At 44.2% G+C, this 144,179-nt stretch overlaps 4 protein-coding genes across 13 annotated transcripts in view; 2 read left to right on the top strand and 2 right to left on the bottom strand.

The window, feature by feature from the left end:
- Positions 1 to 20,214, top strand: part of LOC129841553 (WD repeat-containing protein 17-like) — a 40,528-nt gene extending 20,314 nt beyond the window's left edge. For 6 of the 8 annotated variants that reach the window (XM_055909883.1, XM_055909886.1, XM_055909882.1 and 3 more), the window contains 26 exons: positions 247 to 430; positions 1,134 to 1,364; positions 6,592 to 6,843; positions 7,156 to 7,278; positions 7,765 to 7,952; positions 8,148 to 8,316; positions 9,884 to 9,975; positions 10,223 to 10,392; positions 10,675 to 10,839; positions 11,116 to 11,318; positions 11,802 to 11,951; positions 12,439 to 12,569; positions 12,876 to 13,001; positions 13,221 to 13,376; positions 13,781 to 13,845; positions 13,979 to 14,111; positions 14,320 to 14,411; positions 14,579 to 14,678; positions 14,994 to 15,133; positions 15,253 to 15,273; positions 15,486 to 15,597; positions 15,787 to 16,031; positions 16,291 to 16,392; positions 16,514 to 16,612; positions 16,802 to 16,991; positions 17,462 to 20,214. In XM_055909883.1, the coding sequence (XP_055765858.1) occupies positions 247 to 430; positions 1,134 to 1,364; positions 6,592 to 6,843; positions 7,156 to 7,278; positions 7,765 to 7,952; positions 8,148 to 8,316; positions 9,884 to 9,975; positions 10,223 to 10,392; positions 10,675 to 10,839; positions 11,116 to 11,318; positions 11,802 to 11,951; positions 12,439 to 12,569; positions 12,876 to 13,001; positions 13,221 to 13,376; positions 13,781 to 13,845; positions 13,979 to 14,111; positions 14,320 to 14,411; positions 14,579 to 14,678; positions 14,994 to 15,133; positions 15,253 to 15,273; positions 15,486 to 15,597; positions 15,787 to 16,031; positions 16,291 to 16,392; positions 16,514 to 16,612; positions 16,802 to 16,991; positions 17,462 to 17,581 (3,759 nt within the window). In that variant the 3' untranslated portion in view covers positions 17,582 to 20,214. The remainder of the gene's footprint in view (positions 1 to 246; positions 431 to 1,133; positions 1,365 to 6,591; positions 6,844 to 7,155; positions 7,279 to 7,764; positions 7,953 to 8,147; positions 8,317 to 9,883; positions 9,976 to 10,222; positions 10,393 to 10,674; positions 10,840 to 11,115; positions 11,319 to 11,801; positions 11,952 to 12,438; positions 12,570 to 12,875; positions 13,002 to 13,220; positions 13,377 to 13,780; positions 13,846 to 13,978; positions 14,112 to 14,319; positions 14,412 to 14,578; positions 14,679 to 14,993; positions 15,134 to 15,252; positions 15,274 to 15,485; positions 15,598 to 15,786; positions 16,032 to 16,290; positions 16,393 to 16,513; positions 16,613 to 16,801; positions 16,992 to 17,461) is intronic. The other 2 variants (XM_055909880.1, XM_055909881.1) reach the window with 2 other exon arrangements.
- A 185-nt stretch (positions 20,215 to 20,399) lies between these two features.
- LOC129841555 (ankyrin repeat and SOCS box protein 5-like) lies at positions 20,400 to 29,024 on the bottom strand. 3 transcript variants are annotated; one of them, XM_055909889.1, is made up of 8 exons: positions 28,699 to 28,787; positions 27,164 to 27,221; positions 24,826 to 24,905; positions 23,493 to 23,600; positions 23,117 to 23,267; positions 22,799 to 22,933; positions 22,260 to 22,451; positions 20,400 to 21,940 (listed from the first exon to the last, which is right to left on the bottom strand). In XM_055909889.1, the coding sequence occupies exons 2-8, from the start codon at positions 27,213 to 27,215 to the stop codon at positions 21,813 to 21,815; spliced, it is 846 nt and encodes a 281-aa protein (XP_055765864.1). In that variant the 5' UTR covers positions 27,216 to 27,221; positions 28,699 to 28,787; the 3' UTR covers positions 20,400 to 21,812. The 3 variants fall into 3 exon arrangements, with proteins under 3 accessions (XP_055765864.1, XP_055765863.1, XP_055765865.1); XM_055909888.1 differs by lacking the exon at positions 27,164 to 27,221 and having other exon boundaries at positions 28,699 to 29,021; XM_055909890.1 differs by lacking the exons at positions 20,400 to 21,940; positions 27,164 to 27,221 and having other exon boundaries at positions 22,360 to 22,664; positions 28,699 to 29,024.
- Positions 29,025 to 31,358: 2,334 nt separating this feature from the next.
- Positions 31,359 to 34,771, top strand: LOC129841288 (signal peptidase complex subunit 3-like). The gene is made up of 4 exons (XM_055909486.1): positions 31,359 to 31,606; positions 32,373 to 32,523; positions 34,017 to 34,132; positions 34,564 to 34,771. The coding sequence occupies exons 1-4, from the start codon at positions 31,464 to 31,466 to the stop codon at positions 34,694 to 34,696; spliced, it is 543 nt and encodes a 180-aa protein (XP_055765461.1). The 5' UTR covers positions 31,359 to 31,463; the 3' UTR covers positions 34,697 to 34,771.
- Positions 34,772 to 63,172: 28,401 nt separating this feature from the next.
- LOC129841275 (vascular endothelial growth factor C-like) lies at positions 63,173 to 125,261 on the bottom strand. Its single transcript, XM_055909469.1, has 7 exons — positions 124,513 to 125,261; positions 99,360 to 99,579; positions 98,872 to 99,062; positions 89,774 to 89,913; positions 73,438 to 73,550; positions 67,727 to 68,183; positions 63,173 to 64,472 (listed from the first exon to the last, which is right to left on the bottom strand). The coding sequence occupies exons 1-7, from the start codon at positions 124,639 to 124,641 to the stop codon at positions 64,361 to 64,363; spliced, it is 1,362 nt and encodes a 453-aa protein (XP_055765444.1). The 5' UTR covers positions 124,642 to 125,261; the 3' UTR covers positions 63,173 to 64,360.
- Positions 125,262 to 144,179: the final 18,918 nt, after the last annotated feature.

Genomic DNA, 144,179 nt, shown 5'->3' with positions numbered 1-144,179 from the left:
TCCGTGTGCCTGTGCACATGTGTGCGCGCATGCATGTGTGTGCGCGTGTTGGCATGCGTGCGTCTCTCTTTGTGTGTGTTCTCTCACTTCTCTGTCGAAAGGACATTCAAAAGAGATGTCTAATCTGCAAGTGATTTCTGTAATTGACGTTTTCCTTATCTATCATTATCTGTGCCACTCCTTCTGTTTACATATGTAACACCAATACCAATATATTCCTTGTCGTTCCAATCTGCAACCATGCAGTTGGACCACAGATACAATGAGTTCAAGCTTCGAGCCATCATGTCAGAGCACAAGAAGACCATCACGGCCATATCGTGGTGCCCACACAACCCTGAGGTGTTTGCCAGCGCCAGCGCTGACAACCTGCTCATCATCTGGAACGTGGCAGAGCAGAAGATTGTGGCCAGGCTGGATAACACCAAAGGTACTGATAATGAACTATGCCCAGTGGAGGCAGATGTACAGGGGAGTGGGTGGGCCAGAGGGGGGTGTTCAGTAGGGAGAAAACGTTTTGAAACAAGGTGGAGCGGAAAGTTTTGGCCAGCCTAGATAACACCAAATGTACTAAACATAGAGACATATGGTGTGTATAACGCAAAAGATACTGGTTCTGATCAATCATCAGAATGGAAATGAGGAATGACTGTGGACCAGTGGTAAGGGAGTTTACGTGGGAGTAGGTTCCTCTTTAGACACTACTGCTGGGAGATGTGTCAGAGAGGCTAGAGAGAGTAGGTTGGGTTGCCTTGGGAGGGTGACTCAGTGTAGTGAAGTGTTTGTGTGCTTAGTAATGTCATTAGGACTGGCTATTGTTGCTGCTACACTGACTCCTATCAGGAGGGAGATGGCTGACAACTGGGTGGTTTGGTGTTATTTGTTTTTCTAGGAGAGAGAGAGTGTGTGTGTGGGCGGGTGGGGGGGTGTGAATGTGTGTGTTTGTTTGTGTGTGTGTTTTCTGTGTGTGTGTGTGTGTGTGTGTGTGTGTGTGTGTGTGTGTGTGTGTGTGTGTGTGTGTGTGTGTGTGTGTGTGTGTGTGCGTGCGTGCGTGCGTGCGTGCGTGCGTGCGTGCGTGCGTGCGTGCGTGTGTGTATCTAATGTGTCTCTAACCCTTGTGTACCATCACCCAGGCATCCCAGCGTCTCTGAGCTGGTGCTGGAACGCAGGTGACGGCGTGGCGTTTGTGTCCCACCGGGGCCCTCTCTACCTGTGGGCCATCAGCGGGCTGGACGCCGGCGTCACCATCCACAAGGAGGCACACAGCTTCCTGTCCGATATCTGTCTGTTCCGCTGGCACCCCGTCAAGAAGGGCAAGGTGGTGTTTGGACACACAGACGGGAGCCTCTCTATCTTCCAGCCAGGTAAGACTGAGGCTACATCTCAAAAGTTTAAAGATAGTCTAGACTGAGGCTGCATCTCAATAGTCTCTAGATAGTCTAGACTGAGGCTGCATCTCAATAGTCTACAGATAGTCTAGACTGAGGCTGCATCTCAATAGTCTATAGATAGTCTAGACTGAGGCTGCATCTCAATAGTCTATAGACAGTCTAGACCAGGGGTGTCAAACTCAAATACCCAGTGGGCCAAAATGTAAAACCTGAACAAATTCGCGGGCCAACATTGAACAAATGAACCTTTTAATATGGACCCAAACAAGTTTTGCTTTAACATTGAATATGGAACAAGCATCGCTTATTACCATACAATATATAATTTAATAGTGGAGACATGCAAAATCGAATTTCAAATGAAAAAACACATCAATGGCATTCATTTATTAAATAAATACAATTTAAATAAAAATCGTATGCCTCTTTTCTATTTGCAGCCTTCTGATTTAAATACCAAAATATACTTTTTCCACTGGCTAATAATTTTACAAATAAAATGATAATAAATCAATCAACCATTCAAGCCCATGCCTTGTAGCAAGAAAAAGTGCACAAAGAAAACGTTCATTATTGCACACTGATCTAATCTGATGTGCCCAAGCCAGATACCTGGCATCTCTTCTTGGATGCTAGTTCATCAATGTCTGGGCTCAGGCTCTGAGCTGAAGACATCCTCAGTATCGAGCAAAGGTGTTCATCAGTCAGACGTCTCTTGTGAGTTGTTTTGGTCATCTTCATCGAGGAGAAAAGTTGCTCGCATAGATAAGTGCTGCCGAACATGGAGAGCATCTGAGCAGCTTGGGTGCGGAGCTGAGGCATTGTGTCAGGGATGAACCGTGGAAACTGTGCGGCGCCCACAGCATCATACTTTGACTTCAGCGTGTCGTTGCACTGGAGTTCAATCAGCTCCATTTGGATGTTGGTTGGTGCATTTTCCACATCAACTGCGAAGGGATTACTAAGCAGTTCAAACCTACATTTCTGGACACCGAAGTCGGCAAATCGCCAATAGTCTATAGATAGTCTAGACTGAGGCTGCATCTCAATAGTCTAAAGATAGTCTAGACTGAGGCTGCATCTCAATAGTCTATAGATAGTCTAGACTGAGGCTGCATCTCAATAGTCTATAGATAGTCTAGACTGTGGCTGCATCTCAATAGTCTATAGATAGTCTAGACTGTGGCTGCATCTCAATAGTCTCTAGATAGTCTAGACTGAGGCTGCATCTCAATAGTCTACAGATAGTATAGACTGAGGTTGCATCTCAATAGTCTACAGATAGTCTAGACTGAGGCTGCATCTCAATAGTCTATAGATAGTCTAGACTAAGGCTGCATCTCAAAAGTCTATAGATAGTCTAGACTGTGGCTGCATCTCAATAGTCTACAGATAGTCTACACTGAGGTTGCATCTCAATAGTCTACAGATAGTCTAGACTGAGGCTGCATCTCAATAGTCTATAGATAGTCTAGACTAAGGCTGCATCTCAAAAGTCTATAGATAGTCTAGACTGTGGCTGCATCTCAATAGTCTATAGATAGTCTAGACTGAGGTTGCATCTCAATAGTCTATAGATAGTCTAGACTGTGGCTGCATCTCAATAGTCTACAGATAGTCTAGACTGAGGTTGCATCTCAATAGTCTATAGATAGTCAATCAATCAGTCAAATTTATTTATAAAGCCCTTCTTACATCAGCTGATGTCACAAAGTGCTGTACAGAAATCCAGCCTAAAACCCCAAACAGCAAGCAATGCAAGTGTAGAAGCACGGTGGCTAGGAAAAACTCCCTAGAAAGGCCAGAACCTAGGAAGAAACCTAGAGAGGAACCAGGCTATGAGGGTTGGCCAGTCCTCTTCTGGCTGTGCCGGGTGGAGATTATAACAGAACATTGCCAAGATGTTCAAATGTTCATAGATGACCAGCAGGGTCAAATAATAATAATCACAGTAGTTGTCGAGGGTGCAACAAGTCAGCACCTCAGGAGTGAATGTCAGTTGGCATTTCATAGCTGATCATTCATAGTATCTCTACCGCTCCTGCTGTCTCTAGAGAGTTGAAAACAGCAGGTCTGGGACAGGTAGCACATCCGGTGAACATGTCAGGGTTCCATAGCCGCAGGCAGAACTGTAGAAAATGAAGTAGCAGCACGGCCAGGTGGACTGGGGACAGCAAGGAGTCATCAGGCCAAGTAGTCCTGAGGCATGGTCCTAGGGCCCAGGTCCTCTGAGAGAAAGAAAGAAAGAAAGAAAGAAAGAAAGAAAGAAAGAAAGAAAGAAAGAGAGAAAAGAGACAGAGAGGACACCGGATAAGACAGGAGAAATACTCCAGATATAACAGACTGACTCTAGCCACCCCAACACATAAACTACTGCAGCATAAATACTGGAGGCTGAGCCAGGAGGGATCGGGAGACACTTTGGCCCTGTCCGACGATACCCCCGGACAGGGCCAAACAGACAGGATATAACCCCACCCACTTTGCCAAAGCATAGGCCCCACACCACTAGAGGGATAACTTCAACCACCAACTTACCATCCTGAGACAAGGCCGAGGATAGCCCACAAAGATCTTCGTCATGGCACAACCGAAGTGGTAGCCAACCCGGACAGGAAGATCACATCAGTGACTCAACCCGCTCAAGTGACGCACCCCTCCTAGGGACGGCATGGAAGAGCACCAGTAAGCCAGTGACTCAGCCCCTGTAATAGGGTTAGAGGCAGAGAATACCAGTGGAGAGAGGGGAACCGTCCAGGCAGAGACAGCAAGGGTGATTTGTTGCTCCAGTGCCTTTCCGTTCACCTTCACACTCCTGGGCCAAGCTACACTCAATCATAGGACCGACTGAAGAGATGAATCTTCAATAAAGACTTAAAGGTTGAGACCGAGTCTGTGTCTCTCACATGGGTAGACAGACCATTCCATAAAAATGGAGCTCTATAGGAGAAAGCCCTGCCTCCAGCTGTTTGCTTAGAAATTCTAGGGACAGTAAGGAGGCCTGCGTCTGTGACCGTAGCATACGTGTGGGTATGTACGGCAGGACCAAATCGGAAAGATAGGTAGGAGCAAGCCCATGTAATGCTTTGTAGGTTAGCAGTAAAACCTTGAAATCAGCCCTTGCCTTAACAGAAAGCCAGTGTAGAGAGGCTAGCTCTGGAGTAATATGATCACATTTTTTTGGTTCTAGTCAAGATTCTAGCAGCAGTGTTTAGCACTAACTGTAGTTTATTTAGTGCTTTATCCGGGTAGCCGCAAAGTATAGCATTGTAGTAGTCTAACCTAGAAGTGACAAAATCATGGATACATTTTTCTGCATCATTTTTGGACAGAATGTTTCTGATTTTTGCAGTGTTACGTAGATGGAAAAAAGCTGTCCTTGAAAAAGTCTTGATATGTTCATCAAAAGAGAGATCAGGGTCCAGCGTAACGCCAGTCACAGTTTTATTTGAGACGACTGTACAACCATCAAGATTAATTGTCAGATTCAACAGAAGATCTCTTTGTTTCTTGGGACCTAGAACAAGCATCTCTATTTTGTCCGAGTTTAAAAGTAGAACATTTGCAGCCATCCACTTCCTTATGTCTGAAACACAGGCTTCACCATGTGTCATCGAAATGTACAGCTGTGTGTCATCTGCATAGCAGTGAGAGTTAACATTATGTTTCCCGAATGACATCACCAAGAGGTAAAATATATAGGGAAAACAATAGTGGTCCTTAAACGGAGCCTTGAGGAACACCGACATTTACAGTTGATTTGTCAGAGGACAAACCATTCACAGAGACAAACTGATATGTTTCTGACAGATAAGTTCTAAACCAGCCCAGAACTTGTCCGTGTAGACCAATTTGGGTTTCCAATCTCTCCAAAAGAATGTGGTGATCAATGGTATCAAAAGCAGCACTAAGGTCTAGGAGCACGAGGACAGATAGGTAGCCTAGTGGGTGGGGTGGCAGGTATCCTAGTGGTTAGAATGTTGGACTAGTAATGGAAAGGTTGCAAGGTTGCAAGTGAAAAAATCTGTCGTTCTGCCCCTGAACAAGGCAGTTAACCCACTATTCCTAGGCCGTCATTGAAAATAAGAATTTGTTCTTAACTGACTTGCCTAGTTAAATAAAGGTAAAATATAAAGATGCAGAGCCTCGGTCTGACACCATTAAAAGGTAATTTACCACCTTCACAAGTGCAGTCTCAGTGCTATGATGGGGTCTAAAACCAGACTGAAGCGTTTCGTATACATTGTTTGACTTCAGGAAGGCAGTGAGTTGCTGCGCAAAAGCTTTTTCTAACATTTTTGAGAGGAATAGGAGATTCGATATAGGCTGATAGTTTTTTATATTTTCTGGGTCAAGGTTTTGGATTTTTCAAAAGAGGCTTTATTACTGCCACTTTTAGTGAGTTTGGTACACATCCGTACCATCGGTACTCACAATACCCATCCGTACTGAGTACACATCCGTACTGCATCTCAATAGTCTATAGATAGTCTAGACTGAGGCTGCATCTCAATAGTCTATAGACATTCTAGACTGTCGCTGCATCTCAATTGCCTAAAGTGGCTTCATCTCTTTGTCTTATCTCCTTAATTTGCACTGATGTGAAAGAACTGGGCATGCGTTTCCCTATTACAAACAATTTTACATTTGAGTCATTTAGCTAGCAGACACTCTTATCCAGAGCGACTTACAATAATTTTAGTCGGGAAAAACAACCACATATTACAATTATTGCAGGTACAGATGTAGGATCTTAATTTGAGCCAGTTTGCTACAGCAGGAAAATAATCCTGCAGCAACAGGAAAGGTGAATTATTATGTTGATTATAATTAACGGATATATTTTGTAGATGTTTTTTGTTAGGGCAAATCAAGACTGACATTTTAAAGTGAAAATGACATACTATAGAAGCCTTTTAAAACCTTGAATACAATACAAGTTTGCATTTCCTGCAGTGCAGGAAAATTCTCAGTAACAAAAGAGTGATCAAATGAAGATCTTACATCTGTAGACCCTTCTTCGAAATAGCTGCTACCAGCAGAATCAGTGCCAGGAAGAAAAAACACAACCTTTAAATATGTATTTATTGACTGTTTCTTCCACATGGGAACCTTTATTTGGTACCTCCAGGTATTTCATTAGGGGCTGTGGTGACTTTATTTAGTCAGTTGATGCAGCAGGTCTCCTCTCCTGTCCTAGGATCTAAAAACCAGAAGCACGTGTTGCGCCCGGAGTCTTTAGAGGGGACGGATGAGGAGGACCCGGTCACAGCGTTGGAGTGGGATCCCCTGTCTACAGACTACCTCCTAGTGGCCAACCTGCACAATGGCATCAGAATGGTAGACTCAGAGGGGCTCACCTGTGTCACTACCTTCAGCTTCCCCAGTTCAGCTGCCTCTGTACAGTGTCTGGCCTGGGTACCCAGTGCACCTGGCATGTTCATCACTGGAGGTAAGGACATATTGGGGTTGGGTTTACGGGTAGGGTACAATGGGTTAGGGTGCAAGGGGGAGGGGAAAGCTGGGTCCCCAGCGCCCCCGGCCTGTTTATCACTAGAGGTAAAGACATGGGGGGTAGGGTTTAGGGGGTAGGGTATAAGGGTATAAGGGGTAGGGTGCTGGGGGTTAAGGTAAGGTCACAGCCCTGGGTTTGTTCTTTACACGAGGTAGGGTATGTTTATCAGTGTAGGTAGCTAGAGGTCAGGTGTGTAAGGCTCAGGCCTTTGGAACTGTCAATACCACAACATGTTCCTTCTGTTTCCAGATTCTCAAGTTGGTGTGTTGAGGATATGGAACGTGTCCAGATCTACACCTCTGGACAACTTTAAACTGAAGAAGACCGGTTTCCATGCTTTACATGTGTTAAACTCTCCCCCAGCCAAGAAATGTAAGCATTAGACACACTACTGACACATTAGCTCTGATAATCCATAAATTAAGGTAGAATCTGCAGCACACGCAGCACACGCTTAGAAAAAAAGGTGCTATCTACAGCTGTCCCAATAGGAGAACCCTTTGAAGAGCCCTTTTTGGTTCGAGGTAAAACCGTTTTGTTTCAAGGCATAATCTTTTTGGGTTCCATGTACAACCCTTTCCACAGAGAGAGTTGTATATGGAACCCAATAGGGTTCTACCTAGAACCAAAAAGGGTTACACTATAGGGACAGCGGAAGAACCCTTTTGGATCCTTTTTTCGAAAAGTGTACAATACCTTCAGAGTTTTGGATATGAATGACTGATCTTGTGAAATAAGATTGCTATATCTCTTGGAAAAACTGTAACTTTTCTATAGCATAGTGTGTTCTTTCCCCATTCTTGCTATCACCTGATCCCTCCTGGCCCCGCCATTATTTGCCTCCTACCCTCTTTTCAGCCTTGAGCTCCATCTCCCCGACAAAGAACCACTACACATCATCCACCAGTGAGGCTGTTCCTCCCCCTACTCTATCCCAGAACCAGGCCTTCTCCCTCCCCCCGGGCCACGCTGTCTGCTGCTTCATGGATGGAGGGGTTGGGCTCTACGACATGGGAGCCAAGAAGTGGGACTTCCTACGAGACCTGGTGAGGGAGGGAGGGGAAGAGATTGGGGGGGTGAAAAGAAAGGAGGACAAGTGGTAGCAAGGGAGGTAGGGAAATTGGGATGATGCTAAGGGTGTTCTTCTATTTCTTGTTTGTGTCTGCATTTCTGTTGTACATAACTCCCAATCCAGTTCATGTTAAAGAAGACCTGACAATGGAACAATATGTTGTTCTCAGGGTCATGTTGAGACCATATTTGACTGTAAGTTCAAGCCAGACGACCCCAACCTGTTGGCGACAGCTTCGTTTGACGGGACCATTAAGGTGTGGGACATCAACACCCTCACAGCGGTTTATACGTCTCCCGGCAACGAGGGTGTGGTCTACTCTCTGTCCTGGGCTCCTGGTAAGACATGGGGAGAGAACACAAACAGACCATAATACTTTGGGTGTTTCTCAATATGCATTCTACCGTGTTCCACACTCTCGTGCTCCGAGTGCATTCTCCGAGGACGAGAGTGTGGAGAACGCATAAAACATGACATTTGAGAAGCACTCCCCCTACTGTATTACCTCACGCTGCACCTCCCCATTCAGTGAACCTAATTCCAGCCAGGACAATGGCAACAATAGAGACGAAACAAGATTTACACAAAGCAAATGTTTTACTTCATAACTATCAGCTAGCTATATGTGAATCGTAATAATCTAGCTAACCAGACAGTTTAAGAGGCAAAAATGACCTAAAACGAATGTTAAGCAAGGTTGATGTCAATTCTTCGTCGGTAGCTCGCTAACAATTCTTCGTGGCTATCTAGCTAGCTAACAGTAGTAGCTAACAATTCCCCCTATTGATTTACTAGGCTTGCTATCTCTGCACAGTACAGTGGATATTGTAGGCAGGTAAACATGCCAAAAATAACACAGTATGCATTTCTTAATGTATCAAGAAAAAACATTGTTGTCAGTTTCTTTTTTCTCGCTTCAGCTCAAATAATGGCCATTGATTTAAAGAATTTAGCGTGTTTTTTTACATGGTTGCGTCATATTTCTGTGCACACTTTCCATTGAAGCTTGCGTCTATGCACTCGTCAAAATATGTACAAATGGAGTACGCAGCCGAGAAGTGCCTGCGTGTCCCATTGCGCATACTTTAATATGCACTCATACTCCGACCTTCCCATGCTCTAATTCCAAACACCCTTTATATTCGTCATGTTGACTTTTATTTTGAAAACTGCTCTGCTGGTGATGAATAGATGTTTTATGAACGCCTTAAGTATATATTTTCAAGTAAAGTGTTACCTTGAGTTCTTTCCCATTAATAATGATTTACTGGCCTCCCGGGTGGCGCAGTGGTCTAGGGCACTGCATCGCAGTGCTAACTGCGCCACCAGAGTCTCTGGGTTCGCGCCCAGGCTCTGTCGCAGCCGGCCGCGACCGGGAGGTCCATGGGGCGACGCACAATTGGCATAGCGTCGTCCGGGGTAGGGAGGGTTTGGCCGGTAGGGATATCCTTGTCTCATCGCGCTCCAGCGACTCCTGTGGCGGGCCGGGCGCAGTGCGCGCCAGCCAAGGGGGGCCAGGTACACGGTGTTTCCTCCGACACATTGGTGCAGCTGGCTTCCGGGTTGGAGGCGCGCTGTGTTTAAGAAGCAGTACGGCTGGTTGGGTTGTGCTTCGGAGGACGCATGGCTTTCGACCTTCGTCTCTCCCGTGCCCGTACGGGAGTTGTAGCGATGAGACAGGGTAGTAATTACTAGCGATTGGATACCACGAGAAATTGGGGAGAAAATGGGATAATAATAAATAATAAATAAAAAAATAATGATTTACTGAATATATATTAAGTCAACTTTATGCACTTTTTTTATGATTCAAACCAGTTATGAAATATGTTGCGCTTTCTTGCGTTCGTTCATTTGGAAGTAGTAAATATGTCTCTTGTTATCTTCGTGTGTGTTCTTCGAAAGGAGACCTGAACTGCATAGCCGGAGCCACGTCCCGGAACGGTGCATTTATCTGGGATGTGAAGAAAGGCAAGATGATCACACGATTCAATGAGGTACGTCAACAACACTGGCGAAAAACATGACAGTCATAAGGGCTTTCACACTACTGAGCCGAACCGAGCTAAACCAAACCAAGCTGTTCTGAGCTAGCCTGGTTACGCATCCACTAGCCAGCACAGTTTTGTTCGGGTCGGCATAATAGTGTGAAAAAGTTCATAGAGTGATCAATCACTAATCTCTTTAGTTTATCAATATTTCTTTTTACGCCATAGACTTTTTGTTCCCTTGTGTACTCAACAGCATGGGAATAATGGTATCTTCTGTATCGCATGGAGCCATAAGGACTCTAAAAGAATAGCCACATGTAGTGGCGACGGCTTTTGCATCATTAGGACCATCGACGGCAGGGTCTTACACAAGTACAAGCACCCTGCTGCTGTGTTCGGTTGTGACTGGAGCCAGAATAACAAGTAAGAGTCCAGTTGTGTAGTTCACCTTTCATACTGTATAACAAGTATACTGGAAGATATAGTTAGTTACCTATATTCTACTAGATCTTATATCCTCTCTCTCTCTCTCTCTCTCTCTCTCCTTCCTTCCTTCCTTCCTTCCTTCCTTCCTTCCTTCCTTCCTTCCTTCCTTCCTTCCTTCCTTCCTTCCTTCCTTCCTTCTCTCTGTCTCTGTATCTATCCCTCTCTCTCTTTCTTTCTCTCACTCTTTTTCTCTTTGTCTCTCTCTCTCTCCATTCCCAGAGACATGATAGCCACGGGTTGTGAGGATAAAAACGTCCGTGTGTACTACCTGGCCACCAGTTCTGACCAGCCACTCAAGGTGTTCACGGGTCACCTGGCCAAGGTGTTCCACGTGCGCTGGTCTCCTCTCCGAGAGGGTATTCTCTGCAGTGGCTCAGATGACGGGTACATGCAGTACATTAATACATTATTCATATATGTTCTTTCACTGAGTCTCACAGCACATTGCATTAGGGTAATTTATCACATCCACCAATGTGTAACAGTACCTGAATAATGCATGGCAAACACTTTGTTCTGATACACAGATACTGAGACACAGGTAGTTATTTGATATGCTACCATTATCAATACAGATGCCATTGGTTTGAGTAGTCACTCTATTATGTATATGGGAGTCCGTATATAACCTCTCTCTCTCTCTCCCTCCCCCCTCTCCAGGACTGTGCGTATCTGGGATTATACCCAGGATGCCTGTATCAACGTGCTGAGTGGTCACACGGCGCCAGTCCGAGGCCTGATGTGGAACACGGAGGTGCCCTACCTGCTGACCAGCGGCAGCTGGGACTACACCATTAAAGCCTGGGACACCAGGGACGGAACCTGCCTGGACACCTGCTACGACCACGGCGCTGATGTTTATGGTACCGGTCCTCAGTAATGAATCAGGAACACCACACTGCAGCCATCATCAAATCGACTCAGCCACGGGCCCAGGATCCTTTCCAGAATGCAAACTGACCACCAGAAGCCCAAACATATAATATTTGACTAAAACATTATCATCTCAACCCTTGCTTGCGTTTGCATACAATCACATATCTCTCTCTATTATGCGTGGGAATCAAAATCAAAATTACTTGGAGCTGATTTGCTGGTGTTTTCACAGCCTTTTATGTCCAAAAAAATAATAATCTAAATATAGCGGCGGGGGGGGGGGGGGGGGGGGGGGGGGGGGGGGGGGTTGTTCACAAAACTTTGGGGGGCAAATAAAACCATCTGCGGATCACCAGTTGGGGAAGCCTGCTATGCTTTATAGAGGTCACTGAATGTGAAATGAAATATATGGTACTGTTTCTACACTGACACTGTGTCTGCAATGCTGTAACCTGATCTGATTCCTCCAGGCCTGACTTGCCACCCCAGCCGTCCGTTCACCATGGCCTCATGTTCCCGGGACTCTACGGTCAGGTTGTGGTCCCTCACTCCGCTCATCGCTCCGCTCCTGGTCAACGTCCTGGCTGACCACAGCTGGGACGACATCATCGGCAACACGGGTCAGTCAAATGTTTACGATACTGAAGAAATGTTTTGTGTAGAACATGTATAGTGGCACGTAAACACCCTCATTTTGTGCCAGCGTTTACCAGCCTTTCGCTGACAAAATGCATTGAAAATACAGGGAGCGTAACTTTACTTAGCGTTTGCCTGTCTATTTTTTTTACCTCTACATCACTGGCCATGTAGAATAAGGAATCGTGTTAGTTGTATGTGCTACATTTCTATCTGTATAGACTCCAGGATGAGGGATTCATCAGTAAACATCTCTTTATCACTCTCCCATCAGTAACTATGACGATATTGTTACGGAAGTGTTGATTACTCATGACATCAATATGTTGATTGCTCATAACTCTGTCTCCACTGTGAGAGTGATACCGCAAATATTTATCAGTCCAAACACGACATAGCCTCACAAGAACCATTATTCTGAATCTGTGTGTGTCTGTATGGTAGAGTACTATATCCCCTCCTCTCCTCCAGATCGGGCCATGGTACCTGGTGCTACCCCTCTGCTCTGTGGGAAGGTGTCCAGAGACATCAAGCAGGAGCTGGATAAACTCTCCAGTGAAGTGCGGGTGAAGAAACTCAGGTGGTTCTCCGAATGTTTCTCTGTGAGTATATTTACTTGCAATTTTCCTTAAATTAATAGCACTCTTTTTACAGTCATTTAGTTATTCCATTCCCGTAGTCCAGACACATGGTTTTAATCTGATGGAAGTATAGTCGTTTTTTCCATGGTATAGTTTTACGTCATCAGGTATCAAATAACCTATGGATAACCCTTTAAGTTAGTACTCCTATTTGGTAGTAATATTAGCACATATTACTGGAATCACCATGTATTATGTACTGTACTTTACACACTACCTACTCTTATGAAGTGCTTAGGAATACTTTTTCTATGTTCTTTCCTCCAGCCACCAGGGGGCAGTCATAACCTGTGGGACCTGGTGTCAGTGATCAATGGGCAGGACGACAGTCTGCTTCCCCAGAGCTACGGCAAGGGCATCATGCACATGAAACACTTGGTCCGCTTCAAAACCGTAAGTCGACCACTGACTGACTGACTGTGTCATCTCACACATGATCCAGTCCCTTCAGATCTGCAAACATCCAAGGGTTAGGGCCGAAGGAAAGGGGGATAGAGGGATTTTGGACCAAGCGTATGAATCGTATTTCTAAGGGGTTCGTTTTTCAAAAGAACATCTAACGTTTCACGACTATTCCCTTACAGTACCCATTTCAATGTGTCTGTTCTGTAGTCTGAGGCCCAGGAATTGACCATAGTGAAGATGTCTAAGTTCGGCGGGGGGATCGGGGCTCCCAGTAAAGAGGAGAAACTGAGAGACGCAGCAGAGATCCATCTGAGACTGGGGCAGATCCAGAGATACTGTGAGCTCATGGTGGAACTGGGAGAGGTAATGGACTGATTCGTTATAGGGCCTAGGCTACACTCTTAGGAAAAAAAAGATTCCAAAAGGGTTCTGCGGCTGTCCCCATAGGTAGAACCCTTTTTGCTTCCAGGTAGAACTCTTTTTGGTTCCTGGTAGAACTCTTTTGGGTTCCGTGTAGAAGGGTTTTACCTGGAACCAAAAGGGGTTATTCAAAGGGTTCTCCTATGGGGACAGCCTTAGAACCATTTTGTGGTACTAGATGGCACATTTTTTCTAAGAGCGTAGAACAACTGTGGGGTGTATCAGGAACAATACATGGACTCATACTGCATTACAGTATGTCCCTCATTAAAGGGTGTCCATGAACAATCACAGCATTAATTGCTGTACATAATGATGATGTTTGTCATGTTTTCTGTGTTTGCCAGTGGGACAAGGCATTGTCAGTTGCCCCTGGTGTATCCACAAAGTACTGGAAGAAACTCATGCAACGGTATGTTTTGAGAGAGTTTGTCAATTCAAGAGGCATGTTATGGTTACGTGTACATTTGAGCCATTTAGCGGCTTACAATTAGAACCACAACAGTGGTTGTTGACTTCCTTACTCAATGCGTGTGTCCTCGTAGAAGAGCCGACCAGCTGATGCAGGAAGAAAACCATGATGTCATCCCGTACTGCATCGCCACGGGAGACGTGAGGAAGCTGGTCAACTTCTTTACTGCCAGGGGTCAACTGAACGAGGCGCTGCTAGTGGCTCAGGTATGACAACATTGGCATCCTATGATTAATTGTATAGTTAGAAAACAAAGTAATTACATAATATAAAACATGTATCGGTTCCAATCGGAACCCCTGTTCTTTAGAGAGAACAAAATACCACCATGTTAATGGACTTATCTCTATTGATGAAGGTTCATTCAGCCAAATTGCGGTCGTACGTCATGCCTTTGTTGTTGTTCTTGTACAGGGAGCTTGTGAAGGCAACATCCACGTGCCTCAGACCGCCGTAATCAGCCATACAACCACTACAGACAGCGACGACATACAGGCATATAACGGGTGTGTCCTTTTCACATGAAAATACACCATTTTGCCTCATTATGGAGCGTTCCACAGCATACCTATTCACCATCCTGTCCATGGTGCATTGCATCCATACTGGGCAACTGAATATCCCCTCGTGACCCCAGGCTTGTGAGGGTGAAGTGTAATCTCTGTTGTTCCAGGCTACTGCAGTGTGTATGTAAGGAGCTAGCGGAGTGGTATTTCCAAGATGGCCGTGCTGTGCTGGCGGCCTGCTGTCACCTGGCTGTGGGCAACACTGAGGTAAACACACAGACAGGGCGTCAAAGGTTACGTATGATCCTCTCTGTATGTTCTCTTGTAATACACACATAACATTCACTGTTGCGTATGCTAAAGCTGGTCATGAGCTACCCTCCTGCAGGGTTTTGTTCCAACCCTACTCCCAATACACCCGGTTCTACTAATCAGCGGCTCCTCTGGCCCTTGATTGGCTGAATCAGTTTACGTGTAGGGCTGGAGCAAAAACCTACAGAGCACTAATGCCTCTGAATGTGAACATAAATGTGCATATTTAGTAGATGCATAACTTATCATGTTGTTGTGTGTGTCCCACAGCTAGCCATGGCCAGTCTGATCCGGGGTAATGAGCTGGAGCTGGCTGTGTGTGTAGGGCTGGTGTTGGGAGAATCAGCCAATCAGGCCACTCACTACGTCCTGGAGCTACTAGCCAGGAAGTACATGACCACACCCACCTGGTAAGAGCCAATGAGAGCTAATGAACATGACAGGCTAGATTATATATATATCTTCTCCATATGATTGTGAATATACAGAGTGCATTTGTTTATCATCTCCATCCTCTCATTTCTTGTAGCTTTTCATCAGTTGGAAGCAGGTATTATACATTTTTCATGTACCTGAACCTTATGTTTACTGGATAAAGGATTTAACTTTATTCTGGATTGATTTTGTTCCATCCGGTTGTACCTGGTCTTGTGCAGTACGTTACCTCATTCATAAAGACTGCTTGGGTTTTCAAAGGGATGTGTGGATGTGTCCTCTGCAATCCAACTACTGGACTAATGTCCCCACCCTTCTCCTTCCCAGGGACCTGGCAGCTGACCTTCTGCAGATGATCCCAGACAACCAGGTCCTGCTGGCCAAGCTGTGTGCCTTCTACCCTGGGAGCTCCTCAGAGATAGACCAAATCCATGAAAAAGTTGGTGCTGAAATTCAGCGGAAATTCTCTATTGAGCATCCTTTTTAGTCCAAATTGGGTCCGGGAAACCTGTCCTAATTGTTGAAACAGAAGAACATAGAAATAGACCTATTGACAATATGACATGAAAATCTCAACAACAACATTGAAGTAAGAAATGCATGTTAATAATTGGTGGTGTTGTTTCAGTGTGGTCTTCCCAGTCTGGAGGAGTGTCAGGCGTTAGCTGAGTCGGCTATCAGCGAGGGAGACATCTTCAATGCTGTCAAGTACTATCTAATGAGTCCAGAACCCGAGGCAGCCCTGCTTGTTGGCATCACCCACGTCAAAGAACAGCTGAGTGATTCTGACTGGACTGTAGACTCTGTCCATCCTATCCTGGACCTTCTGGGTTACATGAGAACGGACCGGCTCATACTTGCCAAGTTCACTGAGTAAGTGAATGGGAATCAGAATGTGTGAGACAACGTCACCTGGGTCTAGGCAGGTAGCCTAGTGGTTAAGAGTGTTGGGCCAGTACCCAAAAGGTTTATGGTTCGAATCCCTGAGCCGACTAGGTGAAAAATCTGCCAATGGGCCCTTGAGCAAGGCACTTAACCCTAATTACTCCTCTAAGTCACTCTGGATAAGAACGTCTGCTGCTATAGATTGGTCCTCAGCCCTCTCACCTTGGATGTTCTTTCTGTGTTATAGAGCTCGAAGTGAGCTGCTCATCCTATCTGGCTACATCGGTGCACTGTTGGCCATCAGAAGACAATACTCCAGCATCGTTCCCGCACTTTACGAGTACACCAGGTAAGATGCAAAAAGCCACAGTATGGAGCACTTTCTAAATGTCTATGTTGAACCTACATCACCTAATGCTTCAACGTTGAATTTAAAAGCCCTATCTCTGACCTCTCACCTTCCTCTCCAGTCAGTTGATGAAGAGGAGAGAGGTGTCTGTTCCCTTACAGATAGAGCAACTCTCTGTAGAGCTGGAGGCATGGATGGCCTGCACACAGTCTCTCATCAAGTGAGTGGAAGAATTGTCTTATCAATCCATGACACTGATATACTCTAATCTGGCCTGGCCCATACGTTAGTCATCACATCCAAGTAGTGGACTAGCAAACTCAAGACAGTTTGAGGTTCAAAGTCTGACATTAAAACACACCGGTTTTTACCTGTCTGAATTGTTTGATTCTGTCTCCATGCCACCCAGCTCCAGGGGTCCTGATGAGGCTCCCTACACCCCTCCGTCAGAGGCCCAGAAGGCAGAGCACGCCCGTCTGCTACACAGACTCCAGGAGGAGCCACTCAGGGGCCTGGAGGGGCCCGACTATGTCACAGGCTCCAACCTGCCCAGCCACTCTGACGTCCAGGTCTCCTGCTTTACCGGACTCAGGATCCAGGTCAGCCTCAAGCATTCAACCAATTAATAAATCAAAGTGTATTCAGAAAAAATGCATTGGTCACAAAGGGACAGTTTCGAGGACACAGAATTTGGTTAGGGACTAGGCTTAATCTGGGTCAGGCAAACAAAGGGCTCAGCAGCAACCCAGACCGAAATCGCCATGCTTTCTAATCCCTTATAAAGAGGACCATGCTGTATATAACCCATAAGTGGTTACTATTTGTAGTCCCCTAGTGGTGGGTAATCACTGTGTGGGTGGTAATCAGTAAATTGCTGCTCAAGCTGTACACACAGCAACGATTTCAAGTGCCTTTCTGCTTCAAGTGTGTCTCAGTCACTTCCTCTGGTGAGTCAAGGGGAGAAAGATGACGTTACTTCAACCTTTAAACTGTTTTGCAGGCCATGGTGATGTTAAGGTCAATGATAGAAGAATAAAAGTCGTGCCGTGTTTTTCCTTTCCTCACACAGGGCCCTGTGTTTTTCCTTGAGGACGGTAAATCGGCCATATCATTGAACGACGCCCTTATGTGGGCCAAAGTGAACCCTTTCTCACCTCTGGGGACGGGTGTCCGTCTCAACCCCTTCTAAGAGCCAGCCTAGCCAACGAGGATGGGCTACAGGACTAATAGCGTTTGATTGGTCAGCCTCCAAGGCCAAGGTCCCACGACGGTAAAAGGGCGACGTCAGGACCGACACCTGCTCTTCCTGAGAGAAAGAAGGAGAAGGGATGGACGTTCCAGAACGAAAGAAGAGAGATGGAAGAAAGGATGCTTAAAATGAGTTCTCTTCACTATGTGCTTTTTCTATGTGGTTTACAATGTGTGCACCACATGTCATCCAGTCAACAGTGTTACAGCTTCTCATAGAAAACGTGTTGCCGTACTTAGACACTGACAAAGAGGTGGTTGAAACGGGTTATAGTGTTTCTATGTAGGAGCGAGACCATTATAGTACGGCTGTCTTGTTTTAGACACACCGTCTCGTGCACATCAGTACCAAGACAGACAAGTCGACGAGCTATGTGATTCTTATTATGCTCATGGTCATAGCACCAGCATCATTTGACTGATGAATACCATATTTGTGTTGTATTGCTGTTGGTTTAACGTTGCGCAATGTTGCATCATCATTTCTGTTTGTTACAGAAATCAGTCCGCACACATACATGTACAAGAGCAAAGCGTATGATGATGTAGGCTTATAGTGGTAGTTGATCGAAAGCAAACAAATACAGAGAATCGTACCTGTTAGCCTTTTATTTAGCTTAGCATCAATCAATCAAATAATTGATGTAGGACTTGATTGCTTTCGCATTAAAACAGCTTAGCAGCATCGTGTCTGTACAGTACTGTGTTTGACTGTGAATGTCTAAGACTTCTGCTGGACCAAAAAAAAAGGATGTGGACCTGTAAAGTTGTCAATTTAAAACCTCTTTTGGCTAGGCGTCCCGCTAGCGAAAACTTCCGGTGAAACAGAAGGTCGTGCAATTCAAATAAATAATCATACAAATGATGGATATTAAACATTTAGGTACATACAAGTGTCTTATATTGGTTGAAAGCTTAAATTCTTATTAATCTAACTGCACTGTCTGATTTACAGTAGCCATTACAGCGTAAGCATGCCATGCGATTGTTTGAGGATGGCGCCCCACATCAAAATATTTTTCCACCGGCGCAGGTTTCATAAACTCGCAAATAGCAATTAAATATTCCCTTACTTTTAAAAAATCTTTCTCTGATTTGACATCCAAAGGGTCCCAGCTATAACATGTAGTGTCGTTTTGTTAGATAAAATCCTTCTTTATATCCCAAAAAGTCTGTTTAGTTGGCACCATCGATTTGAGTAATCCACTCGTTCAACATGCAGAGAAAGGATTCCAAAAATCTATCACTAAACTTTGTTAAAACAAGTCAAAAAAATGTTCTATTGACTCCTCAGATGCCCTAAAATGTAATCAAACTATAATATTTCATACGGAAAGAAGTATGTTCAATAGGAAAACGATATTAGCAGGTCCGTCTTGTCCTCATTGCGCGCATATATACGCATTTCCAATAGTGTGTCCTTGTACTAAAACTCAGTATTCTTACTCATTTTGGAAAAAACAAGCCTGAAACATTGAACATAGAGTGCTGACACCATGTGGAAGCCATAGGAATTGCATACTGGGAGCTAGATTTAATTATTTCCCTATACTTTCCACTGTAAGACCATGGGCTCTCAAAAAAAAAAAAATCTGGTTGGTTTTTCTTTGGATCTTCTCCAACCATATCTATTGTGTTATAGTCTACATAGTTTTAACATTCCTCGAAACTTCAAAGTGTCATCTTTCCAATGGTAGCAATTATATGCATATCTTGGCTTCAGGGCCTGAACAACAGGCAGTTTACTTTGGGCACGTCAGTCAGGCGGAAATTGAGAAAAAAGGACCCTAGCCCTAACTTATTTTAACTTGTGAATAGGTTCTTGTATTGTACATAAGACTGTAATTCCTATTGAGTACTATTTCAGGGATCACAGTTGCTAGCTAGAAGGGGAGGTAGTTGGTACTGTACACGGCTAGGGACTTGCAAGTGTAATAGCTGTTACGATACTGGATCCATAGAATTAAAACTCATATTCTATGCTGGGGTCGACGCTTTAAAATGTCTCTGAGTCTCATCAGCGTTACCGCGTCATCATTCGTAGCCATCACCTGACTGCAGAATTTGAAGTGATTTCATAATGATGACAAGCTTCTGTATGCAATTCATTATTACTATCACAATTTGGCGAACAGGGTGACAGCCTGCTAAGACTAGCTAGCTTATATGTTAAACAGAAAGCTGTGATAAAAAGGCAATATTTGAGAATCTTGAGGTTGTGCCTTAAGAAAGTAGAAAACTATTTATCACTGCAACATATAGTATATTGGTGAGTAGGTACATTCATGTAAAGAGAAAAGGTTTTCTTCCTTCTGCTTAATGAAACAAACATTTATTCAGATAATTTATACAAGTATTGCATTTTTTTTTACTAATGTATTGATATTAGTTTTCCACCTATACTTCAATTATCTTCAAATGCATTTGTTTTTATTTATCTATGTATGTATTTATTGATTATCTTTTACTTAGACATATGTACAGTTTGTTTGTACTGCCATTGCAGTTTATAAAATGTGTTCATGAAAATATCAAAATGTTAGTTTTGTAACATAAAGACGATACCAATGTAAACATGTGTAAGCAGGATATAGTTTTGATTCATGGAAATGGATCTTCTAAATCAATTGAGAAAATTGGTCATGCTACAGAGCACCATCTAGTATTGTAGACAAAATTAAAAAGTCTACCAAAAACAAAACAACTGAACTAAACCACAGCTGAAAAATGCCAGAAGTATAATCTCCAAGACAACCACATCATGGAATAAAATTCTTATTTATTCGAGTGAAACAGGTGAGAGGTATGTGAAATGAGTTTTGGCAAAATACTATACATTTTTCAGTGAGTTATACATATACAGGTCACGTTAATATACAGTATATATATAATATATATATATATTAGTTGGCTAATGTTATAAGAAAATAATTGAAATACAATATTATTCACATCATAAGAGCCCCATATAGGACAGACACAATCAGAGTATCATGGGTATAATTTTGAATATTTTTTACTCCAGAGTCAATGAATCTTTAATGTACACATGTCAATGTGTAATGAATGAGCTACATATATCCGTCGTTTGGATGGGACGTTAAATGGGTGTGGTCTGTGGTGACTAAAGATCCCATGGCACATATCGTAAGAGTAGGGGTGTTAACCCCGGTGTCCTGGCTAGATTCCCAATCTGGCCCTCATACCATCACGGTCACCTAATCATCCCCAGCTTACAATTGGCTCATTCATCCCCCCTCGCTCTCCCCTGTAACTATTCCCCAGGTCATTGCTATAAATGAGAATGTGTTCTCACTCAACTTATCCGGTAAAATAAGGGTTAAATAAAATAAATAAATAAAAAATATATGCTACCAATGATGCAAGCAAGATAATACTGTACATTAAAGTACATGATGGTATCTTATTTACATCATTGGTAGCATAAAGGCAGCTCATTCAAATAAGATGACATAACATTATTTGTGTACATTAAAGTACATTATGTTATACATTACATTAAACATTCAATGACCCCTTTCATTGTTTTGCCCAATGAATATTAGGCAGTTCAACGTATGGCGTGGACAGGAACATTGGATACAAAAAACCAAAGTGACATGAAAGATGATCAACTTGACTTAGATAGTATTGTGCAGAAAAACATGATTTACACCAATGCACATCTTTGCAGAGAACTTTCTGACAAGTTGGGATCACAACGATCACTGCAGTGGGGGTGTCCTTTTAACGGATAACACAGTATTATACAGTATTGTTATTTTGAACATTCAAACTCATGTTTTGGTCAATGTAACAGAATATACATATTTACATGACCATGCGCGTAGGTGCTACAGAGAGACAGTTAAAACAGATGTCAGTGAATGGGAGGGATTCGGTGCATTTAAGGTTCTGTTTTTTTTTATTTTTAAATGAGGTTCAGTGAGTAATAATACATACACTTGATGATGAAATGGATGGAGCGAGAAACAGAGAGAAAACCGAAAGAGAGAGGACGGGATAAAGAATATCCTCTATTATGATGATGCTCTCATTTAGAAAGAGAGAGAGAGGAAGGCAGGGAGAAACAGAGAGGGAAGGGAGAGAGCAACAGACAAGAGAGACGGACAGAGACAGAAAGAGAGAGAGAGAGAGAGCGTTGATGTGTTCTATCTGTACTGGAGGAAGCGTTTGAGGAGGTTGGGGAGGTGTAGCTGAGGGATGAGGTGTAGTCGAGTTCGGCCCATATAATCTCTGACACTGAGACGACACAGCTGATATAGTGGCCGAGGTGTTGCTGCAGAGAGAGAGAGAGAGACAGAGGGAGAGAGCAAGAGATCGAGATATTATCTGATTCATCCAAGACAGCCTCAATATCATCCACTTGTATAAACCAAATAACAATGTTTTACAAGGGATTCTGACTTCTTCCCACCAGCTGAATGGAGATATTTCCTAACCTGGTCCCAGATCAGAAATAGTATCAGGAAACTTAGCGTATCGGTTTCTGATCAGACCACAAGTTTGGCATGAAAACAAACACATGAGTTAGCTATACAGTACAAACTGATCTGGAATCAGGCTAATATTCCCATGTGAACTGAGCATAATCTTACCTTCATGCAGCAGTAACGTCTCCTCTGCTGCGCTGTTAGGTGGGGCTGACTCCACCGGTCTCTTCAGCTGTAGGTTTTTAGCGTTAGTGTTCGCTCCAAACTCTAACAACACATTGATGATCTCAGTACAGTCCTTCTGAGCTGCTGCATGGAGCGGGCTCTCCAGGAACCTGCCCTTCTGCACATTGGCCCCTTCGGAGAAATCCAGACACCACTGGTTAAGCTCAGTAGGTCACACTGTAGCAAAATGGTTTGCAACAGAAAACGTGAATTTATGCTCTGATTGGACACGTTTGTGCTGTTCCTTCCCGTTTCACTCAGTTTCAAAAGAATTCTCCCTCCTGAACACGCTCCGTGTTTGTGAGTACTGCATCAGGTAAAACAATGTCCTGTGACATACCGTTCCTTAGTAAATGCAGAATACAGAAGAAACAAATTACAAACGAATGAATCACAAAAAATATATATTTTTAAATGCATTGATGTCAACGGGAAAGATCATTTGAAGTTAGGACCAAAGTGTCTGGTTAGTTACTGACCTCCATCGAGGAGTTTCTGTGTGCACTGGAGTCCTGAGGAGATGCATGCGATGTACAGGGGGGTTCCTAGGTGAGGAATATCATAGTCCACGTCTGCTCCCCATGTGATCAGTGCCTCCAGACAAGCAGTTCTGCCTACACACAATACGTCCTGTGTTACCAGGATACTCTCATTCAGAAACGCATTCAGTAGTCTCATCTTAGAATAGAGAGGGGAAACATACTAAAATTACAGCCAGAGTATTTCAAAACCTCACAGTAAAGTGACAGCTATGTGCATGACAGACATATCCTGCGACGGCAGTCCTCCTACAGTACCTTTGCTGGAGGCTTCGTGTATGGGCGAGGGCTGGCATATCTCTGACTGGGGCTTGGCACCGTTTTCCAGCAGTACCTCTGTACAGGTGGCACTGCCCACTGAGCAGGCATTGAACAGCGGCGTCACCCCATCAATGGTGGTGGCATTTACCTGATCAGATAGATGGGAGCATTGTCAGAAAACCATGAGTATCTATAAGTTACAACAAAGGCAAGTCAATCGGAACGTAAAAAGATCGGTTGCTGCAACAAAGTTACAACAAAGGCAGGTCAATCGGAACGTAAAAATATGAGTTGCTGTCACAGCATAATGATGTCTTAATCTGACGTGGAGTGTATGTGTTTGTGTGTGTGTGTCCGTTTGGTCATGACTTACATTGGCACCAGCTGCAATAAGCGCCTTGGCACATGACGCGTGGTCTGACAGACAAGCCTCATGCAACGGCGTCACATGGTCTATGGTAGGGATGTTTGCGTTGTAACCCTGGGATGACAACAATAAATGTTTGCATTCATTATATAGGTCTCACTTTCCCTACACTTTATTTTGTGTAAAAGCTCTACAGATGGTCATACTATCAACACACTATGTGTTGATAAGCAGCTGCTTGCTAAGGTTACAGTTAGGTTTCCAATACGGGTTACACTCTTTAGAAAAAAGGGTTCCAAAAGGGTTCTTCGGCTGTGTGCATAGGATAAATAATTTTGGTTCCAGGTGGAACTATTTAGGGTTCCATGTAGAAACCTTTGTGTAAAAGGTTCTACCTGGAACCAAAAGGGTTTGGTTTTTCAAAGTGTTCTCCTATAGGGTTCTCCTATGGGAACAGGCAAAGAACCCTTTTTAGTTTCTAGATAGTGTAGAGTGAGGGTTAAGGTTAGGTCTAGGGTTAGAGTTGAGTTTAGGTTTAGGTTTAGGATAAGGGTTAAGGGTTAAGGTTAGGGTTCGCGCTAAAGTTAGTAGATAGATAGTTGAAATATTACTGATAGTCTGTAGAGCATCTACATCTACTATACTACTTAAGCCAGCAGCATACCACCTTGCATACCACTGCTGGCTTGCTTCTGAAGCTAAGCAGGGTTGGTCCTGGTCAGTCCCTGGATGGGAGACCAGATGCTGCTGGAAGTGGTGTTGGAGGGCCAGTAGGAGGCACTCTTTCCTCTGGTCTAAAAAAAATATCCCAATGCCCCAGGGCAGTGATTGGGGACACTGTCCTGTATAGGGTGCCGTCTTTCGGATGGGACGTTAAACGGGTGTCCTGACTCTCTGAGGTCATTAAAGATCCCATGGCACTTATCGTAAGAGTAGGGGTGTTAACCCCGGTGTCCTGGCTAAATTCCCAATCTGGCCCTCAAACCATCATGGTCACCTAATAATCCCCAGTTTACAATTGGCTGATTCATCCTCTCCCCTGTAACTATTCCCCAGGTCGTTGCTGCAAATGAGAACGCGTTCTCAGTCAACTTACCTGGTAAAATAACGGTTAAATAAATAAAAATAAATAAAAACTATCCAAATAAACTTTTAAGAAATCTGACTACAAGGGAAAATGGCAAACATATCATATGTATCTTATCTGCAACGTACAGAAAGTGCATAAGCATTTTATTTCACATAAAGGTGTCAAAAAGTTTCTCTGTCTTAACACTGTATAAACAATTGACCAGAAAGCTTTGCGTTGTGGTGCCCCGCCCCTCTGTGTGTGACTCACCTGTGAGAGTAGGGTCCTGAGGGCCAGGAGACGGCCCTGACACGCTGCCTCGTGGAGAGGAGACCGGTCCGCCCATGACCCTGGGAGAGGGACGACAAAACACTGAGCCTCTCCAAAACAACACACATTACAGTCATACATTTACAGTGATAACGCTTCACTATCATACAAGCTCTTATTGGTCACATCCACAAATATACACTGCTCAAAAAAATAAAGGGAACACTTAAATAACACAATGTAACTCCAAGTCAATCACACTTCTGTGAAATCAAACTGTCCACTTAGGAAGCAACACTGATTGACAATACATTTCACATGCTGTTGTGCAAATGGAATAGACAAAAGGTGGAAATTATAGGCAATTAGCAAGACACCCCCCAAAACAGGAGTGATTCTGCAGGTGGTGACCACAGACCACTTCTCAGTTCCTATGCTTCCTGGCTGATGTTTTGGTCACTTTTGAATGCTGGCGGTGCTCTCACTCTAGTGGTAGCATGAGACGGAGTCTACAACCCACACAAGTGGCTCAGGTAGTGCAGTTCATCCAGGATGGCACATCAATGCGAACTGTGGCAAAAAGGTTTGCTGTGTCTGTCAGCGTAGTGTCCAGAGCATGCAGGCGCTACCAGGAGACAGGCCAGTACATCAGGAGACGTGGAGGAGGCCGTAGGAGGGCAACAACCCAGCAGCAGGACCGCTACCTCCGCCTTTGTGCAAGGAGGTTCACTGCCAGCGCCCTGCAAAATGACCTCCAGCAGGCCACAAATGTGCATGTGTCTGCTCAAACGGTCAGAAACAGACTCCATGAGGGTGGTATGAGGGCCCGACGTCCACAGGTGGGGGTTGTGCTTACAGCCCAACACCGTGCAGGATGTTTGGCATTTGCCAGAGAACACCAAGATTGGCAAATTCGCCACTGGCGCCCTGTGCTCTTCACAGATGAAAGCAGGTTCACACTGAGCACATGAGCACATGTGACAGACGTGACAGAGTCTGGAGACGCCGTGGAGAACGTTCTGCTGCCTGCAACATCCTCCAGCATGACCGGTTTGGCGATGGGTCAGTCATGGTGTGGGGTGGCATTTCTTTGTGGGTCCGCACAACCCTCCATGTGCTCGCCAGAGGTAGCCTGACTGCCACTAGGTACCGAGATGAGATCCTCAGACCCCTTGTGAGACCATATGCTGACACATGCACATTTGTGGCCTGCTGGAGGTCATTTTGCAGGGCTCTGGCAGGGCACCTCCTTGCACTAAGGCGGAGGTAGCGGTCCTGCTGCTGGGTTGTTGCCCTCCTACGGCCTCCTCCACGTCTCCTGATGTACTGGCCTGTCTCCTGGTAGCGCCTGCACGCTCTGGACACTACGCTGACAGACACAGCAAACCTTTTTGCCACAGCTCGCATTGATGTGCCATCCTGGATGAACTGCACTACCTGAGCCACTTGTTTGGGTTGTAGACTCCGTCTCATGCTACCACTAGAGTGAGAGCACCGCCAGCATTCAAAAGTGACCAAAACATCAGCCAGGAAGCATAGGAACTGAGAAGTGGTCTGTGGTCACCACCTGCAGAATCACTCCTGTTTTGGGGGGGTGTCTTGCTAATTGCCTATAATTTCCACCTTTTGTCTATTCCATTTGCACAACAGCATGTGAAATTTATTGTCAATCAGTGTTGCTTCCTAAGTGGACAGTTTGATTTCACAGAAGTGTGATTGACTTGGAGTTACATTGTGTTGTTTAAGTGTTCCCTTTATTTTTTTGATCAGTGTATATAGAACCAGCACATTCCCATTCAAGTCTGATACATTGACAGCATTCATCATAGCCTTCACTCTCTGTCAGTATCCTCATTATTCAATCATTACCATAATCCTAATCTACAATTACTTCCCAAAAGCCAATAGTACCAGTCCACTATCCATGTTCATATCTTCAGAAAACTGAAACCCAGTTGTCACAGCTGTCACTAATATCACGGAGCATATAACAGAGCGCTGGATAGGTTTTCACTCTCTCACTGTGTGGATGGAGCTATATATAGCTGTAGCTCAACCAAGCAGGCCATCTGGCAGGCATAGCCTTGTTCAACTGGCAGGCATAGCCTTGTACAACTGGCAGAGCAGAGCTCAGTCTCTCCCTACACACCCAACAACACTACCATCCACGTCAGAGAACAACATTTAGGTGGTTTTAAAATATTTTATTAATCCTTTATTCAGGTGAAATCCTATTGAGATATGAGTCTCTTTAATGAGGGAGCCTTGAGTATAATTAAATGTCAGCAATACTTCCACATAAACATCACACAGCAGTGCAGTATTCAATACTACATACCCATGTCTCCGTCTCCCCACGGAACATCTAGCCATTGATAGGTATATGACATTCCTGCCTGTAGGAGAAGAGGGCGCCTGTCACATACTGTACTGTTATTGTACTGAAGGGTCTTGTTGTCACTCCATGGATTCACACAGGCAGAGCTGTGACTGTGCCGGCCATCTTTGGAAGGGCATCTGCATCACCTGACAAGCTCATGTAGTACATTGAAATGGCCTGTTGTTGCTACTATCTTTTATGATGAACAGGACAACTAAAATACTGTATATTTATTTTTTGTTGTTGCAAAATCTGAATTCCTTTTTAATATATAGACCAAAAATGACATTCATTTTGATATATTTTTTTGAGGGAAAGGACAATAACAGAGATTCCTCTATCAAGGTATACATAACATAACAACAGGTGGCAATGAGGACCACCCCTGCTGCAGAAATAAGTAGAGTTTGGAAGCTATTCTTAGGAAGCACATGTTAGAACCACAGTAAGTAGTTAATTCCAGTCACAACAGCAACAGTGACATGGAATCCTCCCTCTCTCTATTTTCTATCTTTACTAAAGGAAACCAGTCCACCTTTCCCACGGTGGTGATCCTCTATAGCTGGTTGCCTGGTGCGGCTGAAGCCCATTATTCTCATTCGGACAGCACAGGGTGTCTCTATTCTAGCAGGGTAAAATGGTGGCTCTCATGAATATTGCAACAGTGCACTGAACATATGACTTTGCTTAAATCTCCCATTTGCCACACTGAGCAAGAACACAGGAAGCAGAAAGGGCTATACTATCTGCCATTTGTATTTCTGTTTATTTCTAGTGCTTAAATAACAAACTACTGCATTTAGAACATTTGAATGTCAAGGGCCAAAGTCAATAAGTAATCACACAGTTACAACCCTAATGTGACCCAGCTACTGTTTAGATTAGATACAACCATTAAAGAGATATAATCAGGTTTAATTGACTGAAGCTGCTGCTTAGTCAAGTTCAAAGGTCATACTCTTATTGTCTTGTGTGAAAGAGTCATGAGAGCACATGGTAACTTCAGCTGTTGTAGGCCAGTCATTAATAGACACATACCCCAAGGCCTACTACACATAGGCCTAGTAATAGTACTACTACAAATAATAATAATACACTATATAATGTGTTAAATAAATAAAACATGCATTTGTGTTATGATGTAAGATATATGGATCTGTATTCACATCAATAGGATAAGCACTGGACTGCTCTAGGGACCCATTTGACCAGATGTGTCCAAGGCGTTTGTTTGATTATGTCATGATATTCTTATATCATAGAGCTTCGTTTCACATGCTATAGCACAGTTCCAAATAGGCTGGATGCTATGAGAATGTTCCAGAACAGGTGCCTTTTTCACGAAACATTTCCATGTCAACCCCTCTGTCTACCTCAAATAAACTTGACACGAACAGCACAGGTGTTATATAATAACATTGCACAGTGACAGTCCGAGACGCACTCACCCAGTGCGCAAATACGCAATTGTGTGTGCGTAAAACGCTACTGACCTTGGCTAGTTAAAATACCCCAGCAGCGTTGTTTCTTTTTTGCGGTGTAATCGTCTGTTTTCTCTAACGTTCTTTTCCTCTGCGTGTTTTCTGGCTGCTGTTCGCTCGAGCTCTCTGCAGGTGGAACTTCAGGCATGTTTACATCAGCTATCTGTCCCCGCAGCACTGTGCACCATGATCCAGTCTAAATCCTGCTCTCTGGTTGGCTGCTCGGCTTGTTGTCGTTTCACAGCCAAGGACAAGCACGACAATAACATGAACAGGCAGAGAGGGAGGTAGGGAGAAAGTGAGAAAAAGAGAGAGGGAGTGTGTGAGAGAGAGAGAGAGAGAGAGAGAGAGAGAGAGAGAGAGAGAGAGAGAGAGAGAGAGAGAGAGAGAGAGAGAAAGCGATAAGAAGGTGTAGGGGTGAGATATTGTGATAGGGCGAAGAGAGAGAGACGACTGAGGGGATGAAGAGAATGTGGTGGCTGTAGCAGTGGCACCCTGCTATTTTTATCAGAGGTTAAGAAATGGCTTAGACCAGAACAGCCTTTACCCCGCTGGTCTCAGGGTTAGGAACTGTTCTGTTCATAAAGGATTCATTCTGCATGGTTTGTAATATTAAAGTTTGACCTTTGAGTTGAGTACAGTATTTGCTCTTTTGAGTATGCCTAGTTGCTTATGTAACAATCATTTGCTTGCAATATTCAAATGCAAAAGCCATGTACTGTTTATAGCATTGGTCACGTTATAAGGTCATAATTGTCAGGTTTTATTTCAGGGACCGACATAATGCAGGTTTTCTTTGGTAGTTAATTCATTGATCAGTCCTTGATTGACCAGAGAGTTCACATACCTGATGTCCCTGGTCTGAAATAGTCCTTGATTAGAAGGGAATTTTAATAACTAGTTAATAGGTATTTTGTCTCTCCAGAGCCATAATTGAAAAGCCCTACTATAGGTTTTCAAATCAAATAGACTAGTTAAACTAGTTGTACTTGGGGATGGAAATCTAGAGCCTCTCTAACCTCTCACTGACATGCTTCTGTTCAGCTCAAAACATTCCTGGCTGACAGTCGCTGTGCGTAACCTACGTGGAGTACGACTACAGGCTGCAGACTGTAACTGCCAAGTCTCAGCTGTGATAGAAACTGTCTATGAATTGTATGACACCCATCCAAGGGCATGCACAATTATACATACATGTACAGCTGAAAACCTACGGTTTGAATATATTCATTTGACATACTCTCAAAAATGTGCATTTCATGTGTCATCTAATCAGACCACTTGATGATGGCAGTGCATGGAATACGCTAAGGGCGGAAGCAATGTTGAATCAGAGACTTCTGTCGTGCCAACCCAACATGCCGTCATGATGCCAAAGGTTCTGGGTCTTTTCCCTCATCCCAGGTGTGGTTGTTAGAATGCAGTGCTTTCCCCCAGTACCTCATCAAGAAAAGAGCATTGAAAGACATCAAGAAGTTAGTATATCTAATACACAATGTATCTAAGTGTTCCTAGTGTCCCCGGCCACAACGATAGGCTGGGTAGTTCCTGGGCAGACTGGATACAGTTGCCTGGCATGTTACAGACACAGAGCTTTTAGAAAGCTGGAATACCCTGATACACACACTTTACTGTAGAAAGTATGTGTATGACCCTCTACTATAGAATAATAGTCTGTTGCCTTTCACAGAAACAGCTACTTACTGTGCCCTTGTCCAAAATCATAAAACTCTTCTGCAATCCGGGCAGCCTCCTTCCGATTCCCCTTCACCACATAGAAGTGGGTGAGAATATTCAGGCTGGTCTTGACAAAGAGCTTGACGCAAAACAGAGCGAATATGGAGAGGTAGACATTGGAGTGGTGTACTGTTCCAAAAGACTGGCTATCCACATTTGGAGTCATTGCTTCCTTGCTTGTCTAGCCTTGCTTATGTCTTGCCTGGCTGTCGGTGGCTGGCTGCTAATGTTTTGGAAATTTAAATGGGGGGCTTGGCTATCTGTGTTGTGTTGACTCTGGTACTGGGTCATATGCCAGCCCAGAATGACACAGAAATTCCCCTCAGCAGCTGGGTCGAGACCAGATAGAATAAGTTGGAGAGAGCAGCTGTATTATAGCGCTGCCTGCCTGCCTGTGGGACAACTCGGGCCCATAGTCATACAGTGTCTCAGAGTAGGAGTGCAGATCTAGGCTTAGGCCACTCCTATCCATGTATTCTTATTCATTATGATCTAAAATGCAACACTGAACCTAGATCAGCACTATCGGGTCTCCTACTCTAGACGCTTTGTGGATACAGGCCTAGGGCCATTTAGACTGTGCCAGCAGCCCTAGGGCAGGGAATACAGTACAGCTATAGCCAGGGGCTTTCTGACTGTGACCTATGATTACAAAAAACTAACCCAGGCCTTAATCTGTGGTTTGTTCCATTTTGTTGCGATGCTTCGGAAAGGTTAAAAAATATGTGTTGAGTATTTCTTCTCTTGAGGTTTAACATTATCTTGACTCATATACTTTTACTTCAAAATGATATTATCCAATCAATTGTCTACTATCATGAAATTCCAAGCCGTTAGTGGTAGTGCAAACTGCAGTTCACCTCCATAACACATGGGGGCAATGTTTCACTTTAATGTTCCATCGATTACGGAAAAAACATCCAGTTCCGTATTTCTCTGTGTCAAACTACACTTCCTGCTTTTGCTGGTAGAAGTGTGTATGAATCGTTGTGTGTGTATGCATCGTTGTGTATGAAACTGTAATATAATTGCATTTCAAAATGAATACAGTGTTGTCGAGGGCAAATTCCCTCTTCGCCTTCTCGCTCAGCGTGATGGCAGCTTTGACGTTTGGCTGTTTTATCACGACAGCGTTCAAAGACAGGAGGGTACCGGTGGATATCCACGTCTCGAGAGTAATGCTGTGAGTGATGACTAGTTATTCTTATTATTAAACTACAGTGTACATGCATTGCTTTGGTTTCGATAGATCACATTTTTATTCGTATAAATAGTTATAGGCTGGCTACATAGCTAGCTCGGTGTATGAGTCTTTGCAATGGTTCTAACTAATTCTATCTCGAGGTGATCATTGAATCCATATATTGACGCCAGTCATTCTAACAGACACCAGTGTATTAAACTGCCCGAGCAATGAACAACCGTTGTTTTTGACTTTGGCTACAATGTAGCCTGCCAGCCAGACCGGATGCCTGCTGCTTTCTGCAACATCGTATCCAATAGTTGAACAGCACGTCAGCGCGGTATATTTTGTCAAACTGTAAACGAGCTGCCAGCAGATGGAATGTTTCCGAACTTGCTACCGTCACACCTTTGCATTAGCTTTATAATAGTGTATGTGAATGCTTCCATCCATACACATTAACATATCACGTTACAATTTGTAGCTAAGCATCTATAGTAGGCATTGCTCATACCTTGGAACTGTGGTATGCCATTCTTGTAACTGTACCAAGCCATACAGTGCAAAGTGTAGCTAGAGAACATTGCCTAAATGTACAGCCAGAAACTATAAAGTAAATGTAGCCTACTACTATCTATGGTGTAGCCAAGACAAAAAAACAGATATTTTGACAGCTTACTGTTCCACGTGGTGAAAGAAATGTCTTGGCCTAATTCTAGGATGCAATGCACTGCACACATCTAACTCGGCCTTTACCATTTGACAGGAAAAACGTGGATGACTTCACAGGACCCAGGGAAAGAAGTGACCTGGGGTTCATCACCTTTGACCTCTCTGCTGACATAAAGCCCATATTTGACTGGAACGTCAAGCAGCTCTTCCTCTACTTGTCTGCCGAGTACGCCACCAAGAGCAACGTAAGTGTCTTACAACGGGTGTATACATTACGTCTTGCAACGGAAACGGTTTACCATTTAATAAATAAACAGGGGAGGTACCTACCTGAATTTATCTAATTAGAACTCTTGTTTTCGTTGCAAATAGTTTTCCTTTTCGACTAAACGTTTTCTGTTGCGAAATGTTTTGCAGAATCGCCGTAATGAATACAACCCAGACCTGTTCTCTTTCCTGTTGATCTATCAATGATCATTATCATACGATCCTCTTGGCTTGCTTTGAAGGGATGACCTTCTATAGGTAGACTACCCTATATATAGAAATGCCGCAAAATAGTCATACTTCTACACCACCAGGAGCAATGTAAGAGCTGACCTCTTTCCTTTATGATGTATCAATGATCATTCTCACACGTTCCTCCTCTTGGCACGGGTAGGCTGGTTGCCACACGCTGTTGACACATTGGTTCTTCTACAGATCACACACATTTAATTGGTGGAAGCCGAGAAGGCAATATGGTGTGATGGGTGACATTTTATAAATAGTGTATCCTAAGAATTAGCCTGGGTTGGTCTCAGGTCTGTTTGTGCGGTATAGTCCTACGTAAACTATGACTATAGGAAATTGATACACAGTCATGAAGAAGGCACGACAACGCCTCTTCCCCCTCAGGAGGATGAAAAGATTTGGCATGGTTCCTCAGATCCTCAAAAAGTTCTACAGCTGCACCATTGAGAGCATCTTGACTGGCTACATCACCGCTTGGTATGCAATTGCTTGACAACCCACCGTAAGGCGCTACAGGGGTAGTGCGTACGGCCCAGTACATCACTGGAGCCGAGCTCCCTGCCATCAAGGACTTTTATACCAGGTGATGTCAGAGGAAGGCCCTAAAAATTGTCAAAGACTCCAGCCACCCTAGTCATAGACTGTTCTCTCTGCTACCGCACGGCAAGCGGGCCATAAGACAGTTAATCAAATGACTACCTGGACTATTTGCATTGACACCCTTTTTTAAATATATTTTTTGCACTGACTCTTGCACCGGCTCTATGCACACTTACTGGACTCTACCCACACACACATACTACTGACGCTCCAATACACACACACATAGACACACTTTCACACACGCTGCTGCTACTCTGTTTATTATCTAACCTGATTGCCTTGTCACTTTTACCCCTACCTACATGTACATATTACCTCAACTACCAAGTATCCCTGCACATTGACTGCGTACCGGTACTCCTTGTATATAGTCTCGTTATTTAATTGTTACTATTTCCGTGTTCATTTTTAGTAAATGTTTCTTGCTTTTTAACGCTGCATTGTTGGGAAAGGGCTCGTAAGTAAGCATTTCACAGTAAAGTCTACACCTGTTGTATTCTGCTCCTGTGACAAATAAAATGTGATTTGATACAGATCTGGGATCAGGCCACCTAGGAAGGTGAATGGTAAAATGGCTGCCAACTAGTGATATTTAACTGCGGCGTGTTGTGCTTTCTTCCAGGCCCTGAACCAGGTGGTTCTGTGGGATAAGATCGTGCTAAGGGGAGAGAGCACCAAGCTCGACCTCCGAGACATGAAGTCCAAGTACTTCTTCTTCGATGACGGAAACGGCCTTCGGTAAGCAGCCTCTGTTCACCCTCTCACTTTTTTATTCTGGCGCCTGTAACCTAACCATAACAATTCATGTTTTTGATATAGCATCGGTGTGGAATCTGTCTTGATGCCATTTTATTTAATCAAATCGTTTGTCACATACAGTTTGCAGCAGGTATAAAAGGCACATCGACATAATTTTGCTACACCTTTTAAACCTGCTATAAACTATCTGACAAATTCAATTTAATCTGATTTTACATAGAGAAACAAATATATTTTTTTGCATTTAGTCCAACATTATGTTGAATAGTTATGGAACACCCTTTGTATGCAGCAGAGGGCAGTATAAGACCACTTTTGGCACCCCCCGCTCCTCTCCAGTCTTTTGAATGGAAATACTGTAGGAATGCTCTACGATGTTTAAGGCCTTTGTGTGATGATCTCTCCACCAGGGCGAACAAAAACATCACCCTGACTCTGTCCTGGAACGTGGTGCCCAACGCTGGGATCCTGCCCCTGGTCATGGGCTCTGGCCACATGTCTGTCCCCTTCCCCGAATCATACGAGACCACCAAGAGCTACTAAACTGTTCCACCATTTGTCTTTGTTGTGTAATCTTTTATGACTTTTAATAAAAGTGTACATTTGGGAACGGTTCAATTGTATGCCTTTGCGCTGATGCTGCCACAGAAAAAAAGACTGTCTAAATGTTGCTAGCAGTGAAATACTTGCGTCTTTTTTTTCCTAAATTCCTCTCAAAGCTCATTAGAGGAGAGACCTTGGATCCTCTACTTCAATGCACTTTGAGAGAGGTGAGGAAACAACGAGGAGGAAGCAAGGATTTGATGGCTAGTAATCCTTGGTTTAAATGGTCATTGCTGAGGTGGACTTAGTAACTAGAAAGGCAGGACTCCTCATGCTTCATGTAACTCTACAGTAGTACTCAGTACCTGTGTAATGAATGGTAATGTGAAATCGTTGAATAATTACGCTTTTGTTTGTTCACTGCTTTCATTTTTCTAAAAAACATCTGAAAGATAATTCTGTATAATTGCTTATTAGTAGAGAAGCGGAAGAGGATTGGTTAAAGAGGGTTCCCGAGTGGCGCAGCTTTCTAAGACACTGCATCTTAGTGCAAGAGGTGTCACTACAGTCCCTGGTTTGTATCCAGGCTGTATGACATCCGGCTGTGATTGGGAGTCCCGTAGGGTGGCGCACAATTGTCCCAGCGTCGTCCGGGTTTGGCCGGGGTAGGCCGTCATTGTAAATAAGAATTTGTTCTTAACTGGCTTGCCTAGTTCAATAAAGGTAAAATAAAAAGTAATGTTTACATTTTACTGACAGATGGCGCCATATGACCACAAACACGACCTACCACTTACCCGAAGCGTTCAGAGTAGTTGCCACATTTAGAATGATGGATTTAGGCCCATAAGATAAATTTCAATGTCTTATAATTGACTTCCAAAAAACAATATGTTCTATTCATGTTTTAAAATTATGGTATATGAATATAATGGTATCGTTTGAAATGTGCGTATGTGCTCCAAATAACTGAACATAGTTCAATGTCCCTCTAAATAATGTCCATAGGTAGTAGACTAGACAGATTGGCGATTCCAACATTTAATTGAAGGCCTCACGTTTGAGTGGGTTTGGGGAGGTAGCGAGTGGAAAAACATCCATTGAATGACAATATGAACAGAAAAGCCCAAGGTTGTTGACACAGCAGCCACAGTTGAAGGGGAAATGTAATTATAGCTAGCCAGATATTTGTATTCAAGAGACTGATTTTAATCTTGGAAAATAACAAATTCATATGAGTTGTTCTTAGACCATATGTGATATGCAGGGGAACCAAACAAAAGTTGGGGATATTCAGCTGCGTATAGCAGAGCGCCCTGCTATTTAGACGAAGGGTGTATAGTGAAAGGTTGTACAGGTTATTAAACCCAAAGTGACTTACAATTTAAGACAAAGGGGAAGCTCACCAGGGTAGCAGGGTATCTCCTCAACTAAGGCCTAGATTCAATCAGATCCTGCGTTAACTAGCGATAGCTGACACCCGCATTATAGCTGATGTTTAGGCAGTGGTGGAGGTGGAACTGGGTTGGAGCTGTCAAATTGGTGAGCAGCCTCTTGTGCACTGTCACGAAGCCACACCCGCACCACTGGCGTTAGAAGTTCAGAACGAGAAAGTGTAGGCTATATAGAAATAATTACGCTCAAAATGAAAAATCATTAAACGAAATGAGAATTTATATCATTCTAATCGAGGTGTAGGTTACATTGCAGTGTTTGAATTTGTAATCAAGGCTGCATGAGATTTATGTTAATGTGACTGTGCAGCCAATGGACATGTCTGCTTTAGGTAGAATGCCACGAGCTGCTGATGGATTTGACAGCCCTAAGGAACAGTTCAAACTTCCAAAACGGGAGGGTTGTGTTTTTTTTATTTTTTTCATTTTAAATTGGCCACATGGGAGGGTTGTGCGTTTTTTTCCTGGTTTACATTGGCTCTTTTGCAGGTTTTACTATATAATTTCATCCATCCTAGCCACATTTCCTCATCTGCTTGCATGCGCCTCCACTATATCAAGGGGTTTTGGTACTTCCCTTATGCACTATGCTTTTCCACAAGCTAACTTTTACTAAGAGGGCAGAAGAAAATCTATTCCCCCTCAGGAGATTTGGCATGGGTCCTCAGATCCTCAAATGGTTCTACAGCTGCACCATCGAGAGCATCCTGCCTGGTTGCATCACTGCCTGATATGGCAACTGCTTGGCCTCTGACCGCAAGGCACTACAGAGGGTAGTGCGAACGGCCCAGTGCATCACTGGGGCCAAGCTTCCTGCCATCCAGGACCTCTATACCAGGTGGTATCAGAGAAGGCCCTAAAAATTGTCACAGACTCCAGGCACCCTAGTCATAGACTGTTCTCTCTGCTACCGCATGGCAAGCGGTACCAGAGTGCCAAGTCTAGGTCCAAGAAGCTTCTTAACAGCTTCTACCCCCAAGCCATAAGACTCCTGAACAGCTAATAAAATGGCTACTCAGACTATTTGCACCCCCCCCCCCTTCTCTCCCTCTTTTACACCGCTGCTACTCTCTGTTATCATCTATGCATAGTCACTTTAATAACTCTACCTTCATGTACATATTACCTCAACTAACCGATGCCCCCGCACATTGACTCTGTACCGTTACCCCCCTTTACAGTTGAAGTCGGAAGTTTACATACACTTTGGCTGGAGTCATTAAAACTCATTTTTCAATCACTCCACAAATTTCTTGTTAACAAATTATAGTTTTGGCAAGTCGGTTAGGACATCTACTTTGTGCCTGACACAAGTCATTTTTCCAACAACTGTTTACAGACAGATTATTTCACTTATAATTCACTGTATCACAATTCCAATGGGTCAGAAGTTTACATACACTAAGTTGACTGTACCTTTAAACAGCTTGGAAAATTCCAGAAAATGATGAGGTCATGGCTTTAGAAGCTTCTGATAGGCTAATTGACATAATTTGAGTCAATTGGAAGTGTACCTGTGGATGTATCTCAACATCAACTGTTCAAAGGAGACTGCGTGAATCAGGCCTTCATGGTCAAATTGCTGCAAAGAAACCACTACTAAAGGACACCAATAATAATAAGAAACTTGCTGGTGCAAAGAAACACGAGCAATGGACATTAGACTGGTGGAAATCTGTCCTTTGGTCTGATGAGTCCAAATTTGAGATTTATGGTTCCAACCGCCGTGTCTCTGAGAGACACAGAGTATGTGAACGGATGATCTCTGCATGTGTGGTTCCCACCGTGAAGCATGGAGGAGGAGGTGTGATGGTGCTTTGATGGTGATGCTGTCAGTGATTTGTTTAGAATTTAAGGCACACTTCACCAGCATGACTACCATAGCATTCTACAGCGATACGCCATCCCATCTGGTTTGGGCTTATTGGGACTATCATTTGTTTTTCAACAGGACAATGACCCAAAACACACCTCCAGGCTGTGTAAGGGCTATTTGACCAAGGAGAGTGATGGAGTGCCTCATCAGATGACCTGGCATCCACAATCACCCGACCTCAACCCAATTGAGATCGTTTGGGATGAGTTGGACCACAGAGTGAAGGAAAAGTAGCTAACAAGTTCTCAGCATATGTAAGTACTTCTTCAAGACTGTTGGAAAAGCATTCATCATGAATCTGATTGAGAGAATGCCAAGAGTGTGCAAAGCTGTCATCAAGGCAAAGGGTGGCTACTTTGAAGAATCTCAAATATAAAATATATTCTGATTTGTTTAACACTTTTTTGGTTACTACATGATTCCACGTGTAATTTCGTAGTTTTGATGTATTCACTATTATTCTACAATGTAGACAATAGTAAAAATAAAGAAAAACCCTTGAATGAGTAGGTTTGTCCAAACTTTTGACTGGTACTGTAGATAAGTATTCAGACCCTTTCCTCGGTACTTTGTTGAAGCACCTTTGGCAGCGATTACAGCCTTGAGTCTTCTTTGGTATGACACTACAAGCTTGGCACTCCTGTATTTGGGGAGTTTCTCCCATTCTTCTCTGCAGATCCTCTCAAGCTCTGTCAGTTTGGATGGGGAGCGTCGCTGTAAAGCTATTTTCAGGTCTCTCCAGAGATGTTCGATTGTGTTCAAGTCCGGGGTCTGGCTGGCCACTCAAGGACATTCAGAGACTTGTCCCAAAGCCACTTCTGTGTTGTCTTGGCTGTGTGCTTAGGGTTATTGTCCTGTTGGAAGGTGAACCTTCACCCCAGTCTTAGGTCCTGAGAGCTCTGGAGCAGATTTTCATTAAGGATCTCTCTATACTTTGCTCTGTTCATCTTTCCCTCGATCCCGACTAGTCTCCCAGTCCCTGTCACTGAAAAACATCCCCACAGCATGATGCTGCTACCACCATGCTTCACCGTAGGTATAGTGCCAGGTTTCCTCTTGACGTGATGCTTGGCATTTAGGCCAAAGAGTTCAATCTTAGTTTCAACAGACCAAATAATCTTGTTTCTCATTGTTTGAGAGTCATTTAACTGCTTTTAGGCAAACTCCAAGCGGGCTGACATGTGCCTTTTTACAGAGGAGTGGCTTTAGTCTGGCCACTCTACCATAAAGGACTGATTTATGGAGTGCTGCAGAGATGGTTGTCCTTCTGGAAGGTTCTCCCATCTCCACAGAGGAACTCTGGAGCTCTGTCAGATTAGCCATCGAGTTCTTGGTCACTTCCCTGACCAAGGCCTTTTCCACCGATCGCTCAGTTTGGCCAGGTGGCCAGCTGTAGGTAGAGTCTTGGTGGTTCCAAACTTCTTCCATTTAATAATGATGGAGGCCACTGTGTTCTTGGGAACCTTCAATGCTGGAGACATTTTTTAGTATCCATCCCCAGATCTGTGCCTCGACACAATCCTGTCTCGGAGCTCTATGGACAGTTCCTTCAACCTCGTGGCTTGGTTTTTGCTCTGACATGCACTGTCAAATCATATCAAATCACATTTTATTTGTCACATGCGCCGAATACACAGGTGTAGAGCTTACTGTGAAATGCTTACTTACAAGCCCTTATTCAAAAATGCAGTTCAAGAAATAGAATGAATAGAATAAATCCAAAAGTAACACAATAAATGTACATAACAGTAATGATAGTATATCCAGCGGTTACCGGTACTGAATCAATGTGTGGGGGTACAAGTTAATCAAGGTAATTTGTAAAGTGACTATGCATAGATAATTAACAGCGAGTAGCAGCAGTGTGAAAACAAAAAGGGGATGGGTGTGGGGTTTCAATGTAAATAGTCCCGTTGGCCATTTGATTAGTTTAGTTGTTCAGCAGTCTTATGGCTTGGGGGTTGAAGCTGTTAAAAACTTCTTATGGCTGGGGGCAATATTGAGTAGCTTGGATGAATAAGGTGCCCGGAGTAAACGGCCTGCTACTCAGTCCCAGTTGCTAATATATGCATATTATTATTAGTATTGGATAGAAAACACTCTGAAGTTTCTAAAACTGTTTGAGTGATGTTTGTGAGTATAACAGAACTCATATGGCAGGCAAAACCTGAGAAAAAATCCAACCAGGAAGTGGGAAATCTGAGGTTGGTTGTTTTTCAACTCATTCCCTATTGAAGATACAGTGGGATATGGGTCATGTTGCACTTCCTAAGGCTTCCACTAGATGTCAACAGTCTATAGAACCTTGTCGGATGCTTCTACTGTGAAGTGGGACCGCATGAGAGGGGAATGAGTCAGAGGTCTGGCAGAATGCTTTGAGCTCGTGACGCTCGTTCATGTGAGAGCGAGCTCTGTTTCATTTGCTTTTCTGAAGACAAAGGAATTCTCCAGTAGAAACATTATTGAAGATTTATGTTAAAAACATCCTAAAGATGGATTCTATACATCGTTTGACATGTTTCTACGGACTGTAACGGAACTTTTTGACATTTCGTCTGCTCCTAGTGAACGTGCTTCGTGACTTTGGATTTCTTTACAAAACGCACTAACAAAAGTAGCGCGTTTGAACATAAATGATGGACATTATCGGACAAAACAAACATTTATTGTGGAACTGGGATTCCTGGGAGTGCATTCTGATGAAGATCATCAAAGGTAAGTAAATGTTTATAATGTTATTTCTGACTTCTGTTGACTGCACAATATGGCGGATATCTTTTTGTCTTGATTGGGCTCTGAGCGCCAACCTCAGATTATTGCATGGTTTGCTTTTTCCGTAAAGCTTTTTTGAAATCTGACACAGCGGTTGCATTAAGGAGAAGTGGATCTAAAATTCCATGTATAACACTTGTATCTTTGATCAACGTTTCTTATGAGTATTTCTGGAAATTGATGTGGTTCTCTGCAAAATCACCGGATGTTTTTGGAACTGCTGAACATAACGCGCCAATGTATACTGAGATTTTTTTATATAAATATGAAAACATACATGTATTGTGTAATATGAAGTCCTATGAGTGTCATCTGATGAAGATCATCAAAGGTTAGTGATTAATTTTATCTCTATTTCTGCTTTTTGTGACTCCTGTCTTTGGCTGGAAAAATGGCTGTGTTTTTCTGTGATTTGGCGGTGACCTAACATAATCGTTTGTGGTGCTTTCGCTGTAAAGCCTTTTTGGATGGTATAAGATACCATTTTAAAGGTCTTCGTGTTGTTAATCCCACCATAGTGTCCGATTTCAAAAAGGTATGTTTGAGGAAAGGTATGTTTGAGGAATTTTAATTATGAGATTTCTGTTGTTTGAATTTGGAGCCCTGCACTTTCACTGGCTGTTGTCATATCGATCCCGTTAACGGGATCTCAGCCATAAGAAGTTTAAGGAGCCTTTTGGTCCTAGACTTGATGCTTCGGTACCTCTTGCTGTGCGATAGCACAGAGAACACTCTATGACTTGGGTGACTGGAGTCTTTGACAATTTTTTGGGCCTTCCTCTGACACCGCCTAGTATATAGGTCCTGGATGGCAGGAAGCTTCGTCCCAGTGATGTACTGGGCCATACACACTACCCTCTGTACCGCCTTACGGTCAGATGCCGAGTAGTTGTCATACCAGGCGGTAATGCAACCGGTCAGGATGCTCTCTGATGCAGCTGTAGAACTTTTTGTTGATCTAGGGACCCATGCCAAATCTCCCGAGGGGGGAAAAGTGTTGTCGTGCCCTCTTCGCAACTGTCTTGGTGTGCTTGGACCATGATAGTTTTTTGGTGGACACCAAGGAACTTGAAAATCTCGACCCGCTCCACTTCAGTCCCGTCGATGTTAATGGGGGCCTGTTCAGCCCTCATTTTCCTACAGTCCACAATCAGCTCCTTTATCTTGCTCACATTGAGGGAGAGGTTGTTGTCCTGGCACCACACTGCCAGGTCTCTGACCTCCTCCCTATAAGTTGTTTCATCGTTGTTGGTGATCAGGTTTTTAAGGATCTCGCTGTATATTACTCTGTTCATCTTTCCCTCGATCCTGACTAGTCTCCCAGTCCCTGCCACTGAAAAACATCCCCACAGCATGATGCTGCCACCACCATGCTTCACTGTTGTGTCGTCAGCAAACTTAATGATGGTGTTGGAGTCATGCTTGTGAGACCGTATATAGACAGGTGTGTGCCGTTCCAAATCATGTCCAATCAATTGAATTTAACACAGGTGGACTCCAATCAAGTCGTAGAAACATCTCAAAGGTGATCAATGAAAACAGGATGCCACTGAGGTCAATTTTGAGTCTCATAGCAAAGGGTATTTTTTTATACATTTGCGATCATTTCTAAAAACCTGTTTTTGCTTTGTCATTATGGGGTATTGTGTGTTGATAGATGAGAAAAAATAAGGCTGTAACGTAACAAAATGTGGAAAAAGTCAAGGGGTCTGAATACTTTCCGAATGTACTGTATGTATTGTAACTGACAAATAAAATAAATCAATCAAACCAAACTGTGCCATGTGATGAATGGAAAGAGATCTGTTACAAAACACAAAAAGTTTAATGACATTTAGAAATTGTAATGCTAAACCTACGATATTGAGTTGGCCTTCAAGGTAGGGAGGGATGTGTTTTCTGTTTGTCGAGATTGACATAGTCTGTTTATTGTGGTACTGAAAATGCAAACCATGATATTGAAGTGCACGAAGTCAGTATGCTTTGTTTTTGTTTTTTGTTTTGTTGTGTGGTGCATTGGCATTGGCAAATCCGTTGCACATTTTTTATATAACTATTAATATGGCATCAAATTGTTGAAAATCTGATTTCCCCATAGCTGACCATTGTCTGCAGGTGGCTCCTCAACCATCTGGCCCATAGCCCTGCATGCTGTTACAGGCATCGAGAGATCGTCCGTGGTCGCTGGCAAACCCTCAACCATCTGGCCCATAGCCCTGCATGCTGTAACAGGCAGGGAGAGTGAGTTTGTCCGTGGTCGCTGGCAAACCCTCAACCATCTGGCCCATAGCCCTGCATGCTGTAACAGGCAGGGAGAGTGAGCTCGTCCGTGGTCGCTGGCGAACCCTCAACCATCTGGCCCATAGCCCTGCATGCTGTAACAGGCAGGGAGAGTGAGCTCGTCCGTGGTCGCTGGCGAACCTTCAACCATCTGGCCCATAGCCCTGCATGCTGAAGTGGCAAAGTCAATATCCATATCAATATCCATGAGTCGCTACAGTTATTTTTATTTGTGGTCGTAAACATTATTTAGAGTTAATGAGGAGGGAGGGTGTGATTTTTCTATAACATTTTTTTAGAGTACAAGGGGAGAATCTTGTGAAAATATTTTATACGTTGGCGAGGGGGAGGGTACATTTTTATAATGACACCTTGTGTTCGACCAATCCATTTCGAACTCTCTCTCAATGTAGTTCCACCTCTAACACCGCCAAAATAACCTCTATGCAGATGTCAACTAAAGCGGATCTGATTGAATAGAACCCCATGTGTTCTTTAGCACAGAAGTAGAAACACGAATAGGTCAAATGATTTAGGCGATAACTCTCACATTAGCATAATGTGTCTTCTCTGTGTGTGATGAGAAAACCGTTCAGCAGCTTTTAATTTCTACGGGAAGTCGGGAAGTCCCTGATAACCTTTTCACACTATTTTGCCAAACCGGACTGTGCTGACTCGGATTTTCCATGAAACATTATCCTATCTAGCATCTATAGTGAATGCTTTACCAGTACAGCTCAGTAGTGTGAGAAGGGTACATAGAGAGACATTTTGTCATGTTGTGACACAGAGCAGAAGTACCAGCGTGGATCCACTTCACACAACCTCTTCTCCAGAAGCACCGCACAGAGGCTTCTGTAATCACTCAAGGGCAAACCTAAGGCACGATCAGCATGTATTAAGCAGCCCTGGGGACTCCTCCTGTCAGAGACACAGAGCGCGGGAGAGCGACGTTACCCACCTGTCTGGCGAACAGGGAGGGAACACTTTAGAATTGCACGACTAAGAACTCCTTGGCAAAAACGTCAACATGAGCTACAGATTTCTTTAGTATTTTGAGGAAGTGTACTTTTGCTACGGCCTCTCAACAAATCGTAAAATTGCCGCTTTTTTCTCGTTTTCTAAGCAGAGGTATTTTAAGGGCGTGTGCGAGCACAGACTTTCACTTCGTCCCTAGCCGAATTCTGCTAGGAGCAAACTGAACCAATTATGTGAAGGCCTTTATCCCCCCCACCCAACTGTGATATGTGGTTGTCCCACCTAGCTATCTTAAGATAAATGCACTAACTGTAAGTCACTCTGGAATTATTACAAAATTACTAATATGTTAATGTGTTTGTCAGGAGTGTGTGACTGTGTGTGTGTGTGTGTGTGTGTGTGTGTGTGTGTGTGTGTGTGTGTGTGTGTGTGTGTGTGTGTGTGTGTGTGTGTGTGTGTGTGTGTGTGTGTGTGTGTGTGTGTGTAAGCTAAGGGCTGAGAGATACCCTGGAGCTGAGGGATGCCCTTGAAGTCACAGTCACACCCCACCAAGTAGAGAAGGCTAGTTGTGTTGCAGCCAGGGGCTATCTCATCCAAAGTCTGCGTGTTTCAGCAGTAGTGGGACACCCTTCTGGTTACACACCAGTAAACAAAGAAAATAGGAAGACAGTTCAGGGTTGTCCTATTCCAAAATTACAAAGAAAGCTTGGATCATAGGACTGTGATGTTGCTGACAGGGCACAGCCAAATAGTAGAGCTCAGTCATGCATAGTTGTATGAAAGAAGAATAGTGAATGATTGTATTATCTTCTAGACTCTTGCCCTGGATCCACACGTTAACAACACTGTCGAATGTTAATGTGACAGGTCAAATAAGGGTTAGATAGACATTGTTGAACAGACTTTTTAAAGACATTTAAAATTACAAAAAGATTGATTGCGGGCAGGTTTGTATTTTCGTCAAAGTTTCTGGAAAGTTTTGACAGCAGAGCCTCACGATAATTTAAATTCACCCTCCCCCTTGCAAACTTCTGGGAAGAAAAACAACATTCATATTATTACCAAGCCTCAAGCCCCTCTAGTCTCAGAGAGAGAGAGCAGAGAAAGAGAGAGAGAGAAAGGGAGAGAGAGAGAGAGGGAAAGAGAGAAAGGGAGAGAGAGAAAGGGAGAGAGAGAGGGAAAGAGAGAAAGGGAGAGAGAGAGTGAAAGGGAGAGAGAGAGGGAAAGAGAGAAAGGGAGAGAGAGAAAGGGAGAGAAAGGGAGAGAGAGAGGGAAAGAGAAAGGGAGAGAGAGAGTGAAAGGGAGAAAAAGAGAGAATCACACTAGGTCATCAGGCAGATGGCCACAATTACATGGCACCTTTATGGCATCCATATCACAATGCACACGAGACATGAGAGGTCAAAGTTCAGCCTGCCTGCTTGCCATTATTGTACCTTTCAAGTGTAGCATTGCTAATGCTTTGTGTGAGGCGCAAGTCCCAGTCGCTGCACGATAGCCCAATGCGATTATGCAGAGTCTGCGTAGGGGAAGGTTAAAAGGGCTGCTACATTGGAATATTCAAGATTTGGAAAGGAAATAGGCCTTTCGGAGCCATGTGGGGGAGATAAAAATTACTCAGGTGGATCGATGGTTTGGTGTGCCAGTGACGAACAGGATACTATAATTCCCTTAGTGTGCAGTGAGCTAATGAGCCAACAAGCAAAGTGAATTTATACCCATTGTAACCGCCACAAGACCAAAATCGAATTGAATTTGCTCTCCTGTTAAATAAAATATGCTTGTGAGAGCATTCAGATGTTAACATTGGAAATTCAATCCCTGTCGAAATACAATCTCCTTTAAAAAAAAACGACTTCACGTGGAATATGCTGATCATACTGGGAAAAAACCCTTACTGTAATTCCCCTTTGTCATACCTGATATCATCTGATTCCTCGTTTAGCTACTTTTCAGTCAGGTTTGAAGAATGCAGGGGGTAATTCTGAGGAAGACAGATTCTCCTAGCTACCCCCTCATTCACCCGTGGCAAGCGCTGCTCCGCTCTGGCAGCCTCTCTATCTTTGGCCCTAGTTATGATTCCATTCTGGCTCTTCTCCCAGTGTCTGGGAGGCACAGCCCTCAGACTCACCCTCCTTGGTGGAGTATTACTCCTATCAGGGTCGGGGGTACATTTAATTTCAATTCCAGTCAATTCAGGAAGCATACTGAAATTCCAATTCCAATTCTCTTTTACGCAATTCAAAGGTGAACATTTAGAATTAGAATTGGGATTTGGTTTACTTTCTGAATTGACTGGAACGGAAATGGAATTGACCCCCAACCCTGACTTATCTGCCCCAACCTGTAGAAACAGAGTATTGTTATGAATGGAAGTTGTTTAGGGCACAGGTAGACTTTCCCTCTACACTTACTCTACACACATCACAACCCTGGAAGGCAGCAGCAACTGGGCCGGGTGAGTGATAAGCAAGTGATTGCTCACAGGTGATCATTGTGGAGAGGTGGATTAAGTAGGTTTCCCGCGGTTATTTGCTACATTTTTGCGATAGTATGCATTTTTCATGTCTTTCCATTGTTCGTTTGTGTCATTAGCCTCAACATTTAATGATCTGCTTGGGATGGCTGACCTCCGAGTCAAGACAGAGCTCGCCCTGGATCCTGGTAAGAATGCTGTCATCTCGGCACGTGTATCTAACAGAATGAGTTACAGTGAGAGAGGAACACTGTGTGTTAATGTGTGTATGAATATAGAAACCAAGAGATTAAAGTTTAGTTTAGTTTATTAGGATCGCCGTTAGCTATTGTACATGCAGCAGCTACTCTTCCTGGGGTCCACATAAAACGTACAAATACATGATAATGTACAGAACAATAATAGACTAGAACAACATAAGATATTACATTCAATTCCAAATAAACACATTTTTACTCCAAGAGACAACAAAAATACTATTTATACACATATTCGTATTCCTAATATAAAACACAGTTAAATTAGATATTTGGAAGAGGAGAGGCGCTGTGATACACAATGTTTTTTATCCCAGGAAATGCTTTACTTGCTTTTTGTCTGAGTAACCTCTGGTGGCAGAGTATTCCACAATGACATGGCTGTATACGTAACCTAGCAACGCATTGTCTGTTTTTGGTTTGGGTACCGTGAAGAAACCAATAGTGGTGTGTCTGGTGGTGTAACGCTCTGGGTGTCAGGGGGTGTGAAGTCAGGCGCAGGAACAACAGAGTTCAATATAGTGCTTTTAATGCACAACCGGCAAACAATGTCCACACGAAAAAACACTGGGTGTGACAAACAAATGTCCCATACACGGAGGACAAAAAAACCCAGTCCAAAATACAATTGATGAACGAAACAAACAAACGTTCATCTACTCCTGAACAATCCCGCACAAAGAAACGTACGGGCTGGCTGACTAATAAAGCCCAACTAATTATAATCACCTCAACACAGGTGTAACAAATAAACACATAAGGAGGGGGAGGAAAAAGAGTCAGTGGCAGCTAGTAGGCCGGTGACAACGACCGCCGAGCCCCACCCGAACAGGAAGGGGAGTCACCTTGGGTCGGAGTCGTGACAGGTGGGGTATGTATGTCTGTTTGAAGTGTACGCAAACAGATTATACAAGTGGTTAGGCATTTTCAACACAAATGTTTCTTATTAAAAAATACAATAAGATTAGTCAATTTCTCCTCAACCCTCAACCATAAAATAATTTTTTATATTTACATTTGAGTCATTTAGCCGACGCTCTTATCCAGAGCTACTTGCAGTTAATGCATTTATCTTAAGATACTGTAGCTAGGTGGGACAACCACATATCACAGACGATCATGTTGTTGATGTTAGGTCTGTGTGTGTTAGTCATAATGCTCCATTGTTCTTGTCCTGATCCAATGCCACCCAGAGCCCAGAGTGGCACAGTTGGCATTCCAAGCACAAAGCCAAGACCTATTTTGCCAATGGTTGGCAGTGACTAGTACCTCCAGAATGCTACAGCATTGTATGATCCGATCCCCAAAGTCCAAACACAAAGAATAACCCTGGCGATAAAATGTGTAATTCCAAATGGGCTGTTAGGCCCATGCTATTGTACCTACTGTAAATCCCCTAGTATTGAAGTAATAACTGCTGGAACACAAAGCCACAGGAGTTGTTTGCTCTGACCACCAGTCCCTTTGCATTCTCCTGGAAATAACCCCAATGTCACTCATTGTGTCATTGTGTCATGTGTGACTCTTCGTTGGATGACGTCATTCCAGAGTCATTTCTAGAATTCATCTCTTTTTTTTCACTCTCTCAGGTATTTCCTCATTCTGTCTTCCCTGTCGCCGAAATGTAGCACGTAGGTCTGTTCCGTGGACTGAATGGAGGCATAGGTGGTTGACGTAGGCCACAGGAGGTTGGTGGCTCCTTAACTGGGGAGGACGGGCTCGTGGTAATGGCTGGAGCGGAATTGGTGGAACGGTATCAAATACATCGAAGACATGGTTTCCATGAGTTTGATACCATTCCATTTGCTCCGTTCCACCCATTATTATGAGCTGTCCTCCCCTCAGCAGCCTCCACTGTTTGTGGACATCAAAGCACGTAGAGTAGGAATACCAGAGTAAAACCATTTGTTACATGGCATTTAGAATTAGTTTTCTGCATTCCTTGCGTAGCCACGCATTTCATACTGCAGTCAGTCAGTCAGTCAGTCAGTCAGTCAATTAGCTTGCCAACGTCAAGTTCAGTCAGTCAATCAGCAAGCCAGCATCAAAGGCAGGCAGCACTGAGAGTGTTTCCCCCTCCACCCACCTGAAGACACCCACCATAGTTGGGGTAGTGGTGTGAGGAGGGTCTCCTTGGCTTGAGTTTTACAGCCAACTTTACTCAGTAAAGTGAAGTAGACCAGGAACCCAGGCATCCAGTTGTAGGCGTTGGGACTCATTTCCGTCCTGGCAGCCGCCCCGTGTTTCTGTTCTGTTACATGGATATATTAATTATTTAGCACAACAATGGGCCGAGTTCATTTCAAGCAAGTCAGTCAGCCAGTCAATCAGTCAGTTCTGCAGCCAGTCAACCAGCCAGCCAGTCAGTCAGTCATTCAACCAACCAACCAGCCAGCCAGACAGCCAGCCAGCCAGCCAGCCAGCCATTCAGCCAGTCAGTTGGTCAACCAGCCAGTCAGCCCGTCAGTCTGTCAGTCAATCAACTAGCTAGCCAGCGTCAAATTCCGTCAGTCAGCCAGCCAGCATTAAAGGCAGGCAGCACTGAGATTGTTTCCCCCTCCACCCACCTGAAGACACCCACCATAGTCGTTGTAGTGGTGTGAGGAGGGTCTCCTTGGCTTGAGTTTTACAGCCAACTTTACTCAGTAATATGAAGTAGACCCCTTGCGTGTTATTAAACCACCACAAAGGTTTACAGGAAATTAGGCCGGATGTGTTAAGTGGAATGATGGTCTGGTGCTCACATTGTAAAGTCCTGATGGAGATATCAGGTTAAGTAGAGAACAGTAGACCCACATGCCATCTTTGTATTTGTCACGCCCTGACCGTAGAGATCTTTTTATGTCTCTATTTTGGTTTGGTCAGGGTGTGATTTGGGTGGGCATTCTATGTTCATTTTCTATGTTTTGTATTTCTTTGTTGTTTGGCCGGGTGTGGTTCTCAATCAGAGGCAGCTGTCTATCATTGTCTCTGATTGAGAACCATACTTAGGTAGCTTTTTTCCACATGGTTTTTGTGGGTAGTTGTTTTCTGTTTTTGTGTTTTCACCAGACAGAAATGTTTTGTGTTGTTACATTTTGTTATTTTGTCTCAGTGTTCAGTTTTTCAAATAAATAATCATGAACACTTCCCACGCTGCGCTTTGGTCCACACCTTGTTCATACGACGATCGTTACAGTATTAGCAAGGAATATATTGATGACCCCTTTCCTTCGTTAGTAGACTACCCGCACGAGGCCTCTGCCAGGGAACCTGTGTGATGTTTATTAACAATGGCACAGAGGAATGTTTTAAAATTATTATTAAATCAGAATTTAATTGAGAAACTGAAATCCATGGTTTTCCATTTCAAGCTCATACTACATCGTTTTTCATGGATTGTGGATTGGACAGACGGTGCCAAAATAACTTTCGTGCCAGCTACATTCACAAACCTGGGCTACATTCCAAATTACATCCTATTCCCTATATAACGCACTACATTTGACCAGGTCTCAAAGGGCTTCTGTAGGGAAAAGGGTTCCATTTGGCAGGGTTCTCTTGTCCAATTTTAATATCTTCCTGTTAAGGGCTTCTAAAAGCACTTTAAATATCCAGTATCAAATGAATTTGTACCATTATGACTGTGATATTTACACAAATGATCGAATTTTGACGTGAACATAATTGAAACATCTATCTTTTAAGTGTGTTTGATATAAAACAATATTTCTCAAACACCATATTTACTTTGTATTATATCTCATTCCGCTTTTGATTATTTTCTTGGCGTTTCTTCTGTGGACACGAGTAACAAACCGTAGTTTGTTTTGGATAGGCGGCCAATAGTTCTAGTTTTGAATTGACAGGTTTGAGTTTGTGTTCCTCAGTCTATCAGATGTCACTCAGTACTTTATGGAGCTACACGTAACTGAAATAACATAACAAGTCAACATTTGCTTGTATAACACACTGAACAGGCACGTACAGGGCAACTACTGGCTTCTGAACGCAAAGGCTTTGTGAGGGCTGTGAATTTATACCCCTCCACCCTTCCACCCACCCTCTCCATTGTTGTCCACTGAGTCAAAGACACACCCCTTTCCTAGCACAGAGACACACACCTATAATGGGAATCTACATCCCCCCACACTCCTACACCCCCACCCCTTCACAGAGGTCATAAGTCATCCACAATTTCAATAGCAGGAAGAGCGCATCATAGTAAATAATGGGCACAATGATGGAATATACGGTGTGAACGCTTCGACTGTGCCACAAATGCTTATCTGACAATCAGTAAGACCAAGGCAATTGACACGGTTTCCTTCCCTTGGTGGAGGATATTGATCATCCTTTTAAGAACCTTTTTCGGTGGTTAAGGCGTTTGTTATTATCAAACCGTATCCAAGGGGACAACCCGGACAACAAACTATATTCCAAAGACATCCTGTGAAGTTAGATGTATTCATTGGTTTTAGGATGTGGATTGGTTAGTTGCAATGGTGGTTCTCTCACATTTGAAAAGATTTGCTTCGTTTTATATATTATCATTTTAATTTGAGACTGGTGTATTTTCCTTCGGGACCTCTGTGTAACCTACAAGGTTCTTGCAAAATATAGAAGTTGAGAATTTAATTTGAAAGCTAAACATCTGGATTGGCCAAACTTCATTTTCAGCAAATGATACAAATCATCAAATGTATTATTTTTGTTGATGCAGCCTAATTTTGCAACTCTTCTGTGGCAAAGGTCTTACTGTCAAACAGCGAAACTAAGAATGTTGGTTTTACAATTATGGACAGTAAGGTTTGATGCTGTACTGCCCTTTCTAGTTTGAAATTCAATGCTGCGACAAAAGTTTGAATAGCACTGAAAAACAAACTGCAGGCTTTACTGGTAACTAAGAGGACTTGGAGACTTGTATCTAAACTCAACGTCTCATGGGATTTGGATTTGTGTCCCCTAGAGAAAGTATGACGTCTGTCTCTTGGCTGGAGAGAGAGACCTGTGAAACATAAAGGAACATGGATGATTTGTATAACAAACCTGTCACGATTTCCTCCAAAACGCTGACAGAGCTTCTTGTCAGTGGGCGGCGTGTTCCCCTTGATTAGAATGGATGGCCCTCTTCTGCAGTGTGGAAAGGAGCAAAGTGAGGAAAATATGAAGAGGAAGTACAGATGTAGGATCTTAATTAGAGAACTTTCCTACAATGAAGGAAATGTAAAACTTGTAGTGTATTTGAGGTTTAAATAGGCTTCTGAAATTTATAATTTTCACTTTGAAATTTCAGACTTGATTTTACCTTACAAAGATAAAATCAACCCCTACCCAAAAATTCCCAGGGAATAATAATCAACATAAATAATTCACATTTCCTGTTGCTGCAGGATAACTTTCCTGCTATAGCAAACTGGCTCAAATTAAGGTCCTACATCTGTATGGAAGCTTAGACCAAGGTGTGTGTTAGGATTTAGACTAGAAATGGAAATCCGATCTAGCCTGTGGCATACACAAAGACATCAAAGGTAACTCGGTTAGATAGTTGGAGCCACTTAGCTGTACCAAGCTTGTGCAAGCTTCTAGTCTTCGTCTCTTGAGCTGGAAGTTCAAATTCTAACACAGCCCAGCAGTATTTTTTGGGGTGTTGCAGTTTGTGGCCGTGATGAACATAAACGCGTCTGTGTCTCCCCGTGGCGATATTGGCACGTCGAGGCCTACTCAGTCTTTCATGGTTTGCAGAAGGAGTGTGAGAATTAGATTTTTAAACGCTGTAGCGAATCAGTCTTCAACATAGTGGACCTCTCCACAATTCCCAACAAAAATACATTTAGACACCCTGCCTGTAACTTAATAGGGTGCTCATGAACCTATTATAAGAATCTAAATTCACTATTGTTTAAGCTTCCCATGAACCTTAGAAGGGGAGACATAGTACAACTCATGTTTGTTTAAAAAAGCAAGTTAAAGCATTTTCTCCTTTTCAAAAACAGCATACCAACAAGTGTCTGTGACAATTAAGCAATTCCAAAACTTGAGAAAATAAATCTTTAGGCAGAGACACAAAGGCCTTTCGTTTTCTAGGTAGCGTTCCGTGTTTATGGCTTAAATTGGACTTACTAGCTAATGGGGCGCATGCCATTGATTCTGTTTGAATTTCCATCCAAGTCTAAAAAAGATTATCATTTATGGGGTGCAGAGTGGGCCAGAAAAGGAGTGTTGTGGACAGATGGAAGCTCTCAGATTGATGTGGAAACGCTGGGTCATAACTCAGCTAGAGAGGACTACGATGCACCCCAAAGTCTACAAGCGCTTGAGTTATGGAACGAAGAGAAAACGGAGAGAAAATATTCCCTTTTTTGAGAACTTTGAGAACTTTTTTTTCGTCCTAAAAGGGGTGCCAGTGAATTTTGTATGCATGTAGTTGAAATAAAATGATTGGAGGACACGTTTATCTGGCACTGTGGGTGGCAATTACGGTTAAAATGAAGCGCAACTGGCAATTACGGTTAAAATGAAGCGCAACTGGCAATTACGGTTAAAATGAAGCGCAACTGGCAATTACGGTTAAAATGAAGCGCAACTGGCAATTACGGTTAAAATGAAGCGCAACTGGCAATTACGGTTAAAATGAAGCGCAACTGGCAATTACGGTTAAAATGAAGCGCAACTGGCAATTACGGTTAAACTCATGTTCATACCCTCTTGCTTTAGTGAGTGACGTTACTGATATAATGGAAGAACTATACTGTCACTTTCCTGCCACCAGCACGCACCCCATTACATATACAATAGAACCTACTACTGTATAGGCTTTCTTTATGGATAGGATTAGGATTCATATATTCTAATTGGTGCCCATTCTTTGGATTAATTGTTGCCAAATCAGAGTTTTTTTTCCCCAGTCTTAGTAGTAGTAGTATTGGAAAAAGCAGGATCCTCACTAGTTCCTCACTGTAGTCAGGCGGGCACACTGCTGGAGTTGACCTAGAGGTCAGGAGTCAGGGATCCATTGCTGAGAAGGTCATCTCAGTTAGCATCACCAGTGTGTGGCCTATGAGAACGTAGAGCTACGAACCACCCATAAACACAGCGGAGTCTGTTGGGTATAACTCCGTCTGCGTGATCTATGGACCACTTGAGAATATGGTCAGATGGCTTTACACCTTGAGAGGAAGTAAGACTGAATCATAGCTGAGTGGACAGAAGATTTTTGGATTTGATGAAAGATGTATGTTTTGGTAAGAAAACGGAATGTTTGCTGTGATTGTCTAGCCGTGCCACAAATACACTTTCTAGTCATCTGTTTTAAGTACTCTGTGCTGTTTTTCTCCCCTATGAAAACAATGGTTAATTAAATTCATATCTACAATTGTTTTACACTGACACAAACGAGAATTGCAAGTGAAAATAAAAACGTGTTCAGTTCCAACTTTGTTTGCTTAACTTGTGTTACTTACAGGATACCGAAATTGGGCTCCAGTGACTTTAGCGCCTGTGAGAAACTGTCTGAGTAGTAAGGATGGAACAGAGTAACGTCTCTGTCTCTATACTCTTCTAGTCAGTCTAAACAATCAGTGGTTTTCCTCAGCTGTCTCTTGGAGCCATTTACGTTGAGGAGCAACATCACCGCATCATTTAAATGGACAGAAACTGTGAGCAAACGGTGGGGTTCTGCCGCCTCTCACCGGACGTCTCGTTTAAAAAGCTATCCATGGTGGGAAACACTAAACAGATGTAGTGTATTGTTTCTATGGTGGAAACGTAACAGTACACACAGTGAATATTGGACCAGTAATGATGCATTTCAATACTCATCCTTTACCCCGCTACTAATTGCTAAGCAATGACAAGACAACTTTTTGAGTTTTTGAGTTTACACAGCAATAGCAAGATCGAAGGGTATTCTAAGAAGATGAAGAAAGACTCATTTGAAAAATGTCCAAATATATTATATCGTTATCATGAAAGTGCCAAGTCTGTAAAGGAAAAAATGTACAAGATTAAAACAACCAATTACAGCCAAATCAAACAATCCAACAGTTGGGAAAAATATGTCAAGACAGAGCAGAAGAACTTCTGTTACACAAAATTAGAGTAATATCCTGTTTACTTTTCTTTGACTTGTTTCAACAGTGTTCTGTGTACCGTGTGGTGGGGTTGAATTCGGTGCTGCCCCTCTTCGTCTTGATGTGACTAGTGTTTTTGTTTGCTCTGTAACCCGATTATTGGCTCATGCTTGGTGTGGACCACCAACTCTCTCTCTCTGTCCATTCCTCACATGCTGGACCTTTCCTTCTCAGCATAACAACACATCCCTGTGGGTTTTAGAGAGACTAGCATGCCTAATCCATTACTCAGTCAACCAGTCACCGTGACAGTGTCCCTAATCAAGGTCCTTGAATACCCCTCTGTCGGTTTTACTAGCCATCTCTGATTTGGTTTCTCTGTCTAGACTCTCTACCTATTCAACTGTTTCTGAGGGACCCACGTCTGACATCAATCACTGTTATTAGTCTATAATACTACTAAATTAACAATAATTATCCATTTCTGACAGCGGATTTTAGAAATGGATGGAGCCAAAAAACAGAGCACCAACTGTTGGTCAAGGGTCTAAATTGTCAGGGCGAATTGTGCAGTTTCAGTTTCTGTTAAGATGCTGTCTTTTTACAGTGAAACTGTGAGTCATAATTTACTGCGGGTTTCAAACGTCACAATCACACGACCGAGTTACCAAAGGAAACTGTGCCTCTTTGAGATTTGAACAACCAAGCCGTGTTGACGTGACGATAAGGAGTACAGCAAGCTCTTTGAGAATTCTGCATACGACACATACGACATACAAGTTCACCAGGCACATCCTGTAGGAATGGACCCCGAGCAGTAGGCTTTCTGAGGTCCAGTAATCAGAGAATGTGTGCTGGTGGGAGGGAGTGTGTTGTAATGATTGACTTATTTTCTGTACAGGTGGACGTATGGACGTTTTCATTGCAGAGAGAAAAACACACCCAGTCTCCCACTTGGTCATTTCCACATCCTCCCTTTCTTGCCTTAAGATCTATTTTTCATTACTACTTAATGGTTTCCCTTTCCCACTGCCTAAATAAACACTAACCATTAGAAAAAGCTTATGCTCACCCTGGCTGGCCTCAACACACACACACACACACACACACACACCCTCTGATAGGGCTCAAGGTACTCTGACTCTCAGGGCGTTGGAACTCTCCCACAAGGTTCTCTCTTCATTTGATTTGTCTTGTACCTGTTGGCGTTCAACATATATCTTTCTTTCAATTGATTTCAATCCAAGTTATTTTCTGACTGTCAGATATATGGGATTGTAAAAAGGCAGGGGATGGGAAAATATGTTGTTTTTGTTATGAGGTGTGTGAGAAAAAATGATGCGGCTTTTAGTTCTACAGCAGTATGTAATGCGGTCATAGCTTTCTTTCGCCTAGGAACCACTTGGTAGGCGATTGTAGCTAGTATAGACTGGTACATTTCTCCTGTTGGTTGTTGAGTGGGTGTAGAAGAAAAGGACTGTGGTCAGAGTACTAAGACAGGAAGAGGGTGAGGTACAGAGACAGGAGTAGCCAGACCACTGGGGGGGTGGAGGAAACTTTGACCTGATCTAGGATCAGTTCTAGATCATAATAAATAAGATTATATGGAAAGCGGGGACCTGATCCTAAATCAGCACTCCTACGCTATTAGAATACAGGCCCAGGACTATTCAACAGAGGAGAGAAAGAGAAGTGAGGGCCGGGTATTGTTCCGCATAACGTACGATTCATTTGAATTCCAATCTCTTTCTATAAGACCCCTGTGGATAATGCTGACGAATTGTGGACGGCCCAGTTCCACATGAAATGTACCGTTTCATACAATAATAACACAAGTCCCATTTTGATCCAAATTCCGACAACTATCAGCTTGAGAGAGATCAATATTAGAGCAACCTTATGAGTCGTTTATGTCACTCATTTTCTAAAGGAAGAACATGAACCATAAAACAATAGCAGAACTACACATCCCGGCCAGATCCATAAACCCACGGAGAGACAGAGGATACGTCCCAAAGGGAATTCTTTTTCCTAGGTAGTGCACTATGCGCCCTGGTCAAAAGTAGTGCACTATATAGGAAATAGGGTGCCATTTGGTACGCAGCCATAGAGAACAATGGTCTTTTCCAACACGTCACATAACAGCCAAACACTAACATGATTTATGAGTTCTGAGAAGACAGAAAGACACAGAGTCTGTTTCCCATACCTGTCACTCATTCTATATCTGATTCCAAGTACATGTCACTGGGATACACGTTCAATCAGTGCATTGTAGTGGACAATACCAAATGGCAGGATTGTTGTTGTAACTGGAATGCAGTCAATGTAGCTAGTGTGTGTGTGTGTGTGTGTGTGTGTGTGTTTGTGTACGCGTATGTGTGTGTCTGTCTGTGTCTGTGTGTGTGCATTGATGTGTGTGTGTGTGTGCATTGGTGTGTGCGTGTGTGTGTGTTGTAGACATTAGGATAATCCTACAGAAAAATAAAATATAAGAATAGACCACAGAGTTTGGACTGAGGTGAAAGCCAGACCTCTCTGGTGGGCTGAGCGGGAGGTGTGTTCCCTAATCAGCTGTGAAAATAAGCTTCACCTCAACAGCTGTTTTAAAGGCAAACAGTACAGACAACAGACCCCTCAGACGCCATAATAACTCCATAACCATAATCCAGTTTGTGTTTAACGGTAATCTGAGAATGAGTTACTTAAGAAGTAAATCATAATGGATATATGTGTGGACATCAACTCTTGTACAGTATGTTACTGGCTACGGGCCATTCAGTTTTGACAGTGTTCCATTTGGCCTCAGTAATGCACCAGAGGTTAGTTATCAGCGCGTTACAAAGATGAATAATCGTTTTTAGGATCATTTCTAGTTGATTGTCGAATTAAAATGAATTTTGAGGAACACATCCCCTTATGACCAAAATACTTTTTGGTTGAACTATTTGCTGGCTAACGATGTAGCCTGTAACTATTGGTGGACTAACATTATATCCTGAAACCTTAGCCAGGTGGAAGATCTGCCGGTGACTGATAGAAGTTTAGGGGAACAGAAGAAGCACAAGGTGTAAGATCCATAAGGTAGACTTAAACTAACCTAAAGCTCAGCAGTTCCTCTGTCCGTACCTTCCTGTGAAACAGGGAAGCACTATTCCAGTAGCCCCTCTAGTTAAAACCTTCTACAAGGTTCTGTTGCTATATAACATACTGGCAACTTGACAGACATGTGTGTAGTATTACACCACACCTGACCAACATGATATACAGTTGAAGTCGGAAGTTTACATACACTTCGGTTGGAGTCATTAAAGCTCGTTTTTCAACCACTCCACACAATTCTTGTGAAGAAACTATAGTTTTGGCAAGTCGGTTAGGACATCTACTTTGTGCATGACACAATAACATTTTCCAACAATTGTTTACAAACAGATTATTTCACTTATAATTCACTGTATCACAATTCCAGGGGGTCAGAAGTTTACATACACTAAGTTGACTGTGCCTTTAAACAGCTTGGAAAATTCCAGAAAAAAGATGTCATGGCTTTAGAAGCTTCTGATAGGCTAATTGACATAATTTGAGTTAATTGGAGGTGTACCTGTGGATGTATTTCAAGGCCTACCTTCATACTCAGTGCCTCTTTGCTTGACATCATGGGAAAATCAAAAGAAATCAGCCAAGACCTCACAAAAAAATTGTAGACCTCCACAAGTCTGGTTCATACTTGGGAGCAATTTCCAAACGCCTGACGGTACCACGTTTATCTGTACAAACAATAATATACAAGTATAAACACCATGGGACCACGCAGCCATCATACCGCTCAGGAAGGAGACGTGTTCTGTCTCTTAGAGATGAACGTACTTTGGTGTGAAAAGTGCAAATCAATCCCAGAACAACAGCAAAGGACCTTGTGAAGATGCTGGAGGAAACAGGTACAGAAGTATCCATGTCCACAGTAAAACAAGTCCTATATCGACATAACCAGAAAGTCCGCTCAGCAAGGAAGAAGCCACTGCTCCAAAACCACCATAAAAAAGCCAGACTACGTTTTGCAACTGCACATGGGGACAAAGATTGTACTTTTTGGAGAAATGTCCTCTGGTCTGATGAAACAAAAAGAAAACTGTTTGGCCATAATGACCATCGTTATGTTTGGAGGAAAAAGGGGGAGCCTTGCAAGCCGAAGAACACCATCCCAACCGTGAAGCACGGGGGTGACAGCATCATGTTGTGGGGTTGCTTTGCTGCAGGAGGGACTGGTGTACTTCACAAATAGATGGCATCATGAGGGAGGAAAACTATGTGGATATATTGAAGTAACATCTCAAGACATCAGTCAGGAAGTTAAAGCTTGGTAGCAAATGGGTCTTCCAAATGGACAATGACCCCAAGCATACTTCCAAATTTGTGGCAAAATGGCTAAGGACAACAAAGTCAAGGTATTGGAGTGGCCATCACAAAGCCCTGACCTGAATCCCATAGAAAATGTGTGGGCAGAACTGAAAAAGCGTGTGCGAGCAAGGAGGCCTAAAAACCTGACTCAGTTACACCAGCTCTGTCAGGAGGAATGGGCCAAAATTCACCCAACTTATTGTGGGAAGCTTGTGGAAGGCTACCTGAAACATTTAACCCAAGTTAAACAATTTAAAGGCAATGCTACCAAATACTAATTGAGTGTATGTAAACTTCTGACCCACTGGGAATGTGATGAAATAAATAAAAGCTTAAATAAATCATTCTCTCTGCTATTATTTTGACATTTCACATTCTTAAAATAAAGTGGTGAACCTAACTGACCTAAGACGGAATTTTTACTCGGATGAAATGTCAGGAATTGTGAAAAACTTATTTTAAATGTATTTGGCTAAGGTGTATGTAAACTTCCGACTTCAACTGTATATAGTATTAAAAACTGCGTGGTTCGAGCCCTGAATGCTGATTGGCTGACAGCCGTGGTATATCAGACCATATACTACGGGCATGACAAAACATACATTTTCCTGCTCTAATTATGTTGGTAACCAGTTTAAAATAGCAATAAGGCACCTCAGGGTTTGTAATATATGGCCAATATACCACGGCTAAGGGCTGTGTCCAGGCACTCTGCGTTGCGTTGCGCATAAGAACAGCCCTTAGCCGTGGTATATTGGCCATACATTACAAACCCTGAGGTGCCTTATTGCTATTTTAAACTGGTTACCAACATAATTAGAGCAGTAAAAATGTATGTTTTGACATATTGTGGTGTACGGTCTGATATACTACGGCTGTCAGCCAATCAGCATTTAGGGCTGGAACCACACAGTTTATATATAGTAGTGCACCACAGTGCACCACACCTGACAGCCATGTACCATACATGACACTGGATTAGTGAGAGGGGCTAAGTAGAGCAATAATAAATAACATGACTAACGCAGGCCTTGTTCACCACAGGAGACCTGGCCCTGGCACTAACAGCAGACAGACACAGAACACATAACTCAGCCCAGATGTAGCCAGGTCACTCAGGTGTGTTAGAACTACTACACAGCCTGACAATGAGACTGGAACGGTTTCATAATGATTTTAGGCCATGAGCACTGCACTCAGACCACACTCCACACAGACCACACACAGAGAGAGACCTCGATGTAGACGGTGTCACATATCGCATGCTTGTATAAATGTTATTAGTTTTTTAGACTACCCCGAGATTTTTTATTCTCAATGTGATCTAATTCATATCAATGTATGTTTCCTATACGATTATAGAAATAAAAAAAAATAAAAAAGTTTTTTACCACAGTCTTAGTAAATTTTCTACCTAAACACACCGTGTTCAATGTCTGGAACTGTAGAACAAACCGACTAAACAAGACCCTGGTTTGTTTAGACGGCTGTCTGTTCCATCCTGCAAAGTGTTTTTGTTTCCCGCTCAGCGGAACACACCAATACCAAACAAAGGCCTGATCCCGTTCCCGTGGCGACCCACTTTAATACAGTGGAATGTAAACTTTAATCGTTGACCGCAAAAGTCAAAGAAGGGTTAAATCAGTGAGACAATGTTTTTTCTCTTTCAGCTTTCTTTCTTTCCTCTGTTGATGCGATGGCTGTTTCTGGTTTTCTGTCTGTTTCACGTTCCACAGTCCCACATGTTCTGTCCGACTCCTTCTGAGGTGAACCAATGGGAAAACCATTTGGACGGAATTCAGAGACAGAGCGTGTTCTACCATGTCATTGGAAAGCCCTGTTTCTGGAAAGGAAGGAACTTACTTTGAACATACAGACATACTTTGAACAGACATATATACAGTACCAGTCAAAAGTTTGGACACACCTACTCATTCAAGGGTTTTTCTTTATTTAGACTATTTTCTACATTGTAGAATACTAGTGAAGACATCAAAACTATGAAATAACAGATTGGAATCATGTAGTAAACAAAAAAGTGTTAAACACATATAATTTAGATTTTATATTATTCAAAGTAGCCACCCTTTGCCTTGATCACAGCTTTGCACACTTGGAATTCTCTCAACCAGCGTCTGGATAAAGATAACAAGTCCGGATAGAGATAAACAGTCTTGATTAATATAACGAGTCTGGATAAAGAGTCTGGGTGGAAGATAAAGAGTCTGGATGGAAGATAAAGAGTCTGGATAAAGATAAAGAGGCTGGATGGAAGATAAAGAGTCTGGATAAAGATAAAGAGGCTGGATGGAAGATAAAGAGTCTGGATAAAGATAAAGAGGCTGGATGGAAGATAAAGAGTCTGGATGGAAGATAAAGAGTCTGGATGGAAGATAAAGAGTCTGGATGGAAGATAAAGACTCTGGATGAAGATAAAGAGTCTGGGTGGAAGATAAAGAGTCTGGATAAAGATAAAGAGTCTGGATAAAGATAAAGAGTCTGGATAAAGATAAAGAGTCTGGATGAAGATAAAGAGTCTGTGTGGAAGATAAAGAGTCTGGATAAAGATAAAGAGTCTGTGTGGAAGATAAAGAGTCCGGATAAAAATAAAGAGTCTGGATAAAGATAAAGAGTCTGAATGGAAGATGATAAAGAGTTTGGATGGAAGATAAAGAGTCTGGATGGAAGATAAAGATAAAGAGTCTGGATAAAGATAAAGAGTCTGGGTGGAAGATAAAGAGTCTGGGTGGAAGATAAAGAGTCTGGATAAAGATAAAGAGTCTGGATGGAAGATAAAGAGTCTGGATAAAGATTAAGAGTCTGGATGGAAGATAAAGAGTCTGGGTGGAAGATAAAGAGTCTGGATAAAGATAAAGACTCTGGATGAAGATAAAGAGTCTGGATGGAAGATAAAGACTCTGGATGAAGATAAAGAGTCTGGATAAAGTGTAACAGAGAGTGAATAGGTGGAGGTAATGGAGGTAGTGCTCCAGATGTTTTTTACTGGTGAAGTGAACAAGGGGTGAGGGTTGGGGGTTCAAGAGAACAAGGGCCCACCTGGTGTGTAAATAAGAAAGAGGTGGAGCTCTATTTAACTGGGGAGACCAGCAGTACGCCCCTTTCTACCTCTCACCCCTCCCCTCCCAATGGAACTATGAATGTATGGCATTATTGGGGGGCTATGCACTTTGAAATACTTTATAACGTAATGAGTGGTACCTCTAGTAGTTGAGGTAGGCCCAAAATGGTAATGTCCAGGAATATGGCATGCACACACACACACACACACACACACACACACACACACACACACACACACACACACACACACACACACACACACACACACACACACACACACACACACACACACACACACACACACACACACACACACACACACACACACACACACACACACACACACACACACACACACACACACACACACACACACACACACAGACAGACAGGCACAGACACACAGCAAAAACAAAAAAAACATACACATCACACTAACACTGATGCGTTGGCGTGGGACAAGAGCAGCAAATGATTTACTATATTTACAGTGCTCAGATGAAAAGTGTGTGTGAATGTCAGGTGGACGCAGGCCAGTTCCTAAGCTCATAAATACACATTTATTAAGTGCCATCTGTGGTCTTTCACATACCAACCCGGTGGCTAGCTTGCATATCCATGTCAAGATAAACCCGTTCCAACTCTCCAGTTGAAATAAGCCAAAACCCACAGTCCATCTATCATGCCTTCTTTCATTGCCCTTCCGCCCAAACGCTTTGCTGCGTCCATTTCTAGTTTCTCTGCACACAAGACAAAAGACAGGACAAGTAAAAAGGAACTATATGCTTCCACATAATCGATCAACCGTCGGTCAGTTACATCAGTCCAATCACTGACTCAGAATAGCTGTGCGTCTTGCGAAATTGGTGATTTATTTTCCAGTAGAAAAACATAGGAACAATACAAATACAGTCGACGTAGAAAATGACCATGACATACTTCAACACTATAACAGCAACTCAACCTGCTCTTCTTTAAACCCATACGGAGTGAGCACCTTAGAAACATCTGTGTAACCGTTTGTCCTTAGCCCGTTGTCTCTTTCATGGTCGACTTTGAAACATCCATTCACTTGTCCAATGAGTTTTGGTCAGAAGATTAGGAGCATTCTCATACTGGTCTTCATACTGCTGTACTGTAGATTGGATATCCTTGTCCAATTTGCCGATTAGGGTTCTCCATAGTAGTAGTATTCATTCATTGACAAGGCAGGATTCATGTATTAGTTCACGGTATCCCTTCCTTGGAGGTCTCCTACTGGTGATTTCCATTCATAGGATATCCTCATCATGTCATAAAATGGGCCAAACCTGGGAAAACGTATGGCCCTATCATCATGATCCTAGAACTGAGAGTCCAATGTTAGTATTGCTGGTGAGGTGGTTGACCAAAGATAAAAGTGATATATAGTATATTTTCAAGTATCTAACATAAATGTGTATGCTGTGGATGGCAGTTCAGAAATGACATGCTATTTTGGGTTAATTCATAATGGAAATTTAAATTACATTTTTGTTGTGTAAATATAGCCTGCCATAAGATCATAATTGTAAGATAAGTGTGTACTTTAGTTATTTACAATCAGTAACTACAATTCAATATGATAAACTAGATTAGAAATAAGTTAACAATATACAACTTTAATTTTAAAAAGGCATCACATGAAACACACATATTGATCACAGTGTATTTTCTTGGAAAGATTGAAATTGCAATAAACAAAGAAATTGCAAACATTTAGTGGCAATAAATTATATAATCAATATCTGACGTACGAATATCAAAAAAATACAAAATTGCTCCCCATCCTTCAGTCTTTTCATTAGATCCTCTCATGATATTTGGGGTTCACATCAATATGTCCATAATATGTCCCAAGTGCCACTTTATAATTCCAAAGTAGCCCACAAACTCGGTGTCCTTTCAACCCTTTCCCGACCTAGGTCCAGGCTAGGTACTTCTCCACATGATTGCGGCTAGCATAATAGATTATAATCATTATAATCGGTTAGCAGGTCAGCTGCATAATGTGAACTCAAAGTTAATCCTGTCTTCTCCAGTATGTTGGTACGCACCGGCAGACCTCCTCGCTGAAGTAAAAACCTGATGCACAGCGCCGATTCCTCCGCACGTCACAAGGTGGTCCGTAGCAACTACAGTAGGGGAAGACAAAGACGATTCATGTTAAAGGGACATTTCAAAAATTCATCATCTCCAGCACCACCCCAACATCAACATCAATTTCCCAACATATGGGAAAATGTCGTGTTTCTATGTTTTGTAGTAAAAAAAGGAAGATGTGTTTCCAATGACATCATCATCCAATTAGATGAATATTAGTAGACAATTAGGAGGCAAATAGTAGGCATTGCTCATAGTTGGTTAAAATCACATGATGCACACCGATGATGTCATTGGAAACACTTACGTTCCTCTATATTTTTTACAACAAAACACAGAAACGCGCCATTTTCAGACATGTTAATGTTGGGGTGGTGCTGGAGATGATGAATATGAAGTTGCATTTTTTTGTAAATTTCCCTTCAAATCATGTAATGTGCAGGAGTTTTAACCATATATATATAACCACAGGTTTATTACTCCATTCTGGCATACTCTTTCTTTTAATATTTGTCCTACTAGGGACAACCTCTTACTCAGTATATGTCAATGGTATGGCATCGATATAAGGAAGTCCCTCAGGTGTCTGACAAAAACTCCCTCAGTTGGGGTCGAAATCAATAACACACATTTTCTTCAGGAAATTAACCTTTTCTAGTAAGTTTGGTATCAAATAAAAACAGGAATAAACTAAAACTGATTCTATTCTATCTCAAATCTATGCCGTTTTCCCGACATTGGATCCTTACTGCAGATGGATAGTCATAAATCATATTAACGTGGGTTTACAAGGGGTCGCCATAGTGGGTTGTGGGTTGTTCCTTCAGGCAAGGGGAACTAGCAGTTAACTTACAGCAGTGAGGCAGTGAAACCTTTTATTTGCCAGTGAAATATGTTGTACTGTAACCAATGAACACCAAGCCCTTAACGAGGGCTCATATTGACTAACTGGGTATAGTTTATCACCCTGGCACTGGTTTAAGACCACAGGAGCAGAACTGGCAACGTAACCTGAGTGAGATCACTGGTAAATGGGCTGCCCTTATTCCAGTGTTTTTATCGCAGGGTAATGTGCAGGACTGCAAGTTCATTTACAACCCTAGGCGGATTTGTATTCACAGGACTTCTCTCGTTGCAGACTTCTAAAAATAAAGCAGTTGTCAGCTGCTCAAATCATTTAAATGATTTATGTCGAATTTGTGTATCTGGAAAATGAACATGTATGACTACCATTCATGCAATGTCATGTCACAGACATATATACACTAAATGGCCAAAGGTATGTGGACACTTGCTCGTCGAACATCTCATTCCAAAGTCATGGGCATTAATATGGAGTTGGTCCCCGCTTTGCTGCTATAACAGCCTCCACTCTTCTGGGAAGGCTTTCCACTAGATGCTGGAACATTGCGTGGACTTGCTTCCATTCAGCCACAAGAGCATTAGTGAGGTCAGGCACTGATATTGGGCCTGGTTAAGCCTGGTTCACAGTCGTCGTTCCAATTCATCCAAAAGGTCTTCGATGGGGTTGAGGTCAGGGCTCTGTGTAGGCCAGTCCAGTTCTTCCACACTGATCTCGACCAACCATTTCTGTATGGACCTCACTTTGTGCACTGGGGCATTGTCATGCTGAAACAGGAAAGGGCCTTCCCAAAACTTTTGCCACAAAGTTGGAGGCACAGAATTGTCTAGAAAGTCATTGTATGCTGTAGCGTTAAGATTTCCCTTCACTGGAACTAAGGGGCCTAACGCGAACTATGAAAAACAGCCCCAGACCATTATTCCTCCTCCACCAAACTTTACAGTTGGCACTATCCATTCGGGCAGGTAGCCTTTTCCTGGCATCCACCAAACCCAGATTCATCCGTAGGACTGCCAGATGGTGAAGTGTGATTCATCACTCCAGAGAACACGTTTCCACTCCTCCATAGGCGACGAGTCTTACACCACTCCAGCCGATGCCTGGCATTGTGCATGGTGATCTTAGGCTTGTGTGCGGCTGCTCAGCCATGGAAACACATTTCATGAAGCTCCCGACGAACAGTTCTTGTGCTGACATTGCTTCCAGAGGCAGTTTTGAACTCGGTAGTGAGGGTTGCAACCAGGGACAGATGATTTTTACTCGGTACACGCTTCACCACTTGACGGTCCTGTTCTGTGAGCTTATGTGGCCTACCACTTTGCTTCTAGATGTTTCCACTTCACAATAACAGCACTTACTGTTGACCGGGGCAGAAATTTGACGAACTGACATGTTGGAAAGGTGGCATCCTATGACGGTGCCACGTTGAAAGTCACTGAGCTCTTAAGTACGGGCCATTCTACTGACAATGTTTGTCTATGGAGATTACATGGCTGTGTGCTCATTTTTATACACCTGCCAGCAACGAGTGTGGGTGAAATAGCCAAATCCACAAATTTGAAGGGGTGTCCACATACTTTTGGCCATGTAATGTATATAGTACAGCAGTTCATATGAGTTTCCCTGTATGCAAATAGACATGTTTTTGAGTCCTCAATTGTAGTCATCAGTTAACATAATTCATATATTCCAGTGGTTTGCTGACATAATAACTCTTCACGTTCTATTTGAGCCCGCCATTCTAGCTTTGTTGGAGTTCTCAATGATAGAACGCTGCACAGCTCTGGCTGTGCGGCCGCATACGTTCTCTCCGTTACCCAGAGTCTGGAAGCATGGCTCTGCTACACACCAGCTGGGGAGGGTTAGTCTTACACAGGCCAGGTCATTTTAGGGTTTGGCAAACACAGCTGTGGTACAGCCTTGTGGCTTCGCGGCATGGATCGAACAGGACTTATACCTAGGCTGCGTCCCAAATGGCACCCTGTTCCCTATTTAGTGCACTACTTTGGCCAAGAGCCGTATGCCCTAGTCTCGTCTCCAGTAGAGTACTGGGTTCAACTGGAACTGGAATATCATCAATAATTCAGGAACGCTCCCAACCACACTCTCCTCCAAGTCACTTAGTCTCTTCTTTCCACATTGCTCTACGGAGGAGATTTTCATCCCCCCCCTTCAGTCCTTCATCTTGATTGGCTACCTGAATTACCAATGACTATGCTAATGTATATGGTCTGCTATGGAAATATGCTCTGAAAAGGCCCTGAAAAGGCTGTCCCGATAGCAATTTGTAACGTCGTCATGAGACTTATCCCTATCCTCCATTCTTTACCTTTCTCCATGCCGTCCTCCTCCACCTTTTCAACAATCCTTCTCATCCATCCTCCATCCATCCATCCATCATCATCATCATCAAGCTGTATTTACCTGCAGGTGGCCTGGTGGAACCTTTTGCCTTTCAGGAAGCACCTGTTGGGTGACTCGTTGCACTCGCAGGCACATTTGGTGCGGTTGAGCGGCTGGTGCTTGGGGCATGTCCTGGCGCAGGAGCACTGGCACGTGTCTTTATTGAAAAGCTGGTGCGGCCGACAGGACGATGGGAGCGTCTTACACACACACTGGCACGTGTCTTTATTGAAAAGCTGGTGCGGCCGACAGGACGATGGGAGCGTCTTACACACACACTGGCACGTGTCTTTATTGAAAAGCTGGTGCGGCCCACAGGACGATGGGAGCGTCTTACACACACACTGGCACGTGTTCTTATCCAGGTAGCGGTGGAGTCCGCATGCGCCCGAGGCCCGACGCTGTCGTCTGCACACACACTGACACGTCTCCTCGTCCAACTCCTTATCTGACCCGCAGACGTCTGCTTCAAACGAGTCTAGAGAGATACAGGGGAGGAGATTAGATTAGAATTATACTGAGCAAAAATATAAACACAACATGCAACCATTTCAAAGATTTGACTGAGTTACTGTTCATAGGAAATGAGTCAATTGAAATAAATTCATTAGGCCCTAATCTATGGATTTCACATGACTGGGAATACAGATATGCATCTGTTGGTCACGGACCTTTAAAAAAAAGGTAGGGGTGTGGATCAGAAAACCTGTCAGTATCTGGTGTGACCACCATTTGCCTCACGCAGCGCAAACCATCTCCTTCGCATAGAGTTGATCAGGCTGTTGATTGTGGCCTGTGGAATGTTGTCCCATTCCTCTCCAATGGCTGTGAGAAGTTGCTGGATATTGGCGGGAACTGGAACACGCTGTCGTACACGTCGATCCACAGCATCTCAAACATGCTCAATGGGTGACATGTCTGGTGAGTAGGCACATTTTCAGCTTCCAGGAATTGTGTACAGATCATGCTGAAACATGAGGTGATGGCGGTGGATGAATGGAATGACAATGGGCCTCAGGATCTCATCACGGTATCTCTGTGCATTCAAACTGACATTGATAAAATGCAATTGTGTTTGTTGTCCGTAGCTTATGCCTGCCCATACCATAACCCAACAGAGTGCCCCAATGCCATGGGGCACTCTGTTCACAACATTGACATGAGCAACGACATCATACACGTGGTCTGCGGTTGTGAGGTCGGTTGGATATACTGCCAAATTCTCTAAAACGACATTGGTATGGTAGAGAAATTAACATTCAATTATCTGGCAACAGCTCTAGTTTACATTCCTGCAGTCAGAACCTGAGACATCTGTGGCATTGTGCTGTGTGACAAAACTGCACATTTTAGAGTGGCCTTCTACAGCTTGTTGACATGCCACACCTGTCAAGTGGATGGATTGGCAAAGGAGAAATAAGCTTTTTGTGCATAATATTATGGAAAATTTTTGGGATCATTTATTTCAGCTCATGAAACATGGGACATGTTGCACTTATATTTTTGTTCAGTGTACATTACAAAACTTTATTGTCCATTAGGTTTGCACAAAATTGAATATTGGCTTTGGCACTCTTGGCATTGAAAGGATAAAAACAGACATAAAAACATACATTAAAAGCATAAAAACATACACATTACACACATTTAGCATTTCCATGTCAGTTCACCATATTCTTATTGAGAGACCAGGGTTGAGGTCAGTTATATTTCCATTCAGTCAATTCAGGAGGCGCTTCCTGAATTGAAATGGAATTGACCCCAACCCAGGAAGATCTGATCACATACAGGTGTTCTAAAGACAGATGTGTTTTATATCCCTGGTTGCTATCGTTTGTGAGTTGTCAGCACTTGTTAACAGATTGTGAAATGTTCTATTTTCGGCTAGTCGTCTGTGTGGAGACGTTGATGTTGTAACCCCCTGGATCGGATGGTATGGAACACTTTTCTCAAGAGCTTACAGATGTAGGATCTTAATTTGATAACCCTCTTGTTGCAGGAAATTTCCTGCACAGCAGGAAATGCAAACTTGTAGTCTATTCAAGGTTTAAAAAGCTTCTAAAGTTTGTAATTCCCACTTAGAAATGTCCGACTTGATTTGCCCTAACTAAAAATGTATCAACCTCTATATTTGCTGTTGCTGCAGGATTATTTTCCTGCTGTGAGAAACTGGTCAAATTTAGATCCTGTATCAGTACATAAGAAGAACATACCAGTATCCTGCAGACTTGAAAGCTAGCTAGAGTTGTTGTTTGACATCACAGCAGCAAACTATTGGAGATAGATTGAATAGAATGAGCCCTACATTCCTCACAATATATTTTCCCCCCAGTGGAGCAAACAGATGTTTTCTTTACAACACAGGCGAATAAACGAATGGGATATCTTCCAGAGAGAGAGAGAGAGAGAGATTTGGCTGCAGTCAGGAACTAAATTCCTGTCGTTTCTGTGTTTATGTGTTTGCTGATGAACAGACCCAGATTGCGATGGCAACGCGTGGAGATGTTTACCACAGTGAAGTTTTCTAACCCTAGCATATTAATGGACTGTTTGATTGTATATGGGGCTGTTGTGGTGCTTCAGACAAAGAGAAAAATACATTTCCACTTTGAGCAAAATATCAATTCATAATTAATGAGTCTTTAGTGATTGATGCTATTCAATAACACATCCGATAATTGGTCAAGTATCCCTTATTGGGTATGCTTGAATATGCATAATGTTGCACTGTGGTTTATCATGAATCATGAATCAATGTCAGTTGTCAATTATTGAGTTGAATTTACAGTAAATCATTAATCAAGTTTGGCTTGATTGGGAACGGTCCAACAACTTCGCAATCTGAAAATAATCACCACATTTTCAGTGGCATCCAAGTCAACTTTATAAAAACAGTTTTACACAGAAGTTTGACACTGTGCCCGCTGACGTCGACCATAATTAACGATGTGCCGACGGTGTCTCTGTGATTTTGGTGATCATCAGGGAGGTAGTGTACTGTAGTTAATGGAGCTAGAAAGGTCTCTCACGGATCTCCAGCTCCTCTGTCTTGTGTAGAGATCATTATAAGCCAATGTTCTGCTTATCTGAAGAGAGAGAGACAGGAGGGAGTAAGGATCTAGCTGCCATCCAAACTCTGGTTTATTTGCAGAGGGAGTCACCCATAACTACCATTACTTATGTGACTTATGAGATCACCACAAACCTTGAGACGTGGTAGAAAAAAAGAAAAACGTTAATTACCTCTACACACTCGCTCGCTCTCTCTTCTCTTTCTTTCTCTCCCTCTACCTTACTCTCGCTCTAATTTTCTCTCACTCTCACTCAATCACTCAATCACTCACTCTCTTTATGCAAGAGGATGTGATCGCAGAGAAATAGGAGAGAGAGAGCCCTCTATTAGTCATTAGTGACAACCCTGATGCAGTCGAACCAAGGAAAAACAAAACCCAGGTTTAGCTACCCCACCTCCCTCTGTGAATGATACCGCACTCTAGATGATGGTTAAATCCGGACGGACATTAACCACGGCACAATGACGTATCCGTCTCCCTAAATCAAAGTCCTAATCCCCTATAGGAGTAATGACCCCAACTGTATATTAAACAGGCGCTATAACTGTCCAGCTCTAGGGTTTTGGTGCCTGTTCCTCTGAAGACTTCAGTTGGTGTTTCATACTGACCTGGGGATCCTCTGACTGCATAGCAGAGGCATTCTATTCCATGGTTGCGTCTCAAATGTGGCCATTTGGGATAAACTGTCCCTGTGAGCGGAGTAGAGCAGAGCACGCACCTCTAAGCTTCTAGATCTACCTCTGATTGGGCCTGTCAAAGTTGGTTAGCGTGAAGAGGAAACACGAATCAGCTCTGCAGCTCTCGCATGGCTATCAAGTCGTCTCGTTGATGTATTCGTCTGTAATGTGGAAGATATAGGCCTAGCTAAATGTTTCTTTTGGTTCCATCAAATTGTAGAACATGGCAATGGGGTTGAATGATAATCAATGAGAAATTCAATGAATTGTCAGCCAGTAAATGTCATCGTATGACTGGACAATAAACCTACAGATAACCAACATCTTCTTTAATCTGGTAACTGCATGATAAAGCTATGCTTTGATCATAAAGTCAATATCAGCTGATGAAAAAGGGTGATCCCCATTAAACCAAATCTTGATGGCTCGATGTTCCCAATTTACCCAGACGCTTTTTGATATGAGTAAGTAAACTTTGAAGCCAAGGTCTGTTAAGAGAGATTAACTTTCATGCAACAACAGAGTTGTTTGATTGGCTTCCTGCTTTCATTGCCTCATAAACATTTTGTGGCTGGGGTAGAGTGGCGTGAGCCATGGACTTCGTCCCAAAGGGCACCCTATTCCCTACATAGTCCACTATGGGTCCTGGTCAAAAGTAGTACACTATAAAGGGAATAGGGTTGCATTTGGGACGAAGCCATGGAATCCAGTGCTCTGGGATTCTTTCTGAATTCTTCTGTCTCTCGTTTGTTCTGTCTACTGCGTAGCCACGTCTACTGAAAAACAACTGCCATGTTGTGTTTTCATAGTGACAACTCACTGGGTGCTTTCAACATCTGCCTTAGGAAAAAAATGGGCTCAGGTTGTAAACAGTGTATGGGGATCACGGCGACGTTCTCGCGTCACATTGAGTGGAGTGTAACGAGATGTTCTCTTGTTGGTGAGTTGTTGAAGAGACTCAAGTGCTGGTCTGTGTCTCTGTGAGGATTTTTGAGGGCTGTTGTAGAAAACTAAGAGCACATTGTCCTTCTCTGTATCCGTTTTTTTACCTTTAATGATACACTTGCATGTCGCTTCACTCTGTCACAGTCTTGCAAGAGGCCATTAAACGAGCGTTAATCATGCACAACACATTCTCTTGACTCCACATTTCAATCCATACCACAACTAGGACACCCTCAGAACAGCATGAGCCTATCTTAGTAATATTGAACTCAAAGAGAAACATAATTCACCACATTAAGCGGTAATTCTGTCTAATACGCAGTAGCTAATTCAGTCTGATAAATGGTCATTCAGTCTAATAAGCGGTAGCTAATTCAGTCTGATAAGCTGTATTTCCGTCTAATAAGCAGTAGCTAATTCAGTCTAATAAACGGTAATTGAGTCTAATAAGCAGTAATTCAGTCTAATACGCAGTAGCTAATTCAGTCTAATAAGCGGTAATTCAGTCTAATAAGCAGTAGCTAATTCAGTCTAATAAGCGGTAATTCAGACTAAAAAGTGGTAGCTAATTCAGTCTAATAAGCAGTAATTCAGTCTAATAAGCGGTAATTCATTCTAATAAGCAGTAATTCAGTCTAACCAGCGGTAATTCAGTCGAATAAGCGGAAATTCAGTCTAATAAGCGGTAGCTAATTCAGTCTAATAAGCAGTAATTCAGTCTAATAAGCGGTAATTCAGTCTAATAAGCGGTAATTCAGTCTAATAAACAGTAGCTAATTCAGTCTAATAAGCGGCAATTCAGTCTAATAAACGGTAGCTAATTCAGTCTAATACGTGTTAATTGAATCCAATAAATGTTAATTCAGCCTAATAAGCGGTAATTCAGTCTAATAAGCGGTAATTCAGTCTAATACGTGGTAATTCAGTCTAATAAGCTGTAATTCAGTCTAATAAGCGGTAGCTAATTCAGTCTAATAAGCGGTAATTCAGTTGTGCAACAGGTGCAGTATCAGCATCAGTACTAGGGCCTACTCACCCGATCGTTGTGTCTGGGGCGGGGAAGGGGTGTCGCGTTGCACCGCCATACATCTGCACAAGCGGTTGCTCCAGCTGTGGTTCTTTGGGCAGGTTTTATTGGCTACCAGACATCTGTAAGGGGAAAGCAGTTATTAGCATTAGAAGAGGAGGAAACCGACAGACCGAGGCTGTTGACCAGAGCCATATGGGCCCTGGTCAAAAGTAGCGCACTATATAGGGAATAGGGTGCCATTTGGGTGTCAGTAGCTGGAGAGGGAATTCCTCACTTCATCGACATTCATTAACCACAAAGCTGTGTAGCATTTGATGTTGTTTTGGTTGTTGGATGAAATGTGACAGGGCTGGACTGATAGGGCTATTTTAAGGGTTATCAGCACATCTATCTTAGAGTGAGAGTGAATAAGCCAATTGGCTCTGAAGACATGAAACATTTCTGTCCCCTTAAAGATAATAGGGATGCTGATTGGCTGAGTTTAGACAAACAACCATCAAAGAGAGAGGACTCTTGGGAAGATATAAATGGACAGCAATGGAAAAAAAGTAAGAAGAATATACACTGCTCAAAAAAATAAAGGGAACACTAAAATAACACATCCTAGATCTGAATGAATGAAATATTCTTATTAAATACTTTTTATTTACATAGTTGAATGTGCTGACAACAAAATTACACAAAAATGATCAATGGAAATCAAATGTATCAACCCATGGAGGTCTGGATTTGGAGTCACACTCAAAATTAAAGTAGAAAACCACACTACAGGCTGATCCAACTTTGATGTAATGTCCTTAGAACAAGTCAAAATGAGGCTCAGTAGTGTGTATGGCCTCCACGTGCCTGTATGACCCCCTACAACGCCTGGGCATGCTCCTGATGAGGTGGCTGAGGGATCTCCTCCCAGACCTGGACTAAAGCATCCGCCAACTCCTGGACAGTCTGTGGTGCAACGTGGCGTTGATGGATGGAGCGAGACATGATGTCCCAGATGTGCTCAATTGGATTCAGGTCTGGGGAACGGGCGGGCCTGTCCATAGCATCAATGCCTTCCTCTTGCAGGGACTGCTGACACACTCCAGCCACATGAGGTCTAGCATTGTCTTGCATAAGAGGAACCCAGGGCCAACCGCACTAGCATATGGTCTCACAAGGGGTCTGAGGATCTCATCTCGGTACCTAATGGCAGTCTGACGAGCACATGGAGGGCTGTGCGGCCCCCCAAAGAAATGCCACCCCACACCATGACTGACCTATCGCCAAACCGGTCATGCTGGAGGATGTTGCAGGCAGCAGAACGTTCTCCACGACGTCTCCAGACTCTGTCACGTCTGTCACATGTGCGTGTGAACCTGCTTTCATCTGTGAAAAGCACAGGGCGCCAGTGGCAAATTTTCCAATCTTGGTGTTCTCTTGCAAATGCCAAACGTCCTGCACGGTGTTGGGCTGTAAGCACAACCCCCACCTGTGGACGTCGGGCCCTCATACCACCCTCATGGAGTCTGTTTCTGACCGTTTGAGCAGACACATGCACATTTGTGGCCTGCTGGAGGTCATTTTGCAGGGCTCTGGCAGTGCTCCTCCTTGCACAAAGGCGGAGGTAGCGGTCCTGCTGCTGGGTTGTTGCCCTCCTACGGCCTCCTCCACGTCTCCTGATGTACTGGCCTGTCTCCTGGTAGCGCCTCCATGCTCTGGACACTACGCTGACAGACACAGCAAACCTTCTTGCCACAGCTCGCATTGATGTGCCATCCTGGATGAGCTGCACTACCTGAGCCACTTGTGTGGGTTGTAGACTCCGTCTCATGCTACCACTAGAGTGAAAGCACCGCCAGCATTCAAAAGTGACCAAAACATCAGCCAGGAAGCATAGGAACTGAGAAGTGGTCTGTGGTCACCACCTGCAGAACCACTCCTTTATTGGGGGTGTCTTGCTAATTGCCTATAATTTCCACCTTTTTCTATTCCATTTGCACAACAGCATTTGACATTTATTGTCAATCAGTGTTGCTTCCTAAGTGGACAGTTTGATTTCACAGAAGTTGTGATTGACTTGGAGTTACATTGTGTTTTTTAAGTGTTCCCTTTATTTTTTTGAGCAGTGTATTTGGTAGCCTAGTAAACATTGGTTAGCATTGGTGAGACCCTTCACTTTAGATTAGAGCTGTTTTCACCTCTTCTTGAGCTTCCTTCCATTCCACATAGTAATACATTAGAACGTAGCACTTCAATCGCCCCTGGATCTGTCAACGAGGATGATCATTTAGGGGGAGGAAAGTGAAAAAGATAAAAACCTGAGACTCTCTCTCTCTCTCTCTCTCTCTCTCTCTCTCTCTCTCTCTCTCTCTCTCTCTCTCCCTACTCACACACTTTCCATTGGCTTTCCATTGACAAAACACATTCGACAAATGACTGACTATCGTGGACAGTGTGTTTCACACGCACATCTGACACTTGCCAGACCAATATGGGTCTATTTAGTTTTTGACATTTCTGATATCATCCACTTCGGAGCCCAGTGCTTTGCTTTTTCTCATACTGTTACACATTAGGCTAGACCACTGCTGAGAATCCAGTTGAATTCACATACTGGCAACCGACCCACACTGACTTTATCAGAGCCAGTGTCAGCTGCATCCATCTGTCTTTTTGCTCTGAGACAAACGCACGGCTCGTGCTACAGTACAGCCGCTGGCCAGCGACAGCACGGTCGCATTCCAAGCTAAACTTGATTCTGGCTGCTTTACCTGCTGTGGAAGAAAAGGGATATAGCTCTCAGCAGGGTGGAGTTGTGGAGTGACATGTTTGTACTATCGAAGATGCACTGGAGTGCATTTGAAACACATATATAAACTTCATATGGAGAAGGACTGTTGTTGTGCAACATCTAATCCACATCAATGTAGCAGCAGTCGAATTGCAAGAGCTTTGCCGCAAAAAATAAAATGGCAGTATATCCAGTTAAAATGTATTGAAGTGAATTTGTATTTACACTGAACATACTGAGGAGTATTTCTTTCTGTTTTACAGACCTTCTGTGGGGAAAAACTCATTCTGATTGGCTGCACCTATGGCTGCACCCCTGCCCCGTCATGTGAAATCCATAGATTACGGCCTAATGCATTTATTTCAATTGATTACTTTACTTCTAGGAACTGCACTGAAAAGAGAACCACATTAGTTCCCTTCAGCCTCTGAAGAGAGAGCCAACAAATAGCACTTTGCGCCTCAAAGGGGGATCGTTGTTGTAATCCTTTCAATAGGGTGGAGAATACGAATGGAGCAGGTGGGAAGTTTACAGTAAAGAAAACAAGTGTATGAAATTAATTATTGCGTTTACTTTCCGGTGTGCTACACACAAGGGTAGGTGCTGTGCTAGAGCTAACGTTTCCGCTGTAGCTCCTGGAACTTACACTCGAAGCTGCATGTGTTTAGGTGCAAAAATGCTAACAAACTCTACTATCCCCAGCATGGAACATTCCTAAACAGTTTGATAAAGCTGCGTTCCACGCACACGTGCGTAACTAGCCACCGTACTGTGAGTGCATACAGGTCTAAGGCTTCATTCAACGTGCAGTACAACTGTTTAACTAAAGTGTTACAGTGCATTCAGCTGGTCAGTGCAGTTGAAAAGGCATCCGTAAGGGCAAACCCACTGTTAAAAAACGGGCCTCTGGTTCAGTAATATATCCTTTTTCTATAACTCTGTCCTGAGGAAATGCCAACCATACACAAGCTGTGCGAGAGGCAAACTAACGGCTTGACAGTGGAACTTAAACTTTTTTTTCATTGAAAATGTAGACCATTTGTTTCCTCATGGAAGTGAAAAAGCAGGTCTTACCCTTTTCTGGTAGTGATTTATGACTCTCCCCCTCCATCTCAACCTCCGTCTCCCCCTCAGTCTACATCCGTTTCCCCCTCCGTCTCCCCCTCTGCTCTGGCAGTTTGATTTAAATGGTCCAGTCATGGCAGGCAGCTCAACGAACGTCCACGGCATCACCCCCAATATCAACCAAATATCAGACCTGATCTGTAAAATATCACCCCAAAATCAGACCTGATCTCTAATATATCACCCCAATAGCAGACCTGATCTCTAATATATCACCTCAATATCAGACCTGATCTGTCACGTTCCTGACTTATTTCTGTTAGTTTGTTGTATGTGTTAGTTGGTCAGGACGTGAGTTTGGGTGGGCATTCTATGTTTTCTGTTTCTATGTTGGTTTAAGGGTTGCCTGGTATGGCTCTCAATTAAAGGCAGGTGTTTGGCGTTTCCTCTAATTGAGAGTCATATTTAGGTAGGTTGTTTCACAGTGTTCGTTGTGGGTGGTTGTCTCCTGTGTCTGTGTCTATGTTACACCATACGGGACTGTTTCGTGCGTTCTCCGTTTTATGTAGTCATTTTTCCTGTTGTGCGTTCTGCGTGTTTTATGTAAGTTCGTATGTTCAGGTTTGTCTACATTCGTTTTGTTGTTTTGTAATATATCAAGTGTTCTTCGTGTGTTTAGTTCGTCTTGTAATTAAATCATTATGTATTCACAACCCGCTGCGCCTTGGTCGAATCACTACTCCTCCTCTTCGGTTGAAGAGGAGGAGGAACACCGTTACAGAACCACCCACCAAATAACCAGAACCAAGCAGCGGTGTAACGGGCGGAAGGGACAGCGCAAGAAGGAGGAATGGACATGGGAGGATGTTTTGGACGGTAAAGGTTGCTACACATGGGAGGAGATCCTGGCTGGAAGGGATCGCCTCCCATGGGAACAGCTGGAGGCACTGAGGAGAGCAGAGGGAACCGGAGAAGGGAACCAGCGTTATGAGGGGACGCGTCTAGCACGGAAGCCCGAAAAGCCTGTGAGTACTACCCAAAAATTTCTTGGGTGGGGGCTAAGAGGTAGTGGGCCAAGGGCAGGTAGGAGACCTGCGCCCACTTCCCAGGCTAACCGTGGAGAGCGGGAGTACGGGCAGACACCGTGTTACGCAGTAGAGCGCACTGTGTCTCCTGTACGTGTGCATAGCCCAGTGCGGGTTATTCCACCTCCCCGCACTGGTAGGGCTAGATTGAGCATTGAGCCAAGTGCCATGAACATGGCACCAGCCTTACGCATGGTGTCCCCGGTTCGCCTACATAGCCCGGTGCGGGTTATTCCACCTCCCCGCACTGGTCGGGCGACGGGGAGCATTCAACCAGGTAAGGTTGGGCAGGCTCAGTGCTCAAGGGAGCCAGTACGCTTGCATGGTCCGGTATTTCCGGCACTACCTTCCCGCTCCAGCCCAGTACCACCAGTGCCTACACCACGCACCAGGCTTCCAGTGCGTTTCCAGAGCCCTGTTCCTCCTCCTCGCACTCTCCCTATGGTGCGTGTCTCCAGCCCAGTGCCTCCAGTTCCGGCACCACGCACTAAGCCACCTGTGCGTCTCCAGAGCCCTGTACACACTGTTCCTTCTCCCCGTACTCGTCCTGATGTGCGTGCACTCAGCCCGGTGCCACCAGTGCCGGTACCACGCACCAGGCAAATAGTACGCTTTGAGAGTCCAATGTGCCCTGTCCCTGCTCCCCGCACTAGGCTTGAAGTGCGTGTCTCCAGTCCGGTGCCTCCAGTTCCGGCACCACGCACCAGGCCTACAGTGCGTCTCAGCCGGCCAGAGTCTGCCGTCTGCCCAACGGCGCCTGAACTGTCCGTCTGCCAAGCGCCGCATGAACTGCTCGTCTGTATTGAGCCTTCAAAGCCGCCCGTCTGCCATGAGCCTGCAAAGCCGCCCGTCTGCCATGAGCCTACAGAGCCTTCCGCCAGACTGGAGCCGCTAGAGCCTTCCACCAGACAGGAGCAGCCAAAGCCTTCCGCTAGACAGGATCAGTCTGAGCCATCCGTCTCCGCAGCGCCATCTGAGCCATCTGTCTCCTCAGCGCCATCTGAGCCATCCGTCTCCTCAGCGCCGTCTGAGCCATCCGTCTCCTCAGCGCCATCTGAGCCATCCGTCTCCCCAGCGCCGTCTGAGCCATCCGTCTCCCCAGCGCCGTCTGAGCCATCCGTCTGCCCAGCGCCGTCTGAGCCATCCGTCTGTCCCGAGCCATTAGAGCCGCCCGTCTGTCCCGAGCCGTCAGAGCCGTTAGTCAGTCAGGAGCCGCTAGAGCCATTCGTCAGTCAGGATCTGCCAGAGCCACCAACCAGACAGGATCTGCCAGAGCCGCCAACCAGACAGGATCTGCCAGAGCCGCCAACCAGACAGGATCTGCCAGAGCCGCCAACCAGACAGGATCTGCCAGAGCCGCCAACCAGACAGGATCTGCCAGAGCCGTCAGCGAGCCATGAGCGTCCAGAGCCGTCAGCGAGCCATGAGCGTCCAGAGCCGTAAGCCAGCCATGAGCGTCCAGAGCCGTCAGCCAGCCATGAGCGTCCAGAGCCGTCAGCCAGCCATGAGCGTCCAGAGCCGTCAGCCAGCCATGAGCGTCCAGAGCCGTCAGCTAGTCATGAGCGTCCAGAGCTGCAATGTATCCAGAACTGCCCCTCAGTCCAGAGCTGTCTCTCTGTCCGGAGCTGCCCTTCAGTCCGGAGTTGCCCCTCTATCCTGAGCTACCTCTCTATCCTGAGCTACCTCTCTATCTACCTCTCTATTCTCACCTACCTCTATGTCCTGAGCTACCTTGTCCCGGAGCTGTCCCTTTATTTTGTGTTGCCTATATTAGGTGGGTGGAATGGAGGGGTGGTCATTCTGAGGGGGATTAGCAAGCTGGGATTGACTATGGTGGGGTGGGGACCTCGTCCTGAGCCTGAGCCACCACCGTGGTCAGATGCCCACCCAGACCCTCCCCTAAACTTTGTGCTGGTGCGCCCGGAGTTCGCACCTTAAGGGGGGGGGGTTATGTCACGTTCCTGAACTATTTCTGTTAGTTTGTTGTATGTGTTAGTTGGTCAGGACGTGAGTTTGGGTGGGCATTCTATGTTTTCTGTTTCTATGTTGGTTTAAGGGTTCCCTGGTATGGCTCTCAATTAGAGGCAGGTGTTTGGCGTTTCCTCTAATTGAGAGTCATATTTAGGTAGGTTGTTTCACAGTGTTCGTTGTGGGTGGTTGTCTCCTGTGTCTGTGTCTATGTTACACCATACGGGACTGTTTCGTGCGTTCTCCGTTTTATGTAGTCATTTTTCCTGTTGTGCGTTCTGCGTGTTTTATGTAAGTTCGTATGTTCAGGTTTGTCTACATTCGTTTTGTTGTTTTGTAATATATCAAGTGTTCTTCGTGTGTTTAGTTCGTCTTGTAATTAAATCATTATGTATTCACAACCCGCTGCGCCTTGGTCGAATCACTACTCCTCCTCTTCGGTTGAAGAGGAGGAGGAACACCGTTACATGATCTCTACAAAATCACCCGAAAAGCAGACCTGATCTCTAATATATCACCCCTATATTAGACCTGATCTCTAATATATCACCCCCAAATCAGCCCTGATCTGTAAAATATCACCCCAATATCAGACCTGATCTCTAATATATCACCCCAATAGCAGACCTGATCTCTAACATATCACCCTAATATCAGACCTGATCTCTAATATATCACCCCAATAGCAGACCTGATCTCTAACATATCACCCTAATATCAGACCTGATCTCTAATATATCACCCCAATATCAGACATGATCTCTAATATATCACCCCAATATCAGATCTGATCTCAAATATACTGTAACACCCCAATATCAGACCTGATATCAAATATATCACCCCAATATCAGACATGATCTCTAATATACTGTAACACCCCAATATCAGACCTGATCTCAAATATATCACCCCAATATCAGTCCTGATCTCTAATATATCACCCCAATATCAGACCTGATCTCTAACATATCACCCCAATATCAGACATGATCTCTAATATATCACCCCAATATCAGACATGATCTCTAATATATCACCCCAATAGCAGACCTGATCCCTAACATATCACCCCAATATCAGACCTGATCTCTAATATATCACCCCAATATCAGACATGATCTCTAATATATCACCCCAATATCAGATCTGATCTCAAATATACTGTAACACCCCAATATCAGACCTGATCTCTAATATATCACCCCAATATCAGATCTGATCTCAAATATACTGTAACACCCCAATATCAGACCTGCTCTCAAATATATCACCCCAATATCAGACCTGATCTCTAATATATCACCCCAATATCAGACCTGATTTCTAATATGTCACCCCAAAATAAGACATGATCTCTTAATATATCACCCCAAAAGCAGACCTGATCTTTAATATATCACTCCAATATCAGACCTGATCTCTAATATATTACCCCAATATCAGATCTGATCTCTAATATATTACCCCAATATCAGATCTGATCTCTAATATACTGTATCACCCCAATAGCAGACCTCATCTCTAATATATCACCCCAATATCAGACATGATCTCTAATATATCACCCCAATATCAGACCTGATCTCTAACATATCACCCCAATAGCAGACATGATCTCTAATATATCACCCCAAAATAAGACATGATCTCTAATATATCACCCCAAAAGCAGACCTGATCTCTAATATATCACTCCAATATCAGACCTGATCTCTAATATATCACTCCAATATCAGACCTGATCTCTAATATATTACTCCAATATCAGATCTGATCTCTAACATATCACCCCAATATCAGACCTGATCTCTAATATATCACCCCAATATCAGACCTGATCTCTAATATATCACCCCAATATCAGATCTGATCTCAAATATACTGTAACACCCCAATATCAGACCTGATCTCTAATATATCACCCCAATATCAGATCTGATCTCAAATATACTGTAACACCCCAATATCAGACCTGATCTCTAATATATCACCCCCAGCAGGCAGTGGTGCAGGGGTTCAGCCTCAAGCTGACTGAGTCCACTATAAGGGACAGGAAGACCCAGACCCATGCCCCACTCCAAGCCTCCAAATTCTGCCCCAAGGAGCAACCCCTCACCTTTGCACCGAGCCCCACTGAGAAAGTGGACAGATGTAACAGCTAAGGTTACCCCCCTCTCTGCGATTGATTGAGCCCCCTTTGTCGGGGGGTGATGGGGTGAGAGGGGTGAGAGAGTGTGACGAGTGGCATGGTCAGGGGTTTATCATACACAAACGTTCAGGTAGGCCTGGGAGTCAGGTAGGGAGGCATGAAGCCTCCTTCACCTTCCCCATCTCACGTCCTTGCCCTCTCACCTCTTCCCTTCTCTCTGCCTTCTTCTCCCCAGGTCTAGGATCATCCTGTCTTCAAATGGAGGTCCTGTCTGATATGTGACCCCGGTACAACATTCTGTCAATGGAGTGCGTTGGGTTGAGTAAGGGGGATGGGCGGGCACTTTTATTATGGAAATCCCGGCAATAACAAAATTTGTCAGGCCTCTTTGAGTTCAGAACCTCTGAAACTCCAAAAACATATCTGAGACGTTCCACAATTGGTGTGCTAATCACAGTAAACATCCATATGCTTGAAAGCAGGGGCGCTACTTTCGTTTTAGAAGTGGGGGGGACATAATTCATTACATTTTTTTATCCAGTCAGACAAACACTCCAAACAGCCTACCCGACCGTTCAGAGGCATTCGCATGGTCCTAAAGCACACTGTTGTCTTGTATCACATACCAATGATAAAACTGTGGGGGACAAAAATGCAATTTCAGAACATGTCCCCCCCTCCTCCCCCTGTCCCCAGTGAAAGTTGTGCCCCTGATTGAAAGTGAAGAGTGAGCTTAGTCGACCTGATAACAAATTACAGTTAGTGGTTAGAGCACTTCAGAAAAAATAAACTGTTTTGAATTCACAAAAGAATTTGTTTCAAATGCAACAATGCAAACAGATGTTGGCTAAATTAAAGTTTTGGGTTGATTATCTACGGAAAACTACAACATACCATTTCGACTATTTATTTGAAATAAAAGTTGCCATGAAACGGCTCAGTGGCCGCTCTACACGTCTGAGGGATTGTCAATGTGCTTTCAATTGCCATACACGCAGTGGCTTAAGCAGACACCACATTCCAAAGGGCTGAAGAAAATTACTAAAATCACCCTCCTGACATGTTTGTGGCTTCGTAGGAAGACACGTCATCTGATTAACAACACGTGCACTGTGCACCTTTCATAACACACAACAGACGTGTCCGTTTAGACAGCCAAGGTGTCACCCCCTCGATATTACTGTACATAGGCTGGGGTAATCCCAGGAACATGTTAGTTCCACTTCAGCCGGGAATCTTTACTGCATGGGATTTGATTAATATAGTGCAACTACTGTCTACAATTCATCTCAGGAGGGGATTTGTATGTGGTATGTGCAGACCTCTGGCATGTGTTGTTTTGATTCATATAGCAAATCAAATACTGTCTATATTTCCTTTGATAAATGGATTGGTATGTTCAGGGCCTCCTCTGGAATGTGATGGATTGAAATGAATAATAACTGTGTGCATACAATAGAAGGTAGACTATGTGTTAGCGGGCTATCCACCTGATTTAGTAGCTTTTCTTATGTTAAATTGATCTGGTGATATAGATCATCACTGTACATAATGTTATATATTACAGCTCTGCAGTCTTGGCGGTAGCTGCTGTAATGTCCTTTCCTGCTCCAATTTATGGCACAGGTCTACAGAGTACGCACGTCAGCATTCCATATGCCAAACGTCCTCTCGTTGTATAGGTCCCCCATTAAATGTTCATCTGTAAAACTAGCCGCGCGTCTGTTGCAAAAAGCCTTCATCTTTCAGAGTAGAGAGTAGCTTCACTCAACATTTTACCCACACATACTGTACAAGCTCAAGCAACTATATGTATCTTTTAAAAGTGGAGGAGCAAAGCTTTAGCAGCACATCTGTGTCACGTCTCTTGACATCAAGCGTTTTATCGGCACTGGGTTTTTCCCCCCACCGGCTGACTGACAGCCGCACGCCAGGATAAACGTAATCTTAGATAACGGATGGGATGCCCTTTGAGCTCCTCCTCGCTCCTCTCGCTCGGGTACTGGCTAACTGTTTATCCTGGGGTATCCCAGAGAGAGATTTTATTTTCATTACGCCTGTGAGTAACTCACAAAACCTACATCCCAAAGAACAAGCAAGCGAGCGTGAAACTCTTAGCCAACTTTTCATAATTATTACCAGTCTTTTCACCTCACACACACTCTATTATTTGACATTTGAGGAATTGGGATGACCTTACACTCTCAAGTTGAAAGCATTTCTCTTCACTCTGAAGAGTAGCTCATCTCTCTAATGGTTTATTATGTCCAGTATGTGTGAGGGTAGAGAGCTCCTTCTTTGGCACTTCTTAGCCCTGGGTCTTGATAAGTAACGTTAAACCACATTGTGTCAACTCTGGCAGCCTCCAGACTACTATATGATCACGAGATGTTGCCATTCAGACAACAGCGTTCTCCATAGGTTTTGATACGTGTCTATTTATATGACAGCTGAACTGGCCAACATGTATTAGACTACCATTACGTAGCATCTCCTCATGATTCTTCTACTGATATCAATAGGTGAGATCCTTACACATGTTGAGAGACCTGTGCTTGTAATGGTCTGTGTGTCCTGAGCATTTACAACAGTTAAGAGTAAAGGTCCATGGAAAAGAACCGCAGAGAAACAGACGAGAGAAAGATCAGAGCTCTACTACTGGACCCACGGGTCTGTTTAAGTCTTTAGCAGCTAGCTGAATCTGCAGCCCAAACTAATCAATTATTATTAGCACTCACAGCTTAATTTGGTTTTATTTCTGTAATCCGGAATAATTCTGGGGATGGATTGGTCTAGACTAGACTCCATTAGGTCACTTTTAGATGTTGTATACAGCTTTAATGCCTCTATATCCACAATCAGAACATAAACTGTTGCTGCTATGTAACCATACCCCCACTGGAGCTACAGACAGAAAGGAATGGTGGAAAGAGACACCCCTTAGTGTCAAGGCAAAGAAGAAAAACACAAGGGATGTGTCCCAAATGGCACCCTATTCCCTATATAGTGGACTACTTTTGATTACAGCCAAATGGGCCCTGGTCAAAAGTAGTGCACTATGAAGGAAAAAGGGTGCGATTTGAGATGCATGCTAGCAGAACAAAGTTCTGCTCGCCGTAGGAACACATCTGCTTTTTCTTACGCGAGGCGCTGAGCGAAGCCTGGCGATGTATGAGAGAGAGAGCAGCTCACTCACCGAGGGATGATGCGTTTTCCCCTTCCCTCCTGCTATTGAAAATCACTCTGACAGAGGAGCAGGCAGAAAAATACTGTTGTAAAATATCCCGTAATAATAAACTGGTCTGCTGCCTCTCTCTGGAAGGATAGTTCTGACAACTCCAGGACCAACTCAGGGTCTTAGGGGACGAACGCTGATCATTTGTCAACTTCATTCCCTCTGAAATAAGACCTTTATTCCATCATTTGATATGTAGTGATGTCACAGCCAGATAAGTCATAACATCATAGGCATCTTGAATATGAACTCTCAGCCTCTAACATATTTTTTACATTTGACTTAATCCTTATTTTACCAGGTAAATTGACTGAGAACACATTCTCATTTACAGCAATGACATAAGGAGGACCAGGCATTTCAATTAGTCACGTCAGGTAAGATTCTATCCATTAATCACACATTGTTAAACGTTACTACTGAACTCAAGCATTATACCATGAATAAACTTTTCCGTACCAAAAACACTCAGTCACCTACATTGTAATTCATCGGGCTTCAACCTATCCTATTGATTGGCCCCTATGACACGGCTAGTGCAAAACAGCCTTGTACCATGGCTCATATCCTGCCATAGATCTTTCAGCCAGGTAGTCACGACCTGGACCTCTGGTCTCCATCCCAAATTGCACCCTATTCCCTATGGGCCCTGGTCAAAAGTAGAGCACTATAAAAGGAATAGGGGACCATTTGTAACGCAGCCCTGGATCTGGCTGTAGCAGGCCTCTCATCTGGGATCGATCTGCAGCTCTCTCTTGGCAATACTGTCCTCCCTGGTCGGTCACAACAACACCACAGCTTTAGGACATGGAGAACATTAGGGCTTACAGATCAATGGTGTTCCAGTTGCCATTGCATTGCTAGAGGAGAGTTTTTCACCTTAATTTCTCGGCATGCCGGCGCATGTCAAGAACGGGCGAAAGGCTAATCCTTCAGTCTGTGGGGTTGACACAAGGGCAATAAACATTTACACTAGTCGCGCTGTAACAGCGCAATGCCGAGCAGAAATAGAGAGCAAGATCCCGTGTTAGTATACAAAGCGCACGTATGAGACTTACAGAGATTTACAATTGATCTAAACATTGTGTCTCATTAGAGACTATAAATTGACAGTACATGAGATGACAAGGCCAGTGAACACGTCGGTTGGTGTTGAGTTTCTTATTTTGGTTTGAAATGAGCCATTCAATTTTGGGGTGAGGAGTTTTTCCCGAACATGTAAACTGAAACAGGTCAAACTCTGGGCCTTTGTTGATTATACCTATGCTCCAGAGTTATACATAGTACAACTTGTTTTTAGCTATGAGCTCATTGTCTATAGTATATTCTAAGTGTTTATGGAGTGTTGCTCTTAAGCCTGTTTGCTTGCCTTGTGCAGCCCTGGTCTTGCTCTCCTCTCCCTGGGGTGTTGACAGGCCGTCCCCACCCTGCTGCTCCTTATATCACCACTGTTACTGCTACTGTTAGTGCTACTGCTACTGTTAGTGCTACTGCTACTGTTAGTGCTACTGCTACTGTTAGTGTTACTGCTACTACTAGTACTACTGCTACTGTTAGTGCTACTGCTACTGTTAGTGCTACTGCTACTGTTAGTGTTACTGCTACTACTAGTACTACTGCTACTACTACTGCTACTGCTTCTACTACTACTACTGCTACTGCTATTACTACTGATATTACTAGTGCTACAGCTACTACTAGTGCTACTGCTATTACTACTGATACTACTGCTACTACTACTGCTACTGCTATTACTACTGATACTACTAGTGCTACTGCTACTGCTACTACTAGTGCTACTACTAATGCTACTGCTACAACTGCTGCTACTGTTATTACTACTGATACTACTGGTGCTACTGCTACAACGACTTCTATTACTACTGATAATACTTGTGCTACTGTTACTGTTACTGCTATTGCTTCTACTACTGCTACTGCCACTACTGCTACTACTACTACTACTACTACTACTACTGCTACTACTGCTACTACTGCTACTACTGCTACTACTAGTACTACTAGTACTACTGCTACTACTACTACTACTACTGCTGCTATTGCTACTGCTTGGTGGAAAACCTCTAGGTACTGTAGAAGAAGGACTGCTCTAAGTCTGGTGGAGGCTCTGGGAACATTATTGTCTCCCGACTTGTTCTGATTAAGCCAAACAGTTAACACCCCAGCTAACTCTCCTACCGCTGCCAGAAAACGACTGTATGTAAACACAGCTTAATGTACAGTACATGTGGGGGTGTGAGACTGGGGGCCGGGCTAGGTGTTCGGGTCCGGGACCAAGTCTACACTATATCTTGCTCACGATATACTGCAGTTTTCATAAGGTAAGGCAGGTTAAGTTATGCTTCTGGACGTTTACTGCAGGAGTAGCAACATCTCATCTTTACACCACCCAAGTGGGTGCTGCACAGGTGTGTGTATGATGGAGGAAATTACACTAACTCTAATTATGTAAAAGTGATTTCAGGTCTGGTGACAGAAATGCAATCCTTTTAACTGTCCTCACTCTACGTAGTGACTATGGACTCAGTCCATAATGCTCCACAGTGCACCGCCCTGCCTAGATGGAAAGTTAATCAAGGTTCACTGCTGGGATTTCCTGTAGTAGCCCCTCTTCTATCAACACACTGACAGGAAGCCTTCACAGCACAGGAACAATAGGTGTCCACACTAAATTGGCCAATATGAACCTCTATATCCGTTCAAGGGAAAATACTGATGCTGTACAACACAAGGCAACCTCCCACTGTATCAAAAACACACACAACCCGTTCACCACATATACTCCCAATAAGAGAACCAGAATCCAGGAACTGACTGGAAAAACTGAGCGAGTTTGCTGGAACTGGGGACTTTTGGTTAGCATGCTGACAGCGGAGACGCTATCCTTAGTTTCTTGGTGCGAGAACGAGCTCTCTGCAGGCTTAAATACATCCGCAACATATTGCAAACTGTGCTTGAAGTGTATTTCCTGTCCTGTGGTGGACAATGCCTCCTTCTCACTTTCTGAGCATTTGGAAAAGTCCCTGTGACAGATATCTGCTAGAATGCTTTTAGCAGTTCATTCAACGGACCCAATGTACTGGATCTGAAAACACAAAGCATAGACTGGATTAAGAATCTAGAAAAAAGGCACTAGAAGAGGCCTATATAATGCAGAGAAGATACTTTACAGAACTACTCCTACTATTACTACTACCCCTAAGCAGATCAACATAGCTTAGTTAACTAGTACTACTACCCCTAACTCCTACAGGGGTAGGAGCGGATCAACATAGCTAACTTAACTAGTACTACTACCCCTAAGCAGATCAACATAGCTAACTTAACTGGTACTACTACCCCTAACTCCTACAGGGCTAGGAGCAGATCAACATAGCTAACTTAACTAGTACTACTACCCCTAACTCCTACAGGGGTAGGAGCAGATCAACATAGCTAACTTAACTAGTACTACTACCCCTAACTCCTACAGGGGTAGGATCGGATCAACATAGCTAAGTTAACTATTACTACTACTCCTAACTCCTACAGGGGTAGGAGCAGATCAACATAGCTAAGTTAACTAGTACTACTACCCCTAACTCCTACAGGGGTAGGAGCGGATCAACATAGCTAACTTAACTATTACTACTACCCCTAAGCAGATCAACATAGCTAACTTAACTAGTACTACTACCCCTAACTCCTACAGGGGTAGAAGCAGATCAACATAGCTAAGTTAACTAGTACTACTACCCCTAACTCCTACAGGGGTAGGAGCAGATCAACATAGCTAAGTTAACTAGTACTACTACCCCTAACTCCTACAGGGGTAGGAGCAGATCAACATAGCTAACTTAACTAGTACTACTACCCCTAACTCCTACAGGGGTAGGAGCAGATCAATATAGCTAACTTAACTATTACTACTACCCCTAACTCCTACAGGGGTAGGAGCAGATCAACATAGCTAAGTTAACTAGTACTACTACCCATAACTCCTACAGGGGTAGGAGCAGATCAACATAGCTAAGTTAGAGGACTGGATTAAGAAAAGGAACACTTACTCTGGTAGAGATCGTCGTATGATGGAGTGTACTTGTTTGTAGGCGTCCAGTTTGGACAGACAATTGCACACGGTGTGGTTGGCAAAGCTGATAGTCACTAGGTTGTTAATTGTACTGCTGGAAACTGTGATTTCAAACAGCTAGAAGAAACAGAGAGAGAAAATTAGTCAAGTAACAGATAGTAGGACTTTTAGACAGTTTTCTTTAGTCAACATAATGGTGAAACCTACAATGAATAGTGGTTTTCAGACAGTTATGAGAGAAAAAAAACAATTATCAAGCAACTGACAGCGATAATAGTACTTTGTAGGACCTGTATTTGTCTTGTTGATGTCACGGTGCAACCAAACTTGATGATCAACCTTTTGCCACAGTTTCTTTGCAGCATTCTAGTCAGAACCATTTGAGGGTTGAAGATTAAATCTAAAAACAACCAGATAAGTAGGGCTAAGAATGGGGCATGTTGTGCAACTCTAAATTCGCAGACCCCTGACACACAACCACACTGTGTATAAACTCTCTAATCACAAGTACAGACAACAATGAAGTGGATGGGATACCAGCCATGAAAGAAGGAATGAGGCAAGGGAGCTTGTTTTTATTAGTGTCGGCAGGAGCTTTCTGTATCACGCCTTGATCAATTAAACACTATTCATTGAGGTTACTCAGTTCTAGGGCCGCATAGGGGGGAATGGAGTAGACTCGAGCAGTGATTGAGAGTGAGTCTGTGAATGGCCATTGGCCCCAAAGCATGAATAGCAAACAAACGTCTCTGTGACTTGAATCCAGACTTTTCTTCCCTTCAATGAAACAGGTCAGTCCACATTCACTCAATGAGGACTACAGTCCTCAAGGATGATTAAAACTGACCTAAGCAATCATCCCGATCCTCCTCCTGGCAGACATGTTACCAAGGTAGCCCAGTCTGATTAGTCTCAGCACCTTGGCATGGGCGTTGGCGTAGGCCATTCCAGCTTCCTTTTAAGAAAGCAGTAAAACCTGACAAATGCCCACCACAATAAATACTGCAACCCTTATCCCAATACATTGATGAGATTGGGAATGGTTTATATGTGAGGGGAATACCCGTGAATACCAAAAATACTGTAATAACGGGATGATCTGACCCCCATGCCCTAACATCGTCCCAGAAAGTCCTCCCTGGTGACAGGGAGGTGTGCTTCCCTACCTTCCCCTACCTGCCCTTCCTTCCGATCCACACCCGGCTCCTTACAGCCGTGCTTATGCACTTACACTGCATCATACATCCCCCCCACCGCTCTAAAGACAACACACTAACCCCTCGTTAGGCTGGCAACGTACATGAGAGAAATTCCTTAAGGCGTCTTGATGTACTGTACCTGACACTGGACTCTACACACATCTGCGGAAAGAAAGTGAGCACTACCAAAGAGTTGTCTTAAAGAACACTCCCACTGTACCTACAGAATAGTTCATTGAGGGAAGGGGAAAGAAATGCTTAAAAGATCTGTAAAATTCACTAGCGATGCTCAAATAAAATAAAATAAAATGTTATTGGTCACATACACATGGTTAGCAGATGTTAATGTGAGTGTAGCGAAATGCTTGTGCTTCTAGTGCCGACCGTGCAGTAATATCTAACAAGTAATCTAACACATTTCACAAAGACTACCTTATACACACAAATGTAAAGGGATGAATGAGAATATGTACAGTTGAAGTCGGAAGTTTACATACACCTTAGCCAAATACATTTAAAATCAGTTTTTCACAATTCCTGACATTTAATCCTAGTAAACATTCCGTTTTAGGTCAGTTAGGATCACCACTTTTGTAACGGGTGACGCTCTCCTCATCCTCGGAAGAGGTGAGGAGAGAAGGATCTTCAGACCAAAACGCAGGCTCAGGGAAATAAGCCATCTTTATTATAAATTACGATGGCACACGAAACGAAACAAAACACTTTCCAAACTACAAAATAACAAAACGACGTTGACGAGACCTGAACATAAACTTACATAACTAAACATAAACTTACGTACAGGTAACAGACGACATCGAAACGAAAACGAAACAAACAAACGCTACAGTCCTATGTGGTACGAACATAACATACGGACACAGGAGACAATCACCCACAAACAAACAGTGAGAATGCCCTACCTAAATATGACTCTTAATTAGAGGCAAACGCAAACCACCTGCCTCTAATCAAGAGCCATACCAGGCAAACCGAAACCAACATAGAAACAGATAACATAGAATGCCCACCCAACCTCACGTCCTGACCAACTAACACACAAAAACTAACATAAATAGGTCAGGAACGTGACAGTACCCCCCCCACAAGGTGCGAACTCCGGACGCACCAGCACAAAGTCTAGGGGAGGGTCTGGGTGGGCATCTAACCACGGTGGTGGTTCAGGCTCGGGGCGCGGTTCCCACCCCACCATAATCCATCCTAACTTCCTCCCTTCAAGAATGTCCACCCTCTTACTTCCCCCACAAAATCCTCCTAATAACATATCTAATAATGACAATACCGGGACAGAGAGATAAATCAAGAAAGAGGGATAGATAAGAATATAGAGATAGATGAAGATAGAGAGGGAGATTAGGATAGAGGGGCAACTCCGGACTGAAAGGCAGCTCCGGACAGAGAGACAGCTCTGGACTGATGGGCAGTTCTGGGTATCCAGCCTTTTCAGGCTGAAGGGCAGCTCATGGCTGACTGACGAATCTCGATGCTCATGGCTGGCTGACGGCTCTCGACGCTCATGGCAGGCTGACGGCTCTCGACGCTCATGGCAGGCTGACGGCTCTCGACGCTCATGGCAGGCTGACGGCTCTCGACGCTCATGGCAGGCTGACGGCTCTCGACGCTCATGGCAGGCTGACGGCTCTCGACGCTCATGGCAGGCTGACGGCTCTCGACGCTCATGGCAGGCTGACGGCTCTCGACGCTCATGGCAGGCTGACGGCTCTCGACGCTCATGGCGCTCTGACGGCTCTGGCTGCTCATGGCGCTCTGACGGCTCTGGCTGCTCATGGCTCTCTGACGGCTCTGGCTGCTCATGGCTCTCTGACGGCTCTGGCTGCTCATGGCTCTCTGACGGCTCTGGCTGCTCATGGCTCTCTGACGGCTCTGGCTGCTCATGGCTCTCTGACGGCTCTGGCAGATCCTGTCTGGTTGGCGGCTCTGGCAGATCCTGTCTGGTTGGCGGCTCTGGCAGATCCTGTCTGGTTGGCGGCTCTGGCAGATCCTGTCTGGTTGGCGGCTCTGGCAGATCCTGTCTGGTTGGCGGCTCTGGCAGATCCTGTCTGGCTGACGGCTCTAGCGGCTCCTGTCTGGCTGATGGCTCTAGCGGCTCCTGTCTGGCTGACGGCTCTGTAGGCTCATGGCAGACGGGCGGCTTTGCAGGCTCATGGCAGACGGGCGGCTTTGCAGGCTCCTGGCAGACGGATGGCTCAGACGGCGCTGGGGAGACGGATGGCTCAGATGGCGCTGGGGAGACGGATGGCTCAGATGGCGCTGGGGAGACGGATGGCTCAGATGGCGCTGGGGAGACGGATGGCTCAGATGGCGCTGGTGAGACGGATGGCTCTGGCCGGATACGGCGCACTGTAGACCTGGTGCGTGGTGCCGGAACTGGAGGCACCGTGCTAATGATAAGCACCTTCCTACTAGTGCGGGGAGCAGGGACAGGGCACACTGTATTCTCAAAGCCTACTCTACCCCTGATGCGTGGTACCGGCACTGGTGACGCCGGGCTGAGGACAAGCACATCAGGATTAGTAGGGGGAGAATATACAGTGTGTACAGGGCTCTGGAGACGCACTGGTAGCTTAGTGCGTGGGGCCGGAACTGGAGGCACCGGGCTAGATACACGCACTACAGGGAGAGTGCGTGGAGGAGGAACAGGGCTCAGGATACGCACTGGTAGCCTAGTGCGTAGTGTATACACTGTAGGTACTAGGCTGGGGCGGGGAGGTGGTGCCGGAAATACCGGACCGTGGAGGCGTACTGGCTCTCTTGAGCATTGAGCCTGCCCGACCTTACCTGGTTGAATGCTCCCGGTTGCCCGACCAGTGCGGGGAGGTGGAATAACCCGCACCGGCCTATGTAGGCGAACCGGAGAAACCATGCGTAAGGCCGGTGCCATGTATGCCGGCCCGAGGAGACGCACTGGAGACCAGACGCGTTGAGCCGGCCTCATGACACCTGGCTCAATACCCAATCTAGCCCTACCAGTGCGGGGAGGTGGAATAACCCGCACTGGGCTATGCACTCGTACAGGAGACACCGTGCGCTCTACTGCGTAACACGGCGCCTGCCCGTACTCCCGCTCTCCACGGTAAGCCTGGGAAGTGGGCGCAGGTCTCCTACCTGCCCTTGGCCCACTATCTCCTAGCCCCCCCCCAAGAAATTTTTGGGAATTACTTACGGGCTTTTTCGGCTTCCGTGCCAGACGCGTTCCCTCATAGCTCCGGTTCCTCTCCCAGGTAGCCTCTGCTCTCCTCAATGCCTCCACCTGTTCCCATGGGAGGCGATCCCTCCCAGCCAGGATCTCCTCCCAAGTGTAGCAACCCTTTCCATCCAAAACATCGTCCCATGTCCATTGCTCCTTTCTCTCCTGTCCCTTACTCCGTTTCGTTTTCCCTTGCCGCTTGGTCTTAGCGTGTTGGTGGGTGATTCTGTAACGGGTGACGCTCTCCTCATCCTCGGAAGAGGTGAGGAGAGAAGGATCTTCAGACCAAAACGCAGGCTCAGGGAAATAAGCCATCTTTATTATAAATTACGATGGCACACGAAACGAAACAAAACACTTTCCAAACTACAAAATAACAAAACGACGTTGACGAGACCTGAACATAAACTTACATAACTAAACATAAACTTACGTACAGGTAACAGACGACATCGAAACGAAAACGAAACAAACAAACGCTACAGTCCTATGTGGTACGAACATAACATACGGACACAGGAGACAATCACCCACAAACAAACAGTGAGAATGCCCTACCTAAATATGACTCTTAATTAGAGGCAAACGCAAACCACCTGCCTCTAATCAAGAGCCATACCAGGCAAACCGAAACCAACATAGAAACAGATAACATAGAATGCCCACCCAACCTCACGTCCTGACCAACTAACACACAAAAACTAACATAAATAGGTCAGGAACGTGACAACTTTATTTTAAATGTCAGAATAATAGTAGAGAGAATGATTTATTTCAGCTTTTATTTCTTTCATCACATTCCCAGTGGGTCAGAAATTTACATACACTCAATTAGTATTTGGTGGCATTGCCTTTAAATTGTTTAACTTAAGTCAAACGTTTAGGGTAGCCTTCCACAAGCTTCTCACAATAAGTTGGGTGAATTTTGGCCCATTCCTCCTGACAGAGCTGGTGTAGCGATAGTCATTTAGTTCAGTTACCTTAGCTTTCTTTGGAACAGGAACAATGGTGGCCATCTTGAAGCATGTGGGCACAGCAGACTGGGATAGGGATTGATTGGATATGTCCGTAAACACACCAGCTAGCTGGTCTGAGGGCGCGGCTAGGGATGCCGTCTGGGTCGGCAGCTTTGCGAGGGATAACAAGTTTAAATGTTTTACTCACGTTGGCCACGGTGAAGGAGAGACCACAGGCTTTGGTAGCGGGCCATGTCAGTGGCACTGTATTGTCCTCAAAGCGAGCAAAGAAGTTGTTTAATTTGTCTGGGAGCAAGACGTCGATGTCTACGACGATGCTGGTTTTCTTTTTGTAATCCGTGATTGACTGTAGACCCTGCCCCATACGTCTCGTGTCTGAGCCGTTGAATTTCGACTCTACTTTGTCTCTATACTGACGCTTTGCTTGTTTCATTGCCTTGCAGAGGGAATAGCTACACTGTTTGTATTCTGTCACGTTTCCAGTTGCCTTGCCATGATTAAATGCGGTGGTTCGCGCTTTATTTTTGTGCGAATGCTGCTATCAATCCACGGTTTCTGGTTAGGGAAGGTTTTAATAGTCACAGTGGGTACAACATCACCGATGCACTTGCTAATGAACTCGCTCACTGAGTCAGCGTATACATACATTTTATTGCCTGAGGCTACCCGGAACATATCCCAGTCCACGTGATCGAAGCAATCTTGAAGCGTGGAATCTGATATGTCAGACGAGCGTTGGATAGACCTGACCTGTTTTAGTTTCTGTCTATAGGCTGGGATCAACAAAATGGAGTCATATTCAGATTTGCCAAAGGGAGGGCGGAGGGGGCAGGGGAGGGCTTTGTATGCATCGCAGAAGTTGGAGTAGCAATGGTCGAGAATGCTACAAGCCCGTGTCGCACATCCGTATGCTGATAGAATTTAGGAAGCCTTGTTATCAGATTAGCTTTGTTAAAATCCCCAGCTACAATAAATGCAGCCTCAGGGTGTATGATTTCCAATTTACATAGAGTCCAGTGAAGTTCTTTCAGGGCCGTCGAGGTATCTGCTTGAGGTGGGGATATACATGGCTGTGACTATAATCAAAGAGAATTCTCTTGGTAGATAATAAGGTCGGCATTTCATTGTAAGGAATTCTAGGTCAAGTGAACAAAATGACTTATTAAGTTCCTGTATGTTGTTATGATCTCACCATGAGTCATTAATCATAAGGCATACACCCCCTTCTTCTTCTTACCAGAGAGTTGTTTGTTTCTGTCGGTGTGATGCATGAAGAAACCAGACAGCTGTACCGACTCTGACAACATATCCCGAGTCAGTCATGTTTCCGTGAAACAGAGAATGTTACAATCTCTGATGTCTCTCTGGAAGGCAACTCGTGCCCTAATTTCGTCCACCTTGTTGTCCAGAGATTGGACATTGGCGAGTAATATGCTCGGAAGCGGTGTATGGTGTGCTCGCCTTCTAAGTCTGACCAGTAGGCCGCTCCGTCTGCCTCACCTGCGGCGACCATGTTGTTTTGGTCGGCCTCTGGGATAAGATCCTACGTCCAGGGTGGAGGTCTGAACAAAGGCTCCGCTTCGGGAATGTCGTATTCCTGGTCGTAATGTTGGTAAGTTGACGTCGCTTTTTATCCAATAGTTCTTCCTGGCTGTATGTAATAACGCTTGAGATTTTCTGGGCTAACAATGTAAGAAATAATACATAAAAAAACGATTTACTGCATAGTTTCCTAAGGACCTGAAGCGAGGCGACCATCTCTGTCGGCACCATGATACTGCAGGTCACGTAAAGTAAAAGTCAGGTAAACTGTTTATTAATTAAGTTCATCCTAACTATTCAGCGAGTCAATCTGTCTCACTGCCGGCCCTGTCAAACACACGAGTTCGTTGAGTCATTTACAATCCACTGATTCTGCACATTGTTTGGGTTCAGGTGGGCATAAAGCCAAATAAGAGGTATCTGGAGAGACTTTTGATTGGCCATTAGTTCTGGTAGTGGAAACCAAACAGTAGGCCTACAGACCAACCCACCTGTCCACAGACAAACCCGCCTGGCTATAGACCGACAGATAATCCAAAGGTTGTGGGTGATGTCAGGTGGAGTAGACACAACAAGCTAGTCTTTCTCTGGGGATACCCAGTAGTAACATGAGTCACTGGTTTAGCTATGAGTCTCCAAGTAAGCCAAGCAAAGAGTCATGGGAGCTGTAGTTGGGCTTGAAATCAATCAAATCTGTATGGACAGAATAGCATGGAAAATACATGCTTCAATTTTCAATCTGAATCCAATCACACTTAGTTTGTATCCAACCACCAATGTTTAACGAGTAGTTACGTTACCAAACACATGTAGGCTATATTACTTAGCTGTGTTATTGAACTGCAGGTTTCAATTTCATTCTTGGTGCCCTGCGTCTTGCTAATTAGAGCTATATGGAAATATAGAATCCTTCACTTAAATCTGACCCCTTTGGATGGAGAACATATGTTTTATCTGCATAGATCAGGGCACGCCAGCGCTCAGCTGAATTGTACAGACGAGTCCTAATCTAACATCTATGCTCCCCCTGTGTCTCCTTGAATGTTGACGCATACCTATACTCTGACGCAAACACAGCATAAACAGAGACATCAGTTACTGTACCACACGGAGCAGAACCCCCCCCCCCCCCCCCACACACACACACACACACACAGCAGATCACATCTCAGGGCCTTATGAATCTAGTTCACTGGTCATAAAAAACACTGCACTGTTGATTTGCACGAAAACAATTGCGCAACTATTACGGTATTTTTTTCTGATCCCCTAAAATAGAGATTCAAATTTATTGAACTACACAATATAAAAAAATTCTATACAAAAAAATGTGTTAGGGCAGTAAATATTATAGGAAGAGCCCTTAGGTTCCCAGGGGTGACCAGGATTAAGTCAAGTAGGTCATTGAGCTACACTTACAGAGGCTGTGGTAAGTCTCCATACATTAGCAGTCTAACAACAGTTGTAATGTTAAGGCCTTGACCAGGAGGACTCAGACTCAAACCCCTGACTGTGAGTGTGTCATGCTTTAAATCACACAGACTCAGAATACCCCGGCTGGGCTCAGCCCACCCAAAATAAGTGGACAATTAAAAGAGGCCTAGCCGCTAATAACTCCAACACACACACAACCTCGCAGAAGACCCCCTGCCTGCCGTTTACCCCCTGAATCAAGGTGGGACACTGAGAATGAACCCCTCACTGCCCTCAGTCTAGTAGAGAAAAACTAAGCGCAGGCTTTAAAGAAGCTATAAGCACATCAGAGTACATCCAATACGTCATTTGGAATTTCCACAGATCACACTCTGTAAAAACAATGCGTTGTTTTGGCATTTTCATGCAAATCAACTAAACCATTTGTAAATCATATGAAGCAAGGCTTTAACCCAACTCCAGTCCTCAGGGGCCTGTGTGTCTAACGGTTTTCAGGTCTTGCCATTCAACTAGTAAAATGATCTGTGAGTGATCTGTGGTCAATCAATGACTTTAATTCATCGATTGAGCCCCTGGGGACAAAGCAAACCTGAAGATACTGTGGCCTGTGAGGACTGAAGTTGAGTACCGCCGCCACGCACACTCACACCCCCACCACTCCCTCTTGCTGTCCCCCAGGTGATATGCAACTCACCGTCTTGCTGATGTAGGAGGTGCTGATGTTCATACACTGATGCGCCTCGCTGTTGCAGCAGCCCCCACATCTGTAGACAGACACGCAGGGTGGTTTATAGAAGGTGTTTGTAGCCGCCCCAAACTCTTTCCCCACATCTAAACAAACTTCTCGTGGCATGCACTGGGTCTTTTTCCACTCTGACTCAATACCTGTTGGATGCACGTTGAGAGAATCAGACAGGAAGACCAGAGCATTAAAATGACATCATCATTCGACAAACCATGTATTGTATTGCACTTCCTGTATTGACGTCAGTCAAGATAAGTGGCCAATCAAATGTCTTTTCTTTTTTAGGTGATATAAATTTGTTTGCTAAAACTAAGCACTGATCTAATTGTTTGTCATAGTCAAATGCTACTATCCTACAAGGTCAGTTGGTCAACACCCAACAAATCTAGACAGGCCAACAGTGACAGAAAAAGCATCTCCTGAAAACAGACACTTACTTTTCAGTGTGTCAGGGTTGAAGGGAGCACCAGCGTACGCCGGCAGTTCGCCGCTCGACCGCGTTTCCGTGGCTGTGTGTTCCCCTCTCAGGGTGAAGCGTGCGCCTCGCTTTGACCGGCAACTGAGCATGCTGTAGTAGTTAGGGTACACTATCCTCATCAGTTCGTCAACACTGGCCACGGAGCGCAGCTGCTGCTCAAGGTCTGGCTCCGACGGCTCCTGGATGGAAAGAACAGAGAGACCATATAAGGACTGATGTACTGGTACCGTTATCACACGTTAAGAACTGTGGAGAAGACATGAAGGTATTTGGTTTGAGGAGACCTCCCACAGTAGTGTGGTGAATGATACAAATAGGGTTCACGAGGAACTGTGTTACCAGAGTCAACTCAGAGTCAACTTAGATCGTATTGTTATTTGTTAGGAGGAGGAAGAGTGTTTAGAAAGGAATCTCATGGTGATGGTTTTGGCTCACGGACATAGACATGTCACTAATCCCCTAGAAAGTGTAATAAATGCTTGTTTAGCCATATTGGGCCTTCTCATTAGTTGATATAGTTTGGGTTCTGCTGTGTGATGGTGTTGGCCTTTTGGATAAAACCATTTCAATTGCATTGGTAAAGCATTTCCTGTCCTGACGGCCAACAACGATGCAGTGGAATCAGGTGATATGCATTTTACATACAGTCTTATCCAGAGTGACTTACAGGATAAACTAGGGTTAAGTACCTTGCTCAAGGGCACATCGCCAGATGTTTCACCTAATTGGCTCGGGGATTCGAACCAGCAACGTTTCAGTTACTGGCCCAACGCTCTTAACCGCTAGGCTACCTGCCACACCGTATGTAAGCTCTTTGAGCAATCAGTCACTCATTCATTCACAGACTGCAAACCAGGCCTTAGTAGGCTCCTGTACTTGTTGATCTCCCATGACCTGCCATGAATCAGTTCAATCTACTAACTGTTAGTTTTATTATTCATTCCAAAACATAATTCTCATTCAATGCTGAGAATCTCGTTGTATTGTGCCGCCTTTAACAGTTGTATCAACCATAGACCAGTATTGAAATGAAAAAATAAAAATGATAACCACAAATAGGTGCAGAGTGAACGATAAAAAGCGTTTAACGTATGGGCTAAGACATTATTAAAATACACCAACACCTATCGGTTACGCCTTCAGGGTGTCTACACAGTGGAGAGGCAGACCAATATTGTCTGAACGGGTAGGGAGACGTGAATAAAACAGAGCACTTGGTGTGAGGGTAGCTACTATAGCTAATGACCCTTTTCTCCTTCAACAGTACAACCAACCCCTGGAAGACATCTGTATCCGAATCGTCTAGTACACTTTCAGCACCCGGTCGTCCCTCACCGACCAAACAACTGACAGGCTGCTTACTCAGTAAGCCGAGCGGGGTGTTAAACGCGGCCTGGGAGTTGAGATCTTGAGCTGAAGCAGCGTCCGCAGCGAGAATGTTTCATCGTGCAGCCGTGCCTCCCCCTCTAACGTAACCCTCCCTCCACCCCGCCACTCCTTGGGGGATACGAGTTTGCAAAGTGTGAAAACATGAGCACTGTCTAACAGAGTGTACAGGAGTCGCCGATGAAAAGTGATACTGCTGTCTGGAACATTCCAGAAAACATGCCCAGTAACCCTCATGAGTCATGACTGATCACCCCCGATGATAACCAAAAAAGAGAGGGAAAGAAAGAGAAAACCTCCCTCCCTCACATTCGTCTCCCTTCAAGGTGTCAAAAAGCGAAAGTAAGAAACAAAGGGGGTTTAAATGTTTTTTTGTTTTTTTCAGACAGACTCTATCTGGGTAATTCATCATAGTTTATTATCCAAGACCGGGCTGGGATTATTAAATAGACATTACATTTTATTCTGCGCTGACAACCATGGATATGTAAGGTCCTTGACTCTAATTTACAGAGAACACATCTCTTAAATGCTTGGCTTGGAGAACATGATCAATTATAAATACACATGGCTCATATGTTTGCCTTAAAGCTTGTGGGATGTTTAGTGTTTTAAAACATGTTGACAGGATAGGCAAATTCAACAAAGACATGAACCATTATGTTTTCCCGAGTTGAGTTGTTTCCAGAGAAGGTTACTCAATAATATGTTGATTTGTCTAGTTCATCTTGTCTTCAAAGATGAGCCATGCGCTGCTTGCAAACATTTCACCCAAATGATAATAAAGAGGATTGAACTGAAAGGGGACGTGCTTTGCAGTTCGCAGAAAATTGACAGATTGGTAACATACTGATTGTATTATTCAGTTCAGGGAATGCTTGTTGGACTCCAAGGACACAGGTTCAGGCCTTTGCTATGACATCAGATGTCATGACTTAATAAACAAGGCCGAGCAAATAACGGGATGGAACAGCAGGTCCATCTTTTACTCCCGTATCGCCAATAGTTAACTGACAATACGACCTCAGCTCCTCTGTAATTGACATCATCCAGAAACAAAGAGAGAAAGAGCTTGACCTTTCTATCAGGTTAAAGTGGAACCTTAGAGTCGTTCACATGTTGGAATCTACAGTGTACTGCCTGTACAGCAGTGGTATTCAACTCTGGTCCTCTAGACATGCAACATCTCTCTACCGAACACTGCTTCCTCATCAAAGTATCAGTTGAAGAGGTAGAATTCAATTCCTTGTAGGAAGCGGCCATTTTCCCCTTTATTTATTCAGGAAAGTCAAACACCAGAGAAACCCTGAACAAGACTATTGTATTAGACTCCTTTCATGTGTTAGTTTACAATGGTCCTAGAGATTTCACGCAATGGTCTGTTTCCTACCAGAAACAATAGACACTGTGTGTGTGTGTGTGTGTGTGTGTGTGTGTGTGTGTGTGTGTGTGTGTGTGTGTGTGTGTGTGTGTGTGTGTGTGTGTGTGTGTGTGTGTGTGTGTGTGTGTGTGTGTCTGTGTCTGTGTGTCTGTGTGTCTGTGTGTGTGTGTGTGTGTCTGTGTCTGTGTCTGTGTCTGTGTCTGTGTCTGTGTCTGTGTCTGTGTCTGTGTCTGTGTCTGTGTCTGTGTCTGTGTCTGTGTCTGTGTCTGTGTCTGTGTCTGTGTCTGTGTCTGTGTCTGTGTCTGTGTGTGTGTGTGAGTGAGCTTATTCACACCTTGGTCCACCCTCACGTTCTTTCACAAGGGAAAGAAGCGTCTGACGTCTTAAATCAATTTTAAGAGACAAAGGCGAACAATGAACAAACGTATCTCCGACTAAACATTCCGTTTAACTAAAAATAGAACCTATTGTTGTTTTACTATTGACTTGGGAGCACAGAGTACAGAATACCAATATGGAAACGCACAGTAAGGATCCACAGTGGAATGCATCTACCAGGCAGTAGACACTTGACAGTATAGTACAGTAGAAAGGCAGAACATTCAATAGGTAGCCCTTTCCTGCAGTCAAATGACCTAGTGGCCTCATGGGTGGAATGTTCTTATTATTTTTCATAATTAATACACTTTTGTTTTTAAATCACGCCAATAATCCGGTGTTTCTATGTCAAACAGTTTTGTTATATTTCAGTTGATTTTGATGTATATAAAGTATATTATTGGGATGCAAACTCAAAATGTAATACATTTCAACTCTATATCTGACATGGTACAGATGGTTTTTTTGAGCCCATAACCACGTGTGTGAGGTGTATACTTTGTTTCAAAGTAGATTTGTTTAAGACTACCAAGAAACGCTGTGTGACCTTGATTTAGCCCACTGCAGTGTAAAGCTTCAAATGAATCACGTCCACCACAAAACACACCCCTTTCATTTGCTCCATGCAGTTTAGAACTCTGCCAAGCAATCCCACTGATGACACTTACATTGGCTACTTTTGACTAGGGTTCATGCGGTGAAAGTTTGAAGTCACAGGATATGAATGACCGCGCGGACAGACATACAGTCCGGATAAAAGAATGTTCAAAATGTAACACATAAAACCTCAGCCAAAGTTCATTTCTTGTCAGTCCTGGTCTTCATCCAAAATGACACAGTATTCCCTTCATAGTGCACAAAAGTAGTGCATGTCTCTGCTGTTAGTGGAATGCACTGCCACGGGCACAGGAAGGTGAATGTATGACTGAGGGATGGTCATGGAACTTTATTGCCACACTACAAGTAGGCACAGGAAATCCTCCTGACCACTATGACAGTAATAACATGCCAGTGTGGTTTAATCATCAGCGTGTGTGGTTCCAATTACCAAGCAAACAAGCGCACCCTTGCCTAAAAGCTGTTGTGTTTGCACTTGAATGACCTCTTAACAGTATTGCAAATTGAACTGACTTTCAATTCTTCACTTGACACAATTAGGAGGGAGTGGCTAGGGCCAGGAGTTTTCCCTGACCATGTGATCTGACCAGGAAAAACTCCAGTCCCTGGTTGTATAGATTGTATAGTATATGATACTGTATGGTCCGTTTGTATCTGTTTTACACTGCCTAAAGACGGAGCCTGATGTCATGTTCTGCATTAGAGTGACATTTAGTGAGCAAACCGCCTGACAAGATTTTTCCATTCCCAAAAGTGATGTCATAATCAATAAAAACACAGTCAAAATACTGCCAAAGTCAGACAGTGACTCATCAATATTGCAAAAATAGTGAATTAAAGATTTCCTAATATGTCCAAACCACTTAATCTAATGATATGAGTCATATTGAAAGTAAAATAACCGATTTAAAATGGTTCCCTTAAGAATAAACAAGCATCCTGGTTTGGAAAGAATGCTATAGCAGTGGCCAATAGGTAATAGGTCTGATAGTTACTCAACAAATTTACATTTTTTATTTTTTATTTAACCTTTATTTAACTAGGCAAGTCAGTTAAGAACAAATTCTTATTTACAATGATGTATTCGATGTCAACGGAATGACAGGAAAACCTCAAACTATTCCTGTCCTTAACTTGTGATAGTAACTTACTCTGTTAACTCCATCCAACAATTGAAAACTAAATAGTCTTCCACTTCCCAAATCAAATTATTTTTATTTGAAACCAAACAAAGAATTGTATTCGCTGTTGTACATCAGGACAGAACTCACTAAACAGATCCATTAAAACCAAGGCATATCCTCTTTGGGTCAAGTGAGATCCAACATTCAGTCATCTGAAGTTTGATCTGACGACATTATGTTATAGCCACAGATGTGAAACCACTAAATATTCAAACCAAAACAGATCCATGACGAACCATAATATCTCTGATGTCTGCATATTATCCATGGTCTGTACATGAGGAGGAACCATAACCGCTAAATGGGGATAAGAGTTTATGGAATGGCATGTAGCCAAAGGCAAGGTGGAACAGAAGGCTGCTAAAGCAGGATATGGTATTTTTCTCCATAGACTGATCCCACTACTAGCTACCTGCGCAAACACAGGAATTCAACGTGTAGCATCTGTTGCAGCCATTACTTTGATCCATATTTATTAGACCCTCAGGTCCAGGCATAGAGACAGAGAAAAGGAAGTAATGGACCTAGAACATGCCTAGCTAGTGTAGGACAGGACAGGCTTAGAGACAAAGTTCAGGTTGTAATGGACATAGAACAAGCCTTGCTAGTGTAGGACAGGACAGGCTTAGAGACAAAGTTCAGGTTGTAATGGACATAGAACAAGCCTAGCTAGTGTAGGACAGGACAGGCTTGAGACAGAGAACAGGGGGTAATGGACCTAGAACATGCCTAACTAGTGTAGGACAGGACAGGCTTGAGACAGAGAACAGGGGGTAATGGACCTAGAACATGCCTAGCTAGTGTAGGACAGGACAAGCTTAGAGACAAAGTTCAGGTTGTAATGGACCTAGAACATGCCTAGCTAGTGTAGGACAGGACAGGCTTAGAGAACACTGTACTGAGGAAACGGACCTAGCCAGAACCATATTCATATATCTACATATACAGTTGAAGTCGGAAGTTTACATACACTTAGGTTGTAGACGTTAAAACTTGTTTTTCAACCACTCCACAAATGTCTTGTTAACAAACTATAGTTTTGGCAAGTCGGTTAGGACATCTACTTTGTGCATAACACAAGTAATTTTTCCAACAGTTGTTTACAGACAGATTATTTCACTTATAATTCACTGTATCACAATTCCAGTGAGTCATAAGTTTACATACACTAAGTTGACTGTTCCTTTAAACAGCTTGGAAAATTCCAGAAAAAAGATGTCATGGCTTTAGAAGCTTCTGATAGGCTAATTGACATAATTTGAGTTAATTGGAGGTGTACGTGTGGATGTATTTCAAGGCCTACCTTCAAACTCAGTGCCTCTTTGCTTGACATCATGGGAAAATAAAAATATATCAGCCAAGAGCTCAGAAAAACAATTGTAGACCTCCACAAGTCTGGTTCATCCTTGGGAACAATTTCCAAACGCCTGAAGGTACCACGTTCATCTGTACAAACAATAGTACGCAAGTATAAACACCATGGGACCAAGCAGCCATCATACCGCTCAGGAAGGATCTGTCTCCTAGAGATGAATGTAATTTGGTGCGAAAAGTGCAAATCAATCCCAGAACAACAGCAAAGGACCTTGTGAAGATGCTGGAGGAAACAGGTACAATAAAAAGTATCTGTATTCGCAGTAAAGCAAGTCCCTTATTGACATAATTTGAAAGGCCGCTCAGCAAGGAAGAAGCCACTGCTCCAAAACCGCCATAAAAAACTGTTTGGCCATAATGACCATCGTTATGTTTGGAGGAAAAAGGGGGATGCTTGCAGGCCGAAGAACACCATCCCATCCGTGAAGCACGGGGGTGGCAGCATCATGTTGTGGGGTGCTTTGCTGCAGGAGGGACTGGTGCACTTCACAAAATAGATGGCTTCATGAGGGAGAAAAATTATGTGGATATATTGAATAAACATCTCAAGACATCAGTCAGGAAGTTAAAGCTTGGTCGCAAATGGGTCTTCCTAATGGACAATGGCCCCAAGCATACTTCCAAAGTTGTGGCAAAATGGCTTAAGGACAACAAAGTCAAGGTATAGGAGTTGCCATCACAAATCCCTGACCTCAATTCTATAGGAAATGTGTGGGCAGAAGTAAAAAGGCGTGTGTGAGCAAGGAGGCCTACAACCTGACACAGTTACACCAGCTCTGTCAGGAGGAATGGGCCAAAATTCACCCAACTTATTGTGGGAAGCTTGTGGAAGGCTACCTGAAATGTTTGACTCAAGTTAAACAATTTAAAGGCAATGCTACCAAATACTAATTGAGTGTATGTAAACTTCTGACCCACTGGGAATGTGATGAAAGAAATAAAAGATGAAATAAATCATTCTCTCTGCCATTATACTGACATTTCACATTATTAAATCAAAGTAGTGATCCTAACTGACCTAAAACAGGGAATTTTTACTTGGATTAAATGTCAGGAACCGTGAAAAACTGAGTTTAAATGTATTTGGCTAAGATGTATGTAAACTTCCGACTTCAACTGTATGCCACTCCAGACGTAGCTACAATAAGACAGGACAGGGTTAGAGAGAACTGCACTGGGGAGCTGACCTAGCTACAATAAGACAGGACAGGTTTAGAGAGTACTGCACTGGGGAGCTGACCTAGCTACAATAAGACAGGACATGTTTAGAGAGCACTGCACTGGAGAGCTGACCTAGCTACAATAAGACAGGACATGTTTAGAGAGCACTGCACTGGGGGAGCTGGCCTAGCTATAGTAAGTCTGGACAAACACCAGACTCCACTGACCTAGCTATAGTAAGACAGGACAAGCACCAGACTCCACTGACCTAGCTATAGCAAGACAGGACAAGCACCAGACTCCACTGACCTAGCTATAGTAAGACAGGACAAGCACCAGACTCCACTGACCTAGCTATAGCAAGACAGGACAAGCACCAGACTCCACTGACCTAGCTATAGTAAGACAGGACAAGCACCAGACTCCACTGACCTAGCTATAGTAAGACAGGAAAAACAGCAGACTCCACTGACCTAGCTATAGTAAGACAGGAAAAGCACCCGACTCCACTGACCTAGCTATAGTAAGACAGGACAAGCACCAGGCTCCACTGACCTAGCTATAGTAAGACAGGACAAGCACCAGACTCCACTGACCTAGCTGTAGTAAGACAGGACAAACAGCAGACTCCACTGACCTAGCTATAGTAAGACAGGACAAGCACCAGACTCCACTGGCCTAGCTTTAGTAAGACAGGACAAGCACCAGACTCCACTGACCTAGCTATAGTAAGACAGGACAAGCACTAGACTCCACTGGCCTAGCTATATTAAGACAGGACATGCACCAGACCCCACTGACCTAGCTATAGTAAGACAGGACAAGCACCAGACTCCACTGACCTAGCTACAGTAAGACAGGACAAGCACCATACTCCACTGACCTAGCTATAGTAAGACAGGACAAGCACCAGACTCCACTGACCTAGCTACAGTAAGACAGGACAAGCACCAGACTCCACTGACCTAGCTATAGTAAGACAGGACAAGCACCAGACTCCACTGACCTAGCTATAGTAAGACAGGACAAGCACCATACTCCACTGACCTAGCTATAGTAAGACAGGACAAGCACCAGACTCCACTGACCTAGCTATAGTAAGACAGGACAAGCACCAGACTCCACTGACCTAGCTATAGTAAGACAGGACAAGCACCCGACTCCACTGACCTAGCTACAGTAAGACAGGACAAGCACCAGACTCCACTGACCTAGCTACAGTAAGACAGGACAAGCACCAGACTCCACTGACCTAGCTATAGTAAGACAGGACAAGCACCAGACTCCACTGACCTAGCTATAGTAAGACAGGACAAGCACCAGACTCCACTGACCTAGCTACAGTAAGACAGGATAAGCACCATACTCCACTGACCTAGCTATAGTAAGACAGGACACGCACCAGACTCCACTGACCTAGCTATAGTAAGACAGGAAAAGCACCCGACTCCACTGACCTAGCTATAGTAAGACAGGACAAGCACCAGACTCCACTGACCTAGCTATAGTAAGACAGGAAAAGCACCCGACTCCACTGACCTAGCTATAGTAAGACAGGACAAGCACCAGACTCCACTGACCTAGCTATAGTAAGACAGGACAAGCACCAGACTCCACTGACCTAGCTATAGTAAGACAGGACAAGCACCAGACTCCACTGACCTAGCTATAGTAAGACAGGACAAGCACCAGACTCCACTGACCTAGCTACAGTAAGACAGGATAAGCACCATACTCCACTGACCTAGCTATAGTAAGACAGGACACGCACCAGACTCCGCTGACCTAGCTATAGTAAGACAGGAAAAGCACCCGACTCCACTGACCTAGCTATAGTAAGACAGGACAAGCACCAGACTCCACTGACCTAGCTACAGTAAGACAGGATAAGCACCATACTCCACTGACCTAGCTATAGTAAGACAGGACACGCACCAGACTCCACTGACCTAGCTATAGTAAGACAGGAAAAGCACCCGACTCCACTGACCTAGCTATAGTAAGACAGGACAAGCACCAGACTCCACTGACCTAGCTATAGTAAGACAGGACAAGCACCAGACTCCACTGACCTAGCTATAGTAAGACAGGACAAGCACCAGACTCCACTGACCTAGCTATAGTAAGACAGGACAAGCACCAGACTCCACTGACCTAGCTACAGTAAGACAGGATAAGCACCATACTCCACTGACCTAGCTATAGTAAGACAGGACACGCACCAGACTCCACTGACCTAGCTATAGTAAGACAGGAAAAGCACCCGACTCCACTGACCTAGCTATAGTAAGACAGGACAAGCACCAGACTCCACTGACCTAGCTATAGTAAGACAGGACAAGCACCAGACTCCACTGACCTAGCTATAGTAAGACAGGACAAGCACCAGACTCCACTGACCTAGCTACAGTAAGACAGGATAAGCACCATACTCCACTGACCTAGCTATAGTAAGACAGGACACGCACCAGACTCCACTGACCTAGCTATAGTAAGACAGGAAAAGCACCCGACTCCACTGACCTAGCTATAGTAAGACAGGACAAGCACCAGACTCCACTGACCTAGCTATAGTAAGACAGGACAAGCACCAGACTCCACTGACCTAGCTACAGTAAGACAGGATAAGCACCATACTCCACTGACCTAGCTATAGTAAGACAGGACACGCACCAGACTCCACTGACCTAGCTATAGTAAGACAGGAAAAGCACCCGACTCCACTGACCTAGCTATAGTAAGACAGGACAAGCACCAGACTCCACTGACCTAGCTATAGTAAGACAGGACAAGCACCAGACTCCACTGACCTAGCTATAGTAAGACAGGACAAGCACCAGACTCCACTGACCTAGCTACACAGCACAAACACCAGCTCTGGATGGCTGAGCAGACTCCCACCACAATATAGATGGAAGGAGTTGTAAGGGAAGAGAGGGCCCATGCACCGCCATGCCTCCATCCATCTGGTGTGCATGGTAAGCCAATATCAGGGATATCTGTCCTATTGTACTGATACGGACCCGAAATGAACCGAGATACAAATCATCATCTAGGGACCGCTCAGCAGACCAGAACCCAGACAGACCGCAGGTTTCATTTGAATAATGCTATTCATCACTAATCATTTCCTGGGCTGCGTCTCAAATGGCACCTACTCCCTTTTTAGTGCACTACTTTTGACCAGAGCCTTATGGGCACCCTGTCATCACTATATAGGTGATAGGGTGCCATTTGGGACGCAGACCTGGTGTGATTGAGATATCTCCCGGTAGGTAGGAAGACTCCAACAATTCCTCATGTACATCACGCTACAGCTCATCCTAAGGCCAGCATCATTCCACCCTCCTTCTTCCACACTCTCTCCCCCACGTGCCTTCTTCCTTGGGGGAATGGCTTTTCCATTCCTAGCGCTAGAGCTGCTATAGTCATTAGTGGTAAAACTGGCACTGTGCAAAGTCTGAGCAAATCAAATATCACAGTCAGTGTTATTAATAGTATAGGATTAGGATAGGATCTATAGGATCTATAGTATAGGATTAGCCTTGAAAACCCCAATAAACTATTATTGAATAGTTGCCAAGATACAATCAGCTTTGCAGAAGAACTTGGAGGAAAAGGGATTTTGAACACTGATCTTGTAATCCTCAACTGGCTTCCATTTTGTCACCCTTCCTCTTTGACTTTGCAGATTCGTTTTGCAGATATCTGACAGACATGAGGGATGTGTTTTTTTGTGTTTATCTGTGAATGGCTGCTTGCTTTAGGGTTTCTGCGGAGCAATAAAGCAATCGTCTCAGCCTATTTATCTGGCTCTATAGGACCACCGGGAACTAGAGCCTGATGTAGCAGAGCCCACCTTCTGATCTCCCCTTCCAGGGTGTTCTGCCTGGCCGACTTTACATCCCCACACATCAGCCTCCACTGGGTTAGCTAGCCTCCACTGGGTTAGCTAGCCTCCACTGGGTTAGCTAGCCTCCACTGGGTTAGCTAGCCTCCACTGGGTTAACTAGCCTCCACTGGGTTAGCTAGCCTCCACTGGGTTAGCTGAAATGCACAAAAAAACGATTTTTGATGTACATTTGACAAAAGCTAGATCCATTCAAGCCATGACCCCACCGCTGGTCTACCAATGCATCCTGAGTCTTTCCAACTTCATCTAAACTTTCAAATACTGCAGCAGGTTGAAGGGCGAGGGAAAACCTCAAAGCGTAGGACAGGAGAAAACGTGTATCTTACATGCTGTCCTATGCTAATTGTCCTGGTTGGAGTCTGAGAGTTAACCCGTTGGTTTCTCTTGAAAGGGCAGGTCCTGTATGTGCAAATTCTTGAGATACACTTGAATAACTAGAATTTCATGTATTGTCAAGAGAGACTTGTGTGAACATTTGAACTACACTCACAGATGTCTAATTGTAATTGTTTTCACAGAGCAGTTGGAAGTGCTTAGCTGACACAGTACAGAGGGAGCCCGCTCCCCAGAGCTCATCGCTCTTAGCGGTATTGGCCGCGAGGGCGTTACGTCACGACTTGTTGTTTTAGCGCTGGAGTGCTGTGGTTGCACGCTGCCAGTCGTGGTGTCAGCTGACTTAGGAGCGCAGAGCCGTGTGTGTGTGTGTGTGTGTGTGTGTGTGTGTGTGTGTGTGTGTGTGTGTGTGTGTGTGTGTGTGTGTGTGTGTGTGTGTGTGTGTGTGTGTGTGTGTGTGTGTGTGTGTGTGTGTGTGTGTGTGTGTGTGTGTGTGTGTGTGTGCGCACGCTCATTCGTGAGTACGTGTTTGTCCCTGTCGTAACTTCAGACCAGGCATGCAGCTCACACTCCTCTTCTAAACAAACGTCGTGCCTCTGTGAGTTCTCAATTAATCAAAGACTTCTAAGCTAACCCGTTGTCTCCAAACCAGTTTACGGACAGTCTACATGCACACTCTGCTACTCCTGATGAGGAGACCACCTGTCTAGCCCTCTGGTTTAGTCATGGTGTCAGAGCATTCAGAGTTACTGGGGCCCCAAAACATGTACCCATGACAAACAGGGAAGCTTGTGAGGACCCTTTGCTTTCTGAGCGGTATGACAAACAGAACAATAGAGATTAGTTGAACAGAACAGTCAATTGTGAAACTTGTAACGAAAGTCAATCAACTCGGTGTACCCACTGAAATGATCACTATGGAGGACTTCGTATGTAACATGTACCATGACAGACTTAGGTTATAAGGCAGTAGACAGAGAAATTGTTGGTTGAATTCCATTCCGGAAGTAATATTGCCACAATCAAGAAATACTAATCTAATATGACCCTGGGTCTTCTCCAGTCGACCAGTAAAGCTTTTCCCTCTGACTGCTCTGTGCCTCTGTCTGAGGTCCAGGACATTTGAAATTACCCCTTTCTTTAAACCGGCAGAGCTTAAAGGAAACCAGGCTAAGAATGAATGGGGGATTTTTCCTCTCTCTGCACCTCTACCACCTTTGTGCACTTCCAAATGGCAAGTCCTTATGTTGGCGGTATGAATAAAACCGCCAATCACCTCGGTTCTGTAGGGCTGCATTTAAAGGCGCGTGCACAAAGTCAACGTAGAGAGGCCAAGAGTTAAGTAGGAGCGGCTGGGAGGTTAAAGTCCCTCTCCTCCACATCTCATTCTTCTTCCCTCTCTAGGCTCTCTCTTTTCTAATTAAACTTCAGTTGATGGATGCTCTTCTACGCTACTGTTTTAGAAGTGGTAAAACACATGTAGGGGATTAGATGTACTTCCATATGTGAACAGAAGAGGCTGAACAGGGAAGAGAAGAAAATGAGACGGACAGAAAACTGGTGCAGTTATGAAAGGCAGATCTCTTGTCACCTGCTATTGATGTCTTCCAGGACCATTGTGGTCTCTGTAGACTAATCAAATCAAATTTGTATTATTCACATGCGCAGAATACATGTGAAGACCTTACCGTAAAATGCTTACTTACGAGCCCTTAACCAACAGTGCAGTTTCAAAAAATACAGATAAGAATAAGAGATAAAAGTAACAAGTAATTAAAGAGCAGCAGTAAAAAATAACAATGTATACAGGGGGGTGCCGGTACAGAGTCAATGTGGGGGGGCACCGGTTAGTTGAGGTAGTATGTACATGTAGGTAGAGTTAATTAAATGACCATGCATAGATGACAACAGAGAGTGGCAGTGTTGTGGAGAGGGGGGGGCAATGCAAATAGTCTGGGTAGCCATTTGACTAGATGGTCAGGAGTCTTATGGCTTGGGGGTAGAAGCTGTTTAGAAGCCTCTTGGATCTAGACTTGGCGCTCCGGTACCGCTTGCCGTGTGGTAGCCGGGAGACCCTAGTCTATGACTAGGGTGGCTGGAGTCTTTGACAATTTTTAGGGCCTTCCTCTGACACCGCCTGGTATAGAGGTCCTGGATGGCAGGAAGCTTGGCCCCAATGATGTACTGGGCCGTTCGCACTACCCTCTGTAGTGCCTTGCGGTCGGAGGCAGAGCAGTTGCCATACCAGGCAGTGATGCAACCAGTCAGGATGCTTTCGATGGTGCAGCTGTAGAACCTTTTGAGGATCTGAGAACCCATGCCAAATCTTTTTAGTCTCTTGAGGGGGAATAGGTTTTGTCGTGCCCGCTTCACGACTGTCATGGTGTGCTTGGACCATGTTAGTTTGTTGGTGATGTGGACACCAAGGAACTTGAAGCTCTCAACCTGCTCCACTGCAGCCCCATCGATGAGAATGGGGGCGTGCTCGGTCCTCTTTTTCCTGGAGTCCACAATCACCTCCTTTGTCTTGATCACGTTGAGGGAGAGGTTGTTGTCCTGGCACCACACGGCCAGGTCTCTGAACTCCTCTCTATAGGCTGTCTTGTTGTTGTCGGTGATCAGGCCTACCACTGTTGTGTCATCAGCAAATGTAATGATGGTGTTGGAGTTGTGCCAAGCTGTGCAATTATGAGTGAACAGGGAGTACAGGAGGGGGCTGAGCACGCACCCCTGAGGGGCCCCTGTGTTGAGGATCAGTGTGGCGGATGTGTTGTTACCTACCCTTACCACCTGGGTGGCCCGTCAGGAAGTCCAGGATCCAGTTGCAGAGGGAGTTGTTTAGTCCCAGGGTCCTTAGCTTATTGATGAGCTTTGAAACGACTATGGTGTTGAACGCTGAGCTGTAGTCAATGAATAGCATTCTCACATATGTGTTCCTTTTGTCCAGGTGGGAAAGGGCAGTGTGGAGTGCAATAGAGACTGCATCATCTGTGGATCTGTTGGGTCGGTATGCACATTGGAGTGGGTCTAGGGTTTCTAGGATGATGGTGTTGTTGTGAGCCATGACCAGCCTTTCAAAGTACTTCATGGCTACAGACGTAAGACTGCTACGGGTCGGTAGTCATTTAGGCAGGTTACCTTAGTGTTCTTGGGCACAGGCAATATGGTGGTCTGCTTGAAACATGTTTGTATTATAGACTCGGACAGGGACAGGTTGAAAATGTCAGTGAAGACACTTGCTAGTTGGTCAGCGCATGCTTGCAGTACACGTCCTGGTAATCCATCTGGCACTGCGGCCTTGTGAATGTTGACCTGTCTAAAGGTCTTACTCACATCGGCTGCGATGGTAATCCCACAGTCTTCCAGAACAGCTGGTGCTCTCCTGCATGTTCCAGTGTTATTTGCCTTGAAGCGAGCATAAAAGTAGTTTAGCTCGTCCAGTAGGCTCGTGTCAATGGGCAGCTCTCGGCTGTGCTTCCCTTTGTAGTCTGTAATGGTTTGCAGGCCCTGCCACATGCGTCGAGCGTCAGAGCCGGTGTAGTACGACTCGGTCTTAGTCCTGTATTGACGCTTCGCCTGTTTGATGGCTCGTCGGAGGGCATAGCGGGATTTCTTATAAGCTTCTGGGTTAGAGTCCTGCTCCTAGAAAGCAGCAGCTCTAGACTTTAGCTCAGTGTGGATGCTGCCTGTAATCCTTGGCTTCTGGTTGGGGTATGTATGTACGGTCACTGTGGGGACTACGTCATCGATGCACTTATCGATGAAGCCAATGACAGATGTGGTGTACTCCTCAATGCCATTTGAGGAATCCCGGAACATATTCCAGTCTGTGCTAGCAAAACAGTCCTGCAGCTTATCATCTGCTTTATATGACCACTTTTTTATTGATCTAGTCACTGCTGCTTCCTGCTTAAATTTTAGCTTGTAAGCAGGAATCAGGAGTATGGAATTATGGTCAGATTTGCCAAATGTAGGGCAAAGGAGAGCTTTGAATGCGTCTCTGTGTGTGGAGTATAGGTGGTCCAGAGTTCTTTTCCCTCTGGTTGCACATTTAACATGCTGATAGAAATTTGGTAAAACTGATTTAAGTTTCCCTGCATTAATGTCCCCGGCTACTAGGAGCGCCGCCTCTGGGTGAGCGTTTTCGTGTTTGCTTATGGCGAAATACAGCTCATTCAATGCTATCTTAGTGCCAGCCTCTGACTGTGGTGTTATGTAAACAGCTACAAGGAATATAGATGAAAACTCTCTCGGTAGGTAATGTGGTCTGCAGCTTATCATGAGAAACTCTACCAATAGCTCAAGACTTCCTTAGATATTGTGCACCAACTGTTGTTTACAAAAATACATAGTCCGCCGCCCCTTGTCTTACCAGACGCCGCTGTTCTATCCTTCCGGTACATTGTATAACCAGCCAGCTGTATGTTTATATTGTCGTCGTTCAGCCACGATTCCGTGAAGCATAAGATGTTACAGTTTGTAATGTCCCGTTGGTAGTTTAATATTCCCAATAACTCATCCGTTTTATTGTCCAAAGATTGCATGTTTGCAAGCAGAACTGAAGGGAGTGGGGGTTTATTCGATCGCCTCCGACTCATCAGAAGGCAAGCCCGACCTCCGGCCTCTCTATCGCCTCCTCCTCTATCTCCGCCTCCTCTTCACGCAGATCACTGGGGTCGGGGTCTGTTTCCGAGGGAGCTGTATATCCTCCGTCAGAGTCGTGAAAGAGAAAAGGGATTCTGCTAATCCGTGGTGAGTAATCGCAATCGTTATGTCTACAAGTTATTTTCGGTCATAAGAGACGATAGCGGCAGCATTATGTACATTATGTACAAAAATAGTAAAACAATAAGTTACCAACAATGCAGATAAATGAACAAAAAAACACAATCGTTTGGGGGCACGTAAAACGTCTGCCTTCTGCTCCGGCGACATCTTACTAGTGTGGTCTTTGTAGACTAGCGTGGTCTCTGTAGACTTGTGCGGTCTCTGTAGACTAGCGTGGTCTCTGTAGACTAGCGTGGTCTCTGTAGACTATTGCAGTCTCTGTAGACTAGCGTGGTCTCTGTAGACTAGCGTAGTCTCTGTAGACTTGTGCGGGTCTCTGTAGACTAGCGTGGTCTCTGTAGACTTGCGCGGTCTCTGTAGACTATCGCGGTCTCTGTAGACTATCGCGGTCTCTGTAGACTTCCACGGTCTCTGTAGACTACCGCGGTCTCTGTAGACTTGTGCGGTCTCTGTAGACCATTGTGGTCTCTGTAGACTAGCGTGGTCTCTGTAGACTAGCGTGGTCTCTGTAGACTATTGCAGTCTCTGTAGACTAGCGTGGTCTCTGTAGACTAGCGTGGTCTCTGTAGACTAGCGCGGTCTCTGTAGACTAGCGCGGTCTCTGTAGACTAGCGCGGTCTCTGTAGACTAGCGCGGTCTCTGTAGACTAGCGTGGTCTCTGTAGACTAGCGCGGTCTCTGTAGACTAGCGTGGTCTCTGTAGACCAGCGTGGTCTCTAGACTAGCGTGGTCTCTGTAGACTTGCGCGGTCTCTGTAGACTATCGCGGTCTCTGTAGACTATCGCGGTCTCTGTAGACTTCCACGGTCTCTGTAGACTATCGCGGTCTCTGTAGACTAGCGTGGTCTCTGTAGACCATTGTGGTCTCTGTACACTAGCGTGGTCTCTCATCTTAGCTGTTGTGATTCGGTTAGAATTCATCTTCCATATGAAATTGGTCCCATTTGTCCAGCTTTGAAATGCTGCATAATATGTCATATCTCGTTCCAGAAGATATTCTCAAACACTAAGATGTTATCATAGCAAAATTGCTTAAATTCAAGGACCATGACCATGTCTAGCACACATTTCTGACTACAGAGAGTTGGATCTGATTATCTAATCACAACAGAAAAACAAACTGGGCACCTTTCACATTCTCTTTCATCTGCTTTCATTTTCCTAGTCAGAAAAGACCTGTTGTGGAGAGCCAGGATCAGCATAACAATGAGAAACAGGTTAAATGTTAACACCTGAAGAGCTCGGGAGCACTGCTCTACACAATGTCTGCTACCAACAAGTACCCTGAACTGAGCCTATTCATGATGCATTCTAACCTCATTGACCCCCATTCAATCTCCCCACTGCAGAAAATGGGAGTTGGAAGTTTTGTATATCCTTTGTGAGTCTAATCCAACTCTTTACTCTTCAGTCTGAAGATGTTAGGTATACTAGGAACGTCAAGCTTTCAGCCCGCTGCACTGACCCTACGGACGCTCCAGTCTACAGCGCCTGGTTCAATTGTGCTTCGGAGCATTTTTAAAAAATCCCTAAATGGCTCAGCTAGTGATAAATATTTGGAATTATTGTAAGAATCTATGTTTGCTTAATTTACTATAATTAATATCCTATTTTGCCATATCTAATTAATAATTAAGAGTCTATTGACACACCCTTACATCAATCTAAGTAACATAATACAGAAATCTCCATCAAAATCTGTCTTTTTAAGCTACAGGCTCAATTCACTGAATGCATATAAAATTAAGAACACCTACTGTTTCCATGAGATATGGTGAATCCCTATTTGATGTCACTTGTTAAATCCACTTCAATCAGTGTTTATGTAGGGGAAGAGACAGGTTAAAGAAGGATTTTTAATTTCCCTTGAGACAATTGAGACATGGATTGTGTATGTGTGCCATTCAGAAGGTGAATGGGCAAGACAAAAGATTTAAGTGCCTTTGAACAGGGTATGGTAGTAGGTGCCAGGCCTACCGGTTTGTGTCAAGAACTGCAACGCTGCTGGGTTTTTCACTCTCAACTGTTTCCCGTGTGTATCAAGAATGGTCCACCACCCAAAGGACATCCAGCCAACTTGACACAACTGTGGGAAGCATTGGAGTCAACATGGGCCAGCATCCCTGTGGAACGCTTTAGACACCTTGTAGAGTCCATGCAACTCAATATTAGGAAGGTTAGGAAGGTGTTCTTAATGTTTTGTACACTCAGTATATATATATTCAATATTTATTTGACCTTTATTTAACTGGGCAAGTATAGCTTCTATTGCTGTATAGCTTCTACTTTCTCCTGTTTTTCTCATGTGTTTTCTTACTTTTCAATTCTTACTTGTATTATTTCCTTGACATTATTTTCGCTCACCTTGATATTGAATTGCTGTGAAGTAGCTTGCAAGTAAGCATTTCACTGTACCGTTTTACACCTGCTGTCTCCTGTGCACGTGACAAATAAAGGCTGAAACTTTGTAGTGACACGCGGTGTAGTATCGTAGTGGGTGATACCGTGCTAAATGGTCCATATTTATACTGATATCTCTAGCCGGTGTTTGGTGTTGTTGTGTTCTGAGAGAGGTTGCGTTTATTAGTTAAAGCATTCATCCAAATGAGTTGTGAGAAGAATGGAACGTTCCTTGGCAGTTCAGTACCTCCATTATTATGGGATGTTTTGTTCTTTGTCAAACGCAGTACAGGAAACGTGGGGGAAAGAGGCAGCTGAGTGAATTACTGTTTGTACTGATAGGATTAAACCTGTATGCAGTGACAGACCTTGTCAGTAACCCCATGAAAGCATGGCAGATGTTCTATGTTAGGAAGAAATGAGACTTGCATAACGTCACTGCTAGCTGGTGCTAACATCAAACAGAAAACACAAAGCAATTTGCTTTTTTTTGTTTTTTGTTCACCAATTAGGCCCAATATTTTTAGGGAGCACTTCAAGAGAAAATGCGTTCATCCTTGATTAAATCATGAAATACTTATTGCATCATCTTAACAGTAGGAATTAAGCATTGTTTGGTCACATTACACCCTACGCACCTGGCACTGCGGCTACCGTTCATTTCCAGCTCACAAGAGCTGAACTAAAGGGTCTCCACTGCAGATAAATGTGTTTTGAAAACGTCCAAAACTTCTTCTGACGACCGTGAACTCATTTGGCCTCTTCTTGACTGCACTGTTTCCAGGAAGTTGGTGAGTCGAGGGCAAGAGAGTGTCAGAGAGGCACCATTAGTTGTCCTGAAGGACCATGGGATTACATTCTTCTCTCTGTTCTCAGCTTTACATTAACCAGACAGAGTTAGCACACAGCTATACATCTGACAGTGATGTTGATCCTAGCTTATGGTATGGCAGCTCTAGTTTTGTTAGGACCTACCACCTGCTGGCTGCTGTGTGAGGGAGCTGGCTGGTTCAGTAGAAGACAGACAGCACTGGTAGTCAAAGGCTGCTACTGTCACAGACATATGGACACACTGAGGATTCAACTGAGGATCATTGACTGCTTGTTGTTCATAAGGTTCACTATACGGCCTGGGTTTATGAGGGGGTCATTAGTAGCGCTTTAGTAGCACAGACTGAATGAGGCAGAAATAGAGAAGAGAGAGAAGAGAGAGAAGAGAGAGAGAGAGAGAGCACTGTATATATATAATATGACATTTGTAATGTCTTTATTGTTTTGAAACTTCTGTATGTGTAATGTTTACTGTTCATTTTTATTGTTTATTTCACTTTTGTATATTATCTACCTCACTTGCTTTGGCAATGTTAACACATGTTTCCCATGCCAATAAAGCCCCTTGAATTGAGAATTGAATTGAATTGAGAGAGAGAGAGAGAGAGAGAGAGAGAGAGAGAGAGAGAGAGAGAGAGAGAGAGAGAGAGAGAGAAACGTGTTTGAGAGCATTGTACTCCTGGGTGGGTACAGGCATGTATACATTAAGGCGTCTAAGCATTAACTCAATTGTTAAAGCAACATCAACATCATCTAAAGAAAAATGCCTTGTATATATGTGTTTATGTTTGACCTCTTTTTGTATTCCAGTGCTTGGGACTCCCATATCCTCCACTGAACCTTTGACAAGGTTTTTTCCCCCTTCATTTTGGCAGGCACTCAAATACTTGCCAATGTAGACATTTCATAACCACATTGAAATGGCTAGTTGGTTCATAAAAGTGACAGCTCTCTTGTAATACTGACTGTAATTGCAACAGTGTACTAACTCAAAGGACGGCTGAACTTTGACCCTCTCTCCCTTTGCCTAAGCCACATCCAAAACCTACAACCGTATGTCGCCGACTCATCTAGCGCCGATTTGATACTCTGACCCGGTGTTCTTTCTTGGTGAAAACGGATAAAGTGCTGAAAAGAGGTATCCAGTGGTGAGACTAGGAGTTGGGACAGGTGGGTTGTGTAACAGAGATGACCTGGAGATAAAGTCGAGCTGAGGAAAGCAGCTGTGAGGTCATCGCTTCCACCTGGCTTCTAACTGTTGGGCTTACGAGAACAACGGATTACTTCACACACTACACTGACTGTCCTGGAGAAGACAGGAAACAGCCTTTAACTCCCATACTCCCTACCAAGTCTCTTCACATACTACACTGACTGTCATGGAGAAGACAGGAAACAGCCTTTAACCCCTACTCCCTACCAAGTCTCTTCACATACTACACTGACTGTCATGGAGAAGACAGGAAACAGCCTTTAACTCCCATACTCCCTACCAAGTCTCTTCACACACTACACTGACTGTCATGGAGAAGACAGGAAACAGCCTTTAACTCCCATACTCCCTACCAAGTCTCTTCACACACTACACTGACTGTCATGGAGAAGACAGGAAACAGCCTTTAACCCCTACTCCCTACCTAGTCTCTTCACATACTACACTGACTGTCATGGAGAAGACAGGAAACAGCCTTTAACTCCCATACTCCCTACCAAGTCTCTTCACATACTACACTGACTGTCATGGAGAAGACAGGAAACAGCCTTTAACCCCTACTCCCTACCAAGTCTCTTCACATACTACACTGACTGTCATGGAGAAGACAGGAAACAGCCTTTAACCCCTACTCCCTACCAAGTCTCTTCACATACTACACTGACTGTCATGGAGAAGACAGGAAACAGCCTTTAACTCCCATACTCCCTACCAAGTCTCTTCACACACTACACTGACTGTCATGGAGAAGACAGGAAACAGCCTTTAACCCCTACTCCCTACCAAGTCTCTTCACACACTACACTGACTGTCATGGAGAAGACAGGAAACAGCCTTTAACTCCCATACTCCCTACCAAGTCTCTTCACACACTACACTGACTGTCATGGAGAAGACAGGAAACAGCCTTTAACCCCTACTCCCTACCTAGTCTCTTCACATACTACACTGACTGTCATGGAGAAGACAGGAAACAGCCTTTAACCCCTACTCCCTACCTAGTCTCTTCACATACTACACTGACTGTCATGGAGAAGACAGGAAACAGCCTTTAACCCCTACTCCCTACCTAGTCTCTTCACACACTACACTGACTGTCATGGAGAAGACAGGAAACAGCCTTTAACCCCTACTCCCTACCTAGTCTCTTCACACACTACACTGACTGTCATGGAGAAGACAGGAAACAGCCTTTAACCCCTACTCCCTACCTAGTCTCTTCACATACTACACTGACTGTCATGGAGAAGACAGGAAACAGCCTTTAACCCCTACTCCCTACCTAGTCTCTTCACACACTACACTGACTGTCATGGAGAAGACAGGAAACAGCCTTTAACTGCCACTCCCTACCTAGTCTCTTGAGTGTATCTGGGAGAACTGGCTAATGGTCTTTTGAAGTTCAGTTGGTAGAGAATTGTGTTTGTAACGCCAGGGTAGTGGGTTCGATTCCCCGGACCACCCAAACGTGAAATGTATGCAGACATGACTGTAAGTTGCTTTGGATAAAATGGTCTGCTACATGCCATATTATAGGTGTAAGAAATATGGAGAAAATCATATCTACCTTACTAGAAGATGAGGTGGAGCTACAACCATATTGATTACACTTATAGCCCCTTCTGCCACATCTACATGAAGTCCTCTAGGGGGTAAAGGTTGGGCTAGGGGTTGTCTCTATACAGGGGCCCTATCTTACAATGTCCAGAGGGATTCCCCTTAACAACACAGTGCGAAGCTAGGCTAAGTGCTAAGTCCAGGTCAGGTCCATTGTCTTAGGGAGCAGTAGGTAATGGACCCTATCCCACAGCCACTCTCTAACACTCCAGGTCTGTGCGCTTCATCGCCTCAGGAGGTTTTCACCCTGCATTCTTCACCAACTGTAACACAAGCACCCAGGCCTCCTGTACTTACACTACCAAGAGACCCCCTTACAGAGGTGTGTGTGTGTGTGTGTGTGTGTGTGTGTGTGTGTGTGTGTGTGTGTGTGTGTGTGTGTGTGTGTGTGTGTGTGTGTGTGTGTGTGTGTGTGTGTGTGTGTTGTGTGTAATAAAGCAAACAGTCACAAAGCAATCAACGTTTCAACATGAAATAGCTCCAGACCAATTATCCAGACCAGACTATTGAGACAGACCCACCGGCATGCACAAAGGTCTACGCTACGGTTGGGTTGAGGTCAGATCCAAACCTCAAGGTGACCACAAATTACAGCCGCCCCTCTTATCCCTAACAGCACCTACCCTACTCCAATTCACCCCCATGGGCGTACCCCTTCTCAACCCTCTCAACCCAGCCCCGTTCTACTCTCTAGCCTGATTAAAACAGCCATTCATCCGCAGTACTCTTTCGAAGTGGATGTCTCACTTCGATGCGTGTGTGTGTGTGTGTGTGTGTGTGTGTGTGTGTGTGTGTGTGTGTGTGTGTGTGTGTGTGTGTGAACCCAACACTGAGTGATGCAGCCAGATGACCTCAAGTTGTAGGTGAGTTATAGTGTAGTTACAGTACTGAAGAAGTAGACACACTGAACCTGCACAGGATGTGTTTCTTACTATAAAATCACACATGGTCTGGGTTCCAGTGCATTTATTGGACAAATATTCCTCGCTGTATCCTAACCATAGTCATCGTAGGATAAATACCTCCCACTTGCATTTTAAAAAAGTAAGGTTGAACATGTTGTCCTTGAATTCCGATGAAATTTATCTTAATTACTTTGAATTTAATAACGACTCCAGGGGGTTAATATAACTGTGATTACATACACCCAAACACACACACACACACACACACACACACACACACACACACACACACACACACACACACACCAGTTCCTATGGGAGGTGTTTAATGTTTTCATTAGATTTTCTAAATGTATGGCATATGAGGTCATTTATTTACACAGTGAATTTCATAAGCCAGAATGATACGCTTTGATATCAGAGGTAGGTACTGGAAGTGAAACTATCCAGACAGGAAATCATGTTTTTTCAGGTCATGCAGACGTATTACTGTAAATAACCTTTATGAGCCAATGGGAGTACATAACAAGATCATTACTGAACACACACACACACACACACACACACACACACACACACACACACACACACACACACACACACACACACACACACACACACACACACACACACACAAAGAAAGAAAGGAGAAGAGAGTTTAAGAATGAGAACCTGTGTTTTCAGTGCATCATTACAGCTGCAGGCTCATTTGAGACACTAAAAGTCAACTAGTAGCAGTGTTAATCCCACCAATGAAGTGTCATATTATACGATCAAATAGCCACGTGTTTAAGATTATCCCTGTCTCCTTATCTCCTACTGCTACTGAGGAACACACACACACACTGAGGAACACACACACACACACACACACACACACACACACACACACACACACACACACACACACACACACACACACACACACACACACACACACACACACACTGAGGCACACACACACACACACTGAGGCACACACACACACACACTGAGGCACACACTGATGCACACATACACTGAGACACCCCCAGGTTTTGACACAGTGACACCTGCCTCCACCCCCCTTTCTTCTGCTAATTTGAAAGTGCTCTTCTTTAATCTCCTTTGCATCCTTTCACTGTGAGGAATTCTCACTGCTCTCTCGCTCCCTCTCTTCCATGATAGCCTACTCCCCCCCCCCCCCCCCCCCCTCCCCCTCAGCTGTGAGAGGGAACATACTGGAGATAAATATCATCCTGTCTATGATTTCATTACTTGACAAGGTATATGCTTCGTAAATCAAATGCCATGTATCCCGAGCCTTTTCCCCATTTCCCCATTAAAAGTTCAGATTAAAGGTCCTCCTGTTGATGTGCCCCTTGTTTCAGTGATGTCTATATTCACTACATACTGTACGGGAGTGAATGTTCAGTAAGTTACATCATCACCAACTTATTATGACTTGCATTATGGCTTGACTTATTATGTCAAATATTATGACTTGTATACCCTCCACTCCTTCCCACATTCCCCAATATAATGTTAAAATGTTTTTGAACATCAATTGAATAATTTACAATGCATAATAGTAAGGCATAAAGTAATGTAAATAGCATGCGTTAAGTAGAACACTTGTGTCCAAATACGTACCGGTGCCTCCCCTTGATCCTGATCATAATCATAATAGTCATGACTGAATTCATGACTCGATTCACTGGCTAGATTTGCGTAGAGAATCGCAGAATTGGCAAGGAGAACAGATATTCCAAATAAGTGCATTTTAGAAGTCTTTATCCGGAGCAAAAAAAACGTACTCCTTATTTATTGACCTCTTTCGGTCAAGCGCTCTTTCTCGAGTTCTTTTTCCTCAAAAGAAAATTAATAGCGCATCTGATATCCGAATTTTTCGTGAGACCACTGTCATAAAAATGATGGTGCGATGGTGACAGGTAAATAAGGCCGTTATTGTTTCCGTGAAACGAAAGCTGCTGGAGGCAACTCTTTTCTCGTGTGAGCTTTCTGCGTCAAACTTCTGTCGGCCGCGGCATCCATTCAGCGAGCAGATGAGAGTTTGGGGAGCATGGACGTCCTCGGAGCAGAGAATGGCATGTTTAATGCAATTTCACGGTGTCACTAGATTTTCCTCCTCCCCCTGCATGCGTTTTTTCGTTCCACCAGCTCAGTCTGTTTCTCCACCGAATAGCTGCAATTTACTACTAGAAATATGAGTTGGGACACGCGCACCTTCTCTTGGAGACGAATCCCTTGTGGACTCAACATGCAGAGTGAAATGTCCTTGCTGTATTTCAATAGTTGTACACTGACTGTACTGCATATTTATATAGCAGAACTATGCTAAACATCGCCACGAGTCAACACTTTTACCAATTATCAAACCCGAAGGATACGATTAATTTCCCTGTATTGCCATCATTACACATGTATGCAAGGTGCATTCTGTGGCCGCTACTAATGATTTACAGATTTTATTTAACCCATAACAATCCGTTTCATAATGCAAGTGTGGTTTTATTATCTCAAGCCTGACATATTAAGTATATAATAGATTACTTTACTACAATATTCTCATATGGTTTTATTTACGAGTTATTTATGTAATCCACGCCACGGGGCACTACCATATGTCTTAAGCTTTCTACTTCATTTAACCAGATTTGTGTGGGTTCGGTGTGGTAATTTAGAACGAAATCATTTACAGAAACGCTGCCCAACATGAGTATAGCATCATCAGCGTGAGAGACAGAACTTGCGTGTGTAATATTTACTGTTCACTTTTTATTGTTTTTTTTTCACTTTTGTTTAGAAATTTCACTTGCATTGGCAATGTAAACATATGTTTACCATGCCAAAAAAGCCACTTGAATTGCAATTGAATAGAGAGAGAGAAAGATCAGCGTGGTTTGGAGTGCTCTGCTCTGCAGGGTCTCTACTCAAATTCATCGAGGGCTCTTATAATACTTTGGGATGCAAGCCACACTAAAGGATTTCCAACCCCTTTACAGTCTTGTAAGTGGCCCCTCTTCACTTAGCTAGAGAACCACCAATAGTTTTAATGGATTTGTTAAACACACACTGTTATACTGTATTGCATTATGCTAGCCGCTTAGTTAGAATTTGTTCCATCTACATCAATTGAGGATGATATATTTATTATAAGGTTTATGGGATGTCTACCTATATAATACAAGTTATTCACACTTGTTGCGGTGGCGTCTTTTTAGGTGCTGCTGTGTTTTCATGTTCGCTGTGTTTTATGTTGCTGTTTTGGTGTGTGATCACCAAGGATAAGGATTTGCTAAACGTCTGATTTGTTGTGGCTGATGTTAGCTAGGTGGCTTTTTTATTTTTTATTTTATTTCACCTTTATTTAACCAGGTAGGCTAGTTGAGAACAAGTTCTCATTTGCAACTGCGACCTGGCCAAGATAAAGCATAGCAGTGTGAACAGACAACAACACAGAGTTACACATGGAGTAAACAATAAACAAGTCAATAACATGGTAGAAAAAAAGAGGTGGCTAACGCTAATGTTAGCTATGCTAGGGGTTAGGGGTAGAGGAAGAGCTAGCTAACATGTTAAGTAGTTGCAAAGTAGCTAAAAAGTTGTAAGTATTTGCAAAGTTGCTAAAATGCTTACGTTTAGAGTTAGGGTTAAGTTAAAAGGTTAAGGTTAGGGTCGGGGGAAGGGTTAGCTAACATGCTAAGTAGTTGCAAAGTAGCTACAAAGTAGTAAATATTTTCATTTTTTTTTTTTTTTTCCTTTTGGTAGGTAATTTCATTATTAAACATGAGCTAAAATGCTAAAGTTGTACAAGATGATATTCGAACACGCAGCCTTTGGGTTGCTAGATGTTGGGTGAGTTGGGTGAAGTTTAATCTAAAGTAGAAATTGAGTCATTATTGTATAATAGACATCAGACATTGAATCAGTTGGCAATGGCCGACTGACACCTCAGGATGCTGGTCGATATTGTCACGTTCTGACCTTAGTTCCTTTTTTATGTCTTTATTTTAGTTTGGTCAGGGCGTGAGTTGGGGTGGGCATTCTATATGAGGAGGTAGCAGCGCAACAGGCACGAGAGGCAGCACCCCCAATTTTTTTGGGGGGGGGGGCACACAGGGAGTGTGGCAGAGTCAGGTTGGAGACCTGAGCCCACTCCTCGTGCTTATCGTAAGCAGCGTGTTACTGGTCAGGCACCGTGTTATGCGGTTAAGTGCACGGTGTCGCCAGTACGCGTTCATAGCCTGGAGCGCTATAGGCCAGCCCCCCGCAAGTGCCATGCGAAAGTGGGCATCCAGCCAGGGCGTGTTGCGCCAGCTCAGCATGTCTGGTCTCCGGTACGCCGCACAGGCTCTGCGTGCTGTGTCTCCAGGGCGCTGGGAGGATGCAGTGCGTCCTATGCCTGCGCTCCGCTCGTGCCGGGCGAATGTGGGCATTGAGCCTATGGGAGAAGTGTGAGTGGTATGCACCAGATCTCCAGTGCTCACTCACAGCCCGGTTCAACCTGTGCCTGCACTCTGGAGGGTCCGGGCTAAAATGGACATCCAGCCTGGAGGAGTGGGGCCAAGGCTGCGCACCAGAGCTCCATGCTCCCCCACATCCCGATCCATCCGGTGCCTCCTCTAAGCACCAGGCCTCCTGTAGGTCTCCCCAGCCTGGTGGGTCCTGTGGCAGCCCCACGCACCAGGCTGTCTCTCCGTCTCCTCCCTCCAGGTTCTTTCTCCAGGCCAGAGCTGCCCGTCTGTCCTGAGCTGCCAGAGCCGCCCGTCTGTCCTGAGCTGCCAGAGCCGCCCGTCTGTCCTGAGCTGCCAGAGCCGCCCGTCTGTCCTGAGCTGCAAGAGCCGCCCGTCTGTCCTGAGCTGCCAGAGCCGCCCGTCTGTCCTGAGCTGCCAGAGCCGCCCGTCAGTCAGGAGCTGCCAGAGCCGCCCGTCAGTCAGGAGCTGCCAGAGTCGCCGTCAGTCAGGAGCTGCCAGAGTCGCCGTCCGTCAGTCAGGAGCTGCCAGAGTCGCCGTCCGTCAGTCAGGAGCTGCCAGAGTCGCCGTCCGTCAGTCAGGAGCTGCCAGAGTCGCCGTCCGTCAGTCAGGAGCTCCCAGAGTCGCCGTCCGTCAGTCAGGAGCTCCCAGAGTCGCCGTCCGTCAGTCAGGAGCTCCCAGAGTCGCCGTCCATCAGTCAGGAGCTGCCAGAGTCGCCGTCCGTCAGTCAGGAGCTGCCAGAGTCGCCATCCGTCAGTCAGGAGCTGCCAGAGTCGCCCTCCCGTCCGGAGCTGCCAGAGTCGCCCTCCCGTCCGGAGCTGCCAGAGTCGCCCTCCCGTCCGGAGCTGCCAGAGTCGCCCTCCCGTCCGGAGCTGCCAGAGTCGCCCTCCCGTCCGGAGCTGCCAGAGTCGCCCTCCCGTCCGGAGCTGCCAGAGTCGCCCTCCCGTCCGGAGCTGCCAGAGTCGCCCTCCCGTCCGGAGCTGCCAGAGTCGCCCTCCCGTCCGGAGCTGCCAGAGTCGCCCTCTCGTCCGGAGCTGCCAGAGTCGCCCCTCAGTCCAGAGGCGCCCCTCAGTCCAGAGGCGCTCCTCAGTCCAGCGTTTCCCTCTACTAGGGTCTCCAATCCGGGGTCGGTGGCGAGGGTTGCCACTTCTAAGGTGCCACATAAGTGGGCCGAGACTATGGTGGAGTGGGGTCCACGTCCCGCTCCAGATCCGCCACCGCGGTAAATGCCCACCCAGACCCTCCCCTATAGGTTCAGGAGTCCGCACCTTTGGGGGGGGGGGGGGGGGGGGTACTGCCACGTTCTGACCTTAGTTCCTTTATTATGTCTTTATTTTAGTTTGGTCAGGGCGTGAGTTGGTGTGGGCATTCTATGTTGTTTTTCTATGTTTTGTTCTATACGTTATATTTCTATGTATTTGGCCTAGTATGGTTCTCAATCAGAGGCAGGTGTCGATCGTTGTCTCTGATTGAAAATCATACTTAGGTAGCCTGTTTTCCCACTATGGGTTGTGGGTAGTTGTATTCCGTTTCAGTGTTTGCACCATTCGGGACTGTTTCGGTTTTCATTTTGATTCTCTTGTTCTTTTTGTATTTTGAATTAATTCTCATTAAAAGTTATTATGGATACGTACCACGCTGCATTTTGGTCCTCCTCTCCTTCCACCAACGAAAGCCGTTACAGATATGCCACATGCCCCACACTAGGATGAGGAGTGTATCTATGTGCCATATCCACCAACAGCTGAACCATGCCGAGGGAGATAAACCGATTTTCTCCCCAAACCCTGTAGGCTGAACCATTGCGCCTTGAGTCCTAAACCCTAAGGCCTGTTATGAATGGCCCATGACTACAGAGGTTGCTGATATTGCTGGGAGTGACTCAGGTCACGGGTAACATCAATTGTGTTACTACCACAAGCTGAACGATTGTAGATAAAAGACTCAGCCACTAATTGTTAATCTGACATAGGATCTTGCTTTGGTTTTCGTGTGTACCAAGAATTTGTAGGACGTAATGTAAAGTAAACCCGCATGTATTTTCAAATAGTGTTTCACATGTTGATTTCCCCTTTGGGATAGCTGTCAATATGGAGTCTATTCGCAGACATATCCAATGCCAGACTATTTCACAATCACTGTTTGGTTGAATGGTAGCACTGCTGCTGTGTATGTTATTACACGTTACCAGGCAACCATGCAGCTATACTGTTCTTAAACATGATCAGTAAATGCCATAAAAATGGTGTACATATGAGCACAGCCTCAGGTAGAAGAAGTTGGTGTCAGATACATGCGTATGCTCCTACCGATTCACAGTTGTCTGTATGACTCACAGTCAAAGTGTTTGTCCCTCTGTAACCTTCCTGCATACTAAAGTCCCAGAAGTCCCTTGGTACCAGAAGTCTGTTTTAAGCTGTCACTCAAAGGAAGTCATTAGCACTTCTCGTGTTTTTGTGACTTCCTTATTGTTTGACGTACTTCGATAAACTGGAGGCATCTTTATTACATTTTTTTGGTATCTCCTTTCTGTTTTGGGCCTGTGTGTTTATTTTCTTTGAAATAGCCAATCACATCCACCACGTCAACCATGGCAGTGGCCATCGTAGCTCCCATCGCTGTCGCAGAGTTCTGAGGTTAAATGTCTAGAAGACTTGAAGGAATGGAGAGCTGGGAAATTCTCACTGGCCTATAACGGCGGACCTCTAAGCTCAGTGTCATTTAAAGAGGTGGCACCGCATCAACTTCCTGTCAGAATATCTGAAGAGCAACACAAAAGGATGTCGACGTGGATTAAACTGAGCAGCAACCTCAATTTAAATCTGAAAGGGGTTTAAATTACTTGAAGTCAAATCCGTCCTCTCCAACAATGTTCTCGCTCCATCTGGCTTTGTCGTCTAGTTTGACAATAATTGCCTGCTTCTGACAATGTAGGCTGCTACTCTTTCCACTCATTACTTAGACATCCTGCTGTGAACCACTCTTTTAGTGTGTGTTGGTTGAGCGTCATATTTACCACTTCGACAAGTCAATGCATGTAGATGTGGAACTCTCAGTGTGTAGATTTGTCCGCCATTACCAATTTAAAACCTTTTGTTGACATTGTTAATTGTCCATCTTGATTTTCTCACACGTGGTAAAAGTTCCCCTCTTAGCTAAACAACACAATGGACACATCTCTCATCCATGAAGACTTGTCTTCCTTTTCTTCACCCTCTCCTCTGATTGGTCTATACTGACAGGGAGCGTCGCAGTCGCACCTTCTCGACACACGAAACCACCGTGAGGGATGGCACTTTGACCTTTCACGTGTCGTTAAACATAAGCACTCCATAAGACCCCCCCCCCCCCCTCCATATAGGAAGCCGCGGCGGCCACGCAGGAATTTATATGAGGAAGCTACTTCTCTACTAGCAGCATCCCATGGCCGAGTGAAGCCTGACGTCTGCTCAGCCCGCTGGTCTGCTCATGTGTGTACAGCTAGTTCCCACAGTGAGAATGACTGCTGGGCGGAACTGGGGAACAATGGAAGGGGACCATATGACTGTAGCCTCTGCTTTGGGAACTGGTGGCCCCAAAAAGTGGAATTTGCAGTGTGTGTGTGTGTGTGTGTCCACACGGCCTCCCATCCGCTCTCCCTTTGGCTAAGAAAACCTCCCCAGGTTCAGCCGTGTCTGGGCGGCGATCAGTTTGGATGACGGGATGGGAGAAGAGGGGTGGTGGGATGGTAGAAAAGAGGGCTAATCTTGTTCAGTCCCACAATCCTCTGCTTCCTTTCCGTCCTTCATTTTCTTAACTTTTTCACGGGAGAGAAATTAAATCTGTGACTTAATTATTTCAATAAGGAGAAATAAAATGCTCGAAAAGAGTTTAAAACTCTCTAGAAGTAATCATATTCAGTTTCAAGACTAATCGTCTACGCCATACTGTACAATGCACCCATACGTGTGGGTAAGGCAGCATATTCTATCTGAGGGAGGAAATTGAGCCGGGATTACAAATGATTACATTGTCTTTCAGCCTTCGTTGACTAGCTCAGAACTACCAGCTTAATCAGCTTGAGACTACTAGGGGCCAGTAGGGGCCACAGCGCATGGTAATCAATGGAGGGAAAACATGTAGGGTGCAAGATAAGAGTTCTTTGTTGGGAATGTTGACGCCGAACACAATTAATTACCCTGAAAGAAGAAGGGAAACGTGGAAATACCCTGTGTGTGCGGGCTGGTTGGGTTTCTGTGTTGGAGGGAAATGTTGCATGTTCTTTCCAATGAGTTTCTAAGACTGAAATACCTCCCTTTGCAAGGAACATGGGTAATATTTCACGAAAAGAAGTTGGATATGTGTTGAGCGATTCTTCTCTACTTTTGAACTCATGTTTCTTTCAGTGCATAATCCATTTTAGACTGAAACCTTGCAAAATATTCAGTGTTGAAATTGTGTAATCTTGGGGTTTCAGCTTAATCTACCTAGAGCTCTGACTGATTGTGTTATGATCTCATAAACATGCCTTGTGTGAGACTCAGCTCTTACACTTGTAAAGAGCTCTGGTGTCTCTGGTGTTTCCAATGATCTGTCCCAAATGGCACCGTATTCCCTAAATAGTGCACTACTTTTGACCAGGGCCCATAGGACTTTGGTCAAAAATAGTGCACTACGTAGGGAATATGGTGCCATTTGGAACGTAACCTCAGTCTAACTCCATGACTCGGTGATGTACACACACAGATAATGGAGCAAATCCCCCTAAATTCTCCCCTGAATCCAACCGTAAACAACATTCTGTCAATGGAATTTCAGCCAAGTCAAAATATACACTACCGTTCAATAGTTTTGGGTCACTTAAAAATGTCCTTGTTTTTGAAAGAAAAGCACATTTCTTGTCCATTAAAATTACATCAAATTGATCAGAAATGCAGTGTAGACATTGTTATTTTTATTTTTTTATTTTTCATTTCACCTTTATTTAACCAGGTAGGACAGTTGAGAATACGTTCTCATTTACAGCTGCGACCTGGCCAAGATAAAGCAAAGCAGTGCGACAAAAACAACAACACAGAGTTACACATAAACAAACGTACAGTCACTAACACAAAAGAAAAGAAAAATAGAAAAATGTTAATGTTGTAAATAACTATTGTAGCTGGAAACGGCAGATTTTTTATGGAATATCTACATAGGCGTACAGAGGCCCATTATCAGCAACCATCACTCCTGTGTTCCAATTGCATGGTGTGTTAGCTAATCCAAGTTTATAATTTTAAAAGGCTAATTGATCATTAGAAAACCCCTTTGCAATTATGTTAGCACAGCTGAAAATTGTTATGCTGATTAAAGAAGCAATAAAACTGGCCTTCTTTAGACTAGTTGAGTATCTGGAGCATCAGCATTTGTGGGTACTGTGACCCTATACTTTTGAACGGTAGTGTGTATCGACCAAAGCAATGGTTGAATAACAAGAGAAAACATCCTCATCGCTCTCCCAAAGTTCATCGCAAATGGCATCGAATGCTTTACATAGTGCACTACTTTTGACCAAGGCTCATAGTACACTATATAGGGAATAGGCTACCATTTGGGATGATATACTCCAAATCTCACAGTTCAGCACCATCCATTAACATTAACATCCATCCATTAACAGCCAGCCACCCTCCTCTCACCTTCTTCTTCCCCTACCTTCCTCTCCCCTTCCGCTTTCCCCTCCCCTCCCTTCCTCTCCTCTCCCCTACCCTCCTTTCCCCTTCCCCATACCCTCCTCTCCCCTTCCTCTTCTCCCTACCCTCCTCCCCCTTCTTCTTTCCCCTACTCTCCTCTCCTCTCCCCCTTCCTCTTTCCCCTACCCCCTACCCTCCTCTCCTCTTTCCTCTTTCCCCTCCTCTCCCTTCCTCTTTCCCCTGCCCTCCTCCCCCTTTCCTGAAGGGCTTTGGGAAGCATACATGCATCTGTGAGGAAGCCTTTTATCATTTTGACGTTCCTAGTGCCCCACAACAAAAGCGTCAAAACAGTAATTTACCAGGTCGCCATTTGACCTTGCACGGCCATTGACATATTTGCCCAGCAAATTCCTCGCAGGCCAGTGAGCAACCCACCTCCAAAGGCAGACTGGGCAGCTTTGACGTGACCCGCGGAGGGCCGGGCTGCAACACCATAACACAAGGCCCCTACAGATCCCCTCCTATCCCAACCTCTGGCCCTGCTGGCATTCGTATGGAAATCAGTCATCCTAGGAAGTTTATGTTTAAGACCTCTGAATGGGGATTAGCCTGGCTCCCAGTTCACTAAACACTGCATTTAATGAGCATACTTCTCCCTCACGCCGGCCGACTGGCCCTGATTAAATATGGCCCGCGCGTGTGTTAGAGATAAAACCACCACGCTCCAAATATACATCTACTTCACACAGACTTGTAGGATTATTCCGTGTGTTATTATTACATGTAGCTGTTTCCTCCAATGAGAAAGTCCAAACCCGTGTGGGGTTCTGCTTTCTGCAAGTGGTTGCTATAGCGATGTGATTGATGTCCAAATGCTGAGGGAAACATTCAATGACCAAGTAAAGGCAGAATAATTGATATTATCCCCTCATACAGATGCCACAAATAGCACAGCTCTCCATACATAGAACGATTAAAGTATTTCATTAAACAGCCTGCCTGGGAGTTTATGCCCTAAAGTCTTAGGATTTTTAGGTCAGTCTTGAAAGCGTCTGAATGTCTCAGGCTTAAGGACCTTGACCAGGCAGCCTGCTTCCCCCAGAGGGTTGTGGGTAATTACCAGACCTTAAAGAGGCCATTACCCAGTAGAACAGGCCAGAGGATTTGTTACTGTTGTTTATATAGCATGGGTCACCCCATCACGACCAGGCAGGCTCAGAGAGAGAGACGTGCACGCACACACTGACCAGTATACTCCTCTCTCTCTCTCTCTCTCTCTCTCTCTCTCTCTCTCTCTCTCTCTCTCTCTCTCTCTCTCTCTCTCTCTCTCTCTCTCTCTCTCTCTCTCTCTCTCTCTCTCCCCTCTCTCTCTCTCTCTCGCTTGCTCCACCCCTCTTACAAACGTTAGCTGTGATGATAATAATCGTAATGTGTGACTCAGCTATTTGGATGTGATTCGTGTGATTTTTCCACTAAATAATAAAGGTGTGTACAAAAGGTAATTATTCAATGGATTCTGAAATAGTGTAAAAAAGACTACCGGTCAACGTCCTGGAATGAGTCTGGTTTGGCCGATCTAATGGCTTATTGCTCATGTAGCAGTTCCCTCCCTGGCTGTGTCGAGTACTGCTTTCTGCAATGAGCTGTGGGTGAAACGTTCAACACACCACAGGGCATCCCAAATGATGCACTATTCCCTATATTGTGACTACTAGAGCAGTATGGGCCCAGGTCAAAAGCAGTGCAGTCTATAGGGAACAGAGAGCCATTTGCGGCGCAGACTGTCCACTCATTAAATGACTGTCAGACTATTTGATGGAAGGAGCAAATTACCTAAAGTACAATTAGATTAGAATGAATATGTTTCCCAAATAGAGCCCTATTTCCTATGAAGTGCACTACTTTTGATCAGAGTCCTATGGGCTTACACATGGGCACTACATAAGGAATCGGATGCTATTGGGACACCCACTTATTCACTCTGTTCTCCATTTTGCGTTGTCTCTGTAATAGCGTGACAGTGTACAACCGGGTGTGTGATTTTTATCTGTCAGTGTGACACAGCTTAATTAATGCTAGCATATTAGCCCTGCTCCACTCTTCAAGTGAAGCTCAATGAATAGCTCTTTGGCATTTCCCGACCTTTGACCTACAGTATGTAGTTGTTGTGTGGCTCCCCAAACGTCCTATCGTAACCTCGCAATGGAGGACGAAGCACTTAAAGGTTGTGGAAAAACAAATTAGACCGTGACGCATTCCTTTCATTAGGCACAAACCGTCCCGGCAGGACCCGGAATTTATGTCTCTTTCGGTCAAAAGCTGTTGAAAGTATGTGTCTCCATAACACAGGAAATCAAGCAGCACAAGGCCTTGGCTTCTTCCCAAATTGCACCCTATTCCTAATTTAATGCACTACTTTTGACCAGGGCCCTATAGAGAATAGGGTGGTGTTTGGGACACAGTTCATATGTGAAGGGTAGATGCCGAGTACGAAAGACAGAGCGCGTTGTAGCGATGGCTTAGTTGACTTAGCTGATAGCCTCTCGCACACGACCAATCTTGCAGTGTCACTGGCTTCCCTCATCAGAGGTTCCCTCCGGAACAGTCACTTGGAATGTGAATTTGGGGAATTTTTCAGAGTTGGAAGACAGACAGAGTGACGCTTTCTGAATATCCATCCCATGAAGCTTTTATGGGTAGAAGGAAAAGCATTTTATAGTCTAGAAAACTACGTAAATCAACCTAGTGGGATGCAGGCTCGTGAACTGATTGGGAGAGAGGTGTGTGTGAAGACATAGAACAGTACGTGTGTGTGTGTGTGTGTGTGTGTGTGTGTGTGTGTGTGTGTGTGTGTGTGTGTGTGTGTGTGTGTGTGTGTGTGTGTGTGTGTGTGTACGCGCGTGCACGTGAGTGTGTACGAGTGTGTGTGTTTGCATGTATCTGTATATCCGTGTCTCTGTGACTGCACGGGGGTTGGCCGGTGGACAAACGTTGAACTAGCGGAGCCCCGCTCAAAGAAAGATGTCCTCCTCACCCCACGCAAACGTTGAGCAACTGGAATGTAGAAATATACGAAATGAGCATCGAAATGCGAAATTACAAAAGGTCCGCTGCCAAAGAAAATGTTCTAATGTTGGAAAAGAGAAAAGGCACTGCTGGATACCGATGAAACCCCAGACTTGACACTTTTGGCCTCTTGGTTCTCGTCTGTTGATGCTCTTGATATTATTCTACTACACTATAGTATGTGGTTATACCCCCCCACCATTTTACAATACAACAGACTTGAAAGATGGGAGCTAAAACCACAGCTGTGTCAGCCCCTCTGTTCGCTGGGTGGCTGAGTGACGGCTCCCTGTGGCATCAGCCACGATGGACACCTTCATCAACCTTCATCGCCTTCCCCTGCCTAAAGCCATCAGAGAGGCCCCTATAATAGTAAGGAACATCACCCTTCTGAGAAGTGGAGGGAAAATACCTGTACTGAGAACCCAATGGCACCCTGGGCTCTGGTCTAAAGTATTGTTCAAGCACTTGGATCTGAGGAAATGTCTTGGTTTATTATTTTATATTGCAACCTCGTGGATAAATACTCCATCATATATAACCAGGATATTGTTTTGAACATTGAAACATGCTAATTCTTCACGCCTCCTTCAAGAGCATCGTAAAGTGTGTATTGAGAGTGAGGCAATGGCTCATCAGCGGTAATGCAGTTTTCATAGACAACATTATCGTAACAGGAAAAAACCCTGAAAGCTGGGTCACATCCCACAGGCATGTCATCCCAACGAGGGAAACAGACCGCTTTGTTTTCCCTCTATAGCATCAAAACCTGGTCCTGCGGCAGCACCAGCCCTCCTCGAACGGGAGACTGGAGGGAAACTGGGACAAAATGAGAACGTGCTGAGAAGCGGATCGGAGCGACTTGACCGGGGAGGGGAGTAGGGAGGTATTCAGGCCATTTCCCAGAAACGTTTGCCAGGTTCTGTCAAGGATAATCCCGTAGGAGAAACAAGCCCACTGTTTCAAAGCACTTCTGCTTAAGTAATGAGAACATTCCTCCCGGCTGCCTTTCTCCAGTCTTCAATGGGACCAAATGAGGCTTTTGTTTTTTTTTGGGGGGGGGGGGGAGAGGAGACAGATACTGCTGTCCTGCGTCTCGTTTACTTCTTAGTTCATCTACTTGACCTCTTTTAAAGTCAGCAAGGTGGGCCAATCATCGTATGATTGTTTCAGAGCAAGCAGTTAACACGAGTGTCAGATGAGTGCATAAAAAAAGGAATTCAAACCAATGAGGCAAAGTATGTTGTTGGATGCAAACCAAGCAAGGACTTAGCCCATAGTCTTACTGTCTTTCTGGCCTGCGTCAATGTCGTTAGGTAATTGCTTGTAACTGCATTCGCGCTGACACTTTTGTTAGCTAATGAGTGTGTTTTCTGATGGTACGGTCTTGAGACTTTTCCCCAGGGCACTACTTTTGAATTCGATAGCATTGTTTGATGCACTTTGGGAGAGCGACGATGATGTCTTTCTTGTTATTCAACCATTGCTTTGGTCGATATATATTTTGACTGAAATTCCATTGACAGAATGTTGTTTAAGGTTGGATTCAGGGGAGAATTTAGGGGGATTTGCTCCATTATCTGTGTGTGTACATCATCGAGTCATGGAGTTAGACTGGGGCAATGTTCCAAATGGCACTGTGATCCCTACATAGTACACTACTTTTGAGCAGGGCCCATAGGGCTCTGGTTAAAAGTAGTGCACTAAATAGGGAATAGGGTGCCATTTGGGAATGCTGAAGGCTATCTTAGACAATACTGGGAAACTTAACTAACGACAGGCTGGAGACAGCAGACATGTCTTATCTTAGTCCTTAGCTCAACGTATTGATGTACCTGTCATCTTAAATTTACTGAGAGATTTTTACGAATGACCAAAACAAGCATCCTTGCCCTTGGAATGTCAATTCTTCCTGAAAAATTCTAAAAACATGTTTTCACTTTGTCATTATGGGGTATTGTGTGTAGATAGGTGAGACATTTTTTCTCTCCATTTAATCCATTTTGAATTCAGGATGTATAATAAAATGTTGAAAAAGTCAAGGTGTATGAATGATTTCTGAAGGCACTGTAAATGTTTTTATCTGTGAAAACATGGAGGGTACATTTGAAAGTCGACAAGGTGGGAAATCAATTCAAAGACTGTTTGTTTTCCTAACCAACCTAGTTGAAGAACAAAGGGGAGGCCGAGAGAAACACATACCCAATTACCCTGACTAGGCCACAGCCAGCCAACTAGGCTTGAGCTGAGATCCATAGCGTCTCATGAGGGTCGACTAGTTGAGTTCATGTAGCAGCCTAAGCGGACACTTGTTGACCCCTGTTGACCCTTTAATTAACCTATTGAGTCGTCACGATGCTAAGCTCTGTGAAATGCATGCATGACGTTTGGAAGTCAAACAAGATTACGCAGTGAGACAAAACAGTAGTGACACTTGATGTTGCTGATCTATTCCTGATTGATCTATCTGATAATGTTCATTTGAGTCATTTGGGAATTCGAGACTGAAGTCGTGGACGAATAACTGAGAAGATGTAGATTCTACATCCAAATTGCCCCTCTGGGACTATACAAGGTCAACCTTGTGTTAGACAAAATGTATATAAAAAATATTTTAGTGACACAAATCATGAACATGTTTTTGACTAGAAGGGTAGGGGTGTAAACAACTGATAACAATGATAGTGGCGGCCTGGTTTAATTCCGTACGAAATAACATTTAAAACATTTATCATGTTTTATCAGGCTAAAAGATATATATTTTCAGTTTCACCCTTGACCACACGCCACTCTTTGCCAAGGAGGACATACTGCCGGGCCGTATTGCCGGAATGCGTGTACCCCTAACAGGAATTGCCTGCAGTTTATATACCCCCCCCCCCCCACCCCACCCCTCAGAGGAAACAACGTGCTGTCTTTTCATTTCTAACCCCACTGCCGTATGCCGTAACCTCACAGTGGAGCCGAGTGATTTATCACCTACTGTAACAGTAACATGACTGTGTTGTGCAAGCGTCCCTTCCCGTCCGCCTGTGTAGAAAAACATTCAAAAATACATTTGCATTTGAATTCTCATAAATCAATTTATTGCCATAAATCAGTGTTTGTACTGTATTACTGTATATCACCGCTCTGCATGGAGATGCTGTCAGTGGGACTTTATAGAGAGATGGAGAGAGGAACTCCCGACCACCTAGAGACCAGCAGAGATGGACCCAGTCTAGATCTGGGTCAATATGTCCTGTACTCTGGCCAACCCCTGGTCCCCAGTCCACTCACCTGTCAACGTGGATTTGTGGATTTTTATAGAACACATTGGCGCTTGTGACTGTGAATACACAGGTGGCTCCATAGATTGACTGTATTGTGGTCTTTTGAGGATGTTAGTGAAATGTTCAACTGTGGCTTGGCCTACAAGTACTTGTTTTGCAAGTCTAGCTGGATGGCTGGAGAGCGTGGACCCTGGTTGGGGCATTCTGCGTGTTTCGAGGAGTTAGATTTAGCACAGGTCAAGGAGCAGAATACAATATGATTTTTTTTTAATGAAATGGTCCTGTCAACATTTGTAAAACAACAGTTGAATCTCAATTACATCCAACCGAAGATGCCAATATGATGAATATCTGCTGTACATTGGTGATTTACTGTATATTACTTCATTGTCTCTCAACATACAGACTTCCACTCTGACCAGCTGTATTTTACTTTAATATCTCAAAATACAGAATGTCACTCTGAACACTAGTAATAAACAGTCAAGAAAAGTGTAGGTCTTCTGCTAACTGCAGTGGAAGCATTTTGATTGCAATCAAAATGTACATTTATAGATGGAATTAAGAGTCTGTTCTTTATTGTATATCAAGGTGAAAGCTTGTGCCTCTGTGAAAGAAATGTGTGTAAAGGTTACTACAAGCTTCACTTCATTGGTCTACGTGTGTGCCCATGGGTGGAGTGGGATTCTTTGAAGTAGCGGACACTATTTGGTAACACGATATCCTCGCCGGTCCCACTCCCATTCACAAGGGGCGATCGCAAAGTATTTTATTTTTGTCTTTTCATTTTGTGAAAACAAGAAAGAGACGCCTTTCCTTTCTAGTAGTAGCTAGCTGTCTTAAACCTCGCTAAAAACATCCTTTTCAGCTTCCCACGTCTCCATGAGAAATAAACAATATGACATGTCAAATATTCTCATACTTGCTGGTGTAACCTAAAACATTATCCCTGTTTGATATGCTGCTTGTGTTTTCATTCCCATATCAGCTAAAAATAGAATGTCGTCATGTTTTGGTCAAGGGGAAAAAAGCACATGGCTAGCTTGTTGGCTACAGCAGGTGCTACCATTTAACAATAGCCTGGAGATCTAAACAAAATACAATTTTGGGTGGATTCTTGCTGTTTGGTTTACTGTTTGAACAGTCGCTGAGATTCTATTTGGTTATCAATGCAAAATATCTACTTTGATGAACAGCCTATAGATCAGATCAAGGAACCAAGTGACAACACCGCCCCCATACGACTGCGGAAGGAATGTTAGTGTGGATCTCAATTTTCAGGTCGTAAAAAAGTATGTCGACTGCAGGGGCATATTATTTTGTGACAGAATCGACATTGCAACACTCCGAATCTTGCGTCTGTTTAGAGCTTGTAGTAAGCTCAAGAGTTAGGAACAGATCTAATAGGGTGCCAGGTAACCTAGCAGTTAGAGCGTTGGGCCAGTAACCGAAAAGTCGCTGGTTCGGTGAAAAATCTATTGGTGTGCCCTTGAGCTAGGCACTTAACCCTAACTTGCTCCAGGGGCTCTGTACAACCGTGGCTGACCCTGTAAAACAACACATTTCACCGGAGCTCTATGGTGTACGTGACAATAAAATGTATTATGAAGCCTGTTATATTAATGTCCCATAAAAACGGTTTGATATGCCAATCGTGGTGTGTTATTTGAGGAGATAACAGTTTGTAAATGGAATCCTTATGGTGGAGCATTCGCTTTGGGTAAACACAATTGTGTTATTGCAGGCCATTAACAGGTACTGAACTAAGCAATGGTACATTTGCTTTGGGTTTTGCACAACAGACTAAATACTGCATACCCAGTGAGTACAGCAATCTGAGTACATATGGAAAAGGTACGTTTATGGCACCGGTTGCAGCACTACTTTGCTTTGGTTCCAACGAGACATAAAAAGCCTTTGATTTGTGCTCTGCTTCTCAGCACCCTACAGTCATATTATGTCTCTTTATGGCCTCCTACTGAAGAGCTGCACTGTAACTAATATCACAGAAGGAGTACAGGAAATAGTCAAAGTGTACATTTTTGTCTGATGGGAGATGTCTTGCAGTCACACATCGTTCATGAGACGATACGAACCATAAAGCCAGCGTCCTCCCTGTGTTTTTACTTACTCTAGGCTTCCCTATTTTTAACTTCAAATGAATGTGTGCTTTTGCATGATGGTTTATGTTCACTTTGTTTGTGTCGTCATAGCCATAAACCATCTGAAGGTTGTCCCTGGAGCAGGTTCGCTTTCCGATACATTAGAATAGTGTGTGGACGTTGCCTTATTTCTCTGGCTTGTCCTTTATTGTCCAGATCCTGCAGACAGCCTAGCGGTTAAGAGCGATGGGCCAGTAACTGATAGGTCGCTGGTTTGAATCCCTGAGCTGCTAGGTGAAAAGTCTGCCGATGTGCCCTTCAGCAAGGAACTTAACCCTAATTGCTCCTGTAAGAGCATCTACCAGATGACTAAAATGTGAATGTAATCCTATTCCCAGTTTGGATGTGCGTAAACGCTCTCATTTCACGCATTAGAAGAGACCGAGTTTTACAGAAGTGCTTTAGAATACTACTGTTGTTTTGTCTTAGGCAGGACCACGTGGCTGTTATGTTTAGGGTACTGTATAGAGCCATTTCCCTGGCTTTTTCTGGCCTAAACATGGCCCTGGCTGTGTGAGTCTGTTTAACTTCATGGGACTTGTTCATGCTTATATGCTTATATGTTCATGCTTATCCTACTTAAAACCTGATGAAAAAGGAAAGTTAATCCCCTCTAATACTGCACTTCGTAAACGGAACCAAAATCCTCCTATTGATTACATGTCGGTAGGGGGAAAGTTTGCGTCTCCTTCCTTAGCCTAAGGAGGCTGGTAGGGTAGGATAGCTTGTGTGCTGTGCCACTAGACAAGGGCACTGATTATTACTCTCTCTCCTAGCAGTCTGTGCTTGCCTCCTTCTCATCAAAAGGTGAGTTCAGCACCGCGGCGAACAATTAGCCACACGCTAGCTAGCTTAGGGAAAGTTAGCTCATTTGCATTCTCCTTATATGGCACTGAGTGGGACTAGCTGAATTCAATAGACTCAGAATGAAGCAGACTGAGTCTAGAGTCTTTTCATTACTTTGTCACAGATTTTGTTTTGGGATGTCTGAGTGTGTGTCCCCTGCTCACCCTCGAACCAGACAAGTGTCCCTGTTTTGTTTGTTGAGCCGTTCTGGGTTTTCGCGGCCGCTCAGGTTTCGAGGTGTTTGTGTTTTTTCGACTGGGGGACTTAAATAGACCTTGCAGTGTGTTTGTTGGTTTTCCTGGACGCACACACAGGTCTAAACCCCCCTCTCACAACAGAGGCGTCGGAGGCCCCTGAAACCCGAGCCAGAGGATCGGACCACCTCAGAACAGGACGGCCAAATACCCCCCCACTCTCTATACACCCACCGCTTGTTAACCCCATGGAGACCTCATCCCCCTCTCTTTTGTCCGCTGAGAAAACAAGCATTTTGTTCAGTTCTCTCTCTTTTATCTTTCCCTCTATCTCCTCCGCTCTCTCTCCTCACTAGCCCTCCTCTCCTCCATTCACGTTCCTCTCATCCTTTTACACCCCTCTCCTCAACCTTTCCCTTGTAATTCACATCTGGCGACTTGACCTTCAGTGTGTTACCGCGGTACCGCTTTATCTATCACCACTTTTCCTGGCAACCCCCCGATGTCCACGTCAAGAATTCATGGACTTTCGTGCCTTCAACTGGTTGATAAATACGTGATTTCAAGCTCCCTCGTAGCCTGCCAAGAAGCCAGACAGGGTACTTCAGTTCACTGTCCCAGTAGGGTATGTTGAAATACAGGCAGTCTGTGGTTGCATTCCAAATAGCACCCGATTCCCTATATAGTGCACTACTTTTGACCAGGGCTCACAGGGTTCTGGTCAAAAGTAGTGCACTATGTAGGGAATAGGGTGGTATTTGGAATGCAGGCTGTGATCCTAGCCCAAGGAATGCTGCCTCTTTTTAGGTTATACTAACGTATACTGTAAATGCACGCTGAGGCATTACCCTACATCTCCGAGGGCACAAACTCCCTCCACCAGGTCAATAGAAGGCTCTGGCATCATCAATAGCTATCACTAGCTGCTAGGACTTTTCTCATTGATGATGGACATAGAGGATCTTGAAATGTTGTTGTTGCGTTTGGTAATATGGGCACCTAGATGATCTCTTGGAGTGAGAAGTATATAATAGGGGAAATGTAGTTTCTTTATTAAAATGGTGTTGAAGAGTTGTAGTGTTCTTTTCGATGAGCTGTCATTTTGACCAAACTGATTAAGCAAGATCAGCTTTGGGGGAACCAAAGCAATAAAAACAACAATCAGTTGTATAATCAAAATCCAGCATTTCTGACAATATCTTCTATCAGCTATGTGCAAACAAAAATAGTTTGGAGGGACACAGGCTGTCTGTACTCACATATTGTGTATACATTGCACATGGACAGTATTCAAGACCAACAGCTGTCTTGGACAGTGCTTTTTAGTTAATATTGATAGAACCAACTTTCCCTGCAAGTACTAAATGTTTTTCACTAACGAACTGCACATTTATGCTGTTGTCTGATGGGAAAAACCATACATTTTTCTACCTTTGAGGCAGTATTATTGTTCAGGGGTCATGTATCAGTGTATCAGTATCTTGCCACAACTTTACGTTACTACTCACTGTCCCTTTGCCCGTTTGCTCTGGTTGCCTACTGGGTAATGGAGTTTTTGAATAGATTCATGGTCATACTGCTCTTAAACTATAATTCCCTGTTCTGTTCTTGGCTTTCAGGACAAAAATAA

The sequence above is a fragment of the Salvelinus fontinalis genome, chromosome 42 (assembly GCF_029448725.1).
Source record: "Salvelinus fontinalis isolate EN_2023a chromosome 42, ASM2944872v1, whole genome shotgun sequence".
NCBI lineage: Eukaryota > Metazoa > Chordata > Actinopteri > Salmoniformes > Salmonidae > Salvelinus > Salvelinus fontinalis.
Note: the sequence above shows the minus strand (reverse complement) of the source record. Positions and strands in the feature narration are given on the sequence as shown.

What these genes read in the sequence shown, in the direction of transcription:
- LOC129841275 (XM_055909469.1), bottom strand. Translation starts at nt 124,641, where the DNA reads ATGCACTTATTTGGAATATCTGTTCTCCTTGCCAATTCTGCGATTCTC. An exon ending in CCTCCTACATCAGCAAGACG is followed by an intron (nt 89,914 to 98,871) that starts GTGAGTTGCATA and finishes TGTTTCTTCTAG; the next exon opens with CTGTTTGAAATCACAGTTTC. An exon ending in GCCCCAGACACAACGATCGG is followed by an intron (nt 68,184 to 73,437) that starts GTGAGTAGGCCC and finishes GTATCTCTCTAG; the next exon opens with ACTCGTTTGAAGCAGACGTC.
- LOC129841288 (XM_055909486.1), top strand. Translation starts at nt 31,464, where the DNA reads ATGAATACAGTGTTGTCGAGGGCAAATTCCCTCTTCGCCTTCTCGCTC. An exon ending in AGTACGCCACCAAGAGCAAC is followed by an intron (nt 32,524 to 34,016) that starts GTAAGTGTCTTA and finishes GCTTTCTTCCAG; the next exon opens with GCCCTGAACCAGGTGGTTCT. An exon ending in GATGACGGAAACGGCCTTCG is followed by an intron (nt 34,133 to 34,563) that starts GTAAGCAGCCTC and finishes TCTCTCCACCAG; the next exon opens with GGCGAACAAAAACATCACCC.
- LOC129841555 (XM_055909888.1), bottom strand. Translation starts at nt 28,834, where the DNA reads ATGCCTGAAGTTCCACCTGCAGAGAGCTCGAGCGAACAGCAGCCAGAA. An exon ending in ACACGAAGCCTCCAGCAAAG is followed by an intron (nt 22,934 to 23,116) that starts GTACTGTAGGAG and finishes TATTGTGTGTAG; the next exon opens with GCAGAACTGCTTGTCTGGAG. An exon ending in GACGTTACTGCTGCATGAAG is followed by an intron (nt 21,941 to 22,259) that starts GTAAGATTATGC and finishes CTCTCTCTGCAG; the next exon opens with CAACACCTCGGCCACTATAT.